At 35.2% G+C, this 144,179-nt stretch overlaps 14 protein-coding genes and 1 long non-coding RNA gene across 19 annotated transcripts; 7 read left to right on the forward strand and 8 right to left on the reverse strand.

The window, feature by feature from the left end:
- Positions 1–1,268: 1,268 nt before the first annotated feature.
- On the forward strand, positions 1,269–5,419 carry LOC120347425 (peroxisomal sarcosine oxidase-like). Of its 4 annotated transcripts, none has more exons than XM_039417386.2 (9): positions 1,269–1,440; positions 1,714–1,866; positions 1,969–2,117; positions 2,834–3,053; positions 3,659–3,847; positions 3,974–4,120; positions 4,284–4,454; positions 4,608–4,683; positions 4,964–5,418. In XM_039417386.2, exons 2-9 carry the CDS (start codon positions 1,768–1,770, stop codon positions 5,086–5,088), a joined length of 1,176 nt encoding a protein of 391 aa, XP_039273320.2. In that variant the 5' UTR covers positions 1,269–1,440; positions 1,714–1,767; the 3' UTR covers positions 5,089–5,418. The 4 variants fall into 4 exon arrangements, with proteins under 4 accessions (XP_039273320.2, XP_077973912.1, XP_077973913.1 ...); XM_078117786.1 differs by having other exon boundaries at positions 1,269–1,429; positions 1,711–1,866; XM_078117787.1 differs by lacking the exon at positions 1,714–1,866 and having other exon boundaries at positions 1,269–1,429; positions 1,966–2,117; positions 4,964–5,419.
- A 12,753-nt stretch (positions 5,420–18,172) lies between these two features.
- LOC120347982 (uncharacterized) lies at positions 18,173–18,979 on the forward strand. Its single transcript, XM_039418093.2, has one exon. It carries the CDS (start codon positions 18,173–18,175, stop codon positions 18,977–18,979), a length of 807 nt encoding a protein of 268 aa, XP_039274027.2.
- A 213-nt stretch (positions 18,980–19,192) lies between these two features.
- Positions 19,193–20,824, forward strand: LOC120347980 (uncharacterized). Its single transcript, XM_078118016.1, has one exon. The coding sequence runs from the start codon at positions 19,193–19,195 to the stop codon at positions 20,822–20,824; it is 1,632 nt and encodes a 543-aa protein (XP_077974142.1).
- A 4,159-nt stretch (positions 20,825–24,983) lies between these two features.
- On the forward strand, positions 24,984–32,818 carry LOC120347700 (eukaryotic initiation factor 4A-III). Its single transcript, XM_039417764.2, has 10 exons — positions 24,984–25,224; positions 25,765–25,837; positions 25,959–26,088; positions 27,275–27,407; positions 27,549–27,682; positions 28,266–28,354; positions 29,868–30,006; positions 30,666–30,781; positions 31,077–31,312; positions 32,276–32,818. The coding sequence occupies exons 1-10, from the start codon at positions 25,059–25,061 to the stop codon at positions 32,290–32,292; spliced, it is 1,233 nt and encodes a 410-aa protein (XP_039273698.1). The 5' UTR covers positions 24,984–25,058; the 3' UTR covers positions 32,293–32,818.
- On the reverse strand, positions 32,619–38,994 carry LOC120347979 (microfibril-associated glycoprotein 4-like). Its single transcript, XM_078117857.1, has 8 exons — positions 38,912–38,994; positions 38,283–38,416; positions 37,719–37,746; positions 37,100–37,165; positions 36,339–36,511; positions 36,006–36,102; positions 35,201–35,297; positions 32,619–33,615 (listed from the first exon to the last, which is right to left on the reverse strand). The coding sequence occupies exons 1-8, from the start codon at positions 38,913–38,915 to the stop codon at positions 33,294–33,296; spliced, it is 921 nt and encodes a 306-aa protein (XP_077973983.1). The 5' UTR covers positions 38,916–38,994; the 3' UTR covers positions 32,619–33,293.
- Positions 38,995–42,530: 3,536 nt separating this feature from the next.
- Positions 42,531–45,313, reverse strand: LOC120347558 (uncharacterized). The gene is made up of 3 exons (XM_039417584.2): positions 45,018–45,313; positions 44,296–44,370; positions 42,531–44,123 (listed from the first exon to the last, which is right to left on the reverse strand). The coding sequence occupies exons 1-3, from the start codon at positions 45,163–45,165 to the stop codon at positions 42,988–42,990; spliced, it is 1,359 nt and encodes a 452-aa protein (XP_039273518.2). The 5' UTR covers positions 45,166–45,313; the 3' UTR covers positions 42,531–42,987.
- A 1,640-nt stretch (positions 45,314–46,953) lies between these two features.
- LOC120347977 (uncharacterized) lies at positions 46,954–54,678 on the reverse strand. Its single transcript, XM_039418089.2, has 8 exons — positions 54,560–54,678; positions 51,929–52,084; positions 51,239–51,340; positions 50,597–50,704; positions 50,206–50,286; positions 49,572–49,682; positions 48,855–49,409; positions 46,954–48,531 (listed from the first exon to the last, which is right to left on the reverse strand). Exons 1-8 carry the CDS (start codon positions 54,663–54,665, stop codon positions 47,684–47,686), a joined length of 2,067 nt encoding a protein of 688 aa, XP_039274023.2. The 5' UTR covers positions 54,666–54,678; the 3' UTR covers positions 46,954–47,683.
- Positions 54,679–58,014: 3,336 nt separating this feature from the next.
- On the reverse strand, positions 58,015–60,246 carry LOC120328275 (uncharacterized). Its single transcript, XR_005567627.2, has 4 exons — positions 59,871–60,246; positions 59,616–59,679; positions 58,866–59,031; positions 58,015–58,122 (listed from the first exon to the last, which is right to left on the reverse strand). It is a non-coding gene; the product is annotated as an uncharacterized LOC120328275 (long non-coding RNA).
- A 1,323-nt stretch (positions 60,247–61,569) lies between these two features.
- Positions 61,570–65,440, reverse strand: LOC144429731 (uncharacterized). Its single transcript, XM_078117914.1, has 2 exons — positions 61,993–65,440; positions 61,570–61,794 (listed from the first exon to the last, which is right to left on the reverse strand). The coding sequence occupies exon 1, from the start codon at positions 65,216–65,218 to the stop codon at positions 62,768–62,770; it is 2,451 nt and encodes an 816-aa protein (XP_077974040.1). The 5' UTR covers positions 65,219–65,440; the 3' UTR covers positions 61,570–61,794; positions 61,993–62,767.
- LOC144429730 (uncharacterized) lies at positions 65,440–70,561 on the reverse strand. Its single transcript, XM_078117913.1, has 2 exons — positions 69,803–70,561; positions 65,440–69,604 (listed from the first exon to the last, which is right to left on the reverse strand). The coding sequence occupies exon 2, from the start codon at positions 69,288–69,290 to the stop codon at positions 65,448–65,450; it is 3,843 nt and encodes a 1,280-aa protein (XP_077974039.1). The 5' UTR covers positions 69,291–69,604; positions 69,803–70,561; the 3' UTR covers positions 65,440–65,447.
- Positions 70,562–71,197: 636 nt separating this feature from the next.
- Positions 71,198–75,712, reverse strand: LOC144429773 (uncharacterized). The gene is made up of 5 exons (XM_078117977.1): positions 75,506–75,712; positions 74,544–74,747; positions 73,758–73,858; positions 72,828–73,018; positions 71,198–72,435 (listed from the first exon to the last, which is right to left on the reverse strand). The coding sequence occupies exons 1-5, from the start codon at positions 75,627–75,629 to the stop codon at positions 72,195–72,197; spliced, it is 861 nt and encodes a 286-aa protein (XP_077974103.1). The 5' UTR covers positions 75,630–75,712; the 3' UTR covers positions 71,198–72,194.
- Positions 75,713–79,018: 3,306 nt separating this feature from the next.
- Positions 79,019–96,854, forward strand: LOC144429750 (uncharacterized). Its single transcript, XM_078117947.1, has 18 exons — positions 79,019–79,146; positions 81,131–81,294; positions 81,698–81,886; positions 82,698–82,856; positions 83,259–83,327; positions 83,818–83,922; positions 84,816–84,869; positions 86,524–86,559; positions 89,135–90,607; positions 91,138–91,457; positions 91,934–92,092; positions 92,528–92,692; positions 92,776–92,937; positions 93,500–93,664; positions 93,773–93,940; positions 94,216–94,380; positions 94,700–94,861; positions 95,203–96,854. Exons 2-18 carry the CDS (start codon positions 81,216–81,218, stop codon positions 95,386–95,388), a joined length of 3,816 nt encoding a protein of 1,271 aa, XP_077974073.1. The 5' UTR covers positions 79,019–79,146; positions 81,131–81,215; the 3' UTR covers positions 95,389–96,854.
- A 2,691-nt stretch (positions 96,855–99,545) lies between these two features.
- LOC144429699 (uncharacterized) lies at positions 99,546–111,156 on the forward strand. 2 transcript variants are annotated; one of them, XM_078117868.1, is made up of 14 exons: positions 99,546–99,837; positions 100,605–100,735; positions 105,479–105,709; positions 105,930–106,051; positions 106,153–106,370; positions 107,013–107,120; positions 107,460–107,520; positions 107,713–107,820; positions 108,042–108,622; positions 108,879–108,986; positions 109,150–109,465; positions 109,704–109,876; positions 110,236–110,646; positions 110,938–111,156. In XM_078117868.1, exons 1-14 carry the CDS (start codon positions 99,599–99,601, stop codon positions 110,996–110,998), a joined length of 2,868 nt encoding a protein of 955 aa, XP_077973994.1. In that variant the 5' UTR covers positions 99,546–99,598; the 3' UTR covers positions 110,999–111,156. The 2 variants fall into 2 exon arrangements, with proteins under 2 accessions (XP_077973994.1, XP_077973995.1); XM_078117869.1 differs by having other exon boundaries at positions 107,022–107,120.
- A 1,868-nt stretch (positions 111,157–113,024) lies between these two features.
- Positions 113,025–118,489, reverse strand: LOC144429806 (uncharacterized). Its single transcript, XM_078118017.1, has 11 exons — positions 118,432–118,489; positions 117,505–117,694; positions 117,179–117,283; positions 116,433–116,548; positions 116,129–116,294; positions 115,835–115,927; positions 115,129–115,241; positions 114,636–114,920; positions 114,425–114,491; positions 113,901–113,956; positions 113,025–113,050 (listed from the first exon to the last, which is right to left on the reverse strand). The coding sequence occupies exons 1-11, from the start codon at positions 118,487–118,489 to the stop codon at positions 113,025–113,027; spliced, it is 1,275 nt and encodes a 424-aa protein (XP_077974143.1).
- Positions 118,490–124,220: 5,731 nt separating this feature from the next.
- Positions 124,221–134,428, forward strand: LOC144429807 (peroxidasin homolog). Its single transcript, XM_078118018.1, has 6 exons — positions 124,221–124,424; positions 128,052–128,119; positions 128,590–128,702; positions 129,184–129,292; positions 133,568–133,680; positions 134,166–134,428. The coding sequence occupies exons 1-6, from the start codon at positions 124,221–124,223 to the stop codon at positions 134,426–134,428; spliced, it is 870 nt and encodes a 289-aa protein (XP_077974144.1).
- The last annotated feature ends 9,751 nt before the right edge of the window (positions 134,429–144,179 follow it).

A 144,179-nucleotide genomic window follows, 5' to 3' on the forward strand; every position in this document is an offset into this window, starting at 1 on the left:
CGCGCCTGCGGGCTTCCTACGTCAACTTCAACCACTTCAGAAACTGGCCATTTTCTTTTCCCTGGTTCATGGACATATCCTAAACCATCTGAACTTTCTGACTGGACTGTGGAATTTTCTTCGTGATAAATTGTCAAAGTCCTCGATGTTCCCCTAATCATACATGATTTAACCGTTATATTCGTTCCAATTATTGCTTGTTTTCAGCCCCAGGCAGTTATCCACTGGTATGTTCTGGCTTTTATCTTTCAGTAGAAATTTTTGATGTGACAAACAATATCCAACCAGCTTTTTAAGATGTTGAGTTAACATTAATGCTAGTACGTATTAGATTGTCTCCTACATTGCATGCAAAACAAAAAAAATGTTATGAAATGGACCTACTAGGAGTCGAACCTCAGACCTAATACCTGAAAATACCAAATAGGATCCATTAATTTAACCAACTTATAAAGTCAACCCTCCAATGAGTAGCTTTTTTATTCCTTATTTACATACGTTCAATTGTGAATCTTAATAGTGAACTTGGGGGAGCTGACTCTGATGACCTTATGGTTGTATCGCTCCGTCCAGTCTATACCGAATTAACTTGTATATTGTAATTAACTATATTGTATATATTTTTTCGTATACCATTGTTTGTTTTCTGGTTGACGAAACAACAAATCACTCTCTCTCTCACCACTAGGCATAATCTCTATTTTTTGGTGGTACATATTCATTGTCTTCACTAACAGCCCCATTAGGTGGAAGGCGGATTCTCATTCTTATCCATTTTTTTATTATCACAGTTAACGTATTGCTGCTGACTGAATTGATAAACTAGGAAGCCGGGGAACGTCTATGATTGTCTCCGAGTACCGTAACATTTTGTAATTTCGGGCGAAAGTTAGCAAAAGTATTTTTTTATATTTATTATATTTATAATAGCTTGTGAATTTTTAACACCTTTATATATATAACATCAAAACTAATAGATATTCTTTTTTTATAATTAATACTAAAAAATATAAATAATGGTCAATCATTATGGATTATGGAAACTACATGACGGACATATCAATGGGATACTATGGACAATACAATCAATGGAATGTAATGAAATGTTTTGTTATTTATGTATACCTGATTATTGTTATTCATTTATTATATTATGATTTTTATTTATTGCATAATCCACATTGTGGAATCATAAAAAAAAAAAAAGTTAGCAAAAGCAATTGCCGCAGGGTTTCTCACCTTGCAGATTGCAGCAAAAGAGATAGTCGCATGATTTTCCATTTCTGCATTTACTGACTTCAGGACTTTGCGCGGCCAGGATGGGTTCTGCAGGTGGATGGGTTGCTTTCCAGGTCTTACGTTGGAAGCAGTTAGACTTATGAAAGTACCTGTAGCAATTTTCTCAGATTTCGAATTTTGTTCGTTATCGTCTGATCGTAGGTAACTTCAGAACTTACTCAACTATACTGTTTTTTGTAATTTCATAACCAGGTTATCTGGTAGCATGCAAAGTCTTGTTTTGACCAAGGCTACATTAATAAGCATGACACGTGGGTAGATAAACCAAAATCTCACAGTGACTCTGGCACACCTTGCTGCTCTGGTGAATCTTGACTTGATTTCATCTTGACTCTGGATTCAAGAAAGATTTGTTCACAATTTCGAAAAAATTTTGAGCAATAATTTGTGTATCACATGCATATTTTTATTTAGGGTATTCTTTTCGGATACCGCAGACCTATTCATTCGCTAATTACTATAAATTGAATGGACGCTGATGTGATAGTTGTTGGTGGGGGAGTGGTAGGTTTATGGACTGCTTATCATCTCAATGCAAAGGGTGTAAAATCTATACTCTTTGAACAGGTGTGCAATTTGTAGTTTTCATTCTTTGAAGTCTAATAATCTAGTTTTTGTGATTCACTACCCGGGAAGTGGTTCAAAATAAGATATCCTGTTTCAATTTAGTTCCCATATCCTCACACAAGAGGAAGTTCACATGGCCAATCAAGAATCACAAGAACATCATATATTGATAAAGAGTATGCTTCACTCATGCCTGAAGCCCACAGAAGATGGAGAGAATTAGAAAAACAGAGTGGTCGAAAACTACTGATGTATGTTGATTTTTTGTATTGCTTCAAAAATGTTGCAATATCCTAAAGACTTTACTTTTTAAGCTTGGTATATCTGTATATAGAACAGTAATTCTTGTAATCATTTATGGATTTCTCAATAACTAATACCTTTATAATAGTAAAGTTGTTATTCCTATTGATTTTACATTTTTGATTCAGTCATAATCATATCGATTTTTGTTTAGAAAGTTAGTATTTAGTGCGGTATGACAGTATGAGCAATTGTAAACAACATTGTTTGAATTGCTGCATTGACTGTAGTCACTCTTTTCTTATTTCATTTTGAGGGCTTGATATCGAATTACATTCTTAAATGCAAGGATGGGATTCTCATACTTATCTCTGGGAGAGAAAAGGCGATAAGACGGCCTAATTATTTGGCTCAACCACGGCTCAGGATACTCGAAGGTTCGATGGCAACGCTTGTACGATGCTCCCACCGCCGTAAAAATTGTATTTTACCAAACTACACCAATGAGGGACAGTTGATTGATCTTTGACTGGCTGTACATTCTGCAACACATTTTGATTAGCAATGCAATATCTATAATTTTTAACATCCCAGCTTCCATATCAAATTAGCATAGACTGTTATCTTCTCATGAAATTATGATTACCCTCAATCCACTTGATTAGAATATAATACGGTACTCGTTACCCCAGGATCTAGCTTCAATCAGAACACATTTTTTCAGAGACACCGGACTTGTAACACTGTGGGATGCTAGACAAAGTATGAATGAATTCAATTGCATGCTGAGCAATCTAAAAAAACTTGGTGTATCTCATGAGATCCTCTCCGGGAAGGATTTGGCAAAACGTCATCCTGGTTTCTCTGAGAAGCTTCAATATACCGGAATATTGGAAAGCGATGCTGGTTTGCTTCGGGCAGATAATTGTACTGCTGCCTTGCGAGTAAGAGTTTTGTTTGGTATTGGAAGTAGGATTGACTTTTTCATATCTATCCGAAAAGAGTTAGAACTTGATAAGACAGTTTATTCTGACGACATATTGCAGCCTCCTGTTCGGCATAAGTTATCCATTTCCTAATGCATGGACTTGCAGACATTCAGTCTTGTCAATCAACTATCTAGGTGTTTTAAGTATGCTGAAATCAGAATCATGTAAACCTATTGCGTCATGCTAATTTGTTGCAACGTTCTTGCCATGCCTTGCGTGGGATTCGTGTTGCAGGACTTCTCACTACTGGAGGATGGTTAACATAACCGTTGTTCAGCCATTGTTATCACCTCAGGTTCATGCATCTGAGACAAAATTTGGTTTGCTTTAAGATTGAATCATCCTACTGGCCTAATTGATTCATATCAGGCTTATTAGCACATTTTAATTCAAGGATGTGCTTTGTGACGTCTTATGTTGACATTGACATGTTTTGTTCGTACAAGAAAGAGAGAGCCAATGTGTTGTAAAAATTGATTGCTTGGTTTTACCTCTCATTTAATAATAGTGTTTGTTGTTCAAAAGATTTACATCATAAATTTTTTTTTTTTTCGTTCAAGGATTGGTATACATCACATGGTGGTGAACTGCATGATAGTGATCCTGTGCTACATTTGGATGTAATCAATGATTCCAGAATCGAAGTCAAAACATCAGTGAAAACTTATCTTTGTAAATCAGTTGTATTGACTTGTGGACCTTATATCAATAGTATTTTATCAACTGTCAATTTAAAACTTCCAGTACAGGTAACATGCATTGCTTTCTTTTTTTTTAATGTGCAATCATCTTTCATCGCTATCTGATGTTTTATGATAAATTGAGAGAAATATGATAGAAATGCAGCATCTAAATGCCTGACCATCTCTTTTTAGACGAAACGTATCCTCGTACACTACTGGAAAGATGAAACTACATCTTCTAATTATTCCCTCGCAAATAATTTTCCTGAAGTAATTCTGATGTTAAAAGGGGGAGAAACGTACTCACTTCCATCGTATGAATACCCAGGTTTAATGAAAGTAAGATTTCACATCTGTGTTTCACAGACAAACACCTATTTCAGAAAAAATCAGGAGTTTTTTTTATGAAATTTGAACTACTTGAACCAGTGAAATTTTCAAAAATCTTTTTCTACTTTTCCAATGTTGCTTGGTATTTTAAATAAATATTTCAAAATTCAAGATATGCTATCATGGTGGATCTACTGTTGATCCAAAAGCAAGAGATTCTGAAATAACTTATGATATTGATGACAAAAATGATCGTGTACAACATCTGAAAGAGATAATTAGTGAAACCTTCCCTGGGATTGATTCATCCTCACCTGCTATTGAAGAAATCTGCATGTATACAGTGAGTTGATCTTCGAATATATTATAAGTATTAAACTTGAAGCATGCTGCATGCATATATGAATATACATACTTCTAAGGATGGAAATGAATTCCCACCCATCTGAATTGCCCTGTTGAGTGAATCTATATGATTTGTATTATTTTGTCCCAGGGAACGCCCGACTCAAAATTTATTTTGGATTTCCATCCGAATCACACAAATGTTGTTATTGGTGCTGGATTTTCAGGTATGCTTTTTTTGCCTTGCCAGATTACTGAAATTTGGCATGTGGTTCATAGTACCATCTTATGTAAATAGTATCCGTATTCTACACGAATTTTTTTAATTTAATCATTTAATTAATTTTCTTAAATGTGGCCTCTTTCTCCTGGAGAAATTACATTTATATCTAGTGCTTTTATGCAGGAAACAGCCTCTCATGCTCTGCAATCACGACTTGTGTGTCACTGTTAAAATGAAATCTATATTATACTGATAGTGAACTTGTTTGCTTTTTTTGTTGTTAGGTCATGGTTTCAAAACATCACCTTCAGTCGGTCATATTCTTGCAAACATGGCAGTTGGGCAGAAAACTTCATATAAATTGGAACCGTTTTCAATGAAAAGATTCAAAAATATTTCAAAATTGTGATGGTTCCCAATCTTGCTTTGCAAGTTTGTCATGCCTTCTGATTAGGTTTTGCTTATCACAGATAATATTTGATTGCGAATGATTACCGGTATTTACCTTGGTGAATTCAAACTCACAAATTTCATGGTGTAATTGAAAATATCCTTCACTTTCATTTTACTTGAAAGAAGATTTATTCAGGTGCTAATATTGTCATCACTCGTTTGATTATTCATGAACTGGCAGAATCTACAATCTCATGAAGTTTTTTTCTTGAATTTTTTATTAGTTGAACAGATCATAATATTGTAATCATTTTCAAATACTGTATATAGATAATTGTGCACAATAAAACTGCACTTATGCAATCAGTACCTTAAACTTTGTCTAGGACAGTCTTAGGTAAGATAGATTATTATCGGTACCACATTAAATAAAGCTTATTGTCGTTATTGAGAACATATGCGTTAGCGACCTCCCTGCATCTTGATCTCCCCCCCCCCCTCAAGTTGCATTGGGGGAAGGTTTTTGAATTTGTCTAATAATGACAAGCATTTAAAAATGTCAAATCTCTTGAGGTTGCTTCCTGATGAATCATATTTAGCAGGGCCGGATTTATCAAAACACAATGAGGGCTGTAACCAAGGGGCCTTGGACAAACAAACCAAAATCACGAAACACACCTTGCCTATATTAAATTCATGGCTAGTTGTAAAGGGAGGTTAAATACAACAGGCGGAAATAGACAAATCGTCCATATCAGTGCTCACTACAGCCGAAGTGAATTGAAAGCGAAAGCTCGAAATTTTTTCATTTAGTCATGTCTTTTGCGCGTTTGAACGACAAGGAATACTTTTTTAATAATAATTCTTAGGAGGTGTCAATTGTGGCTAAAATTTGTAGGAGACATCTGTTTAAGTTTAGTTTATTTAGTTTCGAAAAGTAATGCGGGGGCCACTCAAAACTCTTCTGGGGGCTACGAATTGGACGACCCTGATGTATATAGAGTATAGACAAACCGGTAAGTGTTTTTAATGGAACACCACCTTTCCCAGCGCTTCTTTGTATTAGTACAGAGTTACAATACAATTCATGGTGCAACTCATTCAAGTATTTTGATAAACGTCGCAGTAGTGAGTCCAACGACACTCCATTTTTGCATCCAAATGATAAATATCCAGGCTTGTCCATGGGAATGGGATTCCCATGGCAAACGTCCTATTAGGCCGCGAGCCGAGGCCCTGAAAAACGCCTAGAAAGTGAGTTTCGTAGCGCACATCAGGTAACTACCTGAAAATGATTTTAAAATGTTCCTTAGAAATTTGGCAACAAATTTTGCCTTGTTCCCACTTCCAAAAGTTGCACGTTTTACGGAAAAGGCGCTTTTACTACAAGAAATATGTGCTACGATCTGTCCTATATTCTCTACATTTTCGGCAATGAACAATGACTTCTGCATGACGTAACAATTGAATCGAATCAGCTGTTAGCGAGCGGATGAATATTAGTTATTACTGCTCGACCTTGCGTTGAGTTGGGCAGCCTTTCCATAGCCCTGTTTAGTTATTATTAGTTAAGTTATGCTAAGACGTTGTTGAAAAATGTATAAGTAAGTTATCAAACACTTGTAGATCCCTACCACGGATATGGGCCGTGAGACGAAGCCTTGAAAACGCCCAGAAAATGAGTTTCGTAGCGCACATCTGGTAACTAAGTAAATTCTTCAGTTTTGTGTGAAAATGAACATACTGAACGCATTACATCTTGTTCCACAATCCTGATGCGAAATTGAATATAAGAGGTTCCCGTGTAGCGAATGTGCATTGTGTAACTATGGATTATAATGTATTTTACCCTTTCATATTAATAGCATGTAATATTTCACAAAATAGGCCGCATTATGTTTACCTCCACGTTTCAAAACTTTGAATGGTCCTTCGTAGAAGTTTTCTAGTCCTCTTCTTGATCGGCTGATTTTAATAAAAACATGGGTACAATTTCTTAAGTCCTTTGGTACATAAGTTTTCCTTGCAGGTTGTTTGCGTGTTGGATTTGAATCGAGATTTCTGAAAAATCTTTTAAGTTTATTTACATATGTATGATGGTCGGCACACGTTTCTTCTGGCTGCGGATCCACGAATTGGCCTGGAAGGCGCAAGGTTGATCCATATACTAATTCAGCAGGGCTGAAACCCAAATCTTCTTTAACGACTGATCGGATACCAAGTAAAACAAATCCCAAATTCGGAAACCAGTCAGATGCGAGCACCCAAGCTCAAATGGAATCAAAAATTTGACCGTAACAAACCTTTCGAATTATCCACACCCTAATAAGTAAACTCGATTTCGACGCACGTTGCGAATGGTATATGGTGTGTAACTCGCAATGTATCGCTTCGTTATTACTTATTTTCATTTTATCAATTTAATCGTCTTGTATTTTATTATCTTTTCTCTTATTATTATCCATCATAAACATAAAAACACCTTACTATAAAAATATAAATATTACAAAACCATCAAAATAAAAAAAATTTTGCGTATTTTCATTTCTTTTGGTGTATTTACTTGTTACTAATCAATTGTTGTTTTTAGATATCATGAGTTCTTTTACTCCATACAGAATTTGATTCAGGTTCAATCTCAAGGATTCAATGGTTCAATAATTCTTCAAATCACTCATTATTCAATTTTCAGGATTTTTCTTCCTTATTATTTTTTCCAAGTTACCTCTAACATCAATTTTACGACCTTAAACATCTAATCAACTTCAATGCAATTTTTAGAACGAAACCCGCCATTTTTTTTCCATTCCCAGTCTCTGCATTAAACATCAGAACCGTTTTACATTTTAGGGTGTCCCTTCCGGTACATCGTCGCCATTTTGTTTCAATGTATCGTTACAATTTTATTTTCAAATGTTAAACATTTCAAAGCACCACGGAGACCCTTTGAAATTTTTTTCTTGTATTTCGATTTTTTTTCTCTCTCGTATTTTCGTGCCCTCGTAAACGACGTATATTCTCTCGTATACCTTAGCCATTATTCATCATATCGTACCTTTTATTGATTCGTGTTTTTGTTTTTAGACTTTCATCTCTCGGCGACCGGACTACAAAATTTAAAAAATTACCAAGTTAATTTTTTTTACTGTCGAGGGGGAATTGTGTAGCGAATGTGCATTGTGTAACTATGGATTATAATGTATTTTACCCTTTCATATTAATAGCATGTAATATTTCACAAAATAGGCCGCATTATGTTTCGCAACAGCGATAATGCATTCGCTCCATGTATTGCCTTTCTCGTTTCGACCAATTTGATAACGTATCGTTTCCGGTTTGCCGAGAATGCTCTATAATATTGTGTTTCTTGTACACTCGATATATGACTTGTGATCTGACCGTAATCTTACTGCATTAGGAATTAAGTGTATACAATTTTATCTGTACTTGGAATTTGGATCGTGCATCTTTTCAATAATATACAACAATTCGACAATCATCATCGTGTGCTTATTATCGTCTGAGGGAATCCAGATTGGAGTCACATTCCATAACACGTGAAATTAATAACGTGGGAATCGAACTTTGAATATTAGGGTGAACAGTCTTTATCCTTGAGATCACACCTTGTCTCCCTATACCCGGAAATTCAATAACCATAAGTTTACAACACATACATAAGAACTATGCAATTCGAGAGCCCTACAGCACACTAACACAAATGTATTCCTGTAATGTTTTGCCTGACCAAAATCGGACTTCCTCAGTCAATCATAATTTATTAGGTAGATAACGAAAAATATGGCATACATGTATGTAACCAACAACAAAAAATACTTTAATTTTGTGACAAGAGTCGCGAGTGACCTCGAAAGCAGCGACACCAACAACGCTGATTCACATTAGCGAATAAATTTTATGTAACAACCACAAGCAGTTTACAACAAGAACAGCATAAAAGGCTACATCCATTTTATAGAAGCTTTCGAACGTATTTATTTTTAAGCAATGAAGTCACAAATTAACATCGTGAGCACAAAAACACAAATAAATCAGTTATTTCTCACTTAGAAATTTACCGGAAAAGTCAAGAAAATTAAATGAATGTACAATATGTACATAACATAGTGAACAGAAATATTACAATTAGTCTTTTTTTAGTTTATGTAGTTATGTATTTGAACAAAGGCAATATTATTTCTATAAACAGGACTACGACACTAACAAATGTCCGAAAAAAAAACAAATAAATGATACTTATTAAATCAACTGCAATATCCAATTCACTTTCTTCTGAATTGTTTTCGAAATCCACTATCTCGATTATAGGCTTGCACGTAATCCACAGATTTACGGAATTACGGAATTATTTCGAGTTACGGAAGGGAAGTTACGAATTACGTAAAGTCGTAAATATTGGTCGAGCACTTTCACGATCGAAACGAGCTCTCTTCAAAGCAGTCAATTCCGTCGATTGTAGAAAATGAAAGTTTTAAAAAGAAGTTAAAGCTTCGGTATTTGCAGCCGTTTTTCTCACTTTTCTCTCTCTTGCCAATACGTCACCGTGATAATTAATGTCGCGCTTATCAAACAGGAATATGACGACGGGAAAGAAATTGCGTAATGAACCAACGCAACTTCGTCTTTTCGGCATCGGTAAAGCGATTGAGACGGCAGAGAAACAACAATATAACGGGATTTCCCACGATCCGGTAAAAATCCTTTGCGGACCGTTGACGGTCCGCGGACCGGCGGTTGGGAACCACTGTTTTAGAATACTTGAATCGAATCCAGAATCCTATCCTATTTTTATAGTTACCCGTATTTAAATAATGGGATTTCTCCACCACAATGCATGATTGAAATTTAAAAAAAAAGCTAAATTGTAGCCTAAATGTTTAATGTATAACTATCTTTGTGCAGTATTTAATTGAAAATGTCCTGATCATTGGATTATATTTAACCAAGGCAACGAGATTTAAGAATTTCGACAATCGTTTTTTTGTTTCAACAGTTCAATATTCTCAATTTAACTACTATCAAATATCAAGTATGAGCCAGTGTGTTTATTCTGTGCGAGAACCATTTTCGGAATTGGAATTTTCGGAATTGGTAATCGGAATAACGTCAATAAGTCGGCATCAATGATTATTATAAAATGCTGACTAGGTAGTAAAGTCGAATAATGTTAAAAACGGTGCAATAACAAGTCTTCGTCGCGAGGCAAGCGCAAGTATAATCAAACGAGAGAATACGCTCGTCGTGGCATTGATAAATTGGAAACCCGACATTTATTTTTAATACGATTTCAAAAAAGTCAACTATCGTTTCATAAATATCCGTATACCAGTGTCGGTAATGATAAAATTGATTGCATAAAATTGGGAAGGTTAATTTGCGAAGGTGATAAAGGAAATCAAAGCTAGCACAAAAGATAAAAATCAGAATAAAATTAATTTGAATTCACTCTTGTCTTAACATCTGTCGCCGGCGTGTAGTAATGCCAGGAATATGAAAACCCAAACTCGATGTCCCAATCGAAAATGAAGTGGATTCAATTGGTTGTTATGATAGGTTTAAATGTGTGAAAAAATATCGCAATTACGGGGTCATTACGTAATCGATTTTGCCGTAATTACGGAATTGATTTTTGTCAATTACGTGCAAGCCTAATCTCGAAAATCGACTTTTCCTCTATAAGTGTACTGTGATTTTTGCAGTCAATACAAAAACAAAAATCTGTGCAATTTAAGTTGATTTTGGCACACTTGCATAAATTATGTTGACTATTTTTCTTACACTTGCAGTTTGCCAACTCAAGAACTGATTTGAGGGCCACATGCTTCTTCAGTGAATCATTGTTGGGTGGAGAGTATAATCCTTATGTTTGCCAGTGTTAAATAGACGTGCCCTGGTATCATTTACATTCTTCATATCCTCTTCATACAGTGAACAAACAAATTCCTCAGCTTTATTTATTAATGCTTCGTTAACCTCAAAAGATCTTCATAGTTGAAAAAAAAAATGAATTGAAAACCTCAATGAAGTCTCCAACATGAGTTTGATGGGCAGTTCCAATTGCAGAAAAGTGCTAAAGTATTTCAATATGAATAGCCCATCTAAGCTGTTTGCAACTATTTTGATTCTCATATACCTTTACGCTTCAAGACTTCTTGTTTTATTCCATTTTATAGCACTGATAGCAGCAGGGATTAGAGCCTGCGTTAGGTCGGATTGGTGGAACATTGCCGTTTTCTTTTGTAGTAGAGTATCTAAAATGAGGAAGAAAATCATATCTGGAACAGCATGAGTGTAAAAATACCACTAAACACTAACTAATACCTTGAATACATAATGCATTTTATCTGATGTACGGTACTCAATGAGCGTATATATGCTCATTGCATGTACTACAGTCCAGCAGTGTTTGCATACCATTACTAGACTATATCTACACTAAATTTTGATATATCACAGTCTGAAATGCCCTATGACAGTATGAGTATGGACTATAGACTATATTTTAAAACATCAACTGTCTGTCTACAACTTGATTTCTCACCTCTCAATCGTTTCCAATGCTACTTTCTTTCCACTCCGGCATAACTTATCATTGCTTCCCAGGTTCTTGTCGACTCTATGAATTTAGATTTAGACCAACCGACATTAGTAAAATTGATTATTTTCTTCTCTTTCACACAACCGTGCATTACAGAAACAGCCATTAATTTCTATTTCCAAATATGCTGTGGCCTATTAGGCCTAGTCAAGAAGAGTCATTAAATTAATCATAAACATTTCATGCAATCCAGAAAATATCGTTGTTTGTGACATATTATTCTACGTCTAGCCTTCCTTGGAGTTACCGCACGGTACCTATTTAACAACGTCTTATGAGCTAGTGCTCAACTAAAATTGCTATTTATGGTAAGGATATACAGGTGTTTAATATCTTACTTATACTTTTCAACACCTCCTTAGAATAACTGAACTAATAATAACTGAAAAAAACTATGGAAAGGCTACTCAACGCAAAAGCGAGCAGTAGTAGTACATCTGATATTCATCCGACCACTGGGGATCCACCTACAGCTGACTAGTTTGATTGTTACGCCATGCAGAAGTCTGCGTTCATTGGCCCATGATACCGGAAAAGCAGAGAAAATAGGACAGATGGTAACACATATTTATTGTAGTAAAAGCGTCTTTTCTGTAAAACGTGCAACTTTTGGAAGTGGGAACAAGGCAATATTTGTTACTAAATTTCTAAGGAACATTTTAAAATCATTTTCAAATAGTTACCCTATGTGCGCTGCGAAACTTGAAGATAAATGGCCTCGGCTCGCGGCCTACATGGGATGGGATGGGACAGCACACATTTGTATTTCCCATAGGACACGAAAACCGTTTGGTTTTCGGGGAAATGATGGTAAAACATTTCGTTGTGATCTTCGCGTTCATATATTTAAGCATAGCTCAGTTGTTAGTTATAAAAATAGCAAAATTGATCCAGCATTAGCAATATATATACTTCGTGAGGTATCTTTAATAATATGAAGACCTTTTCGAGACACCCTAAAACTCTATTTAAGCCCTATCATTATTTTTCCGAAATAGCCTTTTTCCATACGTTTTGGGTTCTGTAGGTGGACAATGAAAGCGCACTACTAGCTTCACATTGGTTCAAATCAGAGTTGCCATATTGGCTTTTTTACCGCCAAATTAGACATATTTGGCTTTTCGTCAGAATTTCCGTTTGGTGTTTTAGCTTATTTAAGTCTATTGTAATGTAGATTATTAAGATCATATGAAATACGATATACAGTATATATTTAGTTTGCAACAATAGCCTAACGCTTAGATACTTACAGACTCACCATTAGGTTTTCTCACGAGCATCGATTTCTTTGTTTAGTACCCTAACCATAACCAATCAGAAATAGGTTACCAATGACGTAACAATTGAAATTTCTGCGGCCGCTCAGACGGATATTCAAGCAGGGTTGAGAAAGTTGACTCGTTTTCATAGTTTTGCGTGATGTTTGCCAATTTTTAGTAATGTTTCCAAAAAATAGTTGTAAATTAAATAACTTACCGTAATTATCATCATGCTTTCCGAAAAGCTTTAGTTTAATTGCAGTTATCAAAATTTAGTCTCGCGAACGCTGTGACAAACAGTGCTAAAATTAGCTATTATTACGACAAGCACGTGGTTGGATAATTTTAATAAAAAGTAATGGATTCAAACATGTAAACCTGTTTAAAATCGCCAGCACTTCAATGCACTTTCAAATAAGCATAATTTTTTTTTTCAATAGTGAAATATAGGAGGAAATTTTTGCGGTATATCTCAAGTTTAATTAGAAACATGTAGGTATATCTCATACTAAAGCGGCACCCTGTATTGTATATATTGGATTGTAAAATATTGCTTTCCGCTCAATATTTTTTATATTTGTTTTTTTTTGAACTTTCTATAATCTATATAGATGTCGGCTCTACTGTATTGTACACTCTGCGTCTGTCATTCAATTCAATTACTTCTTACTTTTATTTAAACCTTTCATCATGTTGAAGTGAAAATCATCATGATAGCAACCGAAATACAACTTTCAATGAGAAAAGATATTTGTGCGGCTCAGTAAATCAACTGGTGGCTTTGAATCAGCATATTGCAAACTGTGCAAATCCACTTTTGTGCCAAAGGTTTCAAATCTGACAAATCATAGGGCGTTTGTACTTGATAAAATTGTTGGCTCTTTTGTCTCTTGCTCTGACCTTTTTGATCGTTGGGATCTGGCAACTTTAATCCAAATAGCTCAGTCAGAAATATTGAGATCAGTGAACCCTATTAAGACTTTTCACTACTGAAAATGATTTGATTCGATTCTCATTGAAAATACCATGACACTATCACGAAAAATATATATTTAGAATAATACATTGTCTGGCATTTGTAATACTACCCATTTGGCGTGAAAATGGCCATTGAGGGCCACAGAGCAACGCGTTCCTGAAAATTTCGATCTCGTGAATGCCACCGCGCGAAATCGAAAGCGCAGATTGTCTAAATATATTATTGTCATACTCGGAACCTCGGCGTTCGCTGCCTTTGTATCTTGGAACAAAACTTCAACAAATATTTTAGCCACCATTTACTGAATACCGGCTTTTAGGGTTCAAAGATTAAGACCGAGTAAGATGAGGCAAAATTCTCATGCAAAAGAAATATCAATCAATCTGCGAGCTTGACTGCAAGGTTTTAGGCTACATTGGGATACCATTTGTTACATCGAGAATCGCATTCACTTGATTTTTGTATCGACTTAAACATTGCGTCCGTTTAACTTGTGTAGTAATTTATTTGTTATTGTTGACGCCGTAATTTCCCTTGATTGACATTGTGCTTCCACACACTTTGTTACGAAACAATTGAGAGAGTCTTCGTGGCAATTGCTCGCCCAGACACGTCTCGCTTAGACAGGGATAGTGTCGGTAATTTGCTTTAGATAGCGCTTTACTTTTGCAGAGAATGGCGCTCGTTTCGTTGTAATTTGTAAATAAGTTAAACTTGTTCAGCGACCTTGGCTTTCTGTTTTGACTGTAGGACGATTAAATAATGTAGATTATGGCTGCCCACCTAGGCCTAATTTAGGGATATTTTATGAGCATTAAATGGCCTTTTGTGATTGATTTCACAGTTATAGTTTATTTAATTGATTTGTTCGGATTTCATTGACGAATGATTTCATGTTCAACTTATGATAATTTAAGCCTGGAATAGCAGACAAATTCGGTATGTTATAATTTGTTACTCTTTCTGATTTGAAGGCTGCAAGTTATTCAATAGTAATTTGGTTCGACTTAATAAACGATGTTTGATAATTATGTTCATAAATTTGAGTAGGCTTTCTAAAGGCCGAATTGTGTATGATTATTTATTTATTGCAAGTATTTTGTATTGATTTGTTTTTACGTTTGTATTAAGATAACCGTGTCAACTGTATACTTCGAGTTGTGTGATTTTCTGGATTGAGGATACAAACTTGGGGCTTGAAAGACCGCGTTATTGAACTGTTAATAAATATCTAGTGTGCAGTCGGTGTCGTCCAGGTCACAAAGAACGGCTGTTACATTAAAGTTATCGAATTTCCGCAAATGAAGTTATCAAATTTATGCAAATAAAGTCATCTGATTTGCATAACAAAAGTATCGTCGAATGCCGGCAGGAGTTCGGTAAATCGTCAAAATTGAAGAAATCATCCTAGTGTTGAACATTTAAACTTTTGTGTTGCATGTTTGATGAGCACTGTAATTGTACATTATGGATGCGCAATCTGTTTCGAAATCAAATTTAGAAGAGTTACGTGCTCGTATGAAGGAATTATATCAAGATGCTGAGAGACTTATGTCAGACTACAAAAATCGAGATTTGTTGAAATTGAAAAGTGCTGACATTGACAAACGGTTCACCGAGTATTCAAATGCTCATGAAATTCATGTGAGTACTTTACGTTCTGAAGAAGATCGGAGAAATGTCAGCGAATTTTTCCAGTGTGATCTGCGCGAGTTTCAAGAATTTAATGTGCACTTACGTGATTGGTTCAAAAAGAGTGACGCTGATGGTCATAAATCATCGACACATAGCCCTGAAGCACGTTCTGTAATTTTTGGAAAAAGTTCCCGTCGTTCATGTGCCAATTCAAGTTCGAGTACTAAACGTACAGAAGCTATTGCCATTAGAGAACTTGCTCATGCCAATATTTGGCAGCAAGTAGAAAAAGATGCCGCAAAAAAGCGAGAACATGATGCTAAAATGGCAGCGGATGAAATTAGATGCTCAACTTGAAGCTGAAAGACTAGAGCAAGAAGCGCAAAGACTTAAACATGAAGCTATGGAAAATGCTAGAAGGCTGGAACGCAAAGCTATGGAAAATGCTAGAAAGCAAGAGCAGGAAGCCCGAATGAAGGCTGAAAAGCTTAAACGTGACGCTGAAATAAGAGCTAGACAAATTGAAGAAGATGCTCAAAGTGGAACAAAGCGTTTGGAATTGCAGCATGCATATGAATCAGCCTGTATAGCAGCCGATGTATGGGAAAATGCTTCTCAGGGAGGCGAAGGTATGTCATTATATGAAAATATGTCTCGTTCACATTCACCTAATCAAATCCAAGAGTTGAATAAAATAGTGGTTCCAGTATTAAAGCCTCCTGATGTGAGACCTAAATTGCCAGCATCAGATTTGTTATCACAATCTCGAGTCAGAATGGAAAATCCTGTACTAAATGTTAGAAGACCTGCTTCTACTGATAATGTGCGAGATGCTGTGAATGTGAATATTCCTGATCAGTATGAATCAGTGAACCGACCTCCGTACACAGAACCACACATCACACAACAAAGAAACACGTATGATCAATCATCACCGAATGTGGAAAGTTTATTGGGCAATATGGCATCTATGCTGCAAGACGGAATTGATAGACCTCGACCTGAAATATTGCATTTTAGTGGAATAGAGACTGAATATCTCCGGTTTATCACTAACTTCAACTTAAATATTGATAGAAGAGTACATGATACAAGTACGAAGTTGTCATATTTGGTACAATACTGCGAAGGTGATGCGAGAGAACTGATTATGCACTGTACAATGTTGCCACCCGATGAAGGTTATAAAGAGGCATGCGATTTGCTCAGAAAGACATACGATCGACCAATGCTTGTGGCTAGAAAATATTCAGAAAAGTTGACTAAAGGACCATGGTTGAAACATGGAGACAACGAAGGTTTGTTACGTCTTTCTCAAACGTTAGAAGAATGTTTAGTCACTTTGACACATTTGAAATATTTTGGGGATTTGGATAATTTTGATACTATTTTGTCCATCGTATTACGACTTCCTCTCAAGTTGCAGAACAACTGGGAAGAATCAGTGGCAGAATTAGATGGACAAGATAGAGAAGTGAGATTTAAAGATCTTGTTCGATTTATGAAGAAAAAGGCTGCGGCTGCAAATACGCCTTATGGAAAAGCCTTGAGAGCTCGAAGGGAGCAAGAACAGCAATATCGTTTACGATTTCAATCATCGAATAGGCGAAAGATTCACGCTCATTCTACTGCTGTGACTTCAGCTGTTGACAGCAGTGTTATCAGTGCAAAACATATTGAAAAGGGAAAAGAGGTCTGTCCTGACTGTTTAAAGACGTCACACAAACTTGTTGACTGTTACAAATTCCTGCAGAAGTCACACGGTGACCGCTTGAAGATTGTTAGAAAGGCAAGATTGTGCGATAATTGTTTTGTATATGGTCATATGTCGAGAAATTGTCGTAAACCACCTGCTTGTACTGTTGACGGGTGTAGGTTGAAACATAATACTTTATTGCACAGAAAAGAACAAGAGACATGTACCCAGACAGAAAATGCTGCTGGTATGCATGAGTCAAAAGTTGAAGCATATGCGACTTCAAAAAGCTCAGCAGGATGTTTTTTGAATATTGTACCTGTCAAGATCTGTGCCAACAGAAGAGAAATAGAAACGTATGCATTTCTAGATGAAGACTCTACTGCTTGCTTATGCGATGAGCGACTTCTTGATCTATTGAAGTTGAGAGGCAAGAAAACGCAGTTTTCGTTGACAACTGTGAATGCGGTACCAACATCACAAGATGGTTATGCGGTTGACTTTACTGTAAAATCACTGGATGGTAGAGAACGTGTTGATTTATCTCATGTGCTAACTGTTGATAGACTGCCTGTTAAAGCTAATGAAGCACAATTTGATGTACAAAGTTATGCACATATGAAGGGATTGAAGATTCCTACTCTGCCGTGTAAAGACGTGATGTTGATGATTGGGGTAAATGTCCCTAAGGCTTTTTGGACAATGGATGAGAGACGAGGGAAACACAATGAACCTTCGGCGAAGAAATCCATTTTAGGATGGTCATTGGTTGGACCAGCTTTATCTCAGGAGAGAAACAGTGATGTTCACATTCATTGCGTTCAAGAGCAAGAGGAAGACTTGCTGAGTCAGTAAATCAAATGTTTGTGGGAAATTGATTTTAAAGATGCTTCACTGTCGCCTATTCCATCAATGTCTAAGGAAGACAAATACGCATTGCAATTGATGGAAGATTCAGTTGAGATCGTGGACGGACATTATCAGTTACCATTGCCATGGAAGCCAGGATGTCCTGATTTGCCAGACAATCGAAGTGTTGCGATGAAACGCTTAAAGTACATTGAACGAAAATTGAAGAGTGATCCTGTTTTGGAAAAGAAGTACTGTGATACTATGGAGAAATATATTAGTCTTGGATTTGCAAAACGTATCCCGAATGAATATAAAGTTGGCCGTAAAGGTGCAGTTTGGTACTTGCCTCATCACCCTGTGTTTTCTGAACAAAAGCCAGGCAAGGTACGCGTTGTCTTTGACGCTGCATCACGTTGTATGAATACTTCCTTGAAAGACCAACTATTGAGAGGCCCGGATTCGGCAAATTCTCTACTTGGAACTCTTCTCCGCTTTAGACAACCAGAAATAGCTATTGTGGCTGACATCGAAGCAATGTTCCATCAGGTGAAAGTGCACCCGAAGGATTGGAATGTATTGCGATTTATGTGGTGGCCTGGAGGTGATTTGTCACAGGATCCATCAGAATATTTTATGGTCAGGCACATATTTGGTAGCGTCTCATCTCCATTTTGTGCTAATTGGAGTCTGAAGAAGACAGCTCAAGATCATCAAGATGAATTTGACGAAAATGTTGTCAAAGGAGTTGAGCGAAATTTTTATGTTGATGATTACCTGAATGGCTCATCTACTGTAAACCAGGGAATTCATATTGTTCGAGAAACGAATAAATTGCTGGAGAAAAAAGGATTTCATCTAGCAAAGTGAAAAAGTTCCAATCCTGAAGTTCTGTCTGAGATCCCTGCTAAAGACATAGCAGACTCTGCGTCAAGTGTAAATTTAGAACCTGAAAAGATCGATCGAGTACTCGGAATAAAGTGGAATATCCAAGAAGATTGTTTTGGATTTGATGTTAATGTGAAATCAAAACCCGCAACAAAACGAGGGATTTTGTCTGTACTCAGTTCGATATTTGACCCGATGGGAATAGTGGCACCTGTAATACTAAAGGCAAGGATATTGATGCAGCAGTTATGTCGAAATAATTATGGATGGGACGATGAAATATCGAATAGTGAAAATTTATTGTGGAACAGATGGCTCGAAGATATTCCTGGGCTTGAGAATATATTCATGCAAAGATGTTTTGCGCCTTCTGGTTTTGGCAATATTGTGACTCGTCAAATACACCATTTTGCAGATGGCTCTGCAGTTGCCTATGGGACTGTATCGTATTTGCGACTAATCAATGAAGATGGAAAGATTCATGTTGCGTTTCTTTTAGGAAAAGCTCGACTTGCACCCATCAAAACTGTTTCAATACCACGGCTGGAGTTGACTGCTGCCGCTCTTGCAGTCAAATTAGATTTATTCCTGAGACGTGAATTAGACTTCGAAGAAAAAGAGTCGATGTTTTGGACAGACTCAACTTCCGTGCTTTTGAGTATTAATAATACATCACGAAGATTTCCAACATTTGTGGCAAATCGACTTGCAAAGATTGAAGAGGGATCGAATGCTTTGCAGTGGAGATATGTACCTACAGATTTGAATCCGGCAGACGATGCATCCAGAGGGTTGTCGGTACAATCGTTGATGGATGAACGATGGCTGAAGGGACCATCATTTCTCCAAGAGCAAGAGGAATATTGGCCTAAACCGCCAGTACAGTTACCTGAGCTTCCTGATAAATTTGTAAGATGCAAGCCACGGGTTGTTGCGAAATATGTTTCTGAGTTTGCTTTGAAGCCAATGGATAAATTCATTTCATATTTCTCAACATGGTATAAATTGAAAAAGGCAAGTGCATGGATGATTCGATTCAAAAAATACCTTCATAAGAAGAAGAAGAATTATAAGTGCAATGAGAAACTTGAAGTTGAAGAATTGCGAGTTGCTGGAGACGACATTTTGAAATACATACAGAGACAAGAATTTGGCGAAGTTATTGATGCCCTGCAGAAAGCCAATCACAGAAGTACATCTGGAAAACAAGTACTTAAGAGATTGAAGATTGCAAATTTCCTGCATAAACTCAATCCGATTATGAAAGATGGCTTCATCAAAGTTGGTGGGAGATTGAGAAATGCACCGGTTGATTTTGATGTTAAACATCCGATTATACTCCCACATAAACATCATGTAACTGAGATGATTATAAGAGAACATCATGTATCTACACATCATTCTGGTATGGGGAGTACATGGGCTTCTCTGAGACAACGATTTTGGATTGTTAAAGGAGGCGCTATGGTGAAATCTGTTATCGGAAAATGCATGTTTTGTCGAAGAAGAAGTTCACCTGTGAGTAAACAGATTATGGCAGATCTTCCGAAAGAAAGAGTCACACCAGTTGAAAGACCATTTTCGTATGTTGGAGTGGACTACTTTGGACATTTGCTTGTGAAGCAAGGACGAAATACTGTCAAGAGGTGGGGCTGTATATTTACATGCATGACAACTCGTGCCGTACACTTGGAAGTTGCATACTCGATGGATGCAGATTCATTCATAAATGCGTTAAGAAGATTTATTGCACGTAGAAGTAGACCATTCAAGTTCATCTGTGACAACGGTAGTAACTTCGTTGCAGCAAATAAAATCCTACGTTAGGAGATAGAAATTTGGAATTCAAGCAAAGTTGGACAATTTTTGCGTCAGGAGAATATTAAATTTCAATTCAATCCACCTACTGCTTCTAATTTTGGAGGATGTTACGAAAGATTAATTCGATCAGTTCGAAAGATTTTGGTTGCTCTCTTACACGATCAGTTGGTGTCAGATGAAGCTTTGGCTACTATTTTTTGTGAAGTGGAATCACAGTTGAATTCCAGACCCATCACTCCAATAAGTTTCGATCCGAAAGATGATGAGCCACTCACTCCAAATCACTTGCTGTTACTGAATCCTACAAGTAATTTACCTCCTGGCATATTTGACAAAAAAGGACTGTTACACTCGACGAAGATGGCGACAAATTCAGTATTTAGCTGATCAGTTTTGGATCAGATGGACCAAAGAATACTTACCCACACTTCAGACACGACAGAAATGGACCTCTAAAGAACGTAATATGGAAGTTGGTGATATTGTGCTACTTGTAGACAATACTATACCCAGGGGGAAGTGGCAGACTGGACGTGTTATGGAAACTACACCTGATAAACTTGGAGCTGTGCGTCAAGTTACTGTGAAGACATCCAGGGGTTTATTGAGAAGGCCAATTGCAAAGCTGTGCTTGATTCATAGAGTTAATGAGTAAAATTTTTTCAAGTGTGTGATATCCTCGATGTAAGAAATTTGTGAGTAAGATGTTTTCACTGGGTTCCAACATCTGGCTGGGGGAATGTTACATCGAGAATCGCATTCACTTGATTTTTGTATTGACTTAAACATTGCGTCCGTTTAACTTGTGTAGTAATTTATTTGTTATTGTTGACGCCGTAATTTCCCTTGATTGACAGTGTGCTTCCACACACTTTGTTACGAAACAATTGAGAGAGTCTTCGTGGCAATTGCTTGCCCAGACATGTCTCGCTTAGACAGGGATAGTGTCGGTAATTTGCTTTAGATAGCGCTTTACTTTTGCAGAGAATGGCGCTCGTTTCGTTGTAATTTGTAAATAAGTTAAACTTGTTCAGCGACCTTGGCTTTCTGTTTTGACTGTAGGACGATTGAATAATGTAGATTATGGCTGCCCACCTAGGCCTAATTTAGGGATATTTTATGAGCATTAAATGGCCTTTTGTGATTGATTTTACAGTTATAGTTTATTTAATTAATTTGTTCGGATTTCATTGACGAATGATTTCATGTTCAACTTATGATAATTTAAGCCTGGAATAGCAGACAAATTCGGTATGTTATAATTTGTTACTCTTTCTGATTTGAAGGCTGCAAGTTATTCAATAGTAATTTGGTTCGACTTAATAAACGATGTTTGATAATTGTGTGCATAAATTTGAGTAGGCTTTCTAAAGGCCGAATTGTGTATGATTATTTATTTATTGCAAGTATTTTGTATTGATTTGTTTTTACGTTTGTATTAAGATTAACCGTGTCAACTGTATACTTCGAGTTGTGTGATTTTCTGGATTGAGGATACAAACTTGGGGCTTGAAAGACCGCGTTATTGAACTGTTAATAAATATCTAGTGTGCAGTCGGTGTCGTCCAGGTCACAAAGAACGGCTGTTACACCATTGGTACAAGGGCAGAAGTATTTTCTACGTCTACTCTGAAAGGCAGACTTTCAACTGTTTGGACCAAATGTCCAACATTTATATCATTCAGTGACTTGCAGCAAATTAACAGCATAAGAGGCAATATGTTAGGTGTTCACAATTACCTTTTGAACCAATAAAAAGGAAAAACAGAACATGGTAAAAGTATCAAACAAATTTTCCAACACGGTGTAAATCCCAATACAAATGCATTCTGGCTGTTGACATCAAGCCTGTCCAATGCCAATATTACTAAGAAATGTATAGCAACATGTTGCCTGTTTGCTGGTGAAGGTTTCAACGGTAAAACACATACCGTAATAATATTGGCACAAAGAGACTAGGAATCCATCTGGTGGATCTACCCATTGAAAATACACTAAATTCGAAATCTAGGGGGCCTGCTGCGGCAGATGTTTTCGGTTGCTGCAGACCAAACCGTGTTGGGGCGCAAAGCCATTATGATTTGAATGAATTTTCCGCGATGGGAAAACGAGATATGTGTGATGTTGGTTTTGACGCAATTTTTGACTTAACTAGATTTTATTTTTTGATTTGATAATTTTTTGTTGATTGAAACGATTTAAGTTCATTATTCTTTTATTCGATATGCGGCGCCCGAGAGCTGCATGATAGCCATTTTTCAGGTGAACCTCTTCCAGTGCCATTTGTTTGTCTCTTATTGTTTCATGTATTTCGAATTCAAGAGCAAATCCTGGGGCCGTGAGCCAGAACTCAGAAGTTTAGGTTGTGCACGATGAGGTTGTGAGTGAATAGGCAATGTTGCTGGTTCCCCAGCTTCAGGTATGGTAATTATCTTGATGAGAGGCTACCGTACGGTACCTTGTACCGGTACCGGTACGGTACCGTCTGACCATACGGGAATAATTTCAAGGTTTATATTAATCCCAAGCGCAATATTCTGATAGTACTATCGGACTGGCATGTTGGTTTATGTCAATATGTCGGCATGTTATATTCCAAACTTAGAACTTATTGCAGTATTGTGACTGCTGGACTGATGTTTGCCCTCTGATTTTGCCTGAACTTGCCTCATACACTGAAACTGATGTTCTTTTAGCAGCTTTATCAGTTTATTGTGGTACTGTGGTAGAGTATTCCAGTACCGGCATTTAGTAGTCTCTAGTCTGTTTCTGCATTGTAGCATCAGCATAAAAATGCCTATTAATGTATTACGAGATTGCTATCATCGTCACAATGCCTTGAATTTAATTTTGAAATGTTGCATGTAAACTGTTTGACATGTTGACGAAATAAAATACTACTACTAGACTACTACGGCTGATGGACAACTCGACTACACGGACAACTCACCAGAGACAACTCGACGACCTAGAGGCCTGGTGAGTTGTCGTCTTTTGGCATTTTCTACGGTGGTGTTTTAGGTCTATAGAAATGCGTTTTTGATATTTTTAGTGCTCAAATGTTGAGAAAAATACATAAATATGCTCTAGAAAGCATTTTTATTTGTATGAGTGGCTTATTTTGATCATGTTGTATGAATACAAATACAGTCTACAGGCGAAATTGGAGGTTAGCGAAGTTAGACTGTTGACTTATAGGACTGTGTTCGTTTAATTTTTTGAACTTTATTGGTATTAAATGTTTTGAATGAGCATCTTTAAATATATTAAAAACTTTTCCAAATGCCAAAAGACTGACAACTCACCAGGCCTCTAGGTCGTCGAGTTGTCTCTGGTGCGTTGTCCGAGTAGTCGAGTTGTTCGCCTCCCACTACTACTACTACTATAGGCCTAAATATTACTGTATTGCCGGTAACATTATTTCTGAAACTATTACAGTATTACTACGTTGTTGCTGTTATTGCAGTATTGTTTAAGACTAACTTATCGGTATAGAATTTATCCCAATTTAACATCCTGGCCTCATGCTGATTTGTATATAAGTACCGTACCTTATAAGTTCATTTCCACTCCATACAGCTATACGGTATGGGTAATCAGCGTACAGGCGTAACAGGCAATAAAATGATTGATAAAAACAAATAAATAAAAACTGATTATGAAATCAGGAGAGCAAAGGCAACCTTAGACAAGGTTTGAAACGTACAGCAGTACAGAATATAAGATGGAATGTTTTACCAAGAAGAAGTGTTATGTGTTCATCACCTGAAATTAATAAGTTACACACACACACAACCATAGAGAAGTTACAGAGTAGGAAAACAGCGCAGACTGCCGCTCATTGTCAGATTCTGCTAAGCGTTAGGAATACGCTCGCAACTGCACTTCTGATTACTCTATGTGGGTTCGAATCCCATGTGGGGAAGGTATGTGCGAGAGGAATGCTGAACTACTCGCCGCTGTAGGGTGGTTCACGTAACCGCTGGACGGTTACCAATTACAGAGTTAACGGCTTCCTCCATCATCAGGTACATAACAAACTAATCCCATACCCGACATGAAATACCTACTAACCGGACGAGAGACCGTGGTTCGCCTTATGGTTAAGCCTCCTTATTGCCTTCCCCCGGGATAAATGTGTAAATCCCATCCTAAATATTACACTATAAGCTACAACCATATATCAGTTCTCAGATAAAATCAAATTAACCTATAGTTGAGTAGTTTGGAGCATTCTGAGATGGCAGGTCGAAATCAAGAAAGATCTGTCCAACGTCGTGTTGGAGGTCGAGGTGATAATGATTTGAGTAAGGTTGAATTCGAAACATCCGAAGAAGTTGATGTCACTCCAACATTCGACTCAATGGGATTACGGGATGATCTTCTGAGAGGAATTTATGCTTATGGTATGTGGGGTAATCATTTGAAACTTGAGTTTTGGGATTTTGAATGAACATTTAAATACAAAGCAATTCTGTTAAGATTGATTGGTATTAATCAAAATGCAGGTTCTTCCAACTCACATTGGTTAATTAAAACTTAACAACATTACTATCTGTATACAAATTTTTGAACACTTGGTGGGAAGGAGTAGGACTTTATACAAGTTCTCCAAAACTTGGATTTTTGGAATCTGGTTCACCTGGTGCAAACAGTGTAATGGTAACATATTAGCCTTGAAATACAACATGAAGTGTAAACTAGTTTTCTTTTATCCCATGCATTTATAGATCTGCCTAAAGATTATATTCATTTGATTATTTATAACAAATTTCTCTTTTTAATTTTTGTGTTCATTCTTACATGGGTTTCTGGAATTTGATTTTGATATAGTTAGCTCCTTCATGATCCCCTGTAGAATCAGCAATGGTTGAGTAGTGATTCGAAAGCTATCTATTATTTTGATTTGTAAAATCTGCTACTCACTAATCAGACGACTTTTTCAGGTTTTGAGAAACCATCAGCCATTCAACAGAGAGCTATCAAGCAAATTATGAAAGGCCGGGATGTGATCGCTCAGTAAGTTTTATTTTGTTGTCTTTTTTGTGTAACAATATTGAATATAGGTTATTACCTATTGCCTATAAATGTTGTACTAAAGTGATGACTTAAACTGAAAATACTGAAATAAAATTTTTAGATCTCAGTCTGGAACTGGTAAAACAGCAACATTTTCAATCTCATGTCTCCAAATGATCGATACTTCAATTAGAGAAACGCAAGCTCTTATTCTTGCTCCAACTAGAGAGCTCGCTCAACAAATACAAAAGGTGAGTGTAAACAAAGTAGAATATGACAACTTTTCATTAGAGATGGGCCAAGATTTCGATCTGGGCTCGGGTTAGAGTCGAATCCACGCATTTTTTGGACTTTGGATTTCGAGTCCACGTCATTTTTACCGAGTCTATAACCAATTCTGTTTATAATAATTTGCACCTATGCTTGTATTTTTACCTCTATAAATCACAGTACATACCCTAACTGGTTAAAATTCGTTGTTAGATCTGCAACAATCTTCCTCGTATGATGTCGCGCCAGTCACCTTCAAACTATCTATCCTTTTTGGTATACATGTGTACATTAAAATATGTGTGAGCGCAATATTTTTGAGTTTTTGATTCGCCTAAAAATGAAACATACTCTGGATCAACCCAAGGGATCCCCAAGTGATTTCATCAATATCTCTTTTAAATCGAGTTTATTACAGGCAATCTTTTCCCTAAAAAGGAATAAATGAAAGCATGTAGAATTTTAGAACTTTTATATGTACTACTAAATTGCAAGCAGATGTACCTCATTGTATTGACGAGTGGCATCTCTCCACCATTTGCGCTTGCGACATAGTAAGTGTACAGCTAGAAGTATCTGGAATTATGGGGAAGCATTGCAGTCAAAAGCTTTTTATTTTTCATATTGACATGACATGTAAGAATTGCTAAATAGCCGCCCAGAATTAACGGATGGTGATGGGCTGGAAATCCGGTTCATAACCAAGGCGCATATTGACCCACGTTCACGTTTGTATTGTGGCCGCTAAAAAAGAGGGAAAATATATTTCTAAAATGATTCAACAGCTATCTGCAGAACTATTAGGCAAAAAATACGAGTTACTGCGTATGTTTGTGAGCGCACGTTGCTGTACCTATACAACCTATAGAAGAAGCCTTAACTGTGTTAATTATATTTTCACTGAGTAGAAAAAAAATTAATCTAGTTTGCTATGACCTTATTGCTATTATTAAATAACGAAAAAGCATCCAAACATTGAATAAGAGATTTTAAAGTAAATTTAATTTTTTTGTTTGTTTGTGTTTGGTCCAAGAGTTAAATAATACCTAATAAAGTCTAAAAATTTAAATAAGCATGTTTGTTATTCAAAAAGATTTCATTTACCATAATCTTATTAATTTAATCGTTCAATGATTTGTTTATAATCAAGACAAGTTTTATTTCTAGGTTATTCTTGCACTCGGCGATTACATGTCCGTTCAATGTCACTCTTGTATTGGTGGAACCAACGTTGGAGAGGACATCAGAAAACTTGATTATGGTCAACACATAGTATCTGGAACACCTGGAAGAGTTTTTGGTTAGAAGTTTATATTAATCTTGAACACGAAGTGAACCTTTGGATTGTTTAGATAAGTTGTTGTTGTTGTTATTGTAGCAGTGATATTGTATAATGAAACTTATTATTGCAATTATTCAGCACAAAACATTTTTTATTTAGACATGATAAGAAGAAGAAATCTTCGTACTCGTGCCATCAAACTTCTAATTCTTGATGAATCAGATGAAATGTTAAACAAAGGATTTAAAGAACAGATTTATGATGTTTACAGATATCTTCCACCAGCCATACAGGTTAATTGTTTACTCGATTGAAAATTTGCTTCCAATAAATAATAGAACATTTCTTGATTGTCGAGTCTTACGCAAGAACTAAGGTGTTGATATTTAGTTATGTATAACATATAAAATATTTCTGTTTTTTCTGATCGATAGACCTAGTTACCCAAATTATTTATCTAGATCAGGTGAGGGGCGACTTTTCTTGCAGAAGTCGCATTCTGAATTTTTTGCATTGCATTGAAAAAGGTACTTAACTCTTCTCTGAATACTGGCATTCCTGGAAATTGTCTGTGATGTCACAGTTACTATGTCCATTTGCTATGCTGGTGACAAATTTATTTGTAGGTGATAAAATATAAACATTTATATATATATATAACATTTCCACAATTCATAGTTTAGATATTTTAAATAAATCTAAATTCTGTATGTAGAAATTTTCTCCAAGAACAATATGCAGACGGTGGTTTCCCGTCCATGGTCTAAACTGTTTTGGCTTGAATACATGAATCATCCACTATGGCTTGGTGCTGCATTCAGGCCGTGCCGTGTCTTTCTGCAGTTGAGTACCATATTTTTTAATTTTGTTCTCTAGGTTTGTCTGATCAGTGCCACATTGCCACATGAAATCTTGGAGATGACGAACAAATTTATGACAGATCCTATAAGAATTTTAGTCAAACGGTGAGAATGAACCTGACGTTACTTTAATTCAATAATGCTGTTTTATTTGGTATTTGTACATGGTTATACTATTAATGATTTTCGTAGATATTATTACTGTGAAATTTCTAACCATTTCAAAGATAGATGAGCGTGGACTGAAGAATTTGTACTTAGTTATGGGCTATGGCAGGGATGGCGAAACTTTTTCGATGAATGGGTCAAAAATTATGCAGGGATGGCGAAACTTTTTCGATGAATGGGTCAAAAATTATATTTTAATAGCGGAACAGAAGAGAGTGGGTCACAGATATTTAATCAATGTTTGTATCTATAAGAAACTTCTGAAGCAAATCTTATAAGCTTCTGTTGGTGTAGTTTTGGGATTATGCAGCACTTCTATTAGGGAGTTTTTATGGCCTTCGATTTTATGAAATTAAAGTATGAAAACACGCATATTAATTACCCCAAACGTTTAGGATGCAGAAAATTATTTTACGGTTTTAAATAGTTTGGAAGGAATTCCACTCTGATAGTGTTATATTTTTCGATCAGCTTTCCACCACATTTAGGCACTTTTACACTGTCCCATTGTTATTTCTAGGTTTTTATTTCAAGTCTGAGAGATTTTGTTTTCTCAACGGCATTGTAGGCGAGAAACTAATAAAATGCAAAGTAGCATCTAGTTCTCGTATAACCCCTAAAACAGTCTACAGATTCACCTCCGAAAGAGAAGACGTTGTGAGAAATCAACAGATCAATTGCACTGTTGTGTCATAAACGATGTCAGGGCCAATAGCTGAATAACAGTACACAGCGGCGTAGACATGCGTCCAAGATTAGGGGTTTTGAAAATTACCATACCGGTCTAAAAAATTAACAATTTGAATATGAGGGATCGCTGCCCCGACTTCCCAAATGACGGTACATTATAATAGTTTAGGTATTGTTATAGTTTAATAGGCCGGTTTTCTCAAATTTGATCACTGATATGTTAGCATTTTTTTAAATTTTATTCGTGCCTTGGCGGGTCACAAATAAAACGCGGTGGGTCACTTTGTGACCCGCGAGTCAGTGGTTCGCCATCCCTGGGCTATGGAATGACTCTCTTAAATCCTTTTTACAAGTCAAGATTGCATTTCGGAGGGCGGAAACTTCATAATGTGCACATTTATTTTTTGATATCATGAGAATCTTTCAATTTCTAATTACTGGAGATACTCTGTCTAAATTTTTCATGCTATTTTCAGTTTCTGGCTCCTGCTGTTTGCTTTATCCCTTATCATATTTTTGAAAACAGTTAGTGCCACCTGTATTGATTTAATAAAAGTCTCATCTTGATTTGGTTTCTAATTTATTTAGCGAGTTTTATTTAAAAAGTTGGAGACAAAGCCTATTATACTAACGGGCATGTTCACTATTATATTGCTCGATTGTTTTTAGTTTCATAGGATCACTCATCAATTTCACTAAATCAGTTGATGATAGGTAATTTTGACGTTGGTTATTAAAAATTCCTCTTGTTTTTAAACAGTGATGAATTGACTTTGGAAGGAATAAAACAATTCTTTGTTGCTGTTGAAAAAGAAGAATGGAAGTTTGATACATTATGTGATCTCTACGATACTCTCACCATCACCCAAGCTGTCATTTTTTGTAATACTAAGCGTAAGGTTAGTACTTTGGGTATTCAAAGTAAATTTAATTTTGATATGAAAACTTGGACATTCATGGCCCATCATCAAGTGGAGTTGGGAAACAGCTGTACTTGTGAATTCCACACACGATGGAAAATATATGATGCTTCATTCTGAAATTGTTTCCAGTTTGGCATAGACTTTGCAGTTAATTTGACTCTAGTTAGGTTGGATGGTGGTTATGGACTGACTGTTGGCTTAAAGTTAAAAGATAAGATTAGAAAATATGATGCTGACATATTTGGGTAGAATTGATACCAATTGGCTATTTTGAACTCTTGCAGAATTTTTTCACAAGTACACGTAGCCACATCTAGAGGGGCTCTGCATTTGTCGTGAGCTTAAAGAACATGCTTCCCATCGCACCTGCACAGGTCACAAGTTTGAATCCTGTGTGGGATATTTATTTGAGAGGTTATTGCTACACTGAATCGCTGTCGGTTATGGCTCATTATGCCGTCAAGTTCATGCATATGGACCATTAACCAGTCAACTATTCCCATACCCAACATGCACTGATAACTGGGGGAGAAGCCATGGTTTGCCTATGATTAAACTGTCTCATCGGTATTCCTCTCCACTGGAATAAATATGAAAAATACTGAGAAAGTTAACCTAATTCTTTTGTTCAAAAGGTCGATTGGTTGACAGAGAAAATGCGTGAAGCAAACTTTACTGTATCGTCAATGCATGGTGACATGCCACAGAAAGAAAGAACAGAAATTATGAAAGAATTTCGATCTGGTTCAAGGTGAATTTTTTGTACTTTTTGCATATTGAATCAAATATTATGCCTCGTGAATTAATCGTGGTATTTGTTTGATGACAATGTAAATAAGAAAGGTTGAAAATAAAAATAAAAATTTTATGTTCTAAGTTTTCGTGGAAATATTTTTAACATTCCTTCTCCTAGTTTATATTTGAAATCAATTTGAAACAGAAGGCTTTGGACTGATTTCTGTTCTGTGCAGTTAGATTTAGTTCGATACTTAGTTAGATAGTGAATATTATGATTTCATAATTTGCTTCATTTACCCTTCATTTAGTCGGGTTCTCATCTCCACTGATGTATGGGCGAGAGGGCTTGATGTTCCACAGGTATCTTTGATTATCAACTATGATCTGCCAAACAATCGTGAATTGTACATTCATCGTATCGGTAGATCGGGGAGATATGGAAGAAAGGGTGTCGCCATCAACTTTGTGAAAAATGATGACATTCGTATCTTACGTGATATTGAACAGTACTACAGTACACAGATTGATGAAATGCCCATGAATGGTGAGTAATTCTGTTGTTTTTGATGCTATAAGAGTAAGTTGGTAGATTATTTGTTTGTTCTGTTCCAACGCTGTGGAGTCAAGAGTACGAAAATTTACCATCGATAGTCAAATTTTCTCAAGGAAAACTTTGCCTCGCGCAACTCTTCGTTTATACACTTATCAGGACCACTGCAAATCCAGAAACAGTTGATATGTATGAATAAACTCAAAAAAGATGTCTAAAAAATTAGTTTTACTTGAAAGTTATAATTAATGCTATATGTCACAGATCTATTCTAAGATAAGAATTGCAGCTACGGTATCTAAATTTTAGAAAGTGAAATATGGCTTATTCCACTGATTTACTAAAAAATACATACATATAGAATATTGGAAGTTGAAATTCACTTCAAAAATACAATTTAAATGTCTAAAGTAACTGTAATCGAAATGATATCTGGAAATGAACCACGTAATTTCAGTGACTTGCAGTATGGCCAATGCTGTACGATTGTTAGGCGAGCTGACACTTGCGAGTCAGTCTTGGAAAATAATGTATTCTGTAGTGCTACCTTGGGATGTACGAGTACTGATATATTTCCATGCGGTTGCATAAAAATTTCTGAGACTACTGAACATTATAAGTACTTTAGTTTTGAGAAATAATCTCTCCATATGGGAAATTTTCTATTCCAATCAAGGGTTATGCTGTTATGTGATTGAGAAAAGCTCACCCCATAAGCTTCTTAGGGTGGTTCACATAACCACTGGTTGATGACGGCTTCCTCCAAGTCCATGCTTCCGAAAATAACTGGCCCATTAATCCCATATCCGACATGCACTGGTGACCAGACGAAAAGCCATGGTTCTGCATATGATTAAGCTGTCTCATCAACTTTCCTCTCCCCCGGGATGAATATGTAAATCTTATCCTATTCTTTTAGAAAAAGACGTTTTATATGATTCTCAATTTATATTACAGTTGCTGATTTAATCTGAAGATGGAGGAGGTTGGAAACAAGAAAATGGTTGTTGAAAGCACTGTACATTCGTTTGCAGTTGGATTGTAGTAGTATCTTGAATGATTGTCCATACATTGCTAGTATCTTGCATTTGATATGCCTAAATCCATAAGAAATGTGCTACTGTTTTTACTCTATTATGTGTATACAATCATTTTTAGTCTTGCTGAGATTTTTCACGTTTGAAATGGTTTAGTCGGCGCTTGTGAAAATACTTAATTCATTTTATCCAAGAAATTTCCCCCATTTATTTTCGACTCGAGAATACATAGGCAGCGCTGTATTGAAGCATATTTAACTGCCTAATCATTAGTTTATCAGGCTTTGAATATATCAGAGAATTTTAGCATATTTTTTTCAGTACCACGCCAAATTCTGAAAAATGGTTTTTACACTCTCTTCCGGTTACACTCCGAAAAAATTCTCTTTGAAGCTTCTAAATTATCGAGGATGGTATCATGTGGCTCTTGTATGAATTTGTAAATAAAGTTGAAAAATCTGTATTTTGACTTGTTATAAAGTAGGGATGGCGAACCACTGACCCTTGGGTCAAAAAGTGACCCACCGTGCTTTGTCGGTGGCCCGGTGAGTGACGATTACATGCATAAACATGGAATGAAGTACACAACTGGAATCTGAAACAACAATGGTGCTGGATGGTTGTAACTTTTATATGAGAATATAATTCTCTCCGAAGTGATTTCCGTTTCTAAGTCTCCTCGTACCAATAAAGGATTTACCGTAACAATATATTCGTGTTTCTCGAGTGAATGTGATAGTTCCAGAAATCTCCTTAGTCTTGATATAAGTCAGCCTTTGTGAAGATCAAACTGTAAGATGCAGCAGCAAGTCGCTCATTGATGCAGACAATGTTCAAATATCTATCACCCATAGCCTGCTTCTACATAATTAAAAATATAGTTTGTGACTCGTTCATTAAAAAGGGCTTGCCATCCCCGGTATTAAGTATGTTATTGGTCACATGGGATTTGGCTGAATTCTCATCTCGACGGATTTGAGAGAGTAAAAATCACCAAGCCATTTGGACCAGGCCACACCATCACCTTCGATGCCATTTGACGAGTTATAGTATCGTCCGTTCAGGTTTGCGTGGTAGCAACGTTTATACCACCAGCCTCCGTGGTACCTTTTAGCACAGTTTCCAAAATTTTCGTCATTTTCTCTGTCGTAAGTTGAAAACGATTGGCCGCTGTGGTAAGTCATACCGTCGTCGGCATTTCCCGAGTATCCGTATATCGCTATGGAAAAGTTGGAAGGCTCGTTTGCGATATAAAATGAGCTGCAAAAAAAAACGACATTATAATAGTTTTAATTCTTACGAATTTAAAAATAAAATTTATTGATGAAAGTGTTATTAGGGGGACTATAGCTAAGTTTTTGAACGCGAGATGAAGATGTGTGTGTCCATTCAGTAGTTGCCTATCTTTATTGCCCACTATCAGTTCCCGTTATGTAAATCTAGGAATACCCTTACATCGTCAGCCGTAGATCTATCCCTTCATTTAAAAACATATTTAGGAATGAGTATTTACGTATTATATTTATAAACTATACTGTTCAAGTCACCACTTACGCCAGTGGTTCTCAACCTGTGGTACCCGTACCACTAGTGGTAGGCGGGGGCTTTTCAATTGGTACGCGAGAAGCTTCGAATTATTGCAACAACCGACTTTTGATGTCGCTAAAATATGACAGAAACGCTTTATGTATTAGCTGAATAGTTTATAGCGTTACCAGTCCTTCTGTTTATAGAGCGCTCTCGCCCGCTACTGCCCACCTTAAAGGAAACGAGGCGGGCATATTTTCGCCCGTTTTATTTGTTACGTCCACAATGCATCTGCATTGGGAAATAGGCAACGAAGAGAGAGTTTTGACTTCGGAAAGGTGGTTGACGCGTGTCGAGATACCATCACAAGGATGTTACTTTTATTATCTAATGCAGTGTTTTTCAACCTTTTTCGAGCCAAGGCACACTTTTTTCAGTGAGAAAATCCCGCGGCACCCCACCAGCTGAAAATATGGGGAAAAGACCTAATATTCACAATATAAGTGTTATATTGTTAATATAAGATTTTTAACATTGAAGAAAGATGTTGAATAGGACATCCTGAATAGTAATCAAATAAAAACAAAGACAAAAAGAAAATCGCCATCTGATGCTGCCACGGTCTGATATAGAACAGTACTACATGATTACTCTGCCGGGCGCCACACCGCATAGACACACAACTTGGGAAATTTCCCACGGCACCCCTGACAATATTTAACGGCACACCGGTGTGCCGCGGCACCCCGGTTGAAAAACACTGATCTAATGTATGTGTTGGCTGATCGGCATAATCTTGACTTTTGAGGTCAAATAATTTGAAGATTAGGTTAGGCAGTTCCGGATAGCGACTGGCGCCGACCAAAGTGTACTTGTAAGAATTTTGCGATAATTCAGTGATGGCGATGATTAGAGCCTTTCAGCTCTGACGGTAAACGACGCAAATTCTCTCGTGATTTTGCACGCGATTATTACGTTGTTACTGCATATAATTAATAGGTTGAAACTTTGCACGAAGCTCTAAAAATGGATGTAGTGCCACATAAAATACTACCATAGAGCGTTTCTTGTGCCATTGTTCCTCGCCACAAAAGCGATTTTGGCAGCGGTACGCGGCCATGGTAAAAACACAAAAGTGGTACGCGGTCAGTAAAAGGTTGAGAACCACTGACTTACGCAATACATCTTTTGGACCTCCTGAAGTATGCGCACCAAGATAGCGCACAGCCTGAACTCAGGGTGTGTACCAGGGCAGGGTTCAGGTTATACAACATCTTGGTGCGCATACTTCAGGAGTACCCATTTTTTTTTATCTCACCTGTATTCGGCTATTTTCGTGACATCCTCCCAACTGGTCAACACTATTTGCAAGCGATAATTTTGCCCAGACGTCAGTAGATGGAGATTGCGTAGACCTGTGATAGTTTAAAAATGCTGCTTCTGACGTGCTACTGATCCCGCGTTTAAAGGAGTCTATAGTTGTACGAATTTTTATACCCGAATTCAGTATATATATATAGTACATTGTAATGTTTGTAATAATGATCTTACATACTTTGAATACTGCAGTTATTGTCACCATAAACAGAAATTCTACGCCCTTCAATATAGATTTGTAATCACTAGTCCGACTTATGTATATTGTAGCCTACCTATATATATATATACAACTGGTTCCGACAAACGTACAACTAAAAAATATTAGGTTACAGCCAGTGGTGAGATCTAAATTTTTGGCAGCCGGTTCCATCACAGAAGTCATATTTTTCGGCCGGTTCCGTTATATGTTTTTTTAGTAAGGCTAACCGGTTCGCTGATCTCATAAAATTCCGCGAGACTGTTCTATAGAACCGGTGCGAACCGACTGAATTCCACCACTGCATGGTTACAGCACTTCATTGATCTTTGAACTTCATGTTTATTGAAAATTATTAAATAGGTTGGATTATGTGATCCCAAAAATTTGAGTGTCAATTTTGTATTAATCATTAAGCATTACTCAGCCTGCATTTGAAATCTATGAGCTTCATCTATGTCAAGAATTGAAATAAAAATAATTACTAGATTTTGTATCAGGTTAAACTAATGAAAATTTTGTGAAATTCGAGATGAAACTAACTCACCAATCCAATATTCATCGCCTAGTTTTCCAAACCCACTTGCATAACTTTCCCAATCTCTATAGAAGCTGATAGTTCCATGCAGACGTCGTTGTATCACCTGATACCAATATTACAATTTATCAAATACAATAGCCTAGTATATAGTATATATTTATATATATATATATATGTGTGTGTGAAATATCTCTTTATGTGCCGTATGATTTTCTCTATTGGTAGATTGCCCTGGAGAACTAAAATCTTGATTGTTAGTCCCGCCTATTTATTTTCGTCGTTTTTATGCAGGTGCGCATGTAGTGCAGATAATTACATAATTTATATGATATGACTCACCAGCCAGGAATCGGTCCCGTTATAAACACAATCCGCGATAATCGATTTGGTTTGATTATTGAACGGATACAAAGTTACAGTGTTTTGCGAGTCTGTCACTATTGTGCCTCTTCTCTCCTCGTCATATCTGAATTCAGCACATCCGTAGAATGGTGGAATGCCGTCGAAGACTTCTGACAACGAAATTGTAAAAATGTTCATGGTAAAAATTAACTTCAGCATATATACCGACCGACAATCCTGTGTAATATGATTCCATCGATTTGGTCCCGAGCAAAAAATTAGGTTTACAGCGGTAGTACTCCACGAATGTACGTGGGTGCAAATTTTCATTGGTACAATTTATATGTGGGTGACAATCTTGCAGTGCAAATGTATGGGTGCAATTGTCCACGGGAGAAAAAGTAGATTGGTGCAAAAGCATAGAGGTGCAAAATACCAGTTGCTATTTACGAGTGCAAAGTTAACGAAACTTATATATATATTGCAAAATATTGTAAATTAAAATCCGAAGTTCATTGCCATTATACTCGATGTGGTGAGGCTCTGGGATGGACATGTGTTGTGATAAGATGTTATTTATATATATAGCTGAAAGCTGTTAACTTATTTTATACAGTTTTAACAATTTAAGATTCTTCCTAGGTATAGTCCTATTCAGACTTGCGTGATCCGTACAGCACTGACAAAATTTAAACCACGCAATACCGAATGTATTCGTTATTGTGTAGTTGACTGATATATATAAATATTTTATTTACCTGTTTCATCTCGGATTGTAAATACATGTTCGTTTGACGGTGTTTCTAGGATTCCATGACATATTGCTAAAAAGTAGAAAACAACGTCCGGACCTCCTGAAGTATGCGCACTAAGATAGCGCACAACCTGAACTCAGGTTGTGTACCAGGTTAGGGTTCATGTTATGCGACATCTTGGCGCGCATACTTCAGGAGCACCCAACTTTCTTTATTCTATATGTAATTAAATTGTTAACTCAACGTGTGACTGTCATTCACCACAGGAACATGCATCGTCGATCATTTCATTACCCTCTCTGGCATTTAGAGAAACCTATTGCGACTCACAAGCTCGCTATATGCCTGCTGTAGCGTGTTACGCAAATATAAACATATATTTAATCACAACCCATAATCTAATTTAAATTTACCTATAACAATCCTGTTTCAAATAATTTGGTAGGATAAAGTAGACTGCTTTTAATTTTAAGTCACGGGCTGTAGGTGGCTATGTATTCGATGTAGTTGGTTTAATGATCAATATTTTCTAAACGATACACAATATATTTTTTCCGTGGGTTTGGATATGCTTACATCACACCAACGCTAAGGTCGAGTTTTAAAAAAACATTTGTCTTACCGTTTGTATATTCCAATTGCGATTTCATCTGTGAACATAAAACTTACCATGAAATTTGTCCGAAGTAGCCTATATGTTTATAACAATGCGACTCACTAAAAACAGGCAACATGGTATTAACAAATTCTTCTTGTCAATGGTGCTACGCACAAAGCGAACACACGTAAACGTTTCTAATGAAGTGCAGAAAATGCTTCTGCGTATAAAGATATGATCTTGTGACATTAAAGAATTTTTTATGAACCGTGGCAAAGTTAAGTCAGGTGTACTTTATATTTCCATCAATATGGATGAATTTGTCCTTTCCATTTTATTGCCTGAGGACCTTTCTGTCGCAGGGTAGCCAACTTAACTGCTGGTTGGGTACGGCTTTCTCCATCATCAAATCCACTTATATATATACATCTAGAACAAGTTATTATATAACTAATCCCAAACCCGACATGGACTGGTAGCCGGACAATATGCCGCATGATTGAGCCGTCCGTCCTATCGGTGTCCTATTTTCCGAGATAAATATGAAAATCTAATTATAATCTAAAATACACTAGATTTTCCACATACCTGAATTAGTAATATCAAACAGACGATGAACATCAGAAGTGTGGTCACGTGGAGTGCAAGTGATGCTAGCAGAATTTCTTTCTTCGAACAGCTCCAAACGTCTCCGGTCTTACGTTTCTTTTGATTTTGAGAGCCTTCACAGATGAAAAAAAAAATATTGAAATACAAACAAAATTTTGTCGTAAATGATTTCTACAGACTTTTTTGCGTAAGTTTTTTGTTTGCTTTTCATTAGTGTCATGTAATCATGTTGGCTTAAGCCTATCTAGTAAATGAATGTTTATTTATTATTTGCATTTAAAATTTACATATAAGAAATTATTCTGGATACTGGCGTTAGAATATTTTCTGTTGCTCCGGTAGTATGTGAACCAAGATGGAGGACACCGGAACGTAGCATGTGTACCAGATTAGGGTTGGGATATAATTTTATTCCAATTTTCCTTATTTTAGTTCTATTAAGAGTTCGGGGATTAGCCGAAATTATATTTTATACCTGAAATTATAGCCTAACCCCAACCTGGTACACATACTACGTTCCGGTGTCTGCCATCTTGGTTCACATACTTTGGTGTACCAATTATCCATTACATTCAGAGAACGCAAAATGTAATAAAGTACATGAGTACCCATTTCCCTACTATCGCTTTCCTTGTGTTGTGTCGTTTGAGGGTTCACGCGAGTGTTATTGCGAGATACTGGAACTTCATATTCTTCGTATTCATTTTCTTCTAATTCCGCAGAATTGGTATACACATCCATACTTGTGCTATAAAGCTACTAACCGAAGACACTGTAAATGAGTGGTAATAATAGTCTATGTCAGATATAGACGAAAACTCATTTTGAAATTAATAACGTTTGATAACGGAAAACATCTATTGTGAAACTTTCTCTGATACAGGACTCCTCGACCTATTGAAATCACTGGATACTCGTTTTTATTCATTGGTTTTATTTAATACATTAGTTATAACTACCTAAAAATATTATACCGTCATCAATTCTCGATTTTCATATTCGCTTCGAAAAACGATATAAATACGAATTACTTCAACTGATATATCATAGGTTGAAAGAGAGCTGACGCCCAACCTCGACGCGATGTCTCGGACTTGCTAGGCTGTTACTTGTTATAGGCTAACACCAGACTGCGTATATAGCCTAAAATGACGTCTTTGGGAAAAATAATAGCCTTTGTATACGACAGTCATCAGTATTCGATGTCTAAATGAAATTAGCTAAATTGAGTCTGTCCACACAGTTGAATGAAATTTCGTGTCAAACTATTTTCAGTCCTAATCATGAATACTGAAAGTTTATTCAACCTATATAATTCGTAGAACTTGAAAAGTTTGAAGTACAACAAACGTGTTGTTTAGGAACAATACGAAAGTGCATGTACTGCAAGTTGCTCAAATCGAATATCCAATTCAAATATTAAACATATTACAGACCGATATTGAAGATGATGACGAGTAATATCTCGACTATTATGGTCCGTTAGTAACAAGTGTCATCACAGCGCCGAGTCTATTATTAAGAAAGCAAGCAATGTGTTCTGTTATATCTAAATTAGACTCTCCATGCCATGAATCATAGATTAACTTATTATAGGAACAATCATTGAATGATGTCAAATAATTTCAGTCGATCCTTCACGCATGTATCAAAGTGAGCACCCTGTGCGACTACAAAATAATGTGATCTGAATTGCAATCGGCTTATGGACACGAAATGTACATGTGGATCGTTTTGTTATTACGTTGGTTGTTGATCATTTTGTTGTTAGTATTGCTTTTGGTACTTCCATAGTATGTGCAACAAGATGGCGGACACCGGAACGTATTATGTGTATCAGATTAGGGTTAGGCCATAATTTCATGTACAAATACTACGGGAGTCACTTGGCTAGTCCCCGAACTCGGGATAGAACCAGAACAAGGTAAATTGAAATAAAATTATGGCCTATCCCTTACTTTGTGCATATACTATGTTCAGGTGTCCGCCATCCTGCTGCACATACTACGGGCGCCTTTCCTTTTTCTCTTCTCTTTGTGAAAAGAAATCGCTTTTCTCCATAACTATTGGACCAATCGCTTTAAAATTTTCAGTGGTTGAAAACTGTATTTCAAACATTTCTGTAGACTTTATGAGATTTGTTTTTGTGTGCCATGACGTCATCAAAAATTGCGCAACCCGTGGTGGTTCCGCGTTTGATTTAAGTCGCGAAGATTGCTCTAGTCTACTGTGACAGATTGTATACCGATACACATACTACTTCGTTTTCGCTTTCGTGTCCACATATTCGAGAATTGCTCTTTTCGTATTCTTTTAATGATATAGTTGACACAAATTATATTTTTTATTTACAAATGACTGTATTATTTTCAACCATTTCATTGCAGCTTTATCTGAACACATGAAACTTACTGAAAACACATTTTAATCACATAAGTACTGTATTAAAATTTGGTTTTTGATTGGCTATACTGAAATTCTAAAAACTGTATCTCAAACGAGTCAAAAAACAAAACTAAAGTATTTTTATTTAACAATAATTTTGAAGTTGCGATACGTTGCGTTATCCCTAACTTCATAATATAATGTATTCTCGAACCAATCCAATTTCTTATTCCTCATTAAATATCGTAAAACCTCAAATATTTCGTTCTTCGCGAATAAAAAAATCAAAGAAGATTTATGAAGAAATCAACGCGGGATTAAGTAAAAAAAAATTTCCCGTTATTATCGAACAGGGTTGACGTGAATAATTAGATATTTACAACTAACCTTGAAAGGAAAATCTGCGCATCGTTTTATGTTAGGCAGAGGGCGTGTTCGATGTGGCGTAGGGCCACAGGACTGGTTTTATGTTGCTGGTCATACTTTTCGATAATGTTTTTGAGTTTTAACATATTGTTATATTGATAATTCGGATTTTTCAATATTTTACATATTTATTTTCGATTCTCACACACAGCCAAGTAACAGATTTTGGTTATGCCTATTATCAAATTTTTCAACGTTAGACTATTAAAACAAAATTGAATCGAGTATTTTTGAATTGGATGATAATATGAGCTGTTTGATCTCTGGTGGCAAATGTTATAATAAATATTATTTTAAATACATCGTGCAATTATGCGCGAAATTTGTAACCCAAGTAGCATTAGCGTAGAAACGACATGCTGCCACCAGCCGCATAAATTCATTCTCAATTAATCTTTGTCGGTTTCCAACTTTTTGTAACTTATATATGGGGTCTTATAAAATAATGGCAGATCTGGGAGTTCATAACACGTATATGTAAACCCGTTATTCAAACTTCTGCTATACCTAAAGCAATGTACTGCAATATTTCAATTTGCAAAACCTATGTGTATAATGACACTGTGTCAACCACCAAAAACACACTATTTGAAGCATCTCCATATTCGATTAACGCTGCGGCGTTGCAATCTGAGAAACACGAACGTCCCGCAAAATGTAAACTAAATTTGCCACTTATTTATTACCCTTACACTTATTTATTGGACACATTTAAGTTTTCACCGCAGCTAGTAAACTAAATCAATTTAAAATCCCTGTACTTAAATATGGCAATGTCACTTTTCTTCAAATGCCGTTATTTTTTGGAAACCGGTTCTCAGCTAAGACTTACCGGTACCTTTGCGAATTGCTATGGTATTATTTGAATTCTTGTCTTCGCCATGCGAATAAGCAGATGAAAGATTTCTGTGTGTAGTTCGCAGAAGCCACTGATGTACTGCGGTCATTCATTTGACGGTAATGTCATAGTATTTTCTCATTGTTTTAACTATTGTCTATTATTTTATAGAAAAAAGTCAGGAGTTTGACTAGATCGCAAGGTCAACAAGGTCGAAAGACACCTGAAGGAAATTCCTATAACGATCAGACACTTAGGCAACATTTTCGCAGTTTTCAAAACACTTGATTTAAATCTAGAGAAATAACAGTCTACATCGGTTGCTTGTAGATCGTTACTTAATCAGTTAAAACAATTACTTAATGGGAGACTTTTAGCTGTTGCAGCATTCTAGTCCGCAACACTTCCCGAAATCGGTTCAGCATTTGATATAATCGACTTATTTTTGTGTGATTACTTGTTAATATTCTTTAAAATTGGTAAAAATTCAAATGAATCCCACCAAAAGCCATTAAAGGCAAGATGATATGCTGGAAGTAACAAGGCGGAATCTTGTAGGAATGGCTTAAAATAGGAAAATGTTATCCTAAATTACTCGTACAGAACATATTTTGTTTATCACCACAATGGCTATAGACCAGTGGTGGGCTAGGTTTTTAGAAAAAGGGTCAACAATTTTGCCCATCTAGAATGGCGGGCCACCTAAGTGTGAGCTAAAAAGTTAAATTCTATGAACAATATTTTTAGCGTTACAAAAGAAAGAAGGGAAATCAATAAGCCTCGTGCCAAAACTACATTTCATCGCAATCTCAACAAATTCTACAAGTTGATTTTTTACTAAAATATCAAATTTGGTTTTAGTTTGATTGTGGCAGCGTCAAGCGGGTCAAGATTAAATTACCCAACGTGTCGGATTTGGCCCGCGGGCCGTAGCTTGCCCATGTCAGCTATGGACTATAAACGGATTGCTCTTATATTAAGTAGGAATTGAGTAAACATTATATATATATATAGGCATATATAGATATATACAAATTAAACTTTGCTCTCAGATGAATCGGAAGCATCGCCATCCAGAAGTTCTTGCAAATCAATCATTGATGACATTATTTCCTGCTTATCTTCTTCATCCAATGCATCTGAGATGGTAACGTCATTGATGGCATCTGTCACGATATTGAGGGCTTTGTCGCGTTTTTTCAATCCGTAATTACAATATGCCAATAGGTACTTATTGTAGAAATTTAAGTATTGCGATATTTCATCGACTTCACCACCTATTATATTGTCAATTGTGTGAGAAACATCTGCAGCATCTTGCCAGTTCTCAAGTTCTGTATGTAGAAGAGACATACCAAGTAAAGTAGCGCTTTCGGCGTACATTTTTGCCGTTTTCTCAACGTTTTTTATATCCTTCAAATTAGTTAGTATTTCGTTAGCAAAGGAAACTATGTATGGTCTCAAAGTAGGCAGGTATTGTCCACCTTCCTTTTGAATTTCACTCGTTGCGCTTGCTATAGAAAACATGCATTCTGCCATTTTAAGTGCTGCGTCATCGGGTGAGAAAGTTTCCACGTCTTCAACATTTGTTGAACCTTTTTTGAGAGAATTGTCGTCTGTATCCGCGCTTCCTGCCATTTGAACTGCTGCGTCATCGGTGGAAAGCGTTTCCTTCTTTTCAACATTTGTCGAGCCTTTTTTAAGAGAATGGTCGCCTGTATCCGCGTTTCTGTTGTTAACACAACAGTCTTCGTCTCTTGGATTTTGGCGTGTTACATTATCATCATTAATGATATTCGCGTCAGCCTCACTGAAGGTACCAGTTTTACCGGCTTTGGCTCCTCCGCCTTCACTGTCACGGCTGTCAGACGACAACTTTTCATTTACGTCAAAAGTTGTGCTAGAGTCACATTTGCAGACAAGCCAGTACGATACTGCTCTGTATGTTATTATGGCACGAAAATATTTCTTTTCTCTTTCCCACTCTTCTCCTAAAGCTTGAATTGTATCCATACCAATGCCCGATTGCGATTTTGTGATTTCGTCAAACTTTTCTAACGTTTTTATGAATTCCGTTTCGTTTCCCGTTCTTGCAAAGTGGTCGGCCGTAGCACCAAGTGTTAAAATTTGACTGTTTTGAAGAGTTTGAAATAGCACGATTTCTCTGATCACTGAAGTAATTTATTATATTAAGATTAATTAAAAAATGCATAGGTGATTAAAATATCTGACTTTATTCATTAGAAATCTTTTGTGCCGCGAATATTTCACATTTTGATCATGTGGAATTTGAAATTCATGCTAGTCATAATGCGAAATCAAAACATTGAAAATAATATTTACATTTGTCAAAGCTATCTTGCTTATCTTCTTTGTAACACTCGACGGATTGTTGTCTTGAAATATTTGGCCTTTTATCTGACGATAAAACAGGATTTTATTCACATACTAAGTATTTTACACGATGTTGATGGATAATGTTTAGAAGCATTACATGGCTTATAGGGAAGCATTCAGCAGCATGCGCAGTTGGATAACGGTATTAATAGATTGCTGATTGTTTACTAGGCTGCCTATTCAAATAATGAAAATAGCAAAACCTGGTGATCGTAATTCAGTAACAAAGCAAATAAAAATTCGATAATGTATTTGTATTCGAATCGAAGGCAGTCGATAAACTTCATTCCTGCATTACCCATGATCAGTGAATGGTATAACATGACATGCATTCCTAACATTACACTGATTTAATAGTTGAGATTTTAAATAAATTTTGGATTTTAAATAATATTCAAGTAATATGAATACACTATTTTGTTCATCTTATAGTATAAATTATCAGTGATTCGGTATTGATACCTTATCCGTGTATTATGCAACATAGACATAGCATACTAACACGTTGACATACAATATTATAAGCAAATTGTAAATAGCAGGATGTGTGATTCAAATCAAAACTTTCAAAACAGTGATGTTCTCAATTTATATAGGAATTAACGGATAAAATGATTGTAAGGTGCTGGCCGTAGGGTTTTAATAAAATAATAAAAATTTATACTTACTCATATTATTAACAATGCTGACAATCGTTTCAAATATGTTATTTGTACTTCCATGGCCGATTTGTAATTGTAATACAGCTCCCGATGCTACGCTGATATTGGTTTGAAATTGAGATTGACTCGGGCCTGGCTGTTCAGACATTGTCATATACTTCAAAGATACTTTATTATCTCTAACTTTTGTTTCCTTGCGATACCACAACGGCCATTTTACGGATAAACAATCATTTCACTGACCATGAAAGTCTGCTGATTGCATTGAACTAAATACTTCGACAGAATACCGTTGTAACTGGTGGTATTGTAGCGAATGTGCATTGTGTAACTATGGATTATAATGTATTTTACCCTTTCATATTAATAGCATGTAATATTTCACAAACTAGGCCGCATTATGTTTCGCAACAGCGATAATGCATTCGCTCCATGTATTGCCTTTCTCGTTTCGACCAATTTGATAACGTATCGTTTCCGGTCTGCCGAGAATGCTCTATAATATTGTGCTTTTCTTGTTCACTCGATTTATGACTTGGATCTGACCGTAATCTTACTGCATTAGGAATTAAGTGTATACAACTTTATCTGTATTTGGAATTTGGATCGTGCATCTTTTCAATAATATACAACAATTCGACAATCATCATCGTGTGCTCATTATCGTCTGAGGGAATCCAGATTGGAGTCACATTCCATAACACGTGAAATTAATAACGTGGGAATCGAACTTTGATTATCTTTTCTCTTATTATTATCCATCATAAACATAAAAACACCTTACTATAAAAATATAAATATTACAAAACCATCAAAATAAAAAATTTTGCGTATTCTTATTTTTTTGTGTGTATTTACTTGTTACTAATCAATTGTTGTTTTTAGATATCATGAGTTCTTTTACTTCATACAGAATTTGATTCAGGTTCAATCTCAAGGATTCAATGGTTCAATAATTCTTCAAATCACTCATTATTCAATTTTCAGGGTTTTTTCTTCCTTATTATTTTTTCCAAGTTACCTCTAACATCAATTTTACGACCTTAAACATCTAATCAACTTCAATGCAATCTTTAGAACGAAACCCGCCATTTTTTTTTCCATTCTCAGTCTCTGCATTAAACATCAGAACCGTTTTACATTTTAGGGTGTCCCTTCCGGTACATCGTCGCCATTTTGTTTCAATGTATCGTTACAATTTTATTTTCAAATGTTAAACATTTCAAAGCACCACGGAGACCCTTTGAAATTTTTTTTTCTTGTATTTTGATTTTTTTTCTTCTCTCTCGTATTTTCGTGCCCTCGTAAACGACGTATATTCTCTCGTATATCTTAGCCATTATTCATCATATCGTACCTTTTATTGATTCGTGTTTTTTGTTTTTAGACTTTCATCTCTCGGCGACCGGACTACAAAATTTAAAAAATTACCAAGTTAATTTTTTTTACTGTCGAGGGGGAATTGTGTAGCGAATGTGCATTGTGTAACTATGGATTATAATGTATTTTACCCTTTCATATTAATAGCATGTAATATTTCACAAACTAGGCCGCATTATGTTTCGCAACAGCGATAATGCATTCGCTCCATGTATTGCCTTTCTCGTTTCGACCAATTTGATAACGTATCGTTTCCGGTCTGCCGAGAATGCTCTATAATATTGTGCTTTTCTTGTTCACTCGATTTATGACTTGGATCTGACCGTAATCTTACTGCATTGGGAATTAAGTGTATACAACTTTATCTGTATTTGGATCGTGCATCTTTTCAATAATATACAACAATTCGACAATCATCATCGTGTGCTTATTATCGTCTGAGGGAATCCAGATTGGAGTCACATTCCATAACACGTGAAATTAATAACGTGGGAATCGAACTTTGAATATTAGGGTGAACAGTCTTTATCCCTAAGACCGCACTTGTCTCCCTATAGTATACATTGTGAACCTAACAAGTCGTCGATGCGGAACTATACAGGCCCGTACGTTTTGTAAATCATTCACAAATGCCTGTAACGAGAAAAAGTCATGCCATACCTCGCATTTGGATGTGTTACGGCTACGCTATCCTGACCTAAAGTAACATAGCGCGATATCGCAATAATAACCCACACTATGGCTGAGCGACTGTGTTATGAGCCAGACTTCAACCCTCAAGTAAACTAGCTAAACTAAATATTAAAAACGCAATGCAAAATTCAAGTACACATTGCTAACTTTCAAAAGTAATAGGAAGAAATAGGATATTATATATATATATATATTGAAATGCAGGTCCTTTCTCCTTGTCTACTTCCTATTTCGGATCCGTATGTAACCGCAGCTACAAAGAAACTTGATCTAGTGTATCAAAGTGATGAATAAGAATAAAATAATTTTTGTCCTCGAAATAGCAAGTGCATGGAGGTTATCCTTCGTTAGGTCTTAGTTGTTTGGTCTGAAGGAGTTAGACCTTCATCTCACGAAAGCTAACGAATACACCTGCTATTTCGTGGAAAGAGATTATGTTATTCTTATTCATAGTTAAAGTAGTTAAGTTCCCATCCCAGTCCCATTTTACATCTTCTTGAAATCACTTTAATAGAAACTTCTCATCGACATTGAAGTTCTTCTAGGCATGTGATCGTTTTGATACTGCGATAGGCATTGTATGGTACTGACAATTTCTTTCATGCCACTCTGTCGACTTTTTTCTTGGCAATTTCAAGATCATTCGTTGTCAAAACTATAATTTTTTTTTTCTCTTTCTTGCTCCCCCAATCGAGGGCAGTTCGATAAATTTCAAGCGCTTTTCTATATCGTTCCACTGCTTCCTTGAACTTTTCCATTCTCTCGTATCCGACCCCAACGTTCAGATAACAAAGTCCGTAAACGTGATGTCCAAGAACTTCTTCCCCAAATTCTCGTTTCATCAAATCAATCGCATTTTCGTTTACTGAGACATAGTGTTCGTGATCGCCACAAAAATAATACGCGAGGGCTGTACAGAAGAGGGAACACGCTTCCATTTCGATACGAACTTTATGAGTCGAACCTGGTATTGGTTTCTGAAACTCAATCATATCATACATAAACGGGATTAAGTGATTTCGGACAATATTCTTCGATTGTGTATATCTGATTAATGATTTTGAAATTAGTCTCAAGCCATGAACGCATTCTCTTATTCCACATATTGCTTTGTCCCCGTTGCCACTAACTTCATGCAGTTTGGCAGCGGCGTAAAATGCAACTGTAGCGTGAAAAAATTTGTTGTTGTTTGTTAATTCTTTTCCCATTATCATGACATCACTCAATTTTGATACGTAAGGTAGCAAACCTTTGTGACTTTCTAAATCTTTTAAACGTAAAGAGGCCAGGATGTAACTCATCTTTGCCCAAGCTCCGTTTTCCGTATCCTTGTGGCATCGTTGAAAAGAAGATATCGCCAATTTGTTCCAAATAATTTTCCAAACTATGAGAATCAGCGGTAACATATTAAGGAATTTTTGTTTCATCGCTGGTGATATAGTTATTTCTAAAATAATAAAAAAATTGCTCTTCATTAATAAATAACACAATCAATTTAAAAGCAGGATTATAAATATTAATTCATATAAATTTAGCGTAGGCCTATATATATATCATCCTATTGTTTTATGATGGAGATAATATCTCGACAGTAAGTTAAGAGTTCATATGTTTACAAAAAAGACATACAATTTTAAATCTTATCAACTGCTGTACTATGGTGTGGTGTCATCACTTGAAGCCATTTCACTGAGGAATGACAGCTCAAAGTTGTGTTGTGTTGTTGTGATATTTTGTAAAATTATAAACTTCAGCAGTAATGTTAGTTACCTTCTTCTTTATATCGTTTGATGAATTCCTTTGCCGAAGTCGATTCCTCGTCGTTTTGGGATAGAATGTAAAAAGACTCTTGAAGGGATTTGTCGATGCATGGAGCAACATTTCGTTCAGTATCTCCGAGTTTGGTGCTTACATCTGTCTGTGTTGATTTGGTTGCTGCGAATCCCGATTCAGTTTGAATCTCCATTGTTGAAACAGACTTTATCGTAGTTTGGGTATGGTTACTTAATCTCAGATTCTGTACAGTCTGAATGTCCTTCTCAAAACTCAATTTAATGGATGTCTGCGTTGAGTTGTCTGAAAATGCCGAATCTTGTTTACACAATTTTCGTTTTAAAACAACTTCTTTACAGGTTTGCGTATCACTGTCAGTTGTTTTTAAACTTGTCTGAGATTTCCTATCTCTCGTGCAAGCGCCATCTGTTTGAGCTTCAGTGTCGTACAAAATTTCTACGGAAGTTTGTATCATTCTCTCCCGCTTCAGTGTCGGACTTGTTTGGGATTCAATGTCGAACTTTTTTAACGGAACATGTGTTGAAGGACAATCTGAAACCATTTAAAATATTTAAGGCTGCTATCAATTTTGGCAAATTAAATGAAGAAGAAATCTAGCTAAGATTTCGTTTTTTTTTCTAACTATATTTGTACGTATCAGCGGTTAGCAATCAAAGAAAAGATACGTAAAATATGAGTGAATTCTGTCCTTACTCGAACAGCAACTTTGTCCCCCACATCTGCTGTTGACAATTTTCTTTGGGTTAGTTCTTCTTCGAACCCGCCGCCTTGATCTGTTGTTCGTAGATTCTGCATTTTCAGAGTCTTGATAGTGAAAAGATACGAAACATCTAATTATACCATTTATACTAGCAGTTTTACCCTACAATTTATTGTTATACAGCACCACAAACAGAGCCCGGCGAATTACTTGTTCAGTTAGTCACCCCCATTAAATCAGAAAACTCCGAACGAGATGTCGAAAGAGAATAATATATGGAATCCCAAAGTCTTGCTGTATCGGTGTAGCTTCTGTTTGAAATAGTGCTTTCACTTGTTTCACTTTTGGGCACGTTATTGGCAAGTGATTTTAGTTAGTTTCCAATACGTTATTTTCTACAGCAATGTCGAAGCTAGTTTTTATATGCTTTTGGAGTAATGGTATTTAATATGATAAATGTTTTCAGTATCAAAAATATTTTTTGAATATTCTTGATCACACGATCACTGCAAGCAAGTATATTTGCTTTCCATTGGCCTGTGTACTGTATATTATGGTTTCCTAAATTTCTAGCGACCGCCCTTTTCGACCAAGAATTCAATTTATTCAGAAATGAATTTTACTTACCACTTCCCGAATCGGTAAAGGTAAAACTATCAAGATGGATTTGGAAAACATTGCTCGATTCAGTGTCGGTTGACGATTGTTCTGTAAATAAAATGAGAAATGTCAATATATTCAACATATTGTACTATATATGTTGATTAGATTTCATACTGGTATTCTTTGTTCAAAGTATTGAATGTGTCACTGAAATAATCCAATAGAATTGTGCTTACATTCATATACGGAATTAGGTATAATCTTAGATACTTGCTAATTCCAGGCTGTATTTCAAGACATATGATGAAAATACACCAGACCTGACTAAGAAAACTTAAAATTGTTATCAATTTAATTTCCACAGAACAGAAAAACTGAATAAATATTTCTCTATAAACTCAAAAAGGAGATCTACCGTTTTCATGATTATTTATTTCCTTCGGACTGGTGAACGAGGGATGAACCTCACTTCGTCGGCAAACAGGGCGATTTCTCCAACTAGATAATGCTCCTGAATTGCTGCCTGAAATAATATGAAGATTAATACCAAATATAATTCAACATGCTTTGGTAGGCCTGACATCAAATCACATCTCGCTCAAATATCAACGTACCGTGGGCAGTTGCTGGAGCATGCGGGTATGGAAAAATAACAGAGGGTAATCTAATCTATGTCATTTTTTTAAATACAAAACGCTATATCCCAGGGAAAACAGAGGATAATACTGGCTTTTTAGAATGTTCTTACATATTTGAAAACTTGAAAATCGGATGATTTTATCACAATTAGGCAAAGCAATCCATGCTTACACTCTGGCTCCAATAATGAAGCCTACCAACAAACATCTCACTCGAAAAATCTGAACTACATACTTGTTAATATACTTGTAGCTGTCATTGTATTTTAAAACAAAATTACTGCTTGTCACAGACGCTTACTTGAAAAAACCTTTGCATTTTTTTCATATTATAACATGTCTCTTCCAGTAACTTGAAAAGCTAATGTGTTGGTCGCTTTTACCACGGCAAACATGTGATTTATAAGCATATTTGTCACCTTCATAAGGTGTTTTCAAAGCTGTCACTGATGCATCATCATGGTCAGAATGCCTTTTATTGCTCCTACTTGAACAAGACATAGACGACGAGCTTCTTCCACCTAAATAGAAAAAACGAGTCTCAAGTCTAGTCCGTTCCTGTAATTCGTGAATATTGCATTTACTTATTGATATCTACCACGGAATGTCTATTTTGTGAATATTTCACTCCTATAATATTCATTACTTGTGAATTTTAATGCTGCAACTTTAATGCTGGAGTCTTTCGTAATATTGGCTCAAACTTTTTCCAGTTTTTCCCAACATGATTCAGTTTGCTATTTGCGAATGCGATAATTGATATAGAAAAATCACTTTTTATTTGACTCCAACACTTTTGGCTACAGGTTATTTTGAATATCGGTAAATTTATGATAGAGAATACAATTTGCGTAGCCCACCTTGTGAAAGAAAAACTAAAATAATTGTTGCTTGTTTAATTCTATATATACAATGCAAAGCTGTTTTCTTAAACTGTACTTTTATATTCCAATTTGATATCAGTTGTTGACTGTCAATCGGGGGTAACGGCTTTGGAAATTATATACGCATGATTATTCACCAATATAAATATTTTCTATTAAAAAAATTATTTACAAGGTAACTACGCTATACACTCTACCAATTTAACATGCAACATGCTCACTCACATATTGATTTTGGAATCGTTTCTGAGTCACTTCCAGAACAGATGGCTTTCGGTGTTGTTTGTTCACTATTCCACGTATTGGTCTGTTCAACACGTCTACTTCCACACTGCTGTTCATGGCAGCGTCTGGTTTCTCGATAAAAGCGTCGCGCACACCCTGTATGTACAAATTTTCATACGAAGACATCATTACAGGGTATTCGCCAAACACTCTTCCACCACACGAACTATCATCAATAAAGTTTCATTTTAGTTGTACAATACATGCCGGAATGCAAAATATCAAGTACATTTTGTTCTTCACGTAACTATCTATATTCATGAATATCTGATAACAAAAACTCTTTCAAAAAAGCGGTTGTGCTTCTATTTGCGTCTTACCATGGTGGTGCTGATAACTTTTTACGCTTAAACATACAATTCATATGAATATACAACAATTCACAAAGCAATCCTATACGCTTAATGAATTAGTAACCGAGGAAGGTAAAGAAGATGCATGTTAGTTATCAGACATCGACTTCCTCAACTACAACTCATTTTCTAGGAAAGGTTGCTTACGCCCTACGTGGACCGAAAAGGAGGCCGACAACATCTTTCAAGTGAGTGATTGACGATGGAGCGGTTTGAGCAGGGGTCACCAAACTTTTTTGACCGCGGGCCGGATATGACTCAAATTGTGTTGAAACGGGCCGGATGAATATTTTTGTCAATGCAATACAATAAATTCACAAATGTGGGGAATATCGCAGAATATAGATCGAGAACATTCTAGTGAAAAAAATTAACATGATTTCCATATCGAGACAACTATCCTGAGTTTAGATGTTATCAAAACGTTGCTGTCATGAATTAGAAATGTTATAAAATCCGCGGCCAAAAATGTACGCATCACGTCTGCTAGGTACCGTTACGTCGTCTTGAAATACCGCTTATAAAAACGACTGCCTGCTGTAGCTTGGAATTCTATGAAATTTTGACATAATTTAGATAAAATAAACAACTATTATCTGGTATTTGATTTTCTCATTAGCGCATAAATTTCCCAACATTCGACGCTTTTAAAAATTACGCTCCAGTTATACGTAGCGCAAATTAATGATATTGTCTATGGACACCAATAAAATTTATATGGACGTGTGTATTTCTTTCCTAACTTGATACAATTTTTATGAAGTTAGTACAATCAAAACATCGTTAATTATTACCCACAATGAACCACTGTCAAACTATCATGCACTCCAGCGTTTATTTACGACGATCTTTTGGCGGTGTCAATGACCGTTGCCAGAATAAAATCCTGAAATAGTCTCAATATACCATAGATGTGACGCACAACGAAAGATTAGTGATTGATATGTGTTATTTTTCCATATTTAGTTCAGTTCTTATCAAAAAAGTAATACAATCATTATGGAAAAAATTGGCCTGTCGGGCGGTACTAAAATTCCGATATCTCCGTTATTTCTTGACCGTTTATTATAAACTTGGTATTGTTTTCTATTTTTACTCAGATCTTTCCACTGGAGCAGTTTTTATTCAAATCGGATGAACTTTAATTTTTTTGTAACATACCTACATGAATATCCGCATTAAAGCAGTACAAAAGTTAGTGTGGCTTTTGAAATTGAAGCAGTAGGCGAAGGATTACAGTACTGTTAGCACAAAATGCACATTCGACGTTTATTTTAGCACAAAAAACAAACAGTTCCGTCGAAAGCACGCGCCACGAGTGTTCAAGTGTATCGCAGAAAACGTTACTGCTGGAGCATTCAAAGTTGCAAAAACGAAGTTTTGTTTACAACCACGACTGAAAATCTGTCAGGGTGACAAAAGTGTCTGAGCGGATGCGGAAAGGCCTATTATTACGTCACTTTTTTGCATCTTGCCAATTGGCTAATGTTCTTGGCCAACGAAATAAACAAGGACGACGATGCTCGTGAAAATCTCCCTTTGAAAAAAATTTAGCCATTTCTGTGTGTTATTGCAGACCGGATAAAATGACGCCGCGGGCCGGATAAAATGACGTCGCGGGCCGGATCCGGCCCGCGGGCCGTAGTTTGGTGACCCCTGGTTTAGAGGTTTACTTCAGCTTGAAATCTAATGAATATCAACCAATTAGTTATTTTTTCTTGTGATTTCTCTGCACCCGAGGCTTCAAATGTTGAATAATGTTTTGAATAATATTATCATCAGGCTGCTACGTTTTAATTCGACCTTTTTTACTAGGAGGAAACTACATCCATGATGCGAAAAATATCGTGGTTACGTGAAATATTTTTCAATCAAGTTATAATTCCTGAATGGTATGCAGTAAACTCATGATTTGAGTTTGACAATATAATGATTCATGGATGCCATTGAATAGTCTCGGCTGTACCATATGTTTGGATCTTGGTATTGTAGTTATATGGGACATTGAAGTGTGGCTGCTGTAATAATTCTCTGTAATTGTTGAATGGTGGTTTATTTACTAATTGGCGTTTTTAGCTGTGGGTTATTTTGTTTCTTAAAATGAAATGTTCATGCAAAATATTGTTTGCCAAATGGATATTTGTTTATCTAAGCTCTTTGTCAAGTCTTAAATCGAACTACAGCACTTATAATAAAAAACGGTGTCTTCAACATTTACCTTCGCGTCTTGCTGCTCTTCCATGTCTTCTATTATTTTGCTGATAACGCTGGTAGTAGCGAGTTGAGGAACCTGGCGAGTCCGAATCATAACCCTCCCATGGCATTCCAACATGAGGAGAACCTGTTTGATAGACTCAGTGCAACAAAACTGTTGTTTCATTTTTACTTTCTTAATTATTACAAACTTGATGAGAATAGGGATAGCCCACCTCCGATTGATCCAACGTTGGAGTCTCTCAATTCCGTTTTTGACCTATAAATATTATAAAATGGATATTAGTAACAGCTCTAGGAATTGTGGCTAGAAAAATTAAACTTAAAAACATGTGATTTATATTTTTTATTTATGAAAAAATAAAAAAAATCTTATGCTGGAATATAACAGTAATATAAGTTCGGCACGTCAAATAGTCTAATTCCTTTAGAAAATGAATTTATAAATAAGAACAGAACTTACTGAACGACATCACCCTGAAATTTTCCTTGATATACAGGTCCCTGATAATATGTAGTTTGGTGATGATGTACATGGTGCTGCACAATGGTAGGATCATGATCTGATTCACCTTCTACATAACGCGTATAGCTTGTGTTTGGTTCGTGCATTCCAGAAACAAAACTTGAATGAGCAATAACTGACATGTTAATCAAGAAAGAATAACATAAATACAATCACTATAGATATTAAACCCAATTGCTATTATTTTTCTTGGATTTGCACAAAATTACTACACTGCTATCGGAACAACAATGTTTCCAAAATGAGTAAATGTTATAATGCTCGTTGTCCGGCACTGTAGATATTTATATCCAGTAAAGTAAATACTACGTCAACGTTATCTTGTTTACAGTAAATCGAATAAATATATTCGTCAACAGTCTTACAATAGTACGATTGCTTACAGAAATCCAATGAAGACATTTGGGATAGGTTGGGAGCGTGACAAGGACATGAAATGCCAGTATTTTTCTGATTTGTTATATATATATTTCTTGTATGCAAACCCATAGGAAAAAATTCACGCTGCTCTTATATTCAACGAAAAACAAACACTCATATCGATCTATCCCTCCACCGAGAAAGTGGAAGTAATCATACATTTGTTCACAAATTATGGTAAGGCCATCCATTACACATGTATTATTATTCCTTACTAACGTATTTATATTTGGAGCAATCCGTGGCCAAGCCAAGAAAAAAAGGCCGCTTTCTTATCAGTATTTGCCACCCCTCCATCTGTTGTCTATGTTTTATTAAAACAGAAACTCAATTTAACCGGTTTAAAAATATCTAACTAGTTATGATTTAACAAAGCAGCATATACCAAACCTATACTATAGGCAAATGACATCAAAAATATTCAAGTTACTCGGAAATCAAAGTAAAGTTACTAAACTTTTCTGTGCATCTCACCTATAAATAAATTAAATTCCTATACAAACATTTACACATTTCAAATTTATCTACGATATATTTCCGGTCGATCAATTTTACGCTTATTCCCGGTTCATTGAATCCAATTAGTTGTCACAGAGTTGTGTGACGTTCACCTATATCAGCGATCTGCAACCTGCGGTTCGGAGCCGCATGCGACTCTTTGTTCTAGAAGCTCTGGCTCCCGTGATTCAAAGAGGCTACAGCAGCAGTTTTTTGTTCGAAGCAGTGGGGACTTAATGAAGGAGGAGATATAAAGCCAAATCCTCCTAACTAATCACACATCACAGCGGTCCCAAAGTGTTACTCGCGAGCGGTAAAAATGAGTCGCATTTAGACGATTCAAGTCTACAATTTTTTTCTTTTCATAGACCACACTGTTAAAAATTTTTTTCCAAATTTACTAAAAAAAATGGCAGCAAAAGTACTGGCCCATGTAAAAAAATTTACAGGCCCTATCAGTAGTATTATGAACAGTATTTTCAGTAAATTTACAGAGATTGATGGTAGCAAAAATTACTATAAAACTGTAAAAAATACTACTTTTTTGACGGCAGTAAACCTACCCACCAGTAGTAATATTTTTTACCTTAAAATAGTAAATAAAATTACTATCTCGATGGCAGCTACCTTACCCGACAGTAGTACCATACAATACTAGCATGATGGTAATTTCTCACTCGCGATAACCGAACCACTACGAGAGTAGCAAAGCTATTTACTAGCACGACACAACAGTAAACACACATATTACAGTTAAAATAAAAAAAAACGAGATTCTGGAAACGAAAATCATTTTATTACAATTGATATTTTTATAAAACCATAAATACACACTGAATGCCTTTGAGGCTTGTAAAACAGTTTCGAAAGAAATTTCAGAAAATATATGGTCTACAGTCAAATTTAAACACCTATTAGGAGACGTTGAAGGCTATCCATGCAATAAAATGAGGGCACAAGTTCTTGTAGGACATAGGAATTCTGTATGTAATGGATCAAAATCGAGTTTCTATTGGCACTTGTTAGAAATCTGGTCTATACATTTCGAGGTCTATTTATTTATCTCAATAGATCCAAATAAAGTCAAACAAGAAAACGTTTTAGGACTGGGTTGTTTAGTTGACAAACTTATTGTGAAATCAAATTTCTGGATACCAGGCTATGAGACGCTGGCAAACGTGACATAATAACGAGACTATTGTAAGAATTTCACGATTTTTTGCACTTTACTCTAATTATAATGTTTCAAAATGAAAATTTTGGGAAATATCATGCAACCTATTTTGTAGCTATGTTAATTATGCAAGATAATTTTCAAGATAAGATTTCAAGGGGCGTGAAGTCGAAGAGCGGGAGTTTGAGGATTTTGGTAGGAGCATGAGTGGGAGTTCTAAATTTTGAAGCTTGCAGAGTCTATAGAGTTAATCATAGTCGGAGTTTATCCACACTTATGAATAGAGTTTGACTGGACATTTTTAAAGCTCATGAGCTAGGAGCAGAGTTTGCAGAAGTTGCAAATTCGAAAATGTTAAAATTGATAAAACTGGACAAAAAGTTACACTAAAGCAGCTAGCATAGCAGCAGTCAAATCTTATAAGATCAGGGAGTCAAGAGTTTTAATTCATATTTTGAAAGAGTCTTGAGCAGGAGACGGAGTCATATATTTGCAAATGTGGGAGTTGATAGTCATGAGTGGAAGCCAGAAATTTTGTGGTTGAAGAAGATTACGGAGCAGAGTTTGTTTAAAATTATCCAGACTTCACACCCAACACACAGCTAAATCATTTTTTATCAAATTAATCGATCAGCCAAAAGCAGGGCTGCGAACTCGAACTTCGAAAAACTCTATCAAATACATGAACTCAAACCCCTGACCAGGGTAATGAACTCGAACTTGAGAAACTCAATCAAAGGCATGTGAAAATTTGATCGAGTTTTCACCCCTGGTCAAAAGTGATGTAAGCTGCAGTAACACCACCAAAGTTTACTTAAACATCAATTTCTAACAACGGCACGCCTGTGATAGATTCACTCTTCTTGCAAGGCCGATTACTTTTGCATGAACGTCTTTGCCTTTACTTTTTTTCGACTTAGTGCCTCTGGGGTTTATGTCACCGAAGAACCTGAAAAAAGACCGAACTTAAATGGCGAATAGGTTTCACATATGAAATTTGGAAAACGTCCTGTCATCTCACCACCAAAATAGTAAAAACACGAACACTGGACAAAAATAGTAAAAATGTCATGTATTTATAATGTATCGTGCCTTGCCAAGGGATAAACAAAAAACTGCCAGTGGGCCAGGAATGCAATTGCTAAACCAGGAAGCACCAGATCCTCCTAGCCTCCAGTTGTCGCAAATCGCAATAGGCTCATCCGCTCGTTGACATTCGATTGCAAATGCAGCAATTGAAAAATATTGTATTAATTTCTGTCATTAGTAATGATTTTTTGCAAATATATCAAAAATTTCCTGCTACAAAATGGAGAGCACAGTGACATCGTTTGAAATTGAAGTTCACTAAAATAGGATTGTTGTGAGTTCATTTTTCACATATGGATGTAAAACATATTAGATTAGGAGGAAACATGTGTGGTACCGCCAGTCAGTCTATTATTAACCACCTAAAACTGTTTAACTAATTAAATTATTCTCAGCCCTACTTATGGCCCAGTCCCCAGGATATGAACACCATGAGTTTGTGCAAGTCCAGTCACATATTTCCTTTTCACAACCTATTTTTTGTATTGTATGTCATCAAATAACACTACATGACAGAAGAAACAGGTAATTCGTCAACAACGTGTACATTGTGCCAACAGCAAGAATTATATCAGCACTGTAGACTAGCACATTTTTTCTTACCTCTGAATAAAATCAAACGTCAGCAAGGCCTTCTTTGGATATTCTATGTTGAAAACATAGAACGAAGCAAACTGAAAAGCTATCGCTTCAAAAAACGATCTACAGGAACACACCACTTCTCGTTCAGCGATGACGTAAAAAGTCTCAGCAGTCGCTACCGTGTTACCTGAAACACAAGATTGTAAACTTTAGCTTCGAATCTATAGGCTTATGAATAAAGTGAAAGTCACTCGACAGGTTGATTAATCTTATTATCTCAACTTCTAAAGCCAACTAATAACAAATACACTTACTAGAGGTGGACGATTAATGATTATTTAATAATATGCAATTACACAATTATTAATTGTATAATAGTACGATCATCTACAAATTGGCTTTGGCTATATATCTAACATAGCAGACATGGATTTGTTCTTATTTTCACTCACCGTTGATAGCAAGCGCAACACTGATAAAACGAAGGGAGAACTTATTACATTGATGAGGCTTATGATGCGCATTATGTTCTTTCAGAAATATTATATTTCATATTTCAAGCAATGCATACTGTGGCGCAACAGTTAAAGCAGGTTGCATGACAGAAGCTGGTGATATTATTTTATAATAATCACAACTGAGAAGTATATGGCGACACAAAATGGCCTTTGAAAAAGTTGCGCAGAATTAATCACAGGAAAACAGCTATCATATCATTTTTCGAAATTGTTCCCGATATTCACAATTACATCGCTCACCTCTAACACTTACCTATGCAAGCAATAAATGGAGATTTTGGAATATCTTTTAATATCTGGGAAAAAGTGGTTTCTTTCTGAAAATAGGCAAAGTAGTGAATGTATATGCAAAAAAATTCCGTTAACCACTATCATGCAGTTAGTTTCCAATTAATTTGCAGTCGGCTCACAAAACTTTATACGAACAGTGTTGTGCAGAAGTTACATTACTCTTGATGCAAAAACTTTCAAAAAAAAGTACTTTACACAAAAAAAGCATAGAACATACCTGGAAACACTTAAATATTTGGTTTAGGTTCTCTCCGAAATAATAGGCGATCAACGTGACCACCCCAGTCGATTTTGGTAATTCAGTTTTCAGACTCTTTGATTCCGATTTTGAAGAACTTATAAATTCAGAAATTTTCTTATTGGTTGAATATTTCAATGTTCTAAATAATAATGCCTGCTAAAACGCTTAAAAACAGTGAAAAACCGTCAAAAAACACCCAGAACCCTTCTAAAACGCTCAAAAACAGTGAACAACCGTCAAAAAACACCAAGAACCCTGCTAAAACGCTTAAAAACAGTGAAAAACCGTCAAAAAAACACCAAGAACCCTGCTAAAACGCCTAAAAACAGTGAAAAACCGTCAAAAAACACCAAGAATCCTGCTAAAACGCTTAAAAACAGTGAAAACCGTCAAAAACACCAAGAACCCTGCTAAAACGCTTAAAAACAGTCAAATAATACAGTGTAAATTGTGAAATCGCCAAATACGTTCCGAACAAGATGGCCGCCTTGTAGACTTTGTAGGTATAGTTGAATTCATCTGTCTGTTACCGGTACCGTACCTATTGTTGCCACTGACTTGTAACGTTTGAACGTATCATATCACCATAGGCTACCGGTAAGTTACATCTATTCCGAAACAAATACTGAAATAGCCAATTCAGATTTTTACTCTTGGTCGTCGATATATACCGGTACCGGTAAGACGGCGAAACTAACGCAGTGTGTAAGCATGTCGCTGTATACAGGTACGGTACCGGTACCATTAGATGCTGATGTACACGGTATTTAAAGAATATTTTGGTCTACCAACTACAAGTCTGCTACTGTAACACAAACATGCTCAATCAACGCATGAAAAGCTACAAAAACCAACCGCCTAAAATAAACATCCACTAACGACAAAGAGCCTCGCTTACCGAGTCCTAATTCCTGAACCAGAAAAAGCGCGGGCTACAGGCACGTGACATTTGAGTGATGTCATAATTGGCACATTACCGGTACTAAATGACCTATGACGGTAAAGAGAAGGATTAAAATATAGGACACTTTGATCTCTGCAAAAAGTACCAGTACCGGTACCTCAATATTCAGACCACTACCCGTGGTAAATTCGCAGCTACCGTACAGACCGTTGCTAACACAATCATCAAACTCAGACTCACGCTATTGCATACTTAACATACGTACCGCATTCAGTTTTGATACGCACGCAACCGATGCTGAGCTCCCAAACAGCTTAGCGTCCCAGCCGAGATGGGCAAGGAAACTCGAAATCAAAAATGCTGCGCACGCAACCTGCCTCGTGGAGTTTTTGCGGATGAATTTTTGGACAAATAGGTCCGCTTACTTCCGGAAAAATAATATATAAAAACAATATCTTATCTTGTCTAATGCAATAGCAAAACAATCAGAATTTTTGGGTGATGAACCAAAATAATTTTAGAATAAAATTAATTCAAATTATTACCCAGAGCAAAATTTAGATGAAATTCTAAAGGAGTATTTAAATTTGCTTCGTGACTATATCGCATGCGTAGGTAGATAAATTCGTTTATTGGAAAGAATAGTTACTCGTAAATTAGAGGATCTTGGATTTTTTTACTTTTTCCAAGTATACTAATCTTTTTACTATTTTTCTGTTATATTAATTACTAACTGATCAGTGAAATTACTATTCATTAGTAATATAGGCGCCAAATCGGAGTCGCTATCTAGCGCCAACACGCGTTAACGGACGGTTGCTCTCTGAATCGTTTCGAGACTCCACAATAAAAATACGCGTACAGATTGCCTTTTGAAATTTCTTGTTGTCACGAAAAAGGTACGTTTAAAATGCAGTGTACGTACGATTGAAATTCAATTACAGTTGAAAGTACGAATCAGTATACAGTTGTCAATTTGTACGGAAGTACGGTTTTCTAAACAGAAATGAAAAACAGTCTCAAAATATGTCACACAATAAAACTTACTAAACATCTAACTAATTAGCACTTAAAAAACACAATATTTATCAATTTAGAATCACAAATTAATTGAAAAAGCCAAAAATACAGCACAATTGTTTACCTTAAAATATCACTAAATAAAGCATAAAATACGACAAATCAAAGACTTACTTGACGATGTAGCCTTCAACTCAAAGAACAACCAATTATTTGACTGGAACTATTATTTTAACTAGCTCTATATTTGATCAGATCTAACAAATAAACACACAAAATATCATGAAATAACTACTTGCAACTGTTTTCCTAGCCTACTGAGAATAACGAACATCTAAACGCGAATAGAGCTGGGAAAGATTCAAAGGTAACTTTTACTAAATATATGACTTAAAAACCCGGTTCCTTGAGACCTTAAACAACTAAAAATCTAACAAAACTGGAGAGCAGATAATCACTGCCAACATTCCCGCCCAGAAAGCCGCGAGCGAAAGAACGAGCGTTGCCAGAAATAAGCAACAGCACAAAAAGAGCTGGCCTAGCAACACAGGACAAATTAGCATAATTCTATGTTCTAATTTGTTAACAGTCTGCAAATTGGGGTAGGTTGTCATCAGAAAAATATCATAAATTACACTAGTAATAAATCCTACTTGAGCAGCATTAAATTTGCCCAATACAAACCTAGAAATAATTACAAAACAATACTAGAAACATGGCAACATCAATGTGTGAGGTTATGTTGCAATCGCAGAATAAGCAAATCACAAAATCAGTCAAGTGTGAAATAAACGAAAACAAATGCGAGGCGGTTTCATCCCGGCCCCTTGGAAATTTAAAATTTGCATCCACAAATTTACAAGATTTCCACACACTCAAAACACATCAAACACACTCAACAACCATGCCAGAAAGAAATTCTTTAAAACGAAATTGAAAAGTTATCAAATCATGCTTCATCACACTCACGCAGAAGTACAAGTTTTGTCACAGGGCGTTGGAATATGGAATGTTTGGTTTGAACACCCACGGAACGAACCCTACCCTTGCTATCCTGGTAAGTTTCAATGACTCGTCCCAGCAACCAAGTGTTTCGTGGTTGATTCTCATTCACAACAAGTACAATGTCATCCTTTTGAAGATCTCGTTGCACTTTGTTCCATTTTTGTCGACATTGAAGAAGCGGAAGGAATTCCTTTCTCCAACGTTTCCAGAAAACATCCGCAAGATATTGGACTTGCTTCCAACGCTTTCGAGCATACATGTCCTTGGGGTCAAACACACCTGGAGGAAGCATTGGTTCCTCTTTCATCAGTAATAAATTATTTGGACTTAATGGAGTTAAATCTTTAGGGTCGTTCGATACTGTAGTTATCGGTCGTCCATTCACAATATTTTCGCATTCGCACATAAGAGTTCTTAAACTCTCATCTGTCAACACTTGTTCACAGCAAATAGCATTAAAGATTTTCCTTATAGTTCTAATCTGTCTCTCAAACACACCACCATGATGAGATGAAGCAGGCGTTTGAAATATCCATTTGATGTTTTTCTGTAACAAATAATCATGAATTTGGTTTTTGTTCCAAGATTTAATCGCATCTCTGAGTTCTCGTTCACCAGAGACGAAGTTAGTGCCATTATCAGATCGCATCTCAATAACTTGACCTCTCCTTGCTATGAATCTTCTAAGAGACATAATGAAAGCACTAGTGTCCAGACTGTTTGCTATTTCCACATGTACAGCGCGCGACACTAAACAAGTAAAAAGCACACCATAACGTTTAACCTCGCTCCTTCCTTGCTTGATCAAGAATGGACCGAAACAATCCACTGCAACATATGTGAAAGGAGGTTTATCCGGTATCAAGCGATTCTCAGGTAAGTCCGCCATTAATTGGGATTCAGGAGGACGTTGTCTCTTCCTGCAAGGAACACATCCTCTCAAAACACTTCGCACCAAAGCATTACCTTTTACGATCCAATACTTTTGATTTATTTCAGCTAACACATATTCACGACCGTTATGACCAGTTGTTCTGTGGACATAATCTATTATTAAAGAAGCAATTTTACTTTCTTTTGGGATAATAATTGGATGCTTTGCATTAAACTCAACATTTGCTGCTCTGATCCTACCTCCTACACGAAGTAGTCCGTTTTCCAAGAATGGTTGTAAATTACATAAAGAGCTTGATTTTGGAATTTGTTTTCCTTTGAACAAAACATCAATTTCTTTTGAAAAGTATTTTCTTTGTTCATGCTTTATAATTTCCACCTCAGCCAGAATCATTTCTTCTACAGTTAAAGATTCAACAGGTCCAGATTTCAAATTGCAGTTTGATCCAACAATTGACTTTAATTTGTTTATGTAACGTAACATCCAAGCAATTATTTTCTTCAAGTGATGCCAATTTGAATATTTAGCAACGACATCATCAAGAACACATGGTTGATCTTTCACAGCAGCAAAACATTTTTCAGGCAATTCTTTCTTAATTTCCAAATTTCCATCAGACACAGAATGTAAGAAATCAGGTTGTTCAGGCCAATCATCATGACATTTCCATAAAAAACTTGGACCAGATTTCCATTCCGGATAATTCAGGAAAGCATCCACTGACATACCTCTGGAGGCAACATCAGCCGGATTCAATTTAGATGGCACATAATACCATTGGTTAATTTCAGAAACTTCCTTGATTAGATTTACTCTGTTAGCAACAAAAGTTTTAAATACCTTATCCTCATTAGCCAAATAGCGTAACACCGTCGTACTATCTGTCCAAAAATAAGATGCAGAAATTTCAATTTTAAGCTCATTTCTGAAAAATTTATCATTGCGCGCAGAAATAGTTGCTGCACACAGTTCGAGTCTAGGTATTGTCGAGCCTTTCAATGGTACTAGCCTAGATTTTCCACAAAGTAACACACAGTGTATTTGTCCAGATGAATTCAACATCCTGAGATAAGACACAGCGCCATATGATTTTTCAGACGCATCCGAAAAATGATGAATTTGAGTTTCTACAACTTCACCGTAATCCACGGGTACAAAACATCTTGGTACATTAAATTCCTTCAGTTTAGGCAACTCAGAAAGCCATTTTAGCCATTCTTGTTCAACTCCCGGCGGTATTGGGTCATCCCAACTGAACTTCTGTCTGCAAAGCATTTGCATTAGAACCTTCACAGGCTGAAGCACTGGTTGTACCAGGCCCATTGGGTCAAAAATAGAATTCACGACACTTAACATGCCACGTCTATTACAAGGTCTCTCTTTAGGATTAACAGAGAAACACAAGATGTCTTCATCAACAATCCAAATCATACCTAGAGCATGTTCAAGAGGTAAAGCGTCAACAGCTAAATTTAAATTTTTCAAATTCTTTGATCTCATATCTTCAGGAATTTCGGCAATAACATTGCGATCATTACTGATCCATTTTACAACTTCAAATCCGCCTTTTGCGCAGACAGCAGAAATATTTTTCACGAGAGAAACGGCACTTTCGGCATTTGGTCTTGAATCGAAAAAATCATCCACATAGAATGAATCGTTAATTGCATTTATGACACTTATATCAAAATCATGTTTATTGTCTTCGGCAGATTGTCTCAATGCATAATTACAGCAACTTGGGCTGCAAACCGTTCCAAATGGATAAGCTGATGCGAAATTCTTTCATGGGTTTATTTATGTCGCTGTCTTCCCACCAGAAAAATCTAAGATAATTTCTGTGTTTTTCGGGTACCTTCACTTGTAAAAACATTGAGCGAATATCTCCCTGTACAGCAACCACATTTTTGCGAAACCTTGACAGAACACCAACCAAGTTATTGGCCAGGTCCGGCCCCTGTAACAGAACGTCGTTAAGGCAGATTCCTTGAAATTTAGATGAGCAGTCAAATACTACACGAATTTTCTTCTTTTCAGGGTGATAAACGCCATGATGATTAATATACCAAATTTGACCATCACTTTCAGTAGAATCAGAAACTTCTTCTGCATAGCCCATAGTTAACATATTTTCCACAAAATCTTTATATTCGGAATAAAAATTTGGATCCCTAATAAATCGACGCTTGAGCGATTCGGTTCGCTGTTTCACTTGCAAATAATTTGAAGGTAATTTCGAATTTGGATTTATAAATGGCAAATCAATTTCATAGTGTCCGTCATCTTTCAACTTAATAGATTCGCTCACCCTATCAAGGAACATTTGTTGTCGAGGGGAGATTTCTTCCTTTTCATTATTAGCCGAATCAATGACATCCGTGCACATTTGACACAATGGATGCACTTCATTTTTCACAAAATAATTACATGAATTACCTTGATTGTCATTCTTCTTAGGTGGACAACTAATCATCCATCCAGCAACAGTCTTAGATGCAAAATAGTCATGAGGGCCATAGGCAACTTCCAAAGGTTTGTGCAATTTAGGATTATCCTTGCCAATTAAAAGACCCACTTCAGATTTAATATTTGGTATAACAACATTCTTAAATTCAATAAATTGATCCACGTCCTTTTGAGAGGGAATATCAGATTGCTCAACACCAATTTTATCGTTTGAAAATAATGGCGTCAATGGCACATATTCAGATTCATCAAAGTCCGAAATTTCAAGACCTTTCACAATGATACTTTGTTTACTTTCAGTTTCATTATTTATTGTACGAACATTCAAATTTATCTTGAGACCATCAACATTTAACTTGTGCATAAGAGACTCACTTATGAATGAGCAAGTGGAACCATTATCAAAAAATGCGTTTGTCACAATAGCATTTTTGTCACCATTAACACGTACTTTAACAGGAATCACATTGAGCAAAACCTTTTCATTTTTAGATGTATTAACAAAAGCATTGAATTTGGTTTCAGTTTCAGGTGTTTGAGAGCCAAAATTTTTCAAAACAGGAGATTCATCACCTTTTGTCTCAGAATGATTAATTTGAATTTTGTCTGGAGGATGAAGAACCGTTGTATGTCTTCTCTTGCATCCTTCAACCTTACAAGGCTTTGTTCGCTTACAGTCTTTGCTCCAGTGACCAGGTTCGAGGCATGAAAAACAAAGCTTTTGGTTCTTGACAAACTTAATTTTATCTTTGTAGCTCAATTCACGAAATTTAACACATTGATTCAAAAAATGATCTTTATTGCATTTAACACATTTTCGTACAGGCCTATCAACAACTGATGTAGCAAATGTTGATCTATAGGGTTTCAGACCTTTCACAGGGTTCGATTGCTTTGGAGGTGAGTTCGAATCATTAGAAGGCAGATTCGTGTTTTCACGAGTTCGTTTTCGAACATAATTCGCCAAATATTCAACTGTTAAATTCACCTTCTTTTCATTTAAAACGTCATCAACTACAGACAGCCACCCTGCCCTCCAAGAATGAGGCATTCTCATGGCCATCTTATCAATTGTCATAATGGATACATTATTATATTCAATTCCTATCAATGTATTCATACAGGACATCAGCTCTGCGGCAAACATTGTTAGGGCATCTTTATCAGCCAATTTTAAATTAGGACCACAGGAAACTGAATTTATACAAGCTTCCCCTATTTGATATTTTCGTCCATATGTTTCATCAAGCAACTGAATTGCTTCACTATAACATTCAGATCCACGATGCTGGCAACCTTTGACCAGTGCATGAGCAGGACCCTTTGTATATTTAAGCAAATACACCATTTTTTCTTTAGGGCTTTGAACTCTACTTCCAATTACAGTGTCAAATATATCCAAAAAATATCTGTACTCCGCAGCATCTCCAGAAAAAGTAGGGGGTTCCGAAGGTGGTAAACCAAACTGAGGTTGGGGTACATAAATTATTTGAGGGTATGACAAAACTTGATTAGGCATAACAGGCATTTGGGTCACACCTGTCAAAGGGACATTATTTGACATAGTCACTACCGGTATAGAACTTGCTTTAGGAGCAGTATAGATTGGAATCTGACTAGCATTTGAAATAGGTGAGGTGAATGGTAAACTCACACTCATTTCAGGTATTCGAGTCACATTGTTCATAGTACACGCACTCACACTCACCCGGGGAGCTACGGTACTATCATTCAGCATATAAGAACAGGTAGTAGCCACTTCTGAACTAACATTCAACACATTTCTGGGATTCAATGACCCAGTAGTACAAATTATTTGTTCGGGCACATGAGACACATTCTCAACTGCAACATCACCACCCATAGTCACACTAACATTTTGTGGATTGCAAATTTCAATTTCAGAGGTAGGAATAACCGACTCACCATTTTCCCCGGCGATTGTCCTCTTTCTACTCATGGTACTCAACATATTCGTTCTGGTGACTTGTGTGATCTGCGGTTGTGAAAATTGTGCAGTTGTTACAGGTAACATTACAGGTGCATTTTTTATATCGGGTTCAGGTTCTGATGGTGTAGTTACAGAATTTTGTGTCGATTGTTGATTAGTAGTATCATTAGCAATAACAGCAGATGGGGATTTATTAACAATTATCCCACTTTCTGCTAAAGTTTCATTAAAGTCCATGTCCAATCCCAGCAGTTCTCGTCGACTTCTGTCTTCGATTTCTTGCAGGGTTCTTTGTTTACGTCGATCGAATGTAACGTTTTCGATCTTTCTTTTTTGTTGTATTTCCTGGCGACGACGCATAAATGCTTCTCGCTTACGTTGGTTTCCAATTCTAATTTCTTCCTCTTGACGTTGCTTTTCGTGCCTCAATTCTTCTTCTTGACGTTGCTTTTCTTTTTTCAATTCTTCTTCTTGACGTTGTTTTTCTTTTCTTAATTCTTCCTCCTCAACTTGTTGTTGTTGCAGGAGTTCTTGCCACTCCTTTTCCAGTGTCAAGTCTTCAATTTGGTTATTTTCTTCCCAAATTTCTTTTTCTTGTTGCAACCGGTTACCGAGCTGTTGTTTCTCTAGCTCAGTTTTTCTTTGCTGACTTATTTTTCGTGCTTCATAGATGTTTTCTATTTGCGACTCACTAAAAGCTGATTTTTGTGACTGGACAACAGATGTTGATCGATAACTTGCACTACGAAACGTTTTCAAGCTTCTTCTTTTTGAATTTCTTGACAAACAATCCCGAGTTAAAACAGTTGATTTCTTTTGTTTCACCTTTGATCTTGTGGTCATTACATGTGTGTTTGTTGACATTTCTTCAGCAACACAAGATGCTACAGACTTCTCTTTATTAGTGCTCTTTCGCGAACTTAGGTGAGAAACTGAATCCACATCAGGTATTCTTAGGAACAAGTCTTTACTCACACCACTAGAATGATCACTCACAACATTTTCACTTGCCAATGCAAGACTTGATTTAGGTTGAGTTTCAACTGACATTGCAATTATTGTTGTTTCATGAACGTCTGATTTTGCAGAACCGTCATTTGTTGTTGAATCATCTTCATTGTCCTTGACATTTAAGTGAGCATCAGCCGTTGCCATTTTTATTTAACTTCAACCAGGCAACTTCAGAATTAATGTCCAATTTTCCTTTCAGCTTTTGTGCAAACGTCAAAAAACTTATATAGGCGCCAAATCGAAGTCGCTATCTAGCGCCAACACGCGTTAACGGACGGTTGCTCTCTGAATCGTTTCGAGACTCCACAATAAAAATACGCGTACAGATTGCCTTTTGAAATTTCTTGTTGTCACGAAAAAGGTACGTTTAAAATGCAGTGTACGTACGATTGAAATTCAATTACAGTTGAAAGTACGAATCAGTATACAGTTGTCAATTTGTACGGAAATACGGTTTTCTAAACAGAAATGAAAAACAGTCTCAAAATATGTCACACAATAAAACTTACTAAACATCTAACTAATTAGCACTTAAAAAACACAATATTTATCAATTTAGAATCACAAATTAATTGAAAAAGCCAAAAATACAGCACAATTGTTTACCTTAAAATATCACTAAATAAAGCATAAAATACGACAAATCAAAGACTTACTTGACGATGTAGCCTTCAACTCAAAGAACAACCAATTATTTGACTGGAACTATTATTTTAACTAGCTCTATATTTGATCAGATCTAACAAATAAACACACAAAATATCATGAAATAACTACTTGCAACTGTTTTCCTAGCCTACTGAGAATAACGAACATCTAAACGCGAATAGAGCTGGGAAAGATTCAAAGGTAACTTTTACTAAATATATGACTTAAAAACCCGGTTCCTTGAGACCTTAAACAACTAAAAATCTAACAAAACTGGAGAGCAGATAATCACTGCCAACATTCCCGCCCAGAAAGCCGCGAGCGAAAGAACGAGCGTTGCCAGAAATAAGCAACAGCACAAAAAGAGCTGGCCTAGCAACACAGGACAAATTAGCATAATTCTATGTTCTAATTTGTTAACAGTCTGCAAATTGGGGTAGGTTGTCATCAGAAAAATATCATAAATTACACTAGTAATAAACCCTACTTGAGCAGCATTAAATTTGCCCAATACAAACCTAGAAATAATTACAAAACAATACTAGAAACATGGCAACATCAATGTGTGAGGTTATGTTGCAATCGCAGAATAAGCAAATCACAAAATCAGTCAAGTGTGAAATAAACGAAAACAAATGCGAGGCGGTTTCAAGTAAACTATTAACAAACAAGCACCCTGATTGGCTCAGCTAAGCAAGTCACGTGATTTCAATAAAATACTCTTGTAGAAAGTAAAATTCAACGAAAAATTAGTAAAAATTTACTAGAAAAATTAGTATATTTACTAATTTTTTTACCAGTGCAGGGATTCGCAAACTGGGGGGCGGCGGACCCCTATAACAGTTCAAACCCTCACTCATTTTCCCGTCTAACTGTTTAATCCATCAGACCGCAAATGTCACGCCACACCTTATTTTTGGTATGCTGCACGTTTGGTGCAGTTTATTTACTGGCATTTTGAAAGCCAAAATGAAAGGTGATTTGATAATGAAATCATGTAAAAACTAGTGCATACAGATCTTCATCAGATCGCTTGTTCCAACGTACATTACAAAATTTTGTTCACGTAGAATCTCAGAATACCGATAAATTGTGTAAATGTTTGCTATTAGTCAACATAGCCTATCGTATCATTTATATAAACGGCACTTGAAGTGTGCCTTAATATGGCCCATTAGCACAATTAATGATGATATATTTGCGAAATACCGATGGTATATAACGAAGAAATAAACTGTATATTGAATATCTTGCATGACGGAAATAAATATCTGAATCTGAATCTATCGGTACTGAATAGCCAGTTGAAGTGGCACGGTGAATATAAATTTTATCATGTTCATCATATTAAATATTGAATGTGAGTTCTGGTTTAAAGTTTTTCAAACTATAGGGACAAAGTAGTAAGAACTAGATTATTACATCATAGGGGGGTTCCCCCGAGAGTTTTAATAGCCACTGACAGTAGATTAGGCGTTGCGGTTCCGAGTGGGTTTGAGTTTGATGGAAAGCGTGCCAATGGATCTTTGAATGCTAAAGGTTGTCGACCCGTGATCTATATATATCACATAGTCAAATAATCCAGCACTGCGGTGACGTCATCAAACTTAAAAAATTGTGCGTCCTGGTCAGGTCTTCGTCTCCATATATTCAAGGATCGCTCTATTCTACGTTTAAGTGAGCCCGCGTGACATTATATATTCTTCTAAAATAGTCTATTGTGACATGCAATTTACAATTTACTGTACTCGCGTGCAGTAAATATATACCGTAAATCATAATACAACCTTCCAATGTATGGAATCAAAGATGATGTTGTTAGTATTAATAAAATACACATATGAAACACATGAAAGATCAAAGTAAATAAGCAATAATGCAATTGTATATAAATACACAAATTTTTTATGATCAATAGAACAAGACAACAACAACCGTAACTATGAAAGCAGATTGTGAAATATAGCTTAACAGTAGAGATGCAAAAAGCGCACAAATAAAGAATTAAATTGTACGACTCCAAAAAAATGGCTTCGGTAATTTGCGAAATATTTTCGAGATAAAATCAAATCTTAAATCCTCTGCTGCTGTGAATAAAGTTACCAAAATTCTCGTTCCCGATTGTTTTGAACATCCCCTATCTAATTCAATCTACCTTTATTAGTAGTCATGTCTGACATTTACACCCTACAAAATTTTTACCCTCAAACATTTGTGTGCGAGTAAATTTCATTTCTTTGTTTCAATTATGCTTTTGGCTAGGGTAGATTTTGACACTCTCCATCCTTTACAGCAGTCTATGAAGTTAACTGAAAGATTATTGTATTGTCCCCAATATAAATTGAATGAGGTGTCAAGTATAATGCTATAATACCTAATTCAGTTGGACCCTAAATCTGCTCATACTTCACAAATGTAATAAAAGTATCTGGAACAAGATATGTCGTTGATATCGTTTAGTTTAGTCAAATGAGCACATTTTTCATCTCCTTCTTCGTTGTTCGGCTCATTTTCACCCCAGGCTGTGGAGTTCATATCGTATAGGCCCCCATCCGACCACGCCCACTCATTGTCTTGAGACGTTCTATCTAATCCAATCCAAGAATAAACAGAAGTGGTTTTGACATTTTCCTCGATCTCCCTAAAATATTAGACATACTAGTAAATAGTACATATCTGATTGAATTTGTCTTTTATTACAAATATATTTTTAAAGTACATATGGAAAACAACAACTAACATTCTACACGAATCAAATACTTTCTTTGCCATTTATGACAACAAAATTGCAAAAGGGTTTATTTTAACTTTACGTATATGAACGAAATAAATTTGTGTTTTAACGGAAAAGCAAACTCGTCCGGGCATTTAGTTCTTAATTACGCGAGAGTCAAGGCTTTGCAGTTAAATATCACCAGTAATTTCGTTCCTGCAAGCCCGATACGCTAATAGCAGAAGTACAATCGCTTTTAAAAATGATTGCTAATTTACTTGCTAAAAATGGTAACAATCAAAATACCAAATCATGCATACTTTCTTATTTTTGAATCACGAATACCAGTCGATTCCAGTCGAGCTCCAAATTTTTCACATTCTGCCTTCGAGTTCACGTAGTTTCTTGATCTTTCCGACTGCTTGTAGAAGTGAGAATTACTGGCCGCGTACCATCCATTCAGTATATATGTATCTTTTACTAGATGGTGAACTCTTTCCGATTGACTTTTCTGTAATTTTGTATGAAACAAAATTGCTTTAGAAATATAAAAAAACATTGAAGAAAACTATGGAACAATAATACATTTAACAACATATCACATTATCGAACGGGAGCACAACATCTCGCGTCATACTTTCACTTCTTCCATACCTCCGCGTGTTCGCGTTTTGTACGATTAGTAATATCTTCATGGGGGTTAGGCCTAAAAGTTTTTATGCGTTTATTGAATTTATTTTTCAAATATTTATAATGATTAATATTTTTAGAAGATAGGTCTCTAATTCAGATCTTGTCTCGCACAACTATGATGTTATTTATAATGATGTTAGAACGTGTTTTTATGTCCTATCTGCATCACAATTCATACTTCTGTGAATATAAGGAAGTATGTTTTGAATGAATTTTGAAAACAAGTTTTAAAATTGAATGAGCATTTTTAAATCAGATTGCGCGCAGAAAATTAGTGTATCATACGGGATACTTTCAGGATATTGCATAATAGCATAATAGAGGAGCGTGTATCTATTCTACAGCATTCATGAAAAATGATAAGCACGAATTTGGCCTATCGTATTCCAATTTAAGGGTAATGCATAATGGCATAACAAACATTCTTATATTATAGAAGATTTGTTATTTAAAAAATGTTCTGTTTCTGTGTTACAAATTCACGATTTTTCATTAATACTTTTTAGCTATTATTCGAGTGTTTCTGACCTCACTTTGAGCAAGCATGTATACTCAACTGAATTGTTGAAAAATGATTCAAGATCAATCAGACGATTGTCATGTTGTTCCAACTTTCTTCCCAGAACCCAAGAAACGTTCGAGATCGATAGATTCATTTCTAAATCAGAAAAAGTTATAATTAAAACGACACTGTAAAACAGTTTCTTTTATTCAGTCTGAGAAGCCATTGCAATTCTGATCGACAGGCGGATTCTTGGTGTACTGAACAATTTGAATAAACTCGATATTTTCTTATTCAATGAGTTCTTTGTTGGTATTTCTAATTCGAAAATATTCTCTATTCCTGATCTAATGTGATGACACTGTGTGACACAATTTTTTTTCCTGACATCTATTTTTATTTTCTAATAGATTACGCGCCAAAACCTAACAAAATGACATTAATAAAAAGAATATTGATTGATTTTAGGTTTCCTTGGTTCCAAAATTTTATTTAACATGTATTTGTATTAATTCTTACATAGTATACAAGGAAAAGTTTTCCGGGATATCAAAAATAATAAAGAAAAAGCACCAGACTATGTTATAACCAAAGATTTATACGATTTTATGTTATCATTTTAAACAAAAACCGGATTTCGAGGAAGTCTCTCAATTTTCCCAAAACCAAATTTAAAAAATGAGAAATGTGAGTTTATAAATGCAGGAAATATATGTGAAAAGCTGAAAACGAAGCAAATCGTTTTGTGTCTCAGTGTAATTAGAGTCTTGTCCGTAGATTTTCAAGATTCAAAAAAAGAATAATTGAATGTTAAAAAAATAAAATAAAAGTCATCATATACCATGGAATTGATCTCTATTTTTGGAGTCTTCTTTGTCGATAACATTGTGGAGATTTGCAATTGCGGCGTACAATTCAGCATTGACAACAAAACAGACGACGATCAGCACAATAAATAGGACAGTTAACGACGTAATCCCTAACAAGATCAGTTTTTGTTTCTGAAACTTGTGTTTGACAACATTTTGTGATGATCGGCGATTAACTGAAATATACACGAGATAATTTACTTTATAAATGCAACGCATTAACTTCGACGAGCCAGTCTATTGATTCAAAGAATTCAAAGATTTTTCGGATAGGAATGCAATACTATTCTATGGTAATGTGTTGACTAAGTTAAACCCCCATTATGGCATTGAAGCTGATGATTAAATGGTTTAAACCAAGGTTCCATTAGTCATCTTGGCTCCTTCAGTACAGCAAGTTTTCATCCGAATCCGAGAGTGAGTATTAATATATGTGTACTGTTTAAATATATTTAAATACCTATTAGGTTAGCCATTATTATTCAGCTTGCTACACGTGGAAAATAATTTTGTTTTACCAGTATTAGGTTTTGCACATATAAATATATAGCTTATAAAGTTCTTCTTATAGCCTTACAGGTATTGCACATGGGTTCCTCGAGTCTCTGGAATGTTTTATTGGGATTTCGTTCCACCAAAAAGGTTAAAAACCACTAATATAAATTTGTTTTAAAAGGTTTAGGCGTGCTGCTGATCTTCAAACTGGAAATGTGCACTCAGGCATTGTTTGCTATAAACCCCTAACTACGGGCATGTTGCAACTATATGAACATCTGTTGCAACTATATGAACCTATATTGCACCTGCATTTTTTTACAACTTTTCCCTCAGTACCCACAACACTTGCAAATGAAGATTTGGGGTTCATTGCGAGAAAATATGTATGAGAAAATAGAGTTTGTTTGCTAAAGTGTTAGACTTTTAAACGTGTTACCTTCGTTATACTCTTCATAATCATTCCGTGGTGGTGGTAACGGAAGCTCCAGTTCATATACATTAGCTATTTCAACTTGAGTTTTTGTAGCCATCTGCATCAAACAATGTAGCGTATTGCACATAAATGATCAATTTAAAAAATATTACTATCTAAAACTTGACAACATTTCACTTCTGTTGTGCGAAGATTGTACTCAATGGTACCTGCTCTGTGAAAAAGCTATTTGACTTATTGTCTTCAAGTGACAACTAAATATTCAATTTATGACTCACAAGTCATGTTATAAAATTGGCTAATTTCATGTGGTATGTCGTAATACGTGGGAGCACCGTAGGTAATGTGTATTATATATGGTAAAGTGCATCTGATTTGAAGGTGGTATAATCAATTTCTATAAAACAGAAATAACTGTATACAAATTTTGAATCGCATGATGTCGAAATATTTACCACAAACGTAAAGAGTGGGCGTGCTACTGTTCAAATAGAAAGTGTTTTCATTTACTGACCTCATTGAATTATGCGCACAAAGTTAAAATTCCAGTTTGCATAACTGATTAATTTAAACATGACTGATTTAAACTTAGGTAAAAATGAATATATACTCAAGATTTTTGCATCCTGTCAGAATACAAATAATTGAAATTCATATCTGTATTTGTTAAATTAGACCAAATGTTATTCATTTACCATTTTTATATAATCTAATTTCGTATTATCCTACAGCAATTTTTCGCACGCAATCAGGCACAATTTTGCTCTAGTTGACGATCTTGCGATTGACTGAATTTACTTGCAAAGCTTTCGACGTTTTGAAATTTGATCAATCTCTCTCCTTTGACTACAGGCAAAATATGGCATTTATTGTTAAAGTATTTTAACACCCACCTATCAAAGAAAATGCATAAATACTTGTAATGTCAGTCAGTTACTTCACTACTCCGAATCTTTTTGATTTTGGAACGGGTGATATGGCAGTGGCTCTCAACCGGGGGCCCAAGTTCCAGGGGGGCTACGACACAAGGCTAATAATTGATCATGAGGCGACTTTGTTTGCATAATTTCTTTCTAAAATCAAATTTCCGTTCACCGCTTTTTCATTACCTAACTAGGTTATTTGCGATCACTGGGTATATTCACTTTCTTGTGCGTGAATTGTTTGATCATAATGGAATTTGGAATCCACCAATCAAAACAGTTCGCTGGTAGGCCGTCTAACCTGCAGCCGGGCGATTTCATCAAACTGCGAGATAACTTTCGCTATCGTATTATAGACGCAATATCCCATATGTAAATTCATAATCATCGTTGGCTTTACCAAAGTAACTCGAGATGACAGAGAATGTGTTCAATGCCTGCATTACTCGTATGTATTGTGCAATGAATCATTACGTTCACCTAAACTCCAAAAGTGAAATGACAAAAATCATACGCAGGTTAAAGACTTTGTCACAACCTATTTGTGCGAATCTGTTTTTTTTTTTCTGATCTTGTTAGCATCAAAAGCGTCTCCAGTTTGACAGTGACATTCGTCTGGCTATATCAATGACGGTCCCTAGAAGGCGCTCCCGAAGTATGTGCACCAAGATGGCGCACAACCTGAACCCTAACCTGGTACAACCACTGTGTTCAGGTTGTGCGCCATCTTGGTGCACATACTTCTGAAGGTCCCCCTAGAACAGTGTTTCCAAACCCGAGTCCGGGGTCTCAATTGAGTCCGTGGAGCGTTTGAATGAGTCCGCAAGGAGCCAGAAATTCGCTGTGGGCCGCAAATGTTTTTGCGAAACTTAACCATCAGCCACCTTACGATTTACGTTAGAATTTTTATAAAACATAAAAAGCAAGTTTATTCACATAACTTTAATCGAGTCAATAATTACTGGATACTGAGTAGGGCTAGGCATATATTCGAATATTCAACTATTAGAATAGCAGTTTACTATTCGAAAATATGGTAGCAGGTGGCGCGACAGGTCACTTGCGCGTCGCTTGATCAAACGATTGGATTTCACAACTCCCTTGCGGATTTCCGACGAAAACACGAGTCAGCACACGCGTGGATAGATACCTAAGTGGTGTTTCTCGCGAGCTCGAACAACGAGGAATAATTTTTTTGTGGTAGGTGTCAATGGTGGCAACCTAAATATTCTAAATTGAAAATCGGCAATACAAAATACTGAAAATAAAACGAAGAACACCATAAGTTTTGCTTTATGATGGTCCGCGACCGATTCAAAACGGTTTTTAGAGATTGCAAATCGCAAAATTTCGGGTGCTACCGTAGTATACGGATCAGGGCATTTCCCTTAGTATTCTTTGCTTTACTGCCTCTACATTGGTACGTACAGTACTGGAGCGCCGTAAGTGTTGTACGAACAGCTCAGATTTGTCGTATTCACAAAGATACGAATAAAACAAAATATAATCGGGCATTTTTATTTCGTCAACACAACCGCAGATTCAAACGATCTCAATTAAATTAATTAGGAAGGCGATGGATATTTTTGTTTGATTTACTAATATACTTCAATTATATTTTTAATAAGTACTAAATCAAGTTGTACTTTCTGGAAATTTATAGCATATAGTGAGATTTTTCTAACGGCGATAACAAATTCGCAAGATCGAAAAAAATATGTATCTAACTTAATATAATTGAGCAATATATTTTTACATTGTTATGTTCGCAGATTGCCGTGGAATTTTAAAGATGTAATGCTTTCATCTTGTCATAAATCGACGCATCCGCGAGTGACCATGAACACAATTAAATTAAAATAGAAAGACATTTTAAATTCTCGTAGTTGTCAGAGATTGAATATTGTGCGACAGAAAAAGCCATTTATACACTAACAAACGCGTAATTGTGGCGAATTTCCGATTTCGAAACTCGTTAATATTCTGTTGTGTTTGGTGTTATTGTTATTATACTTTTTTACACAGAGTACGGTTGCAATAAACGCACGTTGAGTCCCCAATGGTTTTCGCCGGTGAGAAATAGTCCGCGACCAAAAAAGGTTGGGAAACGCTGCCCTAGAATTAGAAACCTCGTCAGACAATCCAAAGCGCAATATACTCATTAGTTGTATTCCAAAACGCTTGGCCTTTCTTGTCTGCGGGTTGTTCCATAAAAGGTCGTAAAAACATAATACAATCCAACACGTTTAGTTTTTGGAATGACGTACAGGGGGCTACGAGAACAAAAAGGCACCGGAAGAGGGCCACGAATCATAAAAGGTTGAGAACCACTGTGATATGGGATCATAAATGTAATGACAACATTCTCAGGTTTAATAAGAAACATGGAAATTATTAGTTAGTAATACTCTTAGCAGCTATTCTATGCACTGGGTTGCCAGCAATGCATAAAAAATGATTCATAGTCACAGTTCAATCGTTTATGCTGACGTATACATATGGTACAATAGATGGTATAAGTTTGAAGTCCCATGACTCATTGAAATCTGCAAGATCAGATAATTCTTTGTATATCCCCGTAACTTGAAACTGCATTATTTCCTGCTTCGCTGTACATCTATGTTAAAGTGTTAAGAAAATCATTTGACGAAGACGATACCAGACAGAAGTCTTTTGTATTGCTCAACATTTCTATCATGGCTGACTGATAGTTGGAATAAGGTAAGTGAAATGAGCTTTAGCAATTATTGTTTTCCTTTAAAATAGGTTAATTATGTTTAGAAAGAATTTGAGCGTTCGAATAATTTTTGCCGATGAAATTTTACAAATCGCGACTCGCTATTCCGTAAATGTCTGAACGGTAGATATATATCTAAAAAAAAATAGAAAAAATCAATTATACCAATACGAATGTCAAATGCCTATAACTGTGGTACCGATGTAATAGCATTCTAGACGCCCAAACGTATGATCATTCGAATGTCTTCTCAAATCCAAATTACAAATCAGTCCTATCACTGTTGTAATTCACGTCGGTACTGGTATGCAAGATTACAGGTTTAAAATTTTGTAAAACTGATTGTTGTTTAATTTTTGTTATCCTGTTAATATTTCTTGTACTAAATATTTACCGTTTTTAAAACAGCGTTTCCCAACCTTTTTTGGTCGCGGACTGTTTCTTCACCGGCGAAAACCTTTGCGGGACTCAAGGTGCGTTTATTGCAACCGTACTCTATGTGAAGAAGCAATAAAACCGAACACAACAGGATTTTAACAAATTTCAAAATCGGAAATTCGTCGCAATTACGCGTTCGTTAAAAGAGCCGACTTTTTCAGTGTATAATGGCCTTTTCTGTCGCACAATATTCAATTCACGATAACGACAAGAATTTGAAATGTCTTTCTATTTTAATTTAGTTGTGTTTATGGTAACTCGTGGTTGCGTCGACTTACGACAGGATGAAAGCATCACCCTTTTTAAAATGCCACAGCAATCTGCGAACATAATAATGTGAGAATATATTGCCCGATTATATTTAGTTTTGATACATATTTTTTGCGATCATGCGAATTTGTTATCGCCGTTAGAAAAACCCCATTATCTGCTATAAATTTCCAGAAAGTACAACTTGATTTAGTACCTATTAAAAATATATCTTAGGTAAATTAGTAAATCAAAAATTCAAATTCATCGCCTTGCTTTATTATTAATTTAATTGTGATCTGCGTCGCATTTTGATCTGCCGTTGTGTTGACGGAATAAAAGCAATATATACTACTCAGAAAATATCATGACAATCCGTGGACACAAAAATGCGTGCTAAAGTGCCCCATTAAATTTTGTTTTAATTCGTATTTTTGTGGATTCGACAAATCTGAGCTGTTCGTATAACACTTACGGCACTCCAGTACTGTACGTACCAATGTGGAGGCAGTAAAGGAAATAATCCTAAGGAAAATTCGTATACTGGTACGTATCTATATGATAGCGGTAGCACTCGAAATTTTGCGGTTTGCAATGTTCAAAAAAGCATTTTTAATCGGTCGCGGACCATTATAATACAAAATTTATGGTGTGTTCGTTTTATTTTTAGTATTTTGTATTGCCATTTCTCAATTCTGAAAATTTGGGTTGCCACCTACCAGAAAAAAATTTATTCCTCGTTGTTCGAACTCGCGAGAAACACCACTTAGGTATCTATCGACGCGTGTGCAGACTCGTGTTTTCGTCGTAAATCCGCAAGTGAGTTGTGAAATCCAATCGTTCGATTGAGCGACGCGCAAGTCACCTGTCGCGTCACCTGTTGCTAAATTTTAAATAGTAAATTGCTATTTTAATAGTTGAATATTCGAATATATGCTCAGCCATACTCATTAACCAGTAGTAATTATTGACTCAATTAATGATGTTATGTAAATAAACTTGCTTTTTCTGTTTTACGTAAATTCTAACGTAAATCGTAACTTGGATGATAGTCGAGTTTCGCAAAAACGTTTGCCGTTCGCAGTGAATTTCTGGCTCGTTGCGGACTCATTCAAACGTTCCGCGAACTCATTCGAGACTTAGATATTTATTGCGTAATGTCCAAAAAAAAATATTTATCCATATACAAAACCTCCATCTCTAGGGTGATTGTATGTCATTGTAAAGGTATTTTGAAGATTGATATAGTTTATCGTGAAATCGACATTGCTTTTGTTTCAGAATACAATTTCTACGATTTGTTCAAAGCAAACAGCAATGCTCAGTTATTTCAAAATAAATCAAACTTCGTTTTGAAAGTAAAGACATGGAAACTAAAGAATCAAGCAAAGAAAGGACGAGAATACCGTCGGCACTGCCCGAAAAAAAGAATTCAAACCTTGAAAGTGGGCGAATAAATTTTCACACATTTCTCCTTTTTTTGACTAATAGCTGTGTTCTGCATACTATATGATGTTCGGTAAATTGAAAATAAAAATAACTTAACTCTAATGCAATGGTATCAGGTATAGACCAAGTTATTATTCAGCATATTTACGGCAAGAAGATTTGCTTAAATAACTATAAGATTCTTCCAATAAGATATGAACATAATGGATATAGCGTACAGAGACGCTCGGTTTTCCGAGATTTTCACATTCAGCAAAAGCAAGGTTCTTGCGTAGACCCAAACAGAGTTGAAGTAAAAACAGTAAAATGTCATATTACTTGGTTAAAAAAATAATAAAATACTACTACCCAAATACTAAATAAAAGTCTGTTGCTAAACTTAATTTTTTATCTCAACAGTTCCAATACCGGATAGCAGCACGATGGAAAATATTGAAAATAAAATAGAATTGGAAGATATTAAAGTCACTGAAAAGAAAAATACCGCTGTATCACCGGAAACAGAAAGCCCTTTTGATGGCCAAGAAATTGCACTGTCAGGTGGTGTAATTGAAACGCTTCAGATTGTGAAACAAACCAACATAGAAGGTAATATAAAACTCATATTCAAATAAGGGAGCAATGCTCAAATATAGGGACACGAAGATCGAATGAATAGGTCAAACAGTCCAAGATAAAATGACTTATTTTAAACGTCGTTATTGCAGACATCGTTGTTGTGATGTCAAATTTACTAAAAGAGATTTTTAATCGGTTACAAAAACTTGTGTGTTTGCTATAGAAATACCCTAATGACATATGCTGCATTTTAGTCCAAAAATACTACATGGAATTCCCATCTCAGGCTACGAAACATTCAACGTTAGTCGAAGCCATATTCGTGTTTTTCTATGTGTATCTTTGCATTTATGCTTAAATTTCATATTCTTTGACAAATGAGACTGAGGGACATAACTTGGCGCTTGTGCATTCTAACGCTGAGTGCGCAATACAAGCGGCCGACAAATGGGATGGAGACGGTCACGCTTGACAGAATTAAAAAAGTGTTCCCATGAACTGGAATTAAAATAGCAAGATTTTGTGTAAAATATCGAGTTTCACGGGCCTCAGTCTTTTGATAACTTTTTCGATTTTTAATTGAGTACCTCCTCAAATTCAAAATTGATTATTTCATTAGCTGGGAGGATTTTCCTCAATGAAAATTTTGCTCAAACTACAAGTCTAATAACAACAACAACGATTTGAAAAAAACTATATGCCAAAAGTCATTAATGAGCACGAAGTGAATTCTTTTTGCTAAAGTGTTGCTGTTGGTATTCTTGTTCCTTAAGGGGTTGTGGAAATTTCATTCTTCTCAGCGAAAAAAAATATGAATAGTAAATATCAAATATTGTTTCAGAATTTGCTTCCACACATGTTGTTGCTGACCATGGTAACATTGAAACAGTTGAAGCAATCGTGTCGGCCGAATCCGCAAATGTTGCGGCTGAGGAAGTGGCCTTGACAGCCAAGGAGGCAGTAATAAACGCAGAAAACCTGCATCAAACTAATATCAATGGTACGGCATCAAGATATTATTAAATTGTTGTACTGTCTACAACACTAAAAAGGAGTTCTCAACTTTCGCCATGCAAATAGGAACTGATTATAATATTATTGTCCAATTCCGGACTGCCAATTCTGTCTAATAACCCAATCTTTACCAGAGAAAACTGATCGTCACTAAATACCAACTCGGTATATGGACCAGATAGTATTTAGGTCCAAATATTATAACAATAGCTGTATCTGCTCTTGCATGTATTAAACATACGTCATGGAAGATTGGCGATGTACCGTATTCCCAGTATTTTACATTTTTAACATTTTTTTCCCTTTAACTTAAACGGAATTTCATACTTGTTTACAAAATTTTTAAAAAAAAAGTCATTCATAAACTCCTTTTTTTATTTGAGTTTAGAAACCAACTTTGTTGATGCTGAAATAAACAATATGGCGGTGCAAAATCTCAACATCCATATCCATCCAGGTGCGTATATATTAATAATTAATTTATTATAAATAACTATTTAAATGAAGGGGTTTTTAGATTTAAACTCGAAACATATATTTTAAAATTGACATGTTTCCTTCTCACAATACAATACTCAGTTGTGATAATTCCCCTTGAGTGGACGCGAATGTATTTCAGGATGTTATACTTTCTTTGTACAGTATATGATATATTTGTAATTTCCGAGATGTATTTACTTTACTTGAAGAGTGTATTAAAAACCAAAGAAAAGGAGAACAAACTCAGAATGTAATGGGTCATAACGTATCTTTGATACTGTGTTCTGAGAATTTCTGTTACATTCTGTCAAATCTGTCATCATGATTTTGCTTACATTCATTTTTGACCACATGTCTATAATCGAAGCTAATTGCGGTTAAGGTTTTGCATGAATCAAAAATATTACAAATTTTTACTTTAGCATTCAAATATTTGGTACAATATCAAGTTTTCGAAATATTTTTAGCCCCAGTACCAGCACCTGCAGCATCTTTACAATCTGATGATTTCATTGAAGCTGACTCTTGTCCCTTTGATTTTACTTCGGCAACAGAACGACAAAAGACAACAGGTTGGCTTTAAACTAATATCGTAACTACTGTGCTCTTGTTATTTTAAAACTAATTCCATGGTTGGGAATGCAAATCTTTTGCCAACATTTTCAATATAGTGTGCAATGGTTACCACGTCGCCAAAGGTTTTTCAAGCCAAAATTCAATTTAATTTTTATCGACTTTCAATGGCAATGAATACACTTAATAGTAATTTGAGAACTGTTGAAGTGGATAATAAGTATATCGGATAGAGATGTATGGAAAAATCTATGGCACAAAATTAGGTACTCCCGAGGTATGTGAACCAATATGGCGGACACCGGAACGTAGTATGTGTACCAGGTTATGGCCAGGCCATAATTTCAGGTACAAATACTATGGGAGTCACACGGCTAGTCCTCGAACTCACAATAGAACTAAAATAAGGAAAATTATACATTCGTTTACTGAAGACGACAAAAGGTGTGTCTGATTTCATATGCAGGTTGTTATCATGTATATTTTTTGAAATTATTATTCTGAAAAATACAGCGATATTGGCTTGGCTTAGAGTCATGGAATTCGTAAGAATAAGCGCAATGCAATGAATCATATGTCAGCACAAAATGATGTTTTCGAAAGCTTCTCAAACATAAGGAAGTATGATTCATGTGAATAAAATCTGCACTCTTTGCAAAGTATACCATAGTAACTCACTGACTCGTGAAATTTCTTTCCGTTTGTTATTTTTTGCGAAGTTTGAACACATTCAGAGGATTGACTTTTTAAAAGCAATGTTGCACTCAATGTTATTTTGTTTAGTTATCACAAAACCCTAAATCTAAATTAGCACGAGCAGATAATGCATGATTTTTGTAAATTTATATTCCGGCCCACAGATTTTCTCATGACATTTTTTTTATTCTAACAGTTAATCAAGTTACTCCTTCATCGAAGCAGCAGACAGCTTTTAGACAAGAGCCAGGTAAAATGTTCTTTTTACTTCATTATTAGGTTTGTGGTATTTTAAAACTATGCCTCTGGTGAATTCATGATGAAAATTTCATTGATGGAAGAAGTTAATAATACACTCTCGATGACTTGTAAATATTTTCATTCGTACAAATCAATATATGATGCAGAAACCGGTTGACCAGCGTTTTGAGATCGGTGGTTGGCGCTTATAATCGCATCGGTGCAGCAGCAGGAATTGTTTTTTTTTATTTGCCCTAGTAGGAGTAAAAATTTTGAGCCAACCGAAGTCAGATGTCGAAGACAAAAAATTCAAGGCCAATTACATTCTTTATATCCTGGGGTGGGGCAGACTTTTTTGGACACAGTAACCTGAGTTGATTCCGAGGTTGGGTGTTCGAGCCGGATTAGGTTCTATAAATTTTTCATAATCAGAGTTCGGTTTAAATATATCTTCGACTCCGTATCTCCGGGGTTTAGACAAAACACTCTGCTGTCCATTAGTCGTGCTCAGAAATAAAGATGATGCACTGATGAATAAGGTATTTGAATACAAATTTGAAAATGACGTGAAGTTATCGTATTGTTTTTTGATATATAAAATAAAATGCGGTTCTCGGACACATTTCGTGCGGCCCGCAGAACAATTTTAGCGTGCACTAAACCATTGGAAGATATTTGTATTTGTTAGCAGAAAATTTTTGAGTTCTTTCTAAACGATTCCAACTGGGAATAGCCCTTCTCCTAATCCCCATGTCAGGATTATTTCTTCGACAATAGCACCTGGCCTGCTGTAATAAAGTACTGGCCATGAAGTACTGTAATAAAATTAGCCAAATATAATAAATCATCATACGATCAGTGTGAAAAAAGGTGACCGAGGAAAACTGGGAAGAAAAGGATTTCCTTGCCCACAACAAACCACAGTGTCTGGTGTGTTTTCAAGTAATATCTGTCACGAAAAAATAAAATTTTGAGACATTACAAAACCAAACACGATAAAATATATCGAACATTACACGGTAAGCAATTTTAAAATAACTGAAGGCTTTATATATCCTCATCAAAAAACAAATTAAAACGGTAAAATCTCATTCTTCAATAGATTTTAAGTGAGTGAATTCGCGATGTTTTGATCACTTTGGGGTTTTCTCGGATTGCAGCCTGCAAAACATTTTCAAAAGTTTTTGCGGCCCGCCAACCTCGCAACCTTGAACCTCGCAACCACCCTGAACTAGAGTATGTAAATACCGGACAAGCAGGTTGTTCCTAATGCCATTCTAAATTACTATGTTTTGCAACAACACTGCGTGATTAATTGAATATATACTCAAGCATTTTGAGTGGTCAAATGAGAGACAAATTCTGCTCAAAACATGAATCTAAGTAACAATTTTTAAATTGATTAGATTATACATTTGGGGTATAAGTTTCTAAAAATAAACTTGAACAGTGAGGTTATTTACGATTTTACCCCCTATTTTACGATTCCCACTTTTAGCTTTATGCTGAGTCTTAAAAAATGATTTTTGAGAATATATTTAAATAGATCCAACTGACCAGTCCATTCGGGTGTGGGGTACGAGGGCGTGGTCGCGTTGACTTGAGTTTGTGAGTGAGCTTCTCGTGTTTCAGATCTTTGTTTATATTCTTGATTATATTTCAAGGTTTATTGGAACGAATGATCAGCTGTTTTGGAGCACGTGAGTCATTTGTGGCTATACAATAAACATTCTATCTGCTCCTTTTCATATTTATCGACAGGGGGGTCCTGAATTGTTGAAATATGTTGGGCTTGGGAATTCTTATTTAAAATTTGGTAAATTATAACTATAAATATGAGAGATCCGAAGTTCCGAAACAATAACATATATATCGCAAAAAGCACATGCTTTAACAGTAATTGGGCTATCATTGATTGTCTAGGATTGATAACTAGGAAGTTATTTCAATTGGCAGTATCCGACAAACAGCATGGGCATTTTCGAATACTTGATTATTTCGAATCGATCTCGAATTCCTCAAAGATATTTAATTATACACGAATTTTTATTGTAACTGATCTTCTAGAATCTAGACACATAAATTACTGAAAACATACAATCCGTTACTCAGACAGTTCGCTGAGTGTTCACACACAATTAAGAACATGTTGCATCAATAACTCACTCGAAATGAAAAGATTCATATCTTAGAATTGCATTGTACAAATATGGCTTCAATAAAATAATTAACCCCGACCTTAGGCTGACAAAAAAAAAATGGCGGCGATTCGAAATTTTCGCCTAAACCGATTTGAATAATTCATTATTCGATTTGAATATTCGATTCGTCACGGGCCTCTAAACCAATCAAAGGACTAAAATAAACATTTTGGAGTAATAAAGACACGCTTGGTTGAATATACACTGTATTGTAGTATATCTATTTTGTTTATTTTTTACACTATACTTTGTGAAACGAACTAAACATAAGATATTGTAAACCTTTTCCCCGGGATGACACCCCTGTAAGATAAGTAAACCAGTGACTTGTTAAAGCTTTTATCTGTGTTATGATGAAATCAGGACGGAATTGATTTTTTACCTGATTAAGAAAATGTTATCTGGCGATTGTCTATCAAATCTATAATTTTTTAAATTACTATTTTCATCGTTTAAAAGGGTTTTAAATATAACTGACAGTTAACAGTATATATTAAAAACGTTTTAAGATAACTTGCTATAAGCGAGTCATCCTGTGCCTATTTCTATAGTGACAATTCTTGTCAATAGCAACGCGGATGTCAGCAGGGCATCCATACATATACCTTTGTCAGACTGCCTGAGCAGTTTTCGATATCTGTGGTTAAATTTCTATAACTTCAATGAATCAAACATTCATTGGGATATATTTTAAAGTAGATTAAAATTTTCCCGTTTCATGATAGCATTGTGATGTCGTTGTTTCATTGCTCAATACCGAGTCGGTGGTTTTGTATCTATTTCAAATCCCAAATTTAGATCTGCTGTGTGTGTAGCGCCTACAGCAGGGGTGTGCAAACTGCGGCCCGCGGGCCAGATGCGGCCCGCGGAGAAGAGCCAATTTTGAATGATGTGCCCTCGAAACGAGTGGTTGGATTAGATAATCTGATACGTGCGAGCAATTTCAATCTCTTTGTGTCGCAAAGCTTATACCAGTACCCGAGTGCCACTATCATATTAGCAAAACTAGCTAGCAAAATCATGTTGCAAAAGCACACTGTTATAAAAACGTGTTTCTCACTGAATTCGTTTAAATCGGTGTGACAATAAATTTGAATAGCAGTTTTCTTTAGAAATTTTTGCGTTGTAAGTCAACATTTCTGCAAGGAACCCTAACAATGCGGTAAGATCAATAACAAAAACACTTTCGTTCCGGAATCCCATCGTAGGTAGAGTATTCCACAAGTAGGAACGCATGTTACCTGTAAATGCCGTAATCTGTTCTCAGCCCCCACAAAACTCTGACAAAATATTTTTATAGAATATAATAATTGTTAAAACCGCAACAAAAACATATTAGAATTAGATTACTGCATAATAAATAGAAACGGTACACATGGTAAGAAGAAAAAACAGTGAAATAGCGAATAAAATCTACGATCGGTATGTTTGATTATCTTTGGCGTTGGCCGACAAGGCTCGACTAAACGAAGACCACTGTGTGTGGGAGGATGGCGGTCGGAGGAGGTGGCAAAAGTTGACAGCTGATAGGGAAAGTAATGTACAAAATGAGCCCACACACATAAATATTTTTTTGTTATTTCATTTTCTTTTGTTTCAATTGTTACGCGTATCATCGTATTCTCACTGAATTTTGCTAACAACACATTGTGCGTTCCCGCGGGAAACAAACGGGCCAATGGGATGGCATATAATTTATTAGATCAAAACGTGGACGGCGGCACTAGGATATGTGCGTCATATTCGGTATTCATATAAACACGAAAAACAATATTTTAAGAGTTTCTATGCGTAGCCCCCGGCTTCACCCAGTTACATGTATCTGGCAATTGTGTAATAGAGGTTGCACATCCCTGCCTTACAGGAATAACGTGAATATTTATTCTATGATATACTTTATTAATATAGTAGTTTATTTAGGCAAACACAATTGTCATTTCAAAGTCAAAAATCGAATATTGCCTGCCACAATAATCTAAGTTTTATATAGATAATTTTGATTCAAACATTTACCAGTGAATCGAAATAAGCGACTAGTTATTGTAAATGGGAAATCACACCATTGTGTTACCAGGAAATCACGTATCAACGTTCATAAAAGTCATAAATGAGAGATCAAAGAAAATTTCAGTCAACTACGTCACTGAGTCATTCAAACAACAAAAACTGACAGAGCCGGAGTTCCAAGTCAACCCTCGAATTAAAGAACTCACACAATTCTACATTGGTGAGATGGTACCAAAACAAAAAGAGTATAGAAAAGAAATAGGTTTCTGCGCTGCAGAAAATAATAGTGATGGAAGTTTCATTACCTTGGATCAACTGATTAAAAGTTTTCAAAACAGACAAAACCGCCATGTGGTTATTGTCGGACAAGCTGGAAGTGGAAAGACAACTATGATCAAACGTTTGATTCGTCAAGTAATTGACGAAAATGTTCTCTGTGAAGATATGTACACGCAATACAAAAAAAGAAAACTAGTGAAGCAGTTCTATCTTGTGCATTTTGTCAATGTTCGTGACATTAAGAACATAGATTGTATAACTGCCCGGCAGTTACTCTTTGACAAAATTGTATCCGATTTGACAAAAGAAAAGACAAAGAAATTTGGATATAATTGGATTGTTGAAAATCAAGAAAAGGTTATATTTTTCTTCGATGGATTGGACCAGGCAACATGGTCTCTATTTGGAGAATATGATAAAATACAACACGGAGAGGCGGCCAGTACAGCAACCGTTGTATCTAATATCATTGGCGGACATCTCTTTCCTAGAGTTCAGATTGTAGTGTCTTCGCGTGAGCATTGTATAGCACCTCTTCCTAAACAACTTCGCCCCAATCTCATCTACTCATTGGCAGGGCTGAATCCCAATGATGTGAAAAAATTGTACATTGCTTTTTTAGGCGACGAGGGAGAAAATCAATGGGATAAGATGTGCTCAAATGCTCCTGCTTTAATCCCTCTTTGTTCCGTACCTGTATTTTTAGTATTCAACGCAATTGTACAAAGTCTCCATCCCGAGGAGTCTCAGGATACAATGACGGGAGTCATGCTGCAAATTTTATGGATTTTCGTTAATTCGGACCATAATTGTAATGTAGGGACCACAAAGAGACAACGTAAAAGAAACCAAAAGAAAGTCCAAAATGCGCCGGTAAGAGAAGAAAAGTTAACCAAGATCCATTCATTAAAACAGCTAGCATTCAAAGGCATGAAAGAAAAGCGGGTTGTTTTTACCAGTGATGAGTTAGAAAGAGCCGGAATCAATTTAAAAAATATTGGCGACTTTGTTATCAAAGTTCCCGGAAAGGCCTTTATTGTTCAGAGTTTATTTGATGGAAACTTTTCCTTTTTTTTCTCGCATCAAACAATACAAGAGGTACTCGCAGCACTATTCCTATGCGAAATGAATCTGGCCGAATTTGAAACCTTCGTGAAAACAAGCATGCACAATGATCATTGGTCTGTTGTTCTCAGATTTACTTGCGGAATTCTTCTCAATGAATGTTTGAAAGTGGATGAATTTATTGGGTTATTCAGAAGTAAGACGTCCTTTTTTGTTTTGAGTTGTAGTATTCAGTTCCGCATGATACTATTCAATGATTTATATACAACGTTCGATTCGGCATAACAATATAACTACAATTGTATTTATCATTATACAAGCATGCCAACCATTATATTAGTGATTCCCAACCTATTTTTTGTTTATTCCCTACTTTATGAATCGCTTTATTCCTCCCTCAATATGCATAAAAATCTCAATTCCATTATTTGTTCAATATTTGAAAGATTCTTAGCAACTCGCACTCTTGCGTATTACGTATTAGGTATAATAATAATACTAAATAACTGATCAATATCAGTAAAACTGCATCAAACACAAAGAAATAATTTTTAACCCCCCCCCCCCCCCCACGACGTAAAAACAAAAATCCTATCTGGGAACCTATTCCCGCACAGTTGGGAAATGGTACATTATAGGGTGCGTGCGACCCATGACAAACTGCGACTTCACAGCACTTTTCAGAACTGCACTAAAAACTAACGTGCGTCTTTTCATGCTTTGCAGTTGGCGACAAAGAAGAAAAGCGAAAAATTCTCAAACACAGTTTGAATGAACGAGTCAGACATGTGAAAACAGAAGAAGGATTGCTTGGTTTGATGGAGCTTTTTGGTGTTTTGTACGAATCCGGTGATGTTGATATGATTCGATCGCACATTCAGGAAATCGATTTTGAAAATGCTGAAATAAATCCTAGCGGAATGCTAGCGATTTCGTCCGTTATGCGACGATGCGGAAATTTGAATCTGGCTCGTTTCGCTGAGTGTGGCCTCAACTCAGAATTGCTTGGCGTAATGGCTACAAGTTTTAGAGATTCACAACTCATGGTTAGAATATACTTTTTAATTAGCTTTCAATTCAATTTTAATTAGTTTCTGAATTGACAAGTTTAAATATCTTTTATGAATCCATTATCTTGCTGAAATAACCCTTCCTGGCTTCGCCTTCCAATTTTGGGATTCTTTCTGGGAGTCGTTTTATCATTACGATGTACCGCACATTTGCCATTCAGTTCAATAAAACTTAGCTGCATTATAATATATATATATATATATATATGTATATATAATCAAGTAAAATAATATAACTTTTCTCAAGGATCAATTACAGAATAAGTCAATTAGAATTTTAAATTGTTGAATCAAGTTATTACATTGCTATTACTTGTATTTTTTGATTTCATTCGTTCTTGTGCATCGGCAAACTTGAATACAATCGAACACTACGATTGTTGTCATTGTACGCCAAAAAAGGACTGGAAAATTACATGTCATTTTGTTAATGAGGAAAACTATATTTTCAGGTTTCAAAGTTTGAAATTATACAACTGGAACAAGCCTTGGATGGTTTACGTCATCTGGGTTCAATTTTAAAATATTGCCACCCTGAAGAGGTTTTCTTTAAATGTTCTTGTGAAGGACTGGAATTGAAAGACATGGCGAATAATTTCCAGGAGGGAAAGGTACGTAAAACTGGTTTAAGAACCATAATATTGATTTAATATAGAAGCATTTTTGCATTTGTAGACAAAAAAGTTCCTCAAAGAAGTTCATATAAAAATGACTGTGATTTGGGTTCAATATCATTGAGAAAGAAGTGAACTTATGAAAAGTTGTTTTTGTTGTAAAAGATTACTTTTTGTCTCTAATGAACCAATTAATTTTTATTTTATTTATTTATTCTGAGAACCCGCTATTTTACTTATAATTTTTTTGTTTGTAACATGGGAACATCTGCTTTGAATAATGAAAACATTTCATTCTACGAGGCTTGTCCCCTTATTATTTCAGCAAATTTGGTGCTCAGCTGAGGCCTCACAATACCGGTATCGATGTGCGAATTTTGTGTTCATATATTTGAGCATTGGTCCTGAGCGTCTTTCTTTTAATTAACACAGATACGTAAGTTTACATTTGAGCCTGCAAAGAGCATGGACGGGTCGTTGTTTGCCGGTATTTCTGGCTTTATTGAGAAATTTGTTGAAGAGGCTGAAATAGACTCATTGGATGAATGCTATGCAAACGACGTTGCTTCACTTGGCGAAGGCTATGGATGTAAAAGGGTGAGTCTGACTGAAGTGGCCTACGACTGTAAAAATGTTTTTTATACTAATATCTACATTCTATTCATTTTGTTCAAATGTAGATGGTGATACATAAGGTTACAATGAATAAAATGACCGCTGACCTTGGCAGGCAACTTGGAAAAACCTGTGCATTGTATGACGTCAGAGAAGTGGAAATCAAGGATATCATTTTACATGCAGGGCATATGAGCAGGGTTGTAGAACACATTGGACAATGTATGGTAAATATATGAACAATAAAAGTTTATAATATGCAATTCGAGAGTCCTGCTGCACACTAACACAAATAAGCAAGCGGGAATCTTGTATTGCATATTATTGTATTTATATTTCTGCTACAGCATCCTTGCATTATACGCATACGGATCCACTAGCGCAAAGGCATTGAGAAAGTCTCGTGCAACCACTACTGATAGTAATAAAAGTTCAGTTGCTATTATCTGAATTGAATCTAAACAAAACAGTAATCAAGCACTGCTCATTGCAGGTCATTCAATCAATATATATCATTTTGTTACCATCCCATAAAACATCCTTTATAGTAGTTGGGTAATTCCAAACTGATATACCAAAAAGACACCTGTTCAGCCATTGTCAATTAAAATCCATACCTTTCATTGAGATTGTTCACTCAATACCAGGCTTGGTCATAGGAGGGTAATGTATTGCCCTGAGATGCGATGGATTAGAAAGGTAAGTACCACGACACGTCCCTGCTAACAACTACAGAAAAGTTGTACAATTTTCCATAAGAAGCTTTATTTTTAATTTTATTTTGTTAAGCTTAAAAAATTGGTGCTGACAAATCTCATAGAAAGAAGTTCCGACTTGTTCGTTGTTCTTTCTAAATTTGTCGAAAGTCATGTTGATGAAATCCAATGCGATTCATTTACATTTGAACATGATGATATAGGAAACATCATCACAAACGGCGTTGCTTGTAAAAAGGTAAAAACATTGATTTTTTCCTAGTAAGAAGATTAACTATCTTAAAAAAAGAATCTAATTACTTGACAATCTCTGCCTATATATTCAGAACATAATTATATTTTTCAGTTGGTAATCAATTCGGCACGAATGAGATATCGCAAAATATCGAGGGATCGATGTAACCAACTTGCGTTGCTTTGTGTCAGATATGTTGTAAAAGAAATATTCCTTCATCAAGTGGGGTTAGAGGCGCAGCATTTGAAAAGTTTTCTAGAAAACATTGGAGATGCAAAGGCAAGTGTTTTAAAATCGAAGAAATAAAAAAAGAAATACTATTTCTTATTAAACCGACCTAAGTATTTTGAGTTTTATTATTATAAATAATCTTCCATTCGGGTACCCAAACATGTTAAATCGATGAATGATCAAATACGATTTACTCATGTACATGTTCATATTTTAAACTTAAATCTTTGAGCAAAATATTCCCATCACGTTGATTATAATGATGACATCGTTTCATCATTTTTTGTTCAAATTTAAAAGTTCATTTCAACGTTTCTTTTCAGTTTGAAGCGCTTGAAATTGGCGACAGTTTCAAACTTAAAAAAGATGGCTTCACTCAGATTGGGCGCATCATTAAAACCTGCGGAGTTAAACGAATCAAAATAAAAGAATCTGATCTCAAAGCTGTTGACATCAGGGCAGTAAGAGAGAATCTTGGCGATTCAAAGGTTTAATATTATTTTTGAATATTATAACTAGGGATAATGCTTTTTTTTTACATTCCGTTACATAGGATTTCTTATTTTACGGGGCATTTGGGCATCTTATCGTTGGTTCGTTACCAAATCTATCAGTAGTTTTTCCCACGACAGGTAAGCATTTCTCAAACTTCTACACCAAATGTACAGGTAATAAATTAATTCTCTCAATTTGATGTGAAATGGAAGCAGAAAGACTACGAGTTTCGTATACCATATACGTATATGTACTTTTTCTTTGCTAATGATTTTTTCAAAACATATTTTCAAAACTGACATTGTGTTTCAGTTGAGTCTAATTGATGTTAGTCGAAATGCTCTCGGTGTTGAAGAATTCAACGAATTGGGATCCATTGTTACACAATGCGATATAGAAGAAATCATTGTAAAGGAATGTGGCGTGAACAAGGAAAATATCCAAGCATTCAAAGACAATCTTGGCGACGTAAAGGTAGATTATTGTATATAAATAAGATATGGATAATAATATAAATTCAAAGAAAGTTTTCAGACCTCTCACATAGTACTAGTACTGAATCATACCTTGATTATCGTAAGGTTACACAATGCACGTTGAAAAACGTAACGTAAAAACAATCAAAAATGAACGTTTAAAGCTACATATGAGGCACCTCAAGTAAACGGCCAATGACGCGGTGGTTTTTATCGCAGGATTGTAAAATACAAACATTATATTAATCGAATAAAAACTAGTTTATTTTGCTAAATAGATAATCAGCAAGAAATATGCCAAAAACCGATTTTTAAAAGAAATATATGTATTTTCTTCAGATAAAAAGCTTTGATTTAACGAGTAATGATGTTGAACTGATGGGAGTAAAAGGTTTGGCCTTGCTGGGTGAAATAGTTCGCGAGTGTGAAGTTGAATCTCTTATCATGAAAAAATGCAAATTCAGCGAAGACCAGCTTGAAAAATTCAAATCTCTAATTGGAGATAGTGATTTTGTCTACGAATAATTTTTTTACAATTGGCTTTTCTATCTGTTCATCTTTCAGCACTGAAGTATGGCAGGATAACTTGAATTTATATAGATAGGACGCATAGAATATATGTTCACAGTTAGATAGATATAGTGAATGTCGTTTCCATTATTTTATATATTTTAAAATTATATTAAATAAAATAAGTTAAGGAATATTATGACATCATAAAAATCTATAACAAAAACTATAAAAAAAGCTTAGATGTGTAAACTTTCCCAGATATAAGCGTTTCAATTGCATCCACAATATCCTTAGAATACAATACTAGCAACTGCGTCTCAACATAGTTACTTTTTATTACAAATTGTATATGGAGTTTGAAATATTATTATCATGTTTTCATTAAAACAAATAAATATGACTCTTGGAAGTTAAATGAAATACTGAGTTTTTGTAGTCAAATAGACCAGATTTTCAGCTGCATGTCCGATCTGATTTACTATTTACAGCCAGTCACTGAACCACTGTGGGCTCAGAATCGAAATAATTTTATAGGGTATTATAAAAATATAGAGTGGATTGCCTAATATACTTGCCTGGGCCCAACATACAATATTTAAGCTGAGATTCAAACAATTTTAGTTAACGAATTTGAACCATTACGTTGAATCTCCCGCGCCATTTCTGAGATACTTTGCACATATTATTGTACAATTTACGGATTCACTGGATAAATGCAACACGCCAGAATTTATATTACGTTTGAAATATTATGTCGATATATATATATATATAATTGCGTAATCAAGTTCTGTACGAAACGATTCATAATGTAAAGTAATTTTGTAAGGGAACTAACTTTTCATATAGTAAGTGATGCAAGGGTCTTGCTGCACACAAACACAAATATATACTTCTGAGTCTGAGCTTGGTCAGTCGAAATTGTGATAGTGTGCAGCAAGACTCTTCAATCACTTAGAATTGTTATCTTCACGCTTGCTACAACATCGTTGCATGATATACAAACGAAGCCACCGATGCAAAAGCACAGGATAATGAGTGCCGCAGAAACCCAATCGATAACATAACTTTTCATATCTGATTTTTCTTTCTGTGTACGTAAACTTAGAATAATGGGCAACAGGCCAATCGATGAGTAAACCGGCTTTCAGACCTGTGATCTCTAACTAACGATGAGTAAAAATACTAGTTAAGTCGACGGTTGAAGTTCATGATGAATTGTGTTCTAACTTTTTTTTCATTTACTTTATTTTCAATCAATTTATTTTACGTTTTAAATGGGTAAAGTTCAGCTAACTGCACCTCGATTTTATGTTCAACATAAAGGGTCATCTTTGGTTGTTTCACAATCAAATTTTGATCTTTTGATCTTGTATTTAATATGTTTTCATCTATTGCTGTTTTTATAATGCTGATAATTTTTGTTTATATTTCACAACTTTGTTGTTTTTTATGTTTATTTCGATCTTTGTAATAAACCAAATTCTTTGTTTTAAACCAAAATATACATTAGAAATGAAAAGAAGTCACAGATCGAAACAGATTATTATAATGAAACATTGGTTCATATTCAATTTATGTAATAATTGAATATTTTTTTGAGCAATTAATTTCCCAAAAGTGAGCCTCGTAATATATTTGTTCTGTTTAAATTAGGTAATTACTATATGAATGGGTTTGAGAGGGAGAGCTGTTCACCGCGAAGGCGATTTATGGTCAGGCGAAATTTTTGTTTTATTATTATCTTCTCTTTAATTTCGTCACCGTGATGTCATCGTGATGCACCAGATTACCGAGCTTGTTCATCGAATAATAGTTTGTGTTGCGTAAAATTTTGTCTAAAAATGCTTTGAAAATAATTGTCACAATATCGCCTCGCAATGAAAAGAAGTTTCGAAATACTTGTAGACAGGCCAGTGGCCACAAGACGCAATTTATCTTCCGGATTGAAGAACATTTCAAAAAACAAAATTTTTCAAGGTTACAATATTGATAAAATTATTTTCATAGGTTACGGTAGTCATTCCGCGAATAAATCATGAATCACAGTCAGATTTATTTACAGTTGATGTCATTGGGCTCCGAATATTTGGTCCCATTCATCATAGCTGTTACGCTTCCAATTAGAAGTTGTAGCAATATTATCATGGCGCCTCATTGGCTCGTGTTTCAAAAGTATTTGTTTTGTCGCAAATTACTTCCCTTTGTTCCAAACGATACTTAATTATTTATCCATTCAATATTTCACAGATTTGATACTGAGATAATTAATCGTACATGAATAGCATTTAACCGAAGGTGTGTATGTATCTGGCATCACATAACTATTAAAAAGTATTCAACTGTCATTTGTTGGTTTTCTTGATTGAAGTTTGTCATTTTCGGAAGGTTTCTGAATTTCAATAAACGACATTCAGATTGATTCGTCCGGATTTTTTGATGACACGTTCAGTCACGATGTCACCTGTATAAAAGTCACGTCCTTGAAATACCCATTAGTTCGAATGACTATGAACTCATATTAATTACACTGTACTTTTTCAATGCATTGGTGCAAAATTTCACTTCCCGCCATTTCCATGCAATTCGCTCCTCCGACTCCCATTGTGTTAAAAATGCGTGATGCTTCCTCCCGATGTTAGATACTTTGTGTATCCCGCAGGTAGTAATTAATTCTTTAATTACCTTTTATTTGTTTCTTTTCGCCTTTATGTTTGCCGTCGGCAGTTGTATAATCATTGTCGTGCAAGCGTTTGTATTAAAATAATCGAATACTGCTGATATCGTGCTAATAGACAAATGAAAATTCAGAATGTAAATAGCAACATAGTGTCAGTCAGCAATTAGTGTTAAACCTGAACGTTTGCTCAAATATCAGTTAAAAGTACTATGATATGACAATTCAAAAAATCATCGCGAAAGCAAAGACTATGAGATTTATTGAATGACATTCTGTAGAATTATCACAACCAGGTTTTTACAAAATACGTTTTAGTGATTGAAAGCCAGGCTGGCGCGATAAGGCGTCTGAGAGCTTTGTGCGTTGTGCGTTTATATAAATAGAAAGTGGGACTTTAAATCGACCTTTGAGTTGTCTCGCTTCACTGAAAATATATAGGTAATCGGTAACGGATATTGTTCATCCCGGGACCCACATGAGTAACTAAGAGGTATAACCAGATTAATATTACTGCTGCAATACAATGAAGGACACGCCAGTTAGAAGTTATCAGGAGTTTGGGCAGCGTTTGTACAAATACTAGATTGAAGTTCAGTTATAGCATACTAAATATACAGCGAGTGTTCCAATTATAGTGTAATATATATACGATAAATCTTTATATGGACAGATAATGCTTTTTTATATAGGTACAAAAATGTCGTCTTTTTAGTGTGAATTTTTTGACAATAATCATTCGGATCAGAAAATAAAGTCGTATAAATTTAATGTAATAACCTGAGTGGAATAAGAGCAAGGTATGAAAAATAGGCAACAAAAATTTTGGGACAAAGTCTATGTTTGAGTACGTTTGAAAGATAACATTTATCATCTTTTAGTAAACAACTTATACCTACTTCTTTCGTCGCTCTTGTACAGTTTCAATTCATCGTGAGTTTTATTGACTGTAGATTCAGTGACATCAGATACTTGAGTAAACAGAATCGTAGACTCGGTAATTTTATTTCGCTGCCTTCGTAGTATACTATTATTTTTAGTGGCGGGTATAGTGAAGGAACAATTTTATCAACTTGTGGTTTGTTTCGGGCAAATATAATATGGAAAATCAAAGTGTGTTAGTTAGTATAAGAGGCTAGTTAGCTTTATACTATTGGTGTTCATGTCACCCTTTACTATCGGACATTGAGTTAGAATATGGCCATGGTGTTGCAACTCATGTGACTTTTCAGTCAATTCAGAACACTTACTAACTGTTACTCTGTTTTATATTAACTACCAATGGGAATGTAATTACTACTATCAGTGTGACTTTTACGATGCTGGGAAAGTCTACTTGAAACGCCCTCTGTGTAATTAACTGGCCAGACTTTGTGAACGTGAAATATTGCCTTTGTGATACAAGTATCTACATGTCCATATGATTACTACTTGGACTTGATTTTTTGGTGAATTGTATAAGCTTCGAGGACAAACACTTTACAAGATCATTTTTTGTTTCCAACAGTTTTTTTGTTTTTATTTATTTATTATGTATTTATAAAAATGCCGAGTACAATTATGAAGCAACCAGATGAGTTGTCAGACTGTGACTTGCAGCTGACTTCGGAAACGTTGGCAATAGCTTTCAGTGAATGTACCCGGAAAAAATCTTTGGAACAGGATCGTAAAGGGAGTTTAATTTCTAAAAATCGAAGTGGAAAATCACTGTTTCGAATTTTTGTCAAGGAAAATAGTACCAGCGTATGGAAACCTGAATTTGTTAAAAGTATTCTATCAGTCAGGTAGGCTTTGCAATCAATTATAAGAATAATTCGACACAATGGCATACTTCTAAGTTTTTATTATAATGGTATTCACGGAACCATGAAGCTTCCAACTTGTGAGCATTTTACATTTCCTAAATGATCACATTAAAATCATATTACAATTGTGCTAATGAATAGTACAATGCTTTTAGACGTCCTAAGCTTTACCAATAGGAAAGTAATTCGCGTTGACACAACTAATGTACGTATGTTATAATCCACGGTTGACTTGCTTTATATACTAAACCCACATTACCTAATAGGCCGTGAACATTATAATGTTGAAAACATACCACTTCTACACGCACAATACGAACATGTGGATATACGAGATTTACATTTGTAACTTTTGGAAAAGGACAAAATCAGTGATATCTGTCCAGTTTTATAAAGTGATTTTGGAATCTCCAGGCCATGCCAAAATACTCATAGTGGTAACAAGTTAAGGGAGTTAAAATTACACATGCACTGGAGTGCAATATCAATCACAGAGCTGCTCACATTCTCTTTCACTTTTCTCTTGGGAATTACAGTACTTGAAAGTTCAAATGTCTGACAAATATAACGAATGCATAGCAATTTCGATAACTTACGGTATTGCTCATAATAAATTTGTTGTGTCACAGAATAAGTAAGTAATCACACTTAATCCGATAACAAACAAGTGAAATAAGTTTCAATCATGTTTAAATCGAAACCTGCAAACCAACCACTTACAATTTTGTAAATATCATTTTTTTCAGGTTTGCAGGATATCTCCACGATCCACCAACTTTACTTTTACAAGGAGATGAGCAACACCTACAACATATTCGTGAAGCCTGGTCAAGCCGACTTCTGAGACCTCCAGCTGGATTACACATAGACTTTGTCGGTGAGAAATATTGCCTTGTTTTAAGATATGAAAAAATGTGCGATAATGGTCATTTTTTTATCTGTACATGCAAATATCGATATGAAGGTGTACGTATCCTGATCAAGCAAGCGTGTTGGCTGTAACATAAATTTAATGAAAGCACGCCATGTTTGGGGGTTTGAAAACTATAGCCATGATATACCAGTACAGCTAAAACAGTATAATGCAGACTTGTGCTATCGATTGGGTTTCTCAGGGACTAACTACTTATCCATTTTCTATACTTTTACGCTGGTAGATCCGTATGCATATAATGCACGGATGCCGTAGGAAAACTGACTATAACTATTGCGAGTAACTCAAGAGTATTTAAGTCGCTGAAAGTTTTGTGCGTTAATTGCTACTCGTGCTTAAAGGTTATGTTTTGAATTACGAAGCTTAACACGCGAATGCATAGTTGATTTTTAGTATGAAATCTTGAAATCCTATAGCCTATATATACTTCACTGTATACTTGAAAACATAATATGTTTATGTCGATAAAATATTTTATCGATATTCTTCAGGCAAAAGATCGGAATCATATATCATGAAAATTTAATATTCATCAAATCTAAGTGCTCAACTGCGTCTTATTACTTTAATATTCACATACGTGTGCTGAAATTATGAAATATCATAAAAGTTTTAAAATGTCGAAATAAAATGGAAAGCTAAAATTTAGAAAAATTGTGCTTCAAAGGGGGCAAAATGACTGTTTTGCATAATGTTTTCATTTGCACCTGTCAACATACAATGGGTAAATAGAAGCGTACGCGATGCTACATATTAATATTTATCACATTTTATGAGTCAGACTAAGTTATCTTTATGTAAGATCTCTGTCAAATTCAAATAATTAGGAATATTTAGATTGTTGTCTAGTTTTTACTTTCGTACGAGTAAAAATTTGTCAAAATTGATATAATATCTTGTCATTTGTGCTGTTTCATTCAATCTAAGATAGATATCATTAACTTGATGTGGATATTTAAAACAAATGACACCGTGTTGAAATATTTTATGTCAATTTTCATAATAGTACAATATTTTCAAAAGGGGAATCTTTTCACCATATTTTTGTGATTTTAAACGTCATCAATAGATAAACCTGCCAATTTGCAGCTGGCAAATGATATATAAATCGACCCTCGGCTCATTTGTGGCTATGCGAACCGGTAGCATGGATTATTTTTCGTTTAGCATATATATTGTTGTCAACATCATAATTTTATGGTACGCAAGGTTGATCGGTTGAATGAGCACTTCCATATTTCTATCAATATTTGCAGGGTGTGATTTATAATGGGTGCGTCGATTTACTCGTTTGTTGAAATGTCACAATTCCACCCTAGATTGGTAATGCCAAGTCTGACAAGCATGGACAGTGAAAATACTACTCTCCGTGCGCAAATTTACAAAGTACCTGCGTTGGTAGACGATAACGCGTTCGTACTGTGTAAATATGCATGAGTACCAATTTGTATGCTGTAGGATATTACCTTCGCTTATCATAGATTTGCTTCCTTTGTTACGTGTTAAAAAATATTATCTATAGATCATTTTATCGTCAATACGGATTACGTTATTACAATCTTTGTGTATTTAAAGAATCATAATGTCTGTGATAAATAAGCAAAAACAAAAATTCGTGTTTGTTTTCTTGCTTCATTCTTCGTGAATCGGCTCATTAATTATGTCAAGACATTGTTACAGTTAGGGTTATGTCATATGGAGCTTTTAAACAAATAACACGTCTTAAAATCAGCATATCGCTGTGGGTGATATCTTTTCGAAATCTTGAATAGACAAGCTCATTTGAATGAAATGGTTGGATTCTTACGGCATGATAGGGCGGCTTAACAGGGAGGGCGATAGAATCTTTTACGTGTCTATATTTTATCTAAAACGAGACTAATACACACGCTCGAAGCAATCAATTAGGTCACGAATTCACATACCGGTAATTAATCTAATTGACCAATATTTTGGAAACTAAATCGCAACTAAAAATTTTGGTACATTAAACACTCTTACTATTTGATCATTGATCACGAAAAAAAAAACATTTTTCTAAATGTATATTTGACGCCACTTATGTAAGAAGTATTTTGTTATCCCGAATTTGTGAAATTAATACATGAACGTAAACGACAACACCACGGGGTCTGTCTGTCTAGTCGCTCGTATTATAATTGAAATTTGTACACAAAGACTTCAAGTATTCACGAATTCCACCATGATAAAATTGTGAATTATTAGCATTATATACTAAAAGGATTTAAATCATCGATTTACAGATTAAACAAATCTTTCTAAAAAAGTTGGGTAAGAATTGCCTTGAAAAGTCTTAGAGAGTACTACTCATCTGTGCGAGAATTCATTCTTGTATCTTTATCAGAATAATCATCCTAATTTCTCCGTCTACTCACCGATTTTCAAGTGTCAACGGTCGCCAAAGCATTGACTCAAGCACTCCTCAACTTATCTAACGTCTCTTGAACGGTAACCCTAATCACGTATTTAAGAATTTCTCGCTTGGCAAAATTGGACCGAACCAGAGAGAGAGATGAATATCTCTGAGTTAATGGGAATGTTCAAACTTGGTAGAGTAGTAATTCAACATAAGATTGAAATTAAGGTAGGGGTAGATGTATTGTCCGCAAGGAAAAATACGATTTAGCTCCCAATTGACCTTGTGAAAAGATTAACGCGAGAGATATGTTATTTTGAATTATCAGGTAGGCGATCAATGTCAAGTCAAATGGAGTTCCATTATTTAGCTTAGAGTAGTTTTCAATAAAAATGTTTGAAAACTGAAAATATGTTTCCTGAATTTTGAAGTGACTTTTAGTAGGGATATTTTATTGATCCGTAGAAAATTGAGACAGAATTGTGCACTATTGACGAATGCAAACAGAATTTGTTCTGCGACTTTCCAATATATCCGCGGCAGTTTCTTCGGTACAAAAACTTCAGTTAAATACAAACAAATGTTTTTACATTTTGTTGTGAGCCAATTCTTTGCTTTGACCCGTTGTATAGCCCGGTTGAACCGAAAAAGAAATTATAAAGCTTATTCAAGATTTGTTTAAAAACTGTGAAAAAATACTCCAAACTCTGATATTTTTAAAATGATCAGGAATGTAGAATGGTGGTAGTTTATAAATGAAAAATATTTCAAGTTTATTTACTTTATAGAAAATCCGGTTTCTAAGAGTACCTAACATATCGTCAGTGTTTCGAGGCGTAGCTCTCAATATACAGCTGATCATTCGGTTGTTTACATTGAGTTAAAGGCTATTTCAATCTAGATTATAACACATTATTACACTCGATCGCCAAAATGAGGAGAGAAAGTTGTATTAGAGGAACAGAGAGAGAGCATTAATTAGCTTGAGCCTATCATCTTTGATCTGTGATGTACGTGCTTTATCATGAAATTAAGAGAATAAATCATATTTTTTGGCGGTTAATAAATAAATGTATGATAACTAATTACTAGAAGTTCGACAGATTTTCCACACAGTTTAAAACCAGAAGTCTGTATTAATAATATAATATAACATAATACTATTCGTGTAAACTCGGCCATAAACAAACTAGAGGAATGTTTGCTGGCATTTCTGAGAAAGCAGGATAGATGTTTGTTGCGTACAAAATATATTACATATTTGTATACGTTTAAAATTTGGTTGACTGTAGTTTATCTATGAATGTGTTAGTAGATAAAAAAGTAAACGGAAGTAACAGATTTGATTTGATGAACTACCCCATAATTATTTTTCCAAAAGAAACCAAAAGTTGATATTTTCCAATACTGTTCAATTTACATTCGGTTTATACCTCTTTACTAAGCATCCAACACCACTTCGATTAAAATTTTACAAATAGTAATTACTTCATCCTTAGCTGTTTTGTACATGTTGCTCTGTTTTTGGCCTTTGTAAAAACTTTAGGTCAACAAGTAAGCTATAATAGTATGTCATATTTTTGATCACTCGTTGATATTTTGGATTCATTCCAAAGTTTATGGCGCCCCGAGACTTAAAAAACATCTGCACGTTTGATGTTGATGTACCATCATCAGGTTAAGATGCTCAAGTATCTCTCGAGGATATGCTATCGAATAACATCAATGCAATCAATGTCTTAGTATTTTATCTTTTACGAACGTTGTAGTGTAAATGCTGTTTATTCGGATAAATAAGTTTTTAAGATACCAGGGTTTCAGTTTGTCGATGGGAATTGTTTTTCGGAATATTAGATGTTTCCATCAGAAAATTAGATATTGATATTTTGTATTGACATCGCAGATTTGTTAGCATAACTTCGATCGTTGCTAATGTTCAGATTAACTTCATAATCTTGACCAGGATGTACAATAATGTGTTAAACTGCCCAAACGGAAGGTTATTAGTCTTTTTGAATACGACGAATCCACCCATATATGTTTGAGGCAAATAAAAATTTGCTTTTGCAACAGTTCAATTAAGATAAGGTATGTTGGCGGTTTGAAATGGACGATCAAGATAAGCGTGTGATTGACAGAAAAGCTTTGATAGGTTTCACCTAAATAGGTTAATCTTAAATGGGGATTTATTGAAATAAAATGCATGTTTTTTGAGTGTGCCAATGAATTTTGAATGCCAAATTTACAACGAAGGCGACAACTAATAAATTACTTTACATTTGAATATAAATTATTCATTTAATTTTCAGGTGACGTAACTCGCATAGGTGCTCGTCCACTATTTCGCGAACATGTTATTTCTCTTTGTGGCGCAGTTTGCGTAGCCCTCAGCAACGTGACCTCACGTGAAGACGTGGCAACGCAGGAAGCAATTTTGAAAGAATTGGAAAGATCTTTTCCAGGAGTTCATTCGCCAAGCAGAGAACTTCTTCACGAAACCCTGGGGAAACTAATCCGAAATAGAAAAGTCTTTTGCACTGGTACGTCTTAAACACGGATCCGTCATTTCCAGGCTTAGATAATATTCTGATTTGGTTAAACGACTGTAACTAGCATATAATTTCGTATATAAATGTGATTTTAAGAATTGGTTACCAGTAATGAATAAACCAAATTTCATATGCTAAAATTGGTCAATTTGGTTATTAAGAAGTTATAGTGAAGTAAAGTAGGTACATTATATTCGCCTCCAATTAACAGGTCCTGGATATCACCTTGTTACAACAAAAACTTATTCTGGAAGTTCAACAACTGAGAAAGAGTCATATAGCGCAAAGAGTTCGATAGGTCATAAGCACTGCGAAGAATGTGAACGAAATCGGGTACGATAGCAGAAATTCTTCTTTCCTTTTTTCTGCTGTAAACTTTTCCTATCTTTCATTCCCATTGTTTCCTATAATTAAAATGCATTTTATTTGCACAGTCAATATTTGAAAGTCAAGTAAGAGAACGGCGAAGCTACCGAGTAAAGAAACCCAACGCGGAAACAAATACCAGTAGTACAGACCAGAGCATGTTACGGGGCACGGATCGCATGGAACCTTACAAGACTGTACTATTTGACGTCGAACCGCTTCATGGTAGCGTAGTAACGCCCAAAAAAACTACCGATGAGTCAGCTGCCTCGGAGTTGGTCAAAAGGTAACTACAATCCGTATATATTTTCCTGAGCGTGGCGAAGGAAACAGACAACAGTGTTTATATTACAGTTCACAAATATTTCATAAACAAAAACAACGTTTATCAAATGATTTGAATTGAGAATATATCTGAATTAAAATCGTCGTGAAGTTTATGGTTGAATATGGCATTTTGTTTTTGGATTTATTGCAGTGTATAGTTTGTTACAAATGCCACGATAATAGGATCAGAAGCAATTTTACTGTCGTCCCAACCTTCCATCATACTAACAGTTGTACCAATAAACACCAGAATTGAAAGCATATCCGCTTTTGTATTGCTGTATGACATTATTTGCCATTCTTTGTTTAGCAATGACTATACTATTATTACACTTGTGTATTTTGCGACTGCACAAAGTTTACTTAACAGATTTCGTGCTGAATATTATCACATTTTCGTTGATAAATGTGTTGTAAAGGGACAGGTCATATTTTGTCATATTACCAACTGCGACAATGTAAACATTGGATTCGTTCGCCACTCCATGTCATATTTCCCATGGATTGTCGAATAATTCCACTGGATTTTGCCAGTTGAGAGTATTGATCCAATTTGTACCAATTTGCAAAACTAAATAAATTCATTGATTTTTTTGTACAGTTCATCTAGTCAAGAATCACCAGAACGAGGTCACGCAAATAAAAAGACTAGCAACAGCATTGTTGAAAAGATGGCGGAAAAATTATTCAGACGAAGACGAAAAAGCAGGTGCGGAGAGTTTTATATTTCCGCGTAGATAAAATATATGGAACTGATTTTAAATCAGTTCCCAAAAATTGGCGCGAACAAGATTTTGATCTTCAATGTATGTTATGAGACCTTTGCCATTTGTCATTTTTGTAGCAAAATATTCTAATTGCAAGTTGATAAATCCCACTTGATGAATAAACACATATATATGCTCATCAGCCAGAAGTAAAACTCATATAAAAACTACGTTCCTATTTGATGGCGTGTTTTCCCCTTTGTATGCAATTCAATCAATATTAGTTAATCCTACCATGGCTTTAAAATTATCATATTTATAACGAAATTCATTTTATTTAGTACTCCGGATCATAAAAAATCTGACTCAGCGGAAAGAACGCGCGACAGCGCCCACCCTCAGGTATTGCATTTTCAATTGTTTCATCGGCGATTTTTGAATTAATAAATTATCCAACGAAGCTGCGATTCCAACGAATCAAATGCATTTTTAATCACCAATGTGAATACTTTTTCAAATTACATAACATGTGGTAAATATAGATTACTCATAAACTTTTGTATTCGTGGTTTTCTTTTTATTCTTGTTATATAGGTACGTGAACTCAATAAAAACGATGCAATTCAACTTGGATATGAGGTGGCAAGAAAAAGTTCATTAAGACAAACAAAATCACAACCTGACAGTCGAAGTAGTTCAGAGGTGGAATATTTCGTATTTAATAGTTATTGATAATAGATTTAATGTAACATAATCAAGATTGTTCTTAGAGCAAAATCTATGTTATGATCGATTATGGAATTAATAAGAATTCGACGGAATCGCTTATTGAGTGTATGCGTGTTGTAAATGTGTAGTATTTCGTTCTTTTATGTCCGAGATTTATGGGTGTCTATAATTTTTTTTAATTTCTCTAAATACAGTCACCTGTAAAGAGGCATCATTCGATTGGGAGAAAGTCAAGTATCAAACGACGTTCGTCAAAAAAGAACCATAATAAAACAGAAAAGTGTAATTTGTCTCATTACGAGCACCGAGAAAAAACAGAACGATCACAGGACACACCAAATCTTCTTAAAGAATCGCAAGATGCCAAGTCTCGTAAATCGAGTGATAAGGACGAAACACTTCCGAGAAAACTAAAAAACGAACCTACCACGGAGTATATTCCGACATTAAATCAATCATCATCATCATTAAATAACCAATTTCCAAAACTTCGCGATGCTGCAGTTTCCTGCAATTTAGATGACGAACCCCCACCGAACAATGATATTGAATTTAACAATAATGCACACCTCTGCGACCCCAAATCTCCACAATATCTGGACTCAATGCAGCAGAAAGAATTTTCCCCAACGAAAAACTACGACAGACGTTCGCTCAAACGCTCAAAATCGTTACGTTTACCGCGTGATCACTGCAGACGTGAACTGGGTGTATCACCTCATGCAGGAATTGTTACTTCGCGACGAATTGAACACACATCTCCCTTACATAACGAGTAAGTTCCAAATAAGTTTCACATTCCTGTTTCTATTCATATTTGAATTTAAAGCATTACATTTTGGCAACTGATTGTATTTAAGGCTACTGCATCATATGTTTGACTGCAAGTTTCCAGTTGAAATGAATATTAAGTTTCAATATTAATAGGAAGCATATCCCTATTTGAATTGGAAACATAACCTTAACGCAACTTACCTCCACTAGAGCACGATATTCGTCATAACTCTCATTATCGAAATATTTTTTCTTAGAAATCAGGAATATGTAACGGGAATGTCGTATGATACTTTGAAAAAAAGTTTGAGTGTGGAGAAAATGAGGAGAAGTGTTTCAAGTACGTCGACTAGCAGAGAATACAGGTATTAGTATAGGTGATTGTCGACGTCAATAACCTCTAAAATCAATTGTATATTGTAACGCCTTCAATAAACATTTTGAATAAATAGAACACCTGTTAGTAATAAAATTACTGTTAAAATCCCAATTCTTTCCTATTTACCATTCTTATGCACTACTCCACAGCTACCTACATGCGTGTCATTTCGCTCCATCTGTAAGAGTCGGATCCGTCATAGCTGATCATTTAGAAGAGCTTGACAGAAGAAGACACTTTCAGAATCAGTCTCATGTCCGCGAGATGTCGCCAACAAGCAGTCTTAGTTCTTCCTTGGCTTCGAAGCGATCAAGTGAACAATCTTCATTGGTATCGCACCGTAACGATACTGCATCACCCCGAACGGAAACTGATGGGTCTCAGCACTATCGCGACATAACTTCATCCGATTTGTCTGACGAAGCTGGTTCCAATAGATTCAACGATTCTGAACAGAATGAGGCCGTAAGTTCAATTCATGATTTGATTTTATGGTGCGAGTGGTATTATCAAAAATTGAAGACACTCGAGATATTATAGTAGAATATATATTCGCCTGAAATTACTTTGTATACTGTACTTTTTTTCACTTTGTACTGGTGATATTTATCAATTGTGTTTACGTGTATCACCATTCACCAGTACACAATAATTTCTGATTTATGTTCGTGATCGTGACATAGAATATGTGTTCATACTACAGGCTGGCCTAGATCCAGAGACCAAAGCAGCATTGGAAGTAGCAAAAAGATTAGCAAAATTAGATATTAAAATGACCCGTGAAGAATGGAAAGAGTATTTTTCAAGCAAATGTCTCCCCGATCACGTCGAAGATGCTCTATCTCAAGCCCAACAGCAGAAAAATCGACAGAATAAGTAAGATTATGTTTTCTGTAATGATACGTCAAATATATGATTATGGTACCTCGTTCATTTCATGGAATTTATTGAGTTGGATTTATGCTAAATCGTCCTCTCATAGTTAGGTCTCACCAACAAAGTCCGTGTTTGTGGCAGCAACGATATGCTTCGATCAAATACCTAGCAATTGCCATGATAACTCATCTTTTTCAACCTAACTTGAATTAACATATCGATGTAAAACAACATCTGTATTCTGCCATATTTTGAACGCGAACGATGTTTCTATGCTTTCGTACGAATATAAAAATATGTTTGCAATAACGGGCAGTGTTAAGATTATTGTTTCACCTATTTTTGTGTTTTATTTTCAGGCAAGATTATCCGACAACGTGTTTTGAAAACACGAGCGGCTCGGTAGAAACAGTCATTGATGTGAAGCAAAAAACTAAATCATGGAGAAACAGAAACTCTGAAGCAAGCAATAAATCCTTATCTCCCAGTATTCCTAGCGTGGAATCGGACATTGTTTTCAACGAACAAGTTGCAGTGAATATGTATCCTTCAAACTCCCGACACAACACCGTTCATGAAGATTTTTTAGAATCTGAAATACAGCCTTATAAATGTCCTGATGATTTGAATTATGAGACTCAGGAGTCCAAGCTTTGTTATACTTGTGATCGTGGGCACCAACATTTATCATTTTGCAATTATAACAATGTTCAGTTGGAGCCAATGGATAGTGCGAGTCTTACAGAGGACAGCGGATTCCATTCGGCAAGGTATGTTAGTTTTAGACGAATCATTGACCGTTAATAAAAGCACAATAACATATACCCAGTTGGAATTAGTACCATCATAAATATGGTTGGCTGTAAAGTTACCAAAGGGTACTGTCACTTTCCTCTCTGCTATTACTATTTTAGTACTCCGAGTCGCACAAGGTATCATAAGAGTAATCTATATGAAATGAATCTGAACATTGTCTTTAAGATGTAACATAGATGCAATTAGATTAATAGATTCAAGAATTTCCCCCCTCATTTGTCAACAAATCATCATATAATTTTTAGAGAAAGAAACAGCTTATCATCATGGGAAACAAGAACACACAAAAGAGGAACCTTCGTCTGACACAGAGAACCTCTAAATGCTTCGTAGATTTTTTGAGTTTCCAATTTTGTTTTATATATATTATTAATTAAATGACAGTCCTTATTTTTAATAAGTACAATTAATGTTTGCCTTGTTACTTTGTTGTGTTATACAATACAGTTTGATCCTGCCTGGTATATTTACTCCTATTGGTTTTCGACGCTTGGTTCTTGTTGCAGCGGGCGCTAATAATCATGAATACTTTATTGATATGCGTAATGGGGTAGACTTTATAGTAAAGTTGCTGGTGCTTGATACTTTTTGCGTTCGATGCAACTTTATCGTTCAAAATGTCAATTGTTTGTGGCCTGTTCGCGTTCCAAGAAAAAAGGGATGTACGGCAACCTTTATTTCCTCCATATCTTCACACCGAATGTCGTCGAATTTTAAAAACATCCAAGTGTATTTAAGTGTGTAATATTGGTCATGCACGGAGCAACACAAACACCTTGCGACACTAAGTATAAGTTATGCATATTTCATTGACTTTAATTGTCCCTAGGAGATGAAATAGATATTCCTCACCACCAATTGTTGAAACGCAACTTTTTTCGTATTTCTTTGTGAAATAAAATCCGCATTGGGTATAAAATATGTCCGTAACTAACGTATTTATCGTTATAGAAACGGCTTTTTACTCCATTCAACAATGTTTATTTAAACCTAGTAACACACTATAACGCAATGACAAACTGAATATTTTTTTTATAAGAAACTAATTTTTGCATTGCAAAAGACAATAAAATAACTTAACTGCACATTATTTGAATAGACTTTCAAAAGACTCCAATTGATTTATAGCAAAGTAGTTACTAAAATATAATAGCGCGGTTCACCACGACATTTGAAACATATAACCTTTTCAACAATGAATTTGTTTTGTGAAAGCTGTGGGAACTATTTAAGGAAGAGAAATCACGACGCTATTCCTAAAACTGTAAGTATTATACAAATGCTTGAATAAATTGGCTTATTCATATAGAAAAGTTTCTCATCCGTTTACCAGTCCATGTCAGATGAGGGGAAATTTATCCAATTAGTTGTTGTAAATGCATGGATATCTTTATAACCATGCGTTGTGGGCCTAATCAATTATACTCGCGGGTCATAGTTTGCTGACCTCTGTCTTGAATGTATATTATTTTTCTGATTGCTTTTGTTCAATGTTGAAATAACGTTTTTTTCACGTAGAATGAGAGCCGCGCTTCCGTTTACACCGGCACTAACGATAAGCACGATAATCCTTCACCATTTCGCCTTCACAGATTTTACCTAAGTTACAATCCTCACAAAACGCAATAATAATTTCATTGTCATTGTTAGGTAACTCCAATAATTTATCCAATTAATATATATGTTGAGTAAGATTTATATTCTGTGGCACTTATCTCTCTCCTACTCCATTTCTCCGCAAAACTCGTACAACCGTATATAAACATCATGTTTGAATATTTCCTGAATGTTGTAGAATAAATGAGATGCTGAGTTCTACAACTATTAACAAATTCGAAACAAAATTTCTCTTGTCATCATTGCTTTTTATTATCATTATTTTATATCAGCGACAAATTAGCATAAAACATAAATCTATACTGTTATATTAGGTAAAACGAAAAACAAATACGTTCACAAGATAACCTAATCATAAACGTGGATAACCGCAATTCAGGAGTGTTTTTAAAGTAAAATTTGAATTTACATTTACACTGTTTTTAGTGGGAAAATCAACAACTGTAAATGTGTATAATACTAAATAAATGGTCCAATCGGATTGAAAGATTTCATTTTCCAGAATGCATTAGTTTCAAATTCAATTGCTGCTCAACTTTTTTAGTTTGAAAAAAAGTAAAATATAATCATTTTATGCTATATTATATATGTAAAATGTATAATGTATTATATATGTAAAATATATATAATGTATTATATATGTAAAATATATAATATATATGTATCAATCATAATATGTGTAATGAATCATCTTCCAATAAATCATCTTTTTCTTTTATTTAGAGTTATCAGTTTCTCCTGCTGAAAAATAAAAGCAATTGAATCATCAAAAATTGAGAATGTTTCTGTCGGAATAATCCGATAACACTGACAAAAAAACAAATCACCTGAAAAGTTTGTAAACTCGTATCCCTTACTCGGCGGAATACTAGAACGTTTCGATCTGATAAACGTAATAGGAGATGTGATTAATATATATTATTGTGGACGTGAATTGGGTAAGTCACTAGGGATTACGATGCATGTATATGCTAGATAAAAGCTCTTAGAAATACGCTCGCCACCGCACCTCTAATTACTCTGCGTGGGTTCGCAGGTTCGAGAGAATTGCTGGACTCCTCGCCGTCGTTGGGAGGTTCACGTAACCGCTGGTCGGTTACGGCTTCCGAAAACAAACAATAGAACTAATCCCATACCCGATTTGGAATGATAACCGGACGAGAGGCCGCGGTTCGCCATATGGATAAGCCATCTTATCGCCTTTCCTCTCCCCCGGGATAAATATGTAAATCCTACCCTATCCTATTGCAGTAATCAGATAGTCTACGCACACAGAAATTCATATTGTGTGACTTATTGCAGAATATACTTACATAAAGACGCAAGGTTTGTTAAATTAGTAAATTTTTTTTAAATCAAACTTACTTGCTGTAAACTAAAACCATCAGCAGAAAAAGAACCGCTATGTTGATGCCAAAGATAGTTGATATCATCCAGGAATTGGCCGGTACGTCTGAAGGTTATAAAATCAAGCATTATTTGCATCGTTCGTTAACATTGGCAAGGGAGATTTTGAAGTTTCGTTTTATTTAAAAGTTCCATGCGTCATGATTCTAAAATGTTATTTTGTGAACATTGAAAAATTACTTACCGGTATGCTCGTGCGGTTGAATTACTTGATCCGACGGTAAACTGATTTCATCTGAGCTAAACGAAAAATTGAGAATTTATTTCAGAAGCAGTTGAACATTTGTTAAAGCAATTAATTTATGATTCACTAGTACAAAGAAAAAGCATAACTAAATAGAGAGCTATTATCCTATTTCAAGCGACAGACCTGTAGTAAATTATTGACTTTGCAACATTGTTTGTCATTTTCAGGCAGCCTTTTAACTTTCATTGATAATTACCCAAGATAGAATTGTCTTTTAGAACTTTTGGAGCTAAACTGTGACTAAAACAAGCCAAGGGAAAGAAACTTCGCAGGGAAAGAAAATTCGATGTCCCAATCATAATATTGTTTCATGAGACAAAGAAATAAATGATATTCGAAAATCGTAAATGCAACACAAGCAATGAAATCGATATCAAATAATAATGATATGCATTGTTTTTATCGAAATAAAAGTCAAAAGAAGAAGGATATATTATGGAATATTTTGGAACGTTTATTACCTGTACAAGTTACGGGAAGCCGGGCTGTTCTTTCCGTCAACAATTCTTGTCAATTCATGAGGGTGCACTGGATGAAATTTTAATATATTAACAATAAATAATTTCATAATTCACACAAATTTTCGAATGATGTTTGCAATATATTTGTTTCAAATAATATATGTCAGACGAAAGAGTTGATTTTTCAAGTCGGAACACAGCAATATAATACCTCTGATGTCAAGATAGGCTTTGGTTTCTGCTTTGGTATGAACATTTTCAGCAAAGCATCGGTAACGATTGGTATCTCGTAGATTTGCGTTCTTGATACGCAGAGTTGATTTTCCTAGAACAGCAGTCTGGAATACGTCATCTGTGTTTGATGGAACTGGATGGCGGTCTCTATGCCACGTGACATTAGGAAGTGGGTAGCCAGTTGCAGTGCAATCGATCTCAATATCTTCTCCCACCATATAGTCCGATCGTTCTTGCGATTTTTTCAAATCCCAAGGAACAACTAAAATATGATATATATATATGGTAAATGTATTTATTTATTTATTACAGTCATATTTCGAATATATTTCAGTATTTTAGCATTTAAATATTTTTTCTTCGAGTTCTATGATCTGATCTAAAAACCGGAAATAACAAACCTTTGTTGATACATTATAAATCGCACAGCCTACATCCAAAATTCGAAATTTAATAAAAACAAACCATACCGTATTCACAGATGTAGTCAAGATTTTCATCACAACTGTGTACTTCCAATCCATTATTTCCGAGAGCAAGGCACTTTTGACCTTTGATATCTGAGAGTTTATCAGCTAGTGAACTGAAGTAAATATATGATATGAATAATTGCTTGTGTCAAACATTGTTTAACAATGCTACAGATTGATGTGTAATCCGCGTGAAATGTTTGAGTAATTTTTTTAAAGACAAATAACTGGAACCAGGAAGCGAAGCTCAAATAAGAGAACATAGATGCCAAAACGAAGTAGTACGGGTATGCAATTTGTCACAGTAGACTACAGGCATATATCACAGTCTATGCGGCATTGCCTGACCACCAGATGCGCCGCGAGGTGCTCAATTTACAATTTTGATGATGTCATCGCACACAAAAACTAAATTCCACATAGCCCACGGAAATTTATGAAAATTTACAATCTTAAACCAGTGAAAATGTTGGAGCAATTGTTCCAGTAGTTGATGTGAAAAGCGCTTTTTTTCATGACAACAAGAATGAAAAAAAAATCCTTCTAACAACAACATAATAACAAAACGATCCATATGTGAACTACGTGGCAAATAAGTTGTATGAAGATACAAAACTGAAATATTTAAGATGTAACTCTTGCAGCAATATCATAATGTTTTCTTAAATAAAATAATTACTATCAATCAAAATTTACTGTATATTACAATTTGCTCAAATCGACTTCCTCCCCGTTGTTCCACGTGAACTTCCCAATGGAGCTTTGTCGAGCACCGATCCAATATTTAATTGAAGAACTTCTGTTGAAACAAAACAACGATTTGAGGCAGTGGCATTATTATTTGGATTTGTACTCTTGGTATTTTGATGATATAAATATAATCAAAATAAATTAATCAAGCCTGTTTTCACGGAAATGTGTGACAATGACTATGCTCTGATACAAGTTATCTATTTAAATATGCTGAATATATATATCATTATTGCCAAGTAATAGGCACCTGTTGGCGTCGTTTTGTATCTTTTGAAACAATTCATCTCTCGTGATCACCACCAATCGAGAATCAGTTTCAATGCATTTATGATGCGCCTTTTCATACGAAATACGTGAATTGGCAGCCCCAAATGTAAGAGTAGTAAATTGTTCAGGGGTAATCCTAGATTGAGCTGAAATATAGATAATTTGATGAAATGTTATAACATTGTACCATTTCGTTTTTGTGTATTTATTTTGCATGATCAAAAACAACTTTATGACATTACTGAACCAAATAAAAAGAAACAATGATAATACAATCAACGAACCTTGTTGGCACACGAATCCATAAAAATGATCGCAATCTTCATCGTTCCATTGTTGAGTCGAACTTTTGAAACATCCACAGTCTTCATTATTGTAATTGTTCGGTTCTGAACCCCCCCTTAACATAAATTAAACAACTGAAGTTTATTGTTTCAACATAATAAAACTGATTTCCATAAAACACATATGCAAATTTAGTCCCACTATTTCGCATTCGAGTACATGTATAAACTACGGTACTCTGAAATGAAAATACGTTTTTTTTAATTGTTCTAGATAAAACCGAGAAGATTTGGATTTCTAAATTTTCTGTGAATAATATCTTTATGTATTTATCAATAATTAGTAACTTACTTCGAAATAAATATCATTCAATCTACATGAACAAATGTGGCTAAAATAATATATTTTGAAAAATTATATGGAATTTATATGAAAAATCATGTCGACATGACAATTAATAAAACATTTGACATGGACGACTGTCTGCTAATCGCTTCATCTAATTATTTATTTAATTTCATATTTTGTCATTAAATTTTATTATTTGGATTTTTAATTGAACTCCTTAAAAAAGCATGACCAGCATATAGCCCCATATCAAAATGACAAAATATCTGATAAATGCTGCAAATAGAATTCTTCCTACAAAATTGCATAAATGATTATTCCAAACGGGTACATCGTCTATTGAACGATAGGTAGAGTTAGTGGTAACAGCTGTGTTTGTAGAAAAACATGTACAAACCAGTTTGTATAACCCTGTCCTTTCATCGCCGATTGACCATTGACCCACGTCCATAATCCTTCTTTTTCGCGATCTGACATACCAATGTAGGTAACACGATCACTTCTGTTGAACAAGATGTAAAATGAACGTTTGGTGAAAAATGTACATAAAAATGTGCTAAATGTATCCAAATCAATTAATGCATGTAATAATATATCAGACTGAAAGCAGAATAAAGTATATTACCATATTACTTTCTTGCTTCAATTGTGATATTAGACTTGGTTGCTTTGCAATGTTGTCCTTTTTTGAAACACAACGAATTTTAGTGTTTCTCGACTTACCCATAACTATCTAACAATTCCCATACGTCATTTTGTATTCCGACGCTCGTGATCGATACCAAGAGTCCAACTTGATAGTAAGTTGTGCATTTATAAGAGGCATCCCACCATGGCTCATTGTCTCCCTTTTTTCCGTCTCCAGCAAAAAAATTGTAGAAATATCCATTGCCGTACTGAGTCGCGTGGATCGCTGGAAATAAAAGGATAAAAAATTATAAAAATAAAACCTTAAAACTGAAACTAAGGAAACAAATAACAAGAAACCTCCCATATATTCTTTTATACTCCCATTTTTGAATTATATTAGTTATCTTATTTTTTAGTTTTTGATTCTTTTCAACAATTCCAGGTATAGGATCAATAATACGTAGAGCAAGCAATGCGACGCCAAGTTTGAAAAAAGATTCCATTTTTCACACTGGATTTTACTGAATGTAAGATTCAAATTCTTCGTCCCATACGATCGCCCAAATCTAGGTGTTGGAGTATTCAATAAACCAATGCCATTGAAACAAATAGATGGTTATTATGGTCACATGTCAGATTGCGATAGGTCTGTATCTCAGGTGATGAAAGTGTTGTATCATGAACGTTTCCTCATGTGCATTCATGTTAATGTATCAAAAAATGGATATGAAATATATCACAAAATTTTTAGAACTCAACATTTAGTAGAAAAAGCTCGCTTGTGAGTAAATGGTACCCAAACTGCAATGAGCTGCATAACATAAACGTGTCAATCAAAATGCTTCGACCAATCGCATTTTGCACAGGTTTTTAAAAGGAAAGGCAAACCCAAAGGTGGCTGAATACATACCGCGTATATGTCTCGAATCGTGTTTTTTCAATTCTTAATACGAATTCACGGATAAATATTAGTAGATATTTATATTGTATAAGCAAAATATAAAATGATTAAATACTTACATCCGCTGACTTCCCTGACTATAAATAATAAGCATATGAAGTACCCAAAGTTAAGCATCATGCTAGAACGTTACTTTAGTACTTTAAATAAATATACTGATTTAACAACACAAGTTAGAATATAGACGATCAAAAATGATAAAAAATTAAATAAAAATAACAAACAAATCTCGATTTTGCTAATGCACTAGCTTGCAGTTTAGAAGCCAATATATTCAAGCAATCTCAAGCAGACCAAACTATATTGACTGTGTTTTGATACGGACTATATAAAGGATAATTTTCGAATATGATGCAATAACTTCATCAAATATTTGTAGAATGACTACATGAACAAACTGATAAGAGAAAGAGTAGACTTCCAGTATTTTTACCAACTTGCTTTTGAAACATATTGCCACAGAAAGCCTCAAGGAAATATGAGTATGCATGATGAATATATATGTAAATGTCTGTTCGTTTCTTCCCCTTTGCGAAATGGTCTCATGGTTTCATATTCTCTATGCTCTGCAATTCCTAGATCAAGTCTACTTATCCAACATAATTTAACGAAGATAAATCATTTGAAGTTTGTGCATCCGCTCGAACATTTTCTTCACTCAAATACCTTTATAGAAACGGAAGTTTTCGTGATTATTTGTCAGTTTTTTCTCTTGTTTCCGAAATTTAGGTAATAATCAAATGAACAGTAAATTTATAATTAGTAATTAAAAATTTGTTTCAAAGAAGTTGCTGTAACTGCGCTAAATTAGGTTATAATTACCTTCAAATAGCAGCTGTTTCGAAATTTTGAATAAAAAAAGAGGTTATGGGCATGTACATCAGTTTGCAAAGGTCAATAACAATTTAAAAATAGGAACCTTCCGGAAGTATGCGCACCAAGATGGCGCACAACCTGAACTCAGGTTCTGTACCAGGTTAGGGTTCAGGTTATGCGACATCTCGGTGCGCATACTTCAGGAGCACCCAGATAACAGTCATTTGTTTTCGTAGTTAAATACACGTCAGAATAAACTCCCTTGAGAGGTATAAGCAACACTTTCTTTAAGAAACAAATTTCAAAGAACTCACGAGGTCATTAGGTTGTATGTGACTAGATCACGATATTTTTGTCGTTAATCAGATCAGCAAACACTCTTGTCAGGTATCGAATATTTTGCAATACTTATGAACTCTTGAGCTCCACCACACTGCATTATAGACGTCATGGAAGCCACAAAAATTTTGTCTACACAGATTTCTTGTATTTGTAAGGGTCAGTAGTCCGGGAAGATGAAACCTATTATACCGCAATATTTTTGTAAATACCGGTACTCAGTAGTTTCTTTGTATCTGATTTTAAAACAAGAATAAAAATGAAGACGAGAATTCTTACAGCAACATAATAAAAAACGATTCATATGTGCCTTTCGTGTTCCATAATGATCGTCACTAATACATCACATTTCAGCAAAGGAAGCAGTTTCACGCAGTTCGAGTAAGGTTTAAAAATATAAAAACTTGCAACTTATTTAACGTCCTTGACATCGGCCGGAAGATGGCATATTTGCAGTTAATTAAAATGAGAACCACTTTCACCAAACAAAACACAAGCAAACATTGAAATAAAGCATAATTAATAAAAGATAAACGAAACAATAGTCTTGAATGTTTAGTTAACCTCACACAATGCAGATAAGAATTGTTCTAAAATGATTTAATTGCATAATCTTGTTTGACTTTATCACGAGTGTTTAGATATACCATTCTGCAAAACTTATTGCAACTCTCAAAACATTTGAACGTATGCTGCAAAAGATTGCAATATTCAGACTGTATATGTTCATTTCTTCTAACAAATATTCTTATTCTTCATTTCCCTTTTCTGCAATCTCATCCCATGAATATATGATATCGGTTCAATCAGCGATGAAAAGTTTACAACACCAAACTGTTTTGCTTTTGTTATCTGATATTTTGCTATGCAATACTTTCGAAATAGGGCTAACAGGCAAATACAAAAGATGATAAAAGATTATATTTTTGATCAAGTAAATAAATATCATTTAACCTATAAAATATTTTTTCCTTGTGAACTGTGTTTATCTTCATTTCTACTTATTATATATCAATGATTCTCTGATTTCCAGGGCTTTTTTAGGGGCTCGTATCTTTTAAAATTCATTGTTTCCCAAGTTCTCGTAAACCTTAAAACACATCAATATAAGGTCTTCCTTAAACTTGTGATGTCTCTATTTTTCTGAAGTTTTTTTTATAGATTATTGGTATGATCACTACTATTATGACGTCGTAATATGGCGTTACGAAGGATATTTGTACTTAGGGGCTTAAAATACAGACTACAATTATATCCAGAATACATATGAATAGCAGGCAAGATTCATGTACAAATTAAAAATCTTTTTACTACGTGCGTGCTGTGTATAGGATATATTTTAGGGTAGTGGTGTCTTGTAAAATATTAATTCCAATCTTGTTGATTTTAGATACAAATAAAACAAAATTGTGCACACGCTTCAAAAAAAATGTAAATAAAGCTAGAATTAATTAGTCAGAGACTGTGAGCAAAAAAATCAAATAATATTCGAATAAATAACAAAATCACGAATCTTACAATTGTTGTATTGTAAGACGAGAAGGCACTCACAGAAGAGTTGAACATAACGATCGCGAAGTTGATCTTTACACACACAATATCTTCCGGTTTAAATAGGAGATCAAAACGACTGTCTTCGCAAGAGTTCCTACGTATTACGGTTTATAATAAACTTATAATAAAATTCGAAGCAATTATATCTTCGTAATTCTCGTGATCTAGTTTACGGCGACGCGTTACATAAATGAGTTTTTGGAATTAGGAGAAATTTTTGATCAGTTTGGGATTTTCAGAATCATTAGTTTTTGTTTTTCGCTGTTGAAAATGTTGTCCAAATAACTATTAATTCATACTCCTTCACTACGCAGGAAAGCGAACAAAGAATAGGGCGAAAAAATCATCGAAATAATACCATGGTAACAAAACGATGGATAAGTGTCTCTTCAAACATACCATGTATTAATGCTGATTCTTTGCAGTAGCACCAGCAAAACTCTGCAAACCTGTACAAAACTTCTCAGGATTTTTATCAGTTGTGCTAACAATGCTGCCCAGCTAAATCTACCATTGCATCAAAACAGAAAACTCGTTTTTATCAAATTTGATCCTGCCTGGCTGCATTAGTAGTTTCATTCGTAAATACTGTACACTACCTTTTTGTTCTGCAATACTATTTTGTAACACGGTACTAATTTTAGCATTAAATTTCGTTTTGCAATTTGTAGTTTGACATAATTCTGCAGTACCTTTGTTATCTTTTAAGAAAAGTCTAATTTTTCGAAAAGAATTTCATTTTTCATAAAATGCGCGAATGCCGAAGCGCTAACGAAATTTTCTCATATTTTACTTCACTCCGCGTAAACGAAGCACATACCATGAAAAACGAGCCTTATTGAATACAGAATGGACTCTTATATCGTTTTACTAAATTCTTCTTGTTACTGGCTTGAATGAAAAAAAATCACTTTTCTCCAGTGTATCAATCAATTTTTATGTCAGCATCACAAATGGATTAAGACACTAAAGGCTATTTATTACTTTTATATATTTTTTCAAATATTCATTGAGTAATATGGGAAAAGTCTTTCTTTTTTACTAGAGAGAAACATTTTTATTATGTTTTGTTCGATCAACTCAGTACTGCTATGACGTATTTCTTTTCAGCAAACGTGGTGATATCTGTCCTTGGCGTACCGGTACCGACGCGCGACTTTCGTGTCTATATATTTGATATGATAACAGTGCACGCAAAGTCATATGTTGTTTTGCTAAATATTTTTTTCTAGTTTCACACTATCTTTTTTATAACAAAAAAGTTAAATAAAAGAGTGTTCGACAACGCCACTTTTTTGCAATTGGTAGATAGCTTGTTCAAGAGCGTTCTCAGAACAAATTTTGAAGGAGGGCCAAAATTGTTATTTTCAAATGCAATTTAATACAACGCGTACTCGCGTCTTTCGCTCCAAACAAGATCAGGTACAATCAGCAACTGACCTCTCATTATATTTCGAAGAAGCTCTACACAGAATTACTTTAACGTCGAGGTTATCCGAACTATAAAACGCGCAATTTTATCCACCTATGTTGGTTTGTTTAAAACAGGGATCTCAAACTCGCGGCCCGCAGGACGATAGTTTGTGGCCCCCGCCTTGGTATGAAAGTTTAAAGATAGTGCGGCCCGCAAGTCACTCAGCACGAATAATACATTCAATATAAGATGTGGGCACGTAAGGCAAAACAAAATATTTTATCTTCTATCCCCAGAAAGGCATATGCGGTACTGCAACCTAACTGTGCGGTACCTGTAGGCCTGATATTCGATCGCGAAACCGCTTGAAATAACTTAAAAACAGTGTTCCATGATTTTTGACGTCACGATCATTAACGCTTAGATTTATATTGATATATTGTTATCATGTCTTCCATGTGATGTTCATTTTGTTCACCTATGTTTCCGACTTGTTAAGTGTTTTAAGAAAATATAGAACTTTTAGAAGATTTCAATATTTTAAGCTAAGCTTTTATTGTGGAAAACCTGATGCCGCCCGGACTCGTCCAGAGTCTGCCCCAGCTGCCCCTAGGTGAATTGAGTTTGGGACCCCTGTAATGCACAATGCATATTGTTCTCCACCTTTACTTTATACACTGTAAATATTGTTCATAAAATGTAACTTATTATGTCACACTTACCTGGCCCGCTAGTGTAGGTGGTCAAAATTGTTGGCCCGTGGTTCAAAAATCTTGCCCACCCCTGAGTTAAACTATCTTAATGCTTTACCAAATATAACTGTAATATGCAGAAGTTGTAGATTTGTTTTAATTCAATAAATTGTTGAAGGTAAAAAGGACATTGCTTTTATGGGTATTTTCTCTATATTTTGAGGAAGGAAACACGAAACATCTAAACTAGCAAAAAACACGCCAATAATCTCAATTTCCTACAGGTGATGTAATAACATACGGTGAATGACACAAACAATTAATGTAATTTGCAGAGTAATTTTAGCAAATTAGCTGAACTTAACACTGAAAAACTCAACAAATTTTTCAGGTCCCTAACACATGCTTTCAATAATGATTTCAATGAAAAATGCTTGGCATGTGGCGTCGATGGACTCGAGATTCACGATTGCAATGACAAAATTCAATGCATTTGTGAAGCAAGTATGTATATTTTTTACATCTTTCTTCACACGTTACATTGCATAAAACTATGAATACCAGACCGCGAACCGTGTTGCATGGACATATCAATGAGTTGTTCAAGTCATTTTTGCTGAACCATCAATTCCAATATGCGAAAATTCATTGGGCCTAAAACACGGTTATTGCGTAAATGTAGATAACTTATAAAAGGTCTAACTTTTCGTTGAGAAAGTGCAAATAATCATCTACAGCGTAAAAGTATCATACGTACTGATTTGTTTTCAAGCATCATCTGAACTAATATACAGATAGAGTCCCTCCTTCCTGGTGTCAAATTTCTTATTATAGTAATATACTCTGTAATAATGGGATGTCAAAAAAATTTGTCAGAGAATGCATTTTCTTGTACAAATAGCACGTTGATTTATTCTATATATGATTCAGTCGTTTCTGAAGTTCGAGAAGAGTGTTTTATACAGAAGGTATTTATGTTATTTTCACAGTTCTTTCTTTTGATTTGAAAATAAAGAATAGAAAAAAAGATAATATGGTAGGAGAAGATATTGAGTTTGAATGTACTGCGTCTGGATATCCTCTACCCAAAGTTACCTGGTACAAACACCATTCCGCTGTTGTGCAATCCGCTGATCAAGACATTCATCAGGTCTCCATATCAGGAAAAACAACAATCTACATCAGAAATGCTAAACTCACCGACACTTCGCGTTATCGATGCAATGCTGAAGTCACCGTTAATGATTCACTAGAACTAATCCGGCGCACCAAGATGGCGCACAACCTGAACTCAGGTTGTGTACCAGGTTAGGGTTCAGGTTATGCGACATCTCGGTGCGCATACTTCAGGAGCGCCAAGAATAGACATAAAAATTGTTAAAGGTAGACCAAAACACTGAGCTCTATAGTCATAAAAACATCTGGTTATGAACAGATAACAGTCATTTGTTTTCGTAGTTAAATACACGTCAGGATAAACTCCCTTATAAGGTATAAGCAACACTTTCTTTAAGAAACAAATTTCGAAGAACTCACGAGGTCATTAGGTTGTATGTGACTAGATCACGATATTTTTGTCGTTAATCAGATCAGCAAACACACTTGTCAGGTATCGAATATTTTGCAATACTTATGAACTCTTGAGCTCCACCACACTGCATTATAGACGTCATGGAAGCCACAAAAATTTTGTCTACACAGATTTCTTGTATTTGTAAGGGTCAGTAGTCCGGGAAGATGAAACCTATTATACCGCAATATTTTTGTAAATACCGGTACTCAGTAGTTTCTTTGTATCTGATTTTAGAACAAGAATAAAAATGAAGACGAGAATTCTTACAACAACATAATAAAAAACGATTCATATGTGCCTTTCGTGTTCCATAATGATCGTCACTAATACATCACATTTCAGCAAAGGAAGCAGTTTCACGCAGTTCGAGTAAGGTTTAAAAATATAATTACTTGCAACTTATTTAACGTCCTTGACATTGGCCGGAAGATGGCATATTTGCAGTTGATTAAAATGAGAACCACTTTCACCAAACAAAACACAAGCAAACATTGAAATAAAGCATAATTAATAAAAGATAAACGAAACAATAGTCTTCAATGTACAGTTAACCTCACACAATGCAGATAAGAATTGTTCTAAAATGATTTAATTGCATAATCTTGTTTGACTTTATCACGAGTGTTTACATATACCATTCTGCAAAACTGATTGCAACTCTCAAAACATTTGAACGTATGCTGCAAAAGATTGCAATATTCAGACTGTATATGTTCATTTCTTCTAACAAATATTCTTATTCTTCATTTCCCCTTTTCTGCAATCTCATCTCAGGAATATATGATATCAGTTCAATCCGCGATGGAAAGTTTACAGCACCAAACTGTTTTGCTTTTGTTACCAAATATTTTGGTATGCTATACTTTTGAAATTGGGCTAACAGGCAAATACAAAAGATGATAAAAGATTATATTTTTGATCAAGTAAATAAATATCATTTAACCGATAAAATATTTTTCCCTTGTGAACTGTGTTTATCTTCATTTCTACTTATTATATATCAACGATTCTCTGATTTCCAGGGCTTTTTTAGGGGCTCGTATCTTTTAAAATTCATTGTTTCCCAAGTTCTCGTAAACCTTAAAACACATCAATATAAGGTCTTCCTTAAACTTGTGGTGTCTTTATTTTTCTGAAGTTTTCTTTATAGATTATTTGTATGTTCACTACTATTATGACGTCGTAATATGGCGTTACGAGGGATATTTGTACTTAGGGGCTTAAAATACAGACTACAATTATATCCAGAATACATATGAATAGCAGGCAAGATTCATGTACAAATTAGAAATCTTTTTACTACGTGCGTGCTGTGTATAGGATATATTTTAGGGTAGTGGTGTCATGTAAAATATTAATTCCAATCTTGTTGATTTTAGATACAAATAAAACAAAATTGTGCACACGCTTCAAAAAAATGTAAATAAAGCTAGAATTGATTAGTCAGAGACTGTGAGCAAAAAAATCAAATAATATTCGAATAAATAACAAAATCACAAATCTTACAATTGTTGTATTGTAAGACGAGAAGGCACTCACAGAAGAGTTGAATATAACGATCGACGAAGTCGATCTTTACACACACAATATCTTCCGGTTTAAATAGGAGATCAAAACGATTGTCTTCGCAAGAGTTCCTACGTATTACGGTTTATAATAAACTTATAATAAAATTCGAAGCAATTATATCTTTGTAATTCTCGTGAACTAGTTTACGGCGACGCGTTACATAAATGAGTTTTTGGAATTAGGAGAAATTTTTGATCAGTTTGGGATTTTCAGAATCATTAGTTTTTGTTCTTCGCTGTTGAAAATGTCGTCCAAATAACTATTAATCCCTACTCCTTCACTACGCAGGAAAGCGAACAAAGAATAGGGCGAAAAAATCATCGCAATAATACCATGGTAACAAAACGATGGATAAGTGTCTCTTCAAACATACCATGTATTAATGCTGATTCATTGCAGTAGCAACAGCAAAACTCTGCAAACCTGTACAAAACTTTTCAGGATTTTTATCAGTTGTGCTAACAATGCTGCCCAGTTAGATCTACCATTGCATCAAAACAGAAAACTATTTTTTATCAAATTTGATCCTGCCTTCTCATATTTTTCTCATATTTTACTTCACTCCGCGTAAACGATGCACATACCATGAAAAACGAGCCTTATTGAAAACAGAATGGACTCTTATGTCGTTTTACTAAATTCTTGTTGTTACTGGCTTGAATGAAAAAAATCACTTTTCTCCAGTGTATCAATCAATTTTTATTTCAGCATCACAAATGGATTAAGACACTAAAGGCTATTTATTACTTTTATATATTTTTTCAAATATTCATTGAGTACCATGGGGAAAGTCTTTCTTTTTTACTAAAGAAAAACATTTTTAATATGTGTTGTTCGATCAACTCATTACTGCTATGACGTCTATCTTTTCAGCAAACTTGGTGATATATGTCCTTGGCGTACCGGTACCGACGCGCGACTTTCGTGTCTATATATTTGATATGATAACAGTGCACGCAAAGTCATATGTTTTTTTGCTAAATATTTTTCTCTAGTTTCACACTATCTTTTTTATTACAAAAAAGTTAAATAAAAGAGTGTTCGAAAACGCCACTTTTTTGCAATTCGGTAGATAGCTTGTTCAAGAGCATTCTCAGAACAAATTTTGTAGGAGGGCCAAAATTGTTATTTCCTATGCAATTTATTACAACGCGTACTCGCGTCTTTTGCTCCAAACAAGATCAGGTACAATCAGCAACAGATCTCTCATGATGTCTTGAAGAAGCTCTACACAGAATTACTTTTAATGTCGAGGTTATCCGAACTATAAAACGCGCAATTTTATCCATCTATGTTGGTTTGTTTAAAGCAGGGATCTCAAACTCGCGGCCCACAGGACGATAGTTTGTGGCCCCCGCCTTGGTATGAAAGTTTAAAGATAGTGCGGCCCGCAAGTCACTCAGCACGAATAATACATTCAATATAAGATGTGGGCACGTAAGGCTAAACAAAATATTTTATCTTCTATCCCCAGAAAGGCATATGCGGTACGGTAACCTACCTGTGCGGTACCTGTAGGCCTGATATTCGATCACGAAACCGCTTGAAATAACTTAAAAACAGTGTTCCATGATTTTTGACGTCACGATAATTAACGCTTAGATTTATATTGATATATTGTTATCATGTCTTCCATGTGATGTTCATTTTGTTCACCTATGTTTCCGACTTGTTAAGTGTTTTAAAAAATATAGAACTTTCAGAAGATTTCAATATTTTAAGCTCAGCTTTTATTGTGGAAAACCTGATGCCGCCCGGACTCGTCCAGAGTCTGCCCCAGCTGCCCCTAGGTGAATTGAGTTTGGGACCCCTGTAAGGCACAATGCATATTGTTCTCCACCTTTACTTTATACACTGTGAATATTGTTCATAAAATGTAACTTATTATGTCACACTTACCTGGCCCGCTAGTCTAGGTGGTCAAAATTGTTGGCCCGTGGTTCAAAAACCTTGCCCACCCCTGAGTTAAACTATCTTAATGCTTTACCAAATAGAACTGCAATATGCAGAAGTTATAGATTTGCTTTAATTCACTAAATTGTTGAAGGTGAAAAGGATATTGCTTTTATGGGTATTTTCTCTATATTTTGAGAAAGAAAAAACGAAACAGCTAAACTAGCAAAAAACCCGCCAATATTCTCAATTTCTTACAAGTGATGTAATAGCATAAGGTAAATGACATAAACAAGTAATGTAATTTGCAGAGTAATTTTAGCAAATTAGCTGAACTTAACACTGAAAAACTCAACAAATTTTTCAGGTCCCTAACACATGCTTTCAATAATGATTTCAATGAAAAATGCTTGGCATGTGGCATCGATGGACTCGAGATTCACGATTGCAATGACAAAATTCAATACATTTGTGAAGCAAGTATGTATATTTTTACAACTTTCTTCGCGCGTTATACTGCATAAAACTATGAATACCAGACCGCGAACCGTGTTGCATGGACATATCAATGAGTTCAAGTCATTTTTGCTGAACCATCAATTCCAATAGGCAAAAATTCATTGGGCCTAAAACACGGTTATTGCGTAAATGTAGATAACTTATAAAAGGTCTAACTTTTCGTTGAGAAAGTGCAAATAATCATCTACAGCGTAAAAGTATCATACGTACTGATTTGTTTTCAAGCATCATCTGAACTAATATACAGATAGAGTCTCTCCTTCCTGGTGTCAAATTTCTTATTATAGTAATATACTCTGTAATAATGGGATGTCAAAAAAAATTGTCAGAGAATGCATTTTCTTGTACAATTAGCACGTTGATTTATTCTATATATGATTCAGTCGTTTCTGAAGTTCGAGAAGAGTGTTTTATACAGAAGGTATTTGTGTTATTTTCACAGTTCTTTCTTTTGATTTGAAAAAAAAGAATAGAAAAGAAGATAATATGGTAGGAGAAGATATTGAGTTTGAATGTACTGCGTCTGGATATCCTCTACCCAAAGTTACCTGGTACAAACACCATTCCGCTGTTGTGCAATCCGCTGATCAAGACATTCATCAGGTCTCCATATCAGGAAAATCAACAATCTACATCAGAAATGCTAAACTCACCGACACTTCGCGTTATCGATGCAATGCCGAAGTCACCGTTAATGATTCACTAGAACTAATCCGGCGCACCAAGATGGCGCACAACCTGAACTCAGGTGTGTGCCAGGTTAGGGTTCAGGTTATGCGACATCTCGGTGCGCATACTTCAGGAGCGCCAAGAATAGACATAAAAATTGTTAAATGTAGACCAAAACACTGAGCTCTATAGTCATAAAAACATCTGGTTATGAACAGATAACAGTCATTTGTTTTCGTAGTTAAATACACGTCAGAATAAACTCCCTTATAAGGTATAAGCAACACTTTCTTTAAGAAACAAATTTCGAAGAACTCACGAGGTCATTAGGTTGTATGTGACTAGATCACGATATTTTTGTCGTTAATCAGATCAGCAAACACACTTGTCAGGTATCGAATATTTTGCAATACTTATGAACTCTTGAGCTCCACCACACTGCATTATAGACGTCATGGAAGCCACAAAAATTTTGTCTACACAGATTTCTTGTATTTGTAAGGGTCAGTAGTCCGGGAAGATGAAACCTATTATACCGCAATATTTTTGTAAATACCGGTACTCAATAGTTTCTTTGTATCTGATTTTAAAACAAGAATAAAAATGAAGACGAGAATTCTTACAACAACATAATAAAAAACGATTCATATGTTCATTTCGTGTTCCATAATGATCGTCACTAATACATCACATTTCAGCAAAGGAAGCAGTTTCACGCAGTTCGAGTAAGGTTTAAAATATAATTACTTGCAACTTATTTAACGTCCTTGACATCGGCCGGAAGATGGCATATTTGCAGTTGATTAAAATGAGAACCACTTTCACCAAACAAAACACAAGCAAACATTGAAATAAAGCATAATTAATAAAAGATAAACGAAACAATAGTCTTGAATGTACTGTTAACCTCACACAATGCAGATAAGAATTGTTCTAAAATGATTTAATTGCATAATCTTGTTTGACTTTATCACGAATGTTTACATATACCATTCTGCAAAACTGATTGCAACTCTCAAAACATTTGAACGTATGCTGCAAAAGATTGCAATATTCAGACTGTATATGTTCATTTCTTCTAACAAATATTCTTATTCTTCATTTCCCTTTTCTGCAATCTCATCCCATGAATATATGATATCGGTTCAATCCGCGATGAAAACTGTTTTGCTTTTGTTATCTGATATTTTGCTATGCAATACTTTCGAAATATGGCTAACAGGCAAATACAAAAGATGATAAAAGATTATATTTTTGATCAAGTAAATAAATATCATTCAACCTATAAAATAGTTTTCCCTTGTGAACTGTGTTTATCTTCATTTCTACTTATTATATATCAATGATTCTCTGACTTCCAGGGCTCTTTTAGGGGCTCGTATCTTTTAAAATTCATTGTTTCCCAAGTTCTTGTAAACCTTAAAACACATCAATATAAGGTCTTCCTTAAACTTGTGGTGTCTTTATTTTTCTGAAGTTTTCTTTATAGATTATTGGTATGATCACTACTATTATGACGTCGTAATATGGCGTTACGAAGGATATTTGTACTTAGGGGCTTAAAATACAGACTACAATTATATCCAGAATACATATGAATAGCAGGCAAGATTCATGTACAAATTAGAAATCTTTTTACTACGTGCGTGCTGTGTATAGGATATATTTTAGGGTAGTGGTGTCTTGTAAAATATTAATTCCAATCTTGTTGATTTTAGATACAAATAAAACAAAATTGTGCACACGCTTCAAAAAAATGTAAATAAAGCTAGAATTAATTAGTCAGAGACTGTGAGCAAAAAAATCAAATAATATTCGAATAAATAACAAAATCACGAATCTTACAATTGTTGTATTGTAAGACGAGAAGGCACTCACAGAAGAGTTGAATATAACGATCGACGAAGTTGATCTTTACACACACAATATCTTCCGGTTTAAATAGGAGATCAAAACGACTGTCTTCGCAAGAGTTCCTACGTATTACGGTTTATAATAAACTTATAATAAAATTCGAAGCAATTATATCTTTGTAATTCTCGTGAACTAGTTTACGGCGACGCGTTACATAAATGAGTTTTTGGAATTAGGAGAAATTTTTGATCAGTTTGGGATTTTCAGAATCATTAGTTTTTGTTCTTCGCTGTTGAAAATGTCGTCCAAATAACTATTAATCCCTACTCCTTCACTACGCAGGAAAGCGAACAAAGAATAGGGCGAAAAAATCATCGCAATAATACCATGGTAACAAAACGATGGATAAGTGTCTCTTCAAACATACCATGTATTAATGCTGATTCATTGCAGTAGCAACAGCAAAACTCTGCAAACATGTACAAAACTTCTCAGGATTTTTATCAGTTGTGCTAACGATGCTGCCCAGTTAGATCTACCATTGCATCATGACAGAAAACTATTTTTTATCAAATTTGATCCTGCCTTCTCATATTTTTCTCATATTTTACTTCACTCCGCGTAAACGATGCACATACCATGAAAAACGAGCCTTATTGAAAACAGAATGGACTCTTATATCGTTTTACTAAATTCTTGTTGTTAATGGCTTGACTGAAAAAATGTCACTTTTCTCCATTGTACCAATCAATTTTTATTTCAGCATCGCAAATGGATTAAGACACTAAAGGCTATTTATTACTTTTATATATTTTTTCAAATATTCATTGATTACCATGGGGAAAGTCTTTCTTTTTTACTAAAGTATAACATTTTTAATATGTTTTGTTTGATCAACTCATTACTGCTATGACGTCTATCTTTTCAGCAAACTTGGTGATATATGTCCTTGGCGTACCGGTACCGACGCGCGACTTTCGTGTCTATATATTTGATATGATAACAGTGCACGCAAAGTCATATGTTGTTTTGCTAAATATTTTTTTCTAGTTTCACACTATCTTTTTTATAACAAAAAAGTTAAATAAAAGAGTGTTCGACAACACCACTTTTTTGCAATTCGGTAGATAGCTTGTTCAAGAGCATTCTCAGAACAAATTTTGTAGGAGGGCCAAAATTGTTATTTTCCAATGCAATTTAATACAACGCGTACTCGCGTCTTTTGCTCCAAACAAGATCAGGTACAATCAGCAACTGACCTCTCATTATATTTCGAAGAAGCTCTACACAGAATTACTTTAACGTCGAGGTTATCCGAACTATAAAACGCGCAATTTTATTCACCTAGATTGGTTTGTTTAAAGCAGGGATCTCAAACTCGCGGCCCGAAGGACGATAGTTTGAGGCCCCCTTCCCGCCTTGGTATGAAAGTTTAAAGATAGTGCGGCCCGCATGTCACTCAGCACGAATAATACATTCAATATAAGATGTGGACACGTAGGGCAAAACAAAATATTTTATCTTCTATCCCCAGAAAGGCATATGTGGTACGGTATCCTACCTGTGCGGTACCTGTAGGCCTGATATTCGATCGCGAAACCGCTTGAAATACCTTAAAAACAGCGTTTCATGATTTTTGACGTCACGATCACTAACGATTAGATTTATATTGATATATTGTTATCATGTCTTCCATGTGATGTTCATTTTGTTCACACGTGTTTCCGACTTGTTAAGTGTTTTAAAAAATATAGAGCTTCTAGAGGATTTTAATTTTTTAAGCTAAGCTTTTATTGTGGAAAATCTGATGCCGCCCGGACTCGCCCAGAGTCTGCCCCAGCGGCCCCTAGGTGAATTGAGTTTGGGAACCCTGTATTGCACGATGCTATTGTTCTCCAGCTTTACTTTATACACTGTAAATATTGTTCATAAAATGTAACTTATTATGTCACACTTACCTGGCCCGCTAGTCTAGGTGGTCAAAAACCTTGCCCACCCCTGAGTTAAACTATCTTAATGCTTTACCAAATATACCTGTAATATGCAGAATGTATGTTGTAGATTTGTTTTAATTCAATAAATTGTTGAAGATAAAAAGGATATTGCTTTTATGGGTATATTCTCTATATTTTGAGAAAGGAAACACGAAACAACTAAACTAGCAAAAAACACGCCAATAATCTCAATTTCCTACAGGTGATGTAATAACATACGGTGAATGACACAAACAATTAATGTAATTTGCAGAGTAATTTTAGCAAATTAGCTGAACTTAACACTGAAAAACTCAACAAATTTTTCAGGTCCCTAACACATGCTTTCAATAATGATTTCAATGAAAAATGCTTGGCATGTGGCATCGATGGACTCGAGATTCACGATTGCAATGACAAAATTCAATGCATTTGTGAAGCAAGTATGTATATTTTTTACATCTTTCTTCACACGTTACATTGCATAAAACTATGAATAACAGACCGCGAACCGTGTTGCATGGACATATCAATGAGTTGTTCAAGTCATTTTTGCTGAACCATCAATTTCAATAGGCGAAAATTCATTGGGCCTAAAACACGGTTATTGCGTAAATGTAGATAACTGATAAAAGGTCTAACTTTTCGTTGAGAAAGTGCAAATAATCATCTACAGCGTAAAAGTATCATACGTACTGATTTGTTTTCAAGCATCATCTGAACTAATATACAGATAGAGTCCCTCCTTCCTGGTGTCAAATTTCTTATTATAGTAATATACTCTGTAATAATGGGATGTCAAAAAAAATTGTCAGAGAATGCATTTTCTTGTACAATTAGCACGTTGATTTATTCTATATATGATTCAGTCGTTTCTGAAGTTCGAGAAGAGTGTTTTATACAGAAGGTATTTGTGTTATTTTCACAGTTCTTTCTTTTGATTTGAAAAAAAAGAATAGAAAAGAAGATAATATGGTAGGAGAAGATATTGAGTTTGAATGTACTGCGTCTGGATATCCTCTACCCAAAGTTACCTGGTACAACACCATTCCGCTGTTGTGCAATCCGCTGATCAAGACATTCATCAGGTCTCCATATCAGGAAAATCAACAATCTACATCAGAAATGCTAAACTCACCGACACTTCGCGTTATCGATGCAATGCTGAAGTCACCGTTAATGATTCACTAGAACTAATCCGGCGCACCAAGATGGCGCACAACCTGAACTCAGGTTGTGTACCAGGTTAGGGTTCAGGTTATGCGACATCTCGGTGCGCATACTCCAGGAGCGCCAAGAATAGACATAAAAATTGTTAAATGTAGACCAAAACACTGAGCTCTATAGTCATAAAAACATCTGGTTATGAACAGATAACAGTCATTTGTTTTCGTAGTTAAATACACGTCAGAATAAACTCCCTTATAAGGTATAAGCAACACTTTCTTTAAGAAACAAATTTCGAAGAACTCACGAGGTCATTAGGTTGTATGTGACTAGATCACGATATTTTTGTCGTTAATCAGATCAGCAAACACACTTGTCAGGTATCGAATATTTTGCAATACTTATGAACTCTTGAGCTCCACCACACTGCATTATAGACGTCATGGAAGCCACAAAAATTTTGTCTACACAGATTTCTTGTATTTGTAAGAGTCAGTAGTCCGGGAAGATGAAACCTATTATACCGCAATATTTTTGTAAATACCGGTACTCAGTAGTTTCTTTGTATCTGATTTTAAAACAAGAATAAAAATGAAGACGAGAATTCTTACAACAACATAATAAAAAACGATTCATATGTGCCTTTCGTGTTCCATAATGATCGTCACTAATACATCACATTTCAGCAAAGGAAGCAGTTTCACGCAGTTCGAGTAAGGTTTAAAAATATAATTACTTGCAACTTATTTAACGTCCTTGACATTGGCCGGAAGATGGCATATTTGCAGTTGATTAAAATGAGAACCACTTTCACCAAACAAAACACAAGCAAACATTGAAATAAAGCATAATTAATAAAAGATAAACGAAACAATAGTCTTGAATGTACTGTTAACCTCACACAATGCAGATAAGAATTGTTCTAAAATGATTTAATTGCATAATCTTGTTTGACTTTATCACGAGTGTTTACATATACCATTCTGCAAAACTTATTGCAACTCTCAAAACATTTGAACGTATGCTGCAAAAGATTGCAATATTCAGACTGTATATGTTCATTTCTTCTAACAAATATTCTTATTCTTCATTTCCACTTTTCTGCAATCTCATCTCAGGAATATATGATATCAGTTCAATCCGCGATGGAAAGTTTACAGCACCAAACTGTTTTGCTTTTGTTACCAAATATTTTGGTATGCTATACTTTCGAAATATGGCTAACAGGCAAATACAAAAGATGATAAAAGATTATATTTTTGATCAAGTAAATAAATATCATTTAACCTATAAAATATTTTTCCCTTGTGAACTGTGTTTATCTTCATTTCTACTTATTATATATCAACGATTCTCTGATTTCCAGGGCTTTTTTAGGGGCTTGAATCTTTTAAAATTCATTGTTTCCCAAGTTCTCGTAAACCTTAAAACACATCAATATAAGGTCTTCCTTAAACTTGTGGTGTCTTTATTTTTCTGAAGTTTTCTTTATAGATTATTGGTATGATCACTACTATTATGACGTCGTAATATGGCGTTACGAAGGATATTTGTACTTAGGGGCTCAAAATACAGACTACAATTATATCCAGAATACATATGAATAGCAGGCAAGATTCATGTACAAATTAGAAATCTTTTTACTACGTGCGTGCTGTGTATAGGATATATTTTAGGGTAGTGGTGTCTTGTAAAATATTAATTCCAATCTTGTTGATTTTAGATACAAATAAAACAAAATTGTGCACACGCTTCAAAAAAAATGTAAATAAAGCTAGAATTAATTAGTCAGAGACTGTGAGCAAAAAAATCAAATAATATTCGAATAAATACCAAAATCACGAATCTTACAATTGTTGTATTGTAAGACGAGAAGGCACTCACAGAAGAGTTGAATATAACGATCGACGAAGTTGATCTTTACACACACATTATCTTCCGGTTTAAATAGGAGATCAAAACGACTGTCTTCGCAAGAGTTCCTACGTATTACGGTTTAAATTGAACTTATAATAAAATTCGAAGCAATTATATCTTCGTAATTCTCGTGAACTAGTTTACGGCGACGCGTTACATAAATGAGTTTTTGGAATTAGGAGAAATTTTTGATCAGTTTGGGATTTTCAGAATCATTAGTTTTTGTTCTTCGCTGTTGAAAATGTTGTCCAAATAACTATTAATCCCTACTCCTTCACTACGCAGGAAAGCGAACAAAGAATAGGGCGAAAAAATCATCGCAATAATACCATGGTAACAAAACGATGGATAAGTGTCTCTTCAAACATACCATGTATTAATGCTGATTTATTGCAGTAGCACCAGCAAAACTCTGCAAACATGTACAAAACTTCTCAGGATTTTTATCAGTTGTGCTAACAATGCTGCCCAGTTAGATCTACCATTGCATCAAAACAGAAAACTATGTTTTATCAAATTTGATCCTGCCTTCTCATATTTTTCTCATATTTTACTTCACTCGTAAACGATGCACATACCATGAAAAACGAGCCTTATTGAAAACAGAATGGACTCTTATATCGTTTTACTAAATTCTTGTTGTTACTGGCTTGAATGAAAAAAATCACTTTTCTCCAGTGTATCAATCAATTTTTATGTCAGCATCACAAATGGATTAAGACACTAAAGGCTATTTATTACTTTTATATATTTTTTCAAATATTCATTGAGTACCATGGGGAAAGTCTTTCTTTTTTACTAAAGAAAAACTTTTTTAATATGTGTTGTTCGATCAACTCATTACTGCTATGACGTCTATCTTTTCAGCAAACTTGGTGATATATGTCCTTGGCGTACCGGTACCGACGCGCGACTTTCGTGTCTATATATTTGATATGATAACAGTGCACCCAAAGTCATATGTTTTTTTGCTAAATATTTTTCTCTAGTTTCACACTATCTTTTTTATTACAAAAAAGTTAAATAAAAGAGTGTTCGAAAACGCCACTTTTTTGCAATTCGGTAGATAGCTTGTTCAAGAGCATTCTCAGAACAAATTTTGTAGGAGGGCCAAAATTGTTATTTCCTATGCAATTTAATACAACGCGTACTCGCGTCTTTTGCTCCAAACAAGATCAGGTACAATCAGCAACAGATCTCTCATGATGTCTTGAAGAAGCTCTACACAGAATTACTTTAATGTCGAGGTTATCCGAACTATAAAACGCGCAATTTTATCCACCTATGTTGGTTTGATCAAAGCAGGGATCTCAAACTCGCGGCCCGCAGGACGATAGTTTGTGGCCCCCGCCTTGGTATGAAAGTTTAAAGATAGTGCGGCCCGCAAGTCACTCAGCACGAATAATACATTCAATATAAGATGTGGGCGCGTAAGGCTAAACAAAATATTTTATCTTCTATCCCTAGAAAGGCATATGCGGTACGGTAACCTACCTGTGCGGTACCTGTAGGCCTGATATTCGATCACGAAACCGCTTGAAATAACTTAAAGACAGTGTTCCATGATTTTTGACGTCACGATAATTAACGCTTAGATTTATATTGATATATTGTTATCATGTCTTCCATGTGATGTTCATTTTGTTCACCTATGTTTCCGACTTGTTAAGTGTTTTAAAAAATATAGAACTTTCAGAAGATTTCAATATTTTAAGCTCAGCTTTTATTGTGGAAAACCTGATGCCGCCCGGACTCGTCCAGAGTCTGCCCCAGCTGCCCCTAGGTGAATTGAGTTTGGGACCCCTGTAAGGCACAATGCATATTGTTCTCCACCTTTACTTTATACACTGTGAATATTGTTCATAAAATGTAACTTATTATGTCACACTTACCTGGCCCGCTAGTCTAGGTGGTCAAAAACCTTGCCCACCCCTGAGTTAAACTATCTTAATGCTTTACCAAATAGAACTGCAATATGCAGAAGTTATAGATTTGCTTTAATTCACTAAATTGTTGAAGGTGAAAAGGACATTGCTTTTATGGGTATTTTCTCTATATTTTGAGAAAGAAAAAACGAGACAGCTAAACTAGCAAAAAACCCGCCAATATTCTCAATTTCTTACAGGTGATGTAATAGCATAAGGTAAATGACACAAACAATTAATGTAATTTGCAGAGTAATTTTAGCAAATTAGCTGAACTTAACACTGAAAAACTCGACAATTTTTTCAGGTCTCTAAAACATGCTTTCAATAATGATTTCAATGAAAAATGCTTGGCATGTGGCATCGATGGACTCGAGATTCACGATTGCAATGACAAAATTCAATACATTTGTGAAGCAAGTATGTATATTTTTACATCTTTCTTCACGCGTTACATTGCATAAAACTATGAATACCAGACCGCGAACCGTGTTGCATGGACATATCAATGAGTTCAAGTCATTTTTGCTGAACCACCAATTCCATTTGGCAAAAATGTATTGGGCCTAAAACACGGTTATTGTGTAAATGCAGATAACTGATAAAAGGTCTAACTTTTCGTTGAGAAAGTGTGAATATTCCTCTACAGCGTTACAGTATCATACGTACTGATTTGTTTTCAAGCATCATCTGAACTAATATATAGGGTCTCTCCTTCCTGGTGTCAAATTTCCTATTATAGTAATATACTCTGTAATAATGAGATGTCAAAAAGAAATTGTCAGAGAATGCATTTTATTGTACAATTAGAATTACGTTGATTTATTCTATATACGATTTAGTCGTTTCTAGAGTTCGAGAAGAGTGTTTTATACAGAAGTAATTTGTGTTATTCCCACAGCTCTTCCTTTTGATTTGAAAATAAAGAATAGAAAAGAAGATAATGGTAGGAGAAGATATTGAGTTTGAATGTACTGCGTCTAGATATCCTCTACCCAAAGTTACCTGGTACAAAGATCATTCCTCTATTGTGCAATCCGCTGATCAAGACATTCATCAGGTCTCCATATCAGGAAAATCAACAATCTGCATCAGAAATGCTAAACTCACCAACACTTCGCGTTATCGATGCAATGCTGAAGTCACCGTTAATGATTCACTAGAACTAAGCCGGGGTTATATTGATATAAGAGGTAAGGGTTAGGTCAATCCGATAAACTCTTTAATAGCAAATGTATATATATATATATATATATATTTAATCTTGAAATGTGGTTGTTTTGAAAGCTCATGTTTTGTTCTTTGTTATAAAGTGAAGACATTTTTAATAGTTTCCGAAGTGTGATCCAATTTAGAAAATTTTTTCCTTCGCACATCTTGCTCACAAATAATTGTTCACCTTGGATTAGGAATATCTTGCCTTTGTATATATTGAGTATAGAAATGCATGTATTAGCAGGCATATGCACCAAACCATGAATTTATTGGCTTGATAACCCACATATTTCTAAAATTCGACAGTTCATCCCAAATCATTTGACATGCAAAACAGCAAAACTTTGACGAAGGGGCGGTCAATTCCGACTGCAAGGTATGTAATGTGAAATCCAATTATTTTCTTTCTGCTGTGATGGAGTTTGTTTATAGAGCAATTGAGAATAAGTGCATATATATAGCTGCATATATGTAGTGGCACACGATGCGGTCAGACAATAACATATCCTCTACGCAAGGTTATCTGGTACAAAGACCATTCTTGTGTTGTGCAATCCGCTGATCGAGACCTTTATCAGGTCTCCATACCAGAAAAATCAACAATCTACGCCAGAAATGCGACTGAACAGACAACAACTAAAATCTTCAAAACAATTGGTCCAGTAGTCATAAAGAAAAGCGATTTTTATACCTACAACAATATGAATAACGATAAGAAAAAATACCAAGAAGTATACTAACAGTAACAACATTAGCAACAATAAATTAACAAAACTATCCATAGGCCCATTTCGTGTCCAATTATGGTATTTTGGACCCACATCATTTTTACTTTAACTTTACTCACTAGCATGGTGAATGGCTCTTATGTGGAAATTATTTATATGTAATAAAGGTTTACTCCTTAGAAACTGCAACATTTTTATCTTTAGTGATTTTTCCGATGTCGCAGGTGTTGCTGATTGCTCGACAGGTATGTGTTGATGCTTTTTCAATTTGTTTTTATCTCGTTACTATAACAGGAACATATAAAATAAAAATTGAAATAAGATTCTGAATAATTTCATCGAACTATAAAAGATCTCACAAAGAGCGTGTTACAACTTACGACTTTGCAATCGAGAAGCATACAGTAATATACAGTTTGTTTTCAACACAAAATTAGTCGTTTAAATTTTCTGTTTTACGTTTCTCACGAGCATGAAAAGAAGATCAAAGCTCTTATCTCATGATCGTCATTTGGAAAATTAAGGTTTAAGTTTAACCATCCTTTACAGTGCAGTGCAAATAATTGAATGATGAAAATGGATATTTTATATCAAGTTCAGAGCTATAACAGAATAGAATCTTTTCCTCGTAGTGTTTAATTAAATCTATATACTAGGAAGTTATAAGCCTTCTTATTAAAAAGACGTTTATCATTAATCATTGTCATTGTTCAAGGAGCGTAAACTATGGAGTATCTATTCATATATGCAATTGAATTTAGGCATTTTTATATTAATTAGTTTTATTGAAAATACAGGAGAATGGATGCTGCCTACTATCTTTGCGTTGAACATCTTGATCTTGCTTATGATCCTCGCTGTCGTGTTCAAAAGGTATATTCTTGTTATATTCCAAGCAACATTAAACACATATAAATGAACAGGTATACCAAATAGTTAGCATGAATGAAAGTAAATCGAAATTAAACTTATGTTCGTTGTTTACGTGGCATTTCATTGGTTTTGTTGTCGCTACGTAATCAAATTTTTTCTACATTATCAGACACAAAATATTTAAATATGTATAAAGTAATGATGAACTCGTTAGAAATTTTTTCATGATTTGTTTACCGTGAATAAATTCTGATTTTTACCAACGTTTAAAATTTAAAAATTATTAATTCCTATATAATTTTATAATTATCAGTTCCAACCAGTGGCGTAGCATCCACCCCCGCGGTCGCGGGAGGGCCCACAGCGCAAAGGGACCCAAGCGGTTAGAATTTTGAAATTTTAGCCGTCGAGTTTTGGCGTCTTGTGGTTTGATCGCACCGGAAAAATTACGAAGGCTATCAGAATGTTGTCGAAAGCAAAACCTCTCAGTGGCGCACAGAAATGCAGAAAAAAGGCAGAAGAAGAAGAACGTATGAAAAAATTAAAGTAACCAAAATGAACGGCAAATTTTAGGTTACCTTTGCCTTTTTATAGCGACATGTTATGCTTTTTAACGAAATAAAAAAAAAGCGTTGTTTTAGCTTATAAATCGATATCAAGATTGCGGAAAATAATTTAACTAATAAAATATATTGTGTGAAAATGCCTTAAAATGGATTTTTAAAAGATGACGGTACAGAGGACATTTATTTGAAATTAAGGTTCTGCAGAAAGATTTTGTGGGTCTGATGATACATATATGGCGAAAATGATTTATTGAACACGAAGTAAGTGTGAAAAACGTTTGCTGAATTCTCGTTGTTGTTGTTGTTGTGGAGTGATTGTTGCCTTTGTTCAAAGAAAATAGATTTTTTTTTTAATTTGCTTTCATAGGGGTCGCGAACCTTCACCAAAATTTTGCTTTTTTTCTTCAATTTAAGCTGAACACTTTTTATCCCATCGTGCTTATTATGATTCCATACTGCTCGGCAACCTCCGTCACGCTTGTCCGCAGATTTCATAGCAATTCAAATGCCGATGTGCGACTTCAGCGGTATCATTGGTACCAATGTAAATTGCTTGATTTGCAAATTAAATTTTAGAATGATCAGATAACGATCTTCGGCGTTAAATTCATACGTCGGTGTTGAGGTTAGTCATTTTAATTCGTATACATTGATTGAAAATAGTTTTATTCCGAGTTCGTGAACCCTAGTTGCGATTCGATCAGAAGATAGCCACCGGCACTACAGAATAGTTGAGCATCATTATTAGAAACTCTCCCCGGGTAGCAGAAAAGTTTGGCACGCCCCTGTATATGACTATGTTACTTTACCAAAAATTTGCAGTTTTGTCTCAATTGAATAGGAACAATTCTCATGCTATCCTGTCTGACCACCTCTGTCCGCCAATCTCTTAGGTTGCAAACTCGGGGTGCGAAATGTTTGCGATTCCTGTTTAATCTGTATATATCCTGCATTTGTCGTAAAATTAGAGGGGTTCGTGGATTCCCATATTTAATTTAAGCGCTGTCAAATCAGTCCCGCATTACGAATTCACATTTGTCCATCTTTTGTCCATGTGTGTGTGTGCGAGTGTGAATGATTTGATTCAATAGTTTTAGTTTTTAAACCTTATCCAAGATTTTATTTACTCTCCTGGTTTTATAATCAGTTTTTATTTATTTGTTTTTATCAACCGTTTTATCGCCTTTTTGCTGATTATGAAGTCAAAATAAACTTATCTTATCTATCTTATCTTTCTCGGTGATGTTGGCAAGTGACTTATATTACCCGCACTTTACGACATTCTATAATTTTTGAATATATTTTAGATAACTCTGACACTTCTCAACTATTCAACTGAGCTCCAGTAAGCTTCATTAATGTACAGACTGTCTTATTGATATTGTCTTCCAAACATTGCCCCGATCGTCATATGCGTGATTCCTGAGTGGATGGATAAGAATAAGCCATTTGATAAAATTATTTTAAAACTGTTTGCAGGAAATAACGACATATGAATTGCTACTGTAAGTACACATATGCTGTCAAAAAATGTATCGCTGAATAGCTGACGATGCTATACCCCATATTGTCCTTAACGCTTGTGGTTTTATTAGATAAATTGCGTGAATTTATGATTTCGTGTCGTTAGAAGGGAATACCCCAGTCTGTTCTTGAACACGAAATGGACAACGCGTTGGTTTGTTATTCGGTTGTTGTTGTTGTTAGTATTTTCTTGATATTTTTGTTCTTGTTGTCGTGAAAAATCGCTTTTCCCTTCATCTATTAGACCAATTGCTTTGAGATTTTCAGTGGTTCAAGATTGTTGTTGCTGCCATGAAGACTATTACTTTTATTTCATCCCAAAATAGTTCTATGGACTCTCTTTTCACTGGTGTGTGGTACAGTATGGTAAGTGTGTTATGCCAACACCCACTAATATTTCCCTGCGGATGAATGATTTCTCAAAATTCTTGACTGATATTATAATCATTTTTTACCGAGGTTTCACTCCCCCTCTTTAATTACTATCATTTCAATTCTTGTTTGTATTTTTAGAAAATGTTCAAAGGGGATTTCGCAAATATAGAAGGTTGTAAATGATAGAGATGAAACTGATATGAACTGTAGTTTGAACTAGTTCTATCTAGTTCAAAAAGTCAGAAAACACGGAATCCGCTGAATGAACGGGGAACTTCCTGACTGCTCACTTCCGCATTTTTTTGAATCAAAAAGTACACTGATCATCGTGATTCCCATTAAGCTAGATCAGGTAGATGGATGAATAAAATCAGTAAATCACTTGTATTATTAAGTTAACGCAGACAATATGTATATGATTTGAAATGTTAATTCCATTAAAATTAACCACTAGGTATTAAATCATTGCCCATTGGAGCGATTTTAATCTTTTACTGACCAAGGGATATACGAGACAAAGCATGCTTTTACCTCTCGTTTCCATTCTAGTTCACATGTGTTTTAATACTGTATGATGCTCACTCTGATAAACATCTGTGCTTTCATGAAGTTTGCAGTCTTTATTTGCCGTTGCAATGAGCCAGTACGTCCG

Source organism: Styela clava, chromosome 11 (genome assembly GCF_964204865.1).
Source record: "Styela clava chromosome 11, kaStyClav1.hap1.2, whole genome shotgun sequence".
In the NCBI taxonomy this organism is placed as follows: domain Eukaryota; kingdom Metazoa; phylum Chordata; class Ascidiacea; order Stolidobranchia; family Styelidae; genus Styela; species Styela clava.

Coding starts and splice junctions, on each gene's coding strand:
- LOC120347979 (XM_078117857.1), bottom strand. Junction 37,747..38,282: donor GTTTGATATTACTAATTCAG/GTATGTGGAAAA, acceptor TTATGTTCACAG/ATGAAATCGCAATTGGAATA. Junction 37,166..37,718: donor GCAATTGGAATATACAAACG/GTAAGACAAATG, acceptor TCTACTTTTTAG/CAATATGTCATGGAATCCTA.
- LOC120347425 (XM_039417386.2), top strand. CDS start 1,768: ATGGACGCTGATGTGATAGTTGTTGGTGGGGGAGTGGTAGGTTTATGG. Junction 1,867..1,968: donor AATCTATACTCTTTGAACAG/GTGTGCAATTTG, acceptor GTTTCAATTTAG/TTCCCATATCCTCACACAAG. Junction 3,848..3,973: donor ATTTAAAACTTCCAGTACAG/GTAACATGCATT, acceptor ATCTCTTTTTAG/ACGAAACGTATCCTCGTACA.
- LOC144429807 (XM_078118018.1), top strand. CDS start 124,221: ATGGTAGGAGAAGATATTGAGTTTGAATGTACTGCGTCTGGATATCCT. Junction 124,425..128,051: donor GATGCAATGCTGAAGTCACC/GTTAATGATTCA, acceptor CAATATTTTAAG/CTCAGCTTTTATTGTGGAAA. Junction 129,293..133,567: donor CCTCTACCCAAAGTTACCTG/GTACAAACACCA, acceptor CAAATTTTTCAG/GTCCCTAACACATGCTTTCA.
- LOC120347980 (XM_078118016.1), top strand. CDS start 19,193: ATGGGAATAGTGGCACCTGTAATACTAAAGGCAAGGATATTGATGCAG.
- LOC144429750 (XM_078117947.1), top strand. CDS start 81,216: ATGGAAACTAAAGAATCAAGCAAAGAAAGGACGAGAATACCGTCGGCA. Junction 92,693..92,775: donor AAGGCTATGGATGTAAAAGG/GTGAGTCTGACT, acceptor GTTCAAATGTAG/ATGGTGATACATAAGGTTAC. Junction 93,665..93,772: donor ACGGCGTTGCTTGTAAAAAG/GTAAAAACATTG, acceptor TATATTTTTCAG/TTGGTAATCAATTCGGCACG.
- LOC144429699 (XM_078117868.1), top strand. CDS start 99,599: ATGCCGAGTACAATTATGAAGCAACCAGATGAGTTGTCAGACTGTGAC. Junction 106,371..107,012: donor GCCTCGGAGTTGGTCAAAAG/GTAACTACAATC, acceptor TTTTTTGTACAG/TTCATCTAGTCAAGAATCAC. Junction 110,647..110,937: donor AGCGGATTCCATTCGGCAAG/GTATGTTAGTTT, acceptor TATAATTTTTAG/AGAAAGAAACAGCTTATCAT.
- LOC144429806 (XM_078118017.1), bottom strand. CDS start 118,489: ATGCTTAACTTTGGGTACTTCATATGCTTATTATTTATAGTCAGGGAA. Junction 115,242..115,834: donor GAAGTCGATTTGAGCAAATT/GTAATATACAGT, acceptor TATTTACTTCAG/TTCACTAGCTGATAAACTCT. Junction 113,051..113,900: donor TCAACCGCACGAGCATACCG/GTAAGTAATTTT, acceptor TTTATTTTTCAG/CAGGAGAAACTGATAACTCT.
- LOC120347982 (XM_039418093.2), top strand. CDS start 18,173: ATGTCTAAGGAAGACAAATACGCATTGCAATTGATGGAAGATTCAGTT.
- LOC120347700 (XM_039417764.2), top strand. CDS start 25,059: ATGGCAGGTCGAAATCAAGAAAGATCTGTCCAACGTCGTGTTGGAGGT. Junction 27,683..28,265: donor ATCTTCCACCAGCCATACAG/GTTAATTGTTTA, acceptor TTTGTTCTCTAG/GTTTGTCTGATCAGTGCCAC. Junction 28,355..29,867: donor ATAAGAATTTTAGTCAAACG/GTGAGAATGAAC, acceptor GTTTTTAAACAG/TGATGAATTGACTTTGGAAG.
- LOC144429731 (XM_078117914.1), bottom strand. CDS start 65,218: ATGAGATCAAAGAATTTGAAAAATTTAAATTTAGCTGTTGACGCTTTA.
- LOC120347977 (XM_039418089.2), bottom strand. CDS start 54,665: ATGCCATGGGAGGGTTATGATTCGGACTCGCCAGGTTCCTCAACTCGC. Junction 49,683..50,205: donor CTTTACCGATTCGGGAAGTG/GTAAGTAAAATT, acceptor TTCACTATCAAG/ACTCTGAAAATGCAGAATCT. Junction 48,532..48,854: donor CAAACGATATAAAGAAGAAG/GTAACTAACATT, acceptor TTATTATTTTAG/AAATAACTATATCACCAGCG.
- LOC144429773 (XM_078117977.1), bottom strand. CDS start 75,629: ATGTGCAATACGCTACATTGTTTGATGCAGATGGCTACAAAAACTCAA. Junction 74,748..75,505: donor TTATGAAGAGTATAACGAAG/GTAACACGTTTA, acceptor TGTATATTTCAG/TTAATCGCCGATCATCACAA. Junction 73,019..73,757: donor AATCATTTTTCAACAATTCA/GTTGAGTATACA, acceptor ACAAAATTACAG/AAAAGTCAATCGGAAAGAGT.
- LOC120347558 (XM_039417584.2), bottom strand. CDS start 45,165: ATGACAATGTCTGAACAGCCAGGCCCGAGTCAATCTCAATTTCAAACC. Junction 44,371..45,017: donor CAGCATTGTTAATAATATGA/GTAAGTATAAAT, acceptor TTTTATCGTCAG/ATAAAAGGCCAAATATTTCA. Junction 44,124..44,295: donor GCAAGATAGCTTTGACAAAT/GTAAATATTATT, acceptor AAATTACTTCAG/TGATCAGAGAAATCGTGCTA.
- LOC144429730 (XM_078117913.1), bottom strand. CDS start 69,290: ATGGCAACGGCTGATGCTCACTTAAATGTCAAGGACAATGAAGATGAT.